General features: G+C 35.6%; 8 protein-coding genes across 14 annotated transcripts in view; 2 read left to right on the forward strand and 6 right to left on the reverse strand.

Moving 5' to 3' along the window:
• Nucleotides 1-1,198: 1,198 nt before the first annotated feature.
• On the reverse strand, nt 1,199-18,058 carry LOC128227947 (putative polypeptide N-acetylgalactosaminyltransferase 10). Of its 3 annotated transcripts, XR_008259877.1 has the most exons (13): nt 18,001-18,058; nt 13,602-13,775; nt 12,300-12,517; nt 11,340-11,506; nt 10,844-11,035; nt 10,366-10,543; nt 9,999-10,116; nt 9,259-9,369; nt 8,805-9,026; nt 7,118-7,225; nt 6,002-6,145; nt 2,320-5,068; nt 1,199-2,274 (listed from the first exon to the last, which is right to left on the reverse strand). XR_008259877.1 is itself a non-coding variant. In XM_052938917.1 (12 exons), exons 2-12 carry the CDS (start codon nt 13,767-13,769, stop codon nt 4,904-4,906), a joined length of 1,791 nt encoding a protein of 596 aa, XP_052794877.1. In that variant the 5' UTR covers nt 13,770-13,775; nt 18,001-18,058; the 3' UTR covers nt 1,199-4,903. The 3 variants fall into 3 exon arrangements, 2 of the variants coding, with proteins under 2 accessions (XP_052794877.1, XP_052794878.1); XM_052938917.1 differs by having other exon boundaries at nt 1,199-5,068; XM_052938918.1 differs by lacking the exon at nt 7,118-7,225 and adding an exon at nt 7,942-8,049 and having other exon boundaries at nt 1,199-5,068.
• Nucleotides 18,059-19,449: 1,391 nt separating this feature from the next.
• Nucleotides 19,450-36,605, forward strand: LOC128227310 (UDP-N-acetylglucosamine--peptide N-acetylglucosaminyltransferase 110 kDa subunit-like). Its single transcript, XM_052937714.1, has 19 exons — nt 19,450-19,559; nt 23,050-23,200; nt 23,811-24,054; nt 24,324-24,392; nt 27,181-27,297; nt 27,505-27,584; nt 27,780-27,869; nt 28,311-28,658; nt 29,030-29,183; nt 29,936-30,037; nt 30,697-30,876; nt 31,141-31,299; nt 31,475-31,564; nt 31,689-31,814; nt 32,157-32,432; nt 32,706-32,888; nt 33,030-33,317; nt 33,756-33,997; nt 34,627-36,605. Exons 1-19 carry the CDS (start codon nt 19,505-19,507, stop codon nt 34,781-34,783), a joined length of 3,111 nt encoding a protein of 1,036 aa, XP_052793674.1. The 5' UTR covers nt 19,450-19,504; the 3' UTR covers nt 34,784-36,605.
• Nucleotides 36,606-37,649: 1,044 nt separating this feature from the next.
• LOC128226594 (uncharacterized) lies at nt 37,650-39,765 on the reverse strand. The gene is made up of 3 exons (XM_052936548.1): nt 39,397-39,765; nt 38,906-39,046; nt 37,650-37,998 (listed from the first exon to the last, which is right to left on the reverse strand). The coding sequence occupies exons 1-3, from the start codon at nt 39,644-39,646 to the stop codon at nt 37,664-37,666; spliced, it is 726 nt and encodes a 241-aa protein (XP_052792508.1). The 5' UTR covers nt 39,647-39,765; the 3' UTR covers nt 37,650-37,663.
• Nucleotides 39,766-42,402: 2,637 nt separating this feature from the next.
• LOC128227167 (UDP-N-acetylglucosamine--peptide N-acetylglucosaminyltransferase 110 kDa subunit-like) lies at nt 42,403-57,366 on the reverse strand. 2 transcript variants are annotated; one of them, XM_052937425.1, is made up of 21 exons: nt 57,259-57,366; nt 55,784-55,834; nt 55,199-55,349; nt 54,796-55,039; nt 54,450-54,518; nt 51,965-52,081; nt 51,585-51,664; nt 51,377-51,466; nt 50,497-50,844; nt 50,068-50,221; nt 49,703-49,804; nt 49,048-49,227; nt 48,742-48,900; nt 48,357-48,446; nt 48,045-48,170; nt 47,739-47,849; nt 47,268-47,432; nt 45,857-46,039; nt 45,356-45,643; nt 44,526-44,767; nt 42,403-43,253 (listed from the first exon to the last, which is right to left on the reverse strand). In XM_052937425.1, exons 1-21 carry the CDS (start codon nt 57,278-57,280, stop codon nt 43,097-43,099), a joined length of 3,129 nt encoding a protein of 1,042 aa, XP_052793385.1. In that variant the 5' UTR covers nt 57,281-57,366; the 3' UTR covers nt 42,403-43,096. The 2 variants fall into 2 exon arrangements, with proteins under 2 accessions (XP_052793385.1, XP_052793386.1); XM_052937426.1 differs by lacking the exon at nt 55,784-55,834 and having other exon boundaries at nt 57,259-57,361.
• Nucleotides 57,367-61,155: 3,789 nt separating this feature from the next.
• LOC128226215 (paired mesoderm homeobox protein 2A-like) lies at nt 61,156-76,701 on the reverse strand. Its single transcript, XM_052936107.1, has 4 exons — nt 76,409-76,701; nt 62,494-62,693; nt 61,894-62,095; nt 61,156-61,340 (listed from the first exon to the last, which is right to left on the reverse strand). The coding sequence occupies exons 1-4, from the start codon at nt 76,656-76,658 to the stop codon at nt 61,156-61,158; spliced, it is 837 nt and encodes a 278-aa protein (XP_052792067.1). The 5' UTR covers nt 76,659-76,701.
• A 9,833-nt stretch (nt 76,702-86,534) lies between these two features.
• On the reverse strand, nt 86,535-88,539 carry LOC128226216 (uncharacterized protein YuaO-like). The gene is made up of 2 exons (XM_052936108.1): nt 87,437-88,539; nt 86,535-87,393 (listed from the first exon to the last, which is right to left on the reverse strand). Exons 1-2 carry the CDS (start codon nt 88,537-88,539, stop codon nt 86,535-86,537), a joined length of 1,962 nt encoding a protein of 653 aa, XP_052792068.1.
• An 11,976-nt stretch (nt 88,540-100,515) lies between these two features.
• Nucleotides 100,516-144,179, reverse strand: part of LOC128229382 (39S ribosomal protein L28, mitochondrial-like) — a 46,238-nt gene continuing 2,574 nt past the window's right edge. The window contains exons 3-8 of the mRNA XM_052941271.1: nt 143,602-143,739; nt 141,517-141,658; nt 141,007-141,150; nt 102,659-102,791; nt 101,494-101,548; nt 100,516-100,991 (exon numbers count right to left, since the gene is read on the reverse strand). Coding sequence (XP_052797231.1) covers nt 100,943-100,991; nt 101,494-101,548; nt 102,659-102,791; nt 141,007-141,150; nt 141,517-141,658; nt 143,602-143,739 — 661 coding nt within the window. The 3' untranslated portion in view covers nt 100,516-100,942. The remainder of the gene's footprint in view (nt 100,992-101,493; nt 101,549-102,658; nt 102,792-141,006; nt 141,151-141,516; nt 141,659-143,601; nt 143,740-144,179) is intronic.
• Nucleotides 112,341-138,933, forward strand: LOC128229381 (serine-rich adhesin for platelets-like). 4 transcript variants are annotated; one of them, XM_052941268.1, is made up of 3 exons: nt 112,341-112,415; nt 133,730-133,815; nt 136,062-138,933. In XM_052941268.1, the coding sequence occupies exons 1-3, from the start codon at nt 112,361-112,363 to the stop codon at nt 138,447-138,449; spliced, it is 2,529 nt and encodes an 842-aa protein (XP_052797228.1). In that variant the 5' UTR covers nt 112,341-112,360; the 3' UTR covers nt 138,450-138,933. The 4 variants fall into 4 exon arrangements, with proteins under 4 accessions (XP_052797228.1, XP_052797226.1, XP_052797229.1 ...); XM_052941266.1 differs by lacking the exon at nt 112,341-112,415 and adding an exon at nt 114,476-114,586; XM_052941269.1 differs by lacking the exon at nt 112,341-112,415 and adding an exon at nt 126,578-126,695.

The following is a 144,179-nucleotide window of genomic DNA, read 5'->3' on the forward strand; positions in this document are numbered from 1 at the left end:
TGCATAAAGTCAACCCAATTTAAGGTCAATGTAAAATTTAACAGTATGTCAAATTGCTGGTTTGGCTCTTTACTCATAATGATTTATTTTAAATAACTGTTACAAATTTTCACAATGTGAATTGCAATATGTGTTTGGGGCACTATGATTATCTGAGACAGTCATTTTAAGTGTCTGCTCCATAACAGATAACTCTTACGTCATTGCAATGATGTGCTGAGGACAAACAAGTTTCAACCAAAGCCTCACAGTATTATTTTCTATTCTGTGCTTTTCCATCCTTCCAAAATATTCAAATGCTGTAATCATGAAACAAAAACATTTATTTTTCATCCTTTATTTTGGATCCCTAAACATCATCGTATTATCTAGCAACACAGTATTGCATATTTCAACAAATGTATATAAATACGAACAATTCTAAAATTTAAATTGTCTAAAACAAGCAATGTACAGTACGGGCTACTGGGTATTTCACACTATACCTCATACACATATCAACAAATATAAAATATGTCTGAAAATGAATTAAGTACGGTATTAAGCGCCAAATGCCTTGAAAATGAGCAATACACCTATTACTGTCCAAGCATTGAATGCTTACTAAGCAATAATAATCATGAATAGATATCTGCCTCGAAAACTGAAATTGTATATATGGTGCACTGTTAATGCAGATTATAAATTGTTTTGAAAGTTTATAATACATTTCTCCTGTTTATGTAAAGAGACTCTATCCTCGGCATAACTTAAAATATAATAACATAACCCCTGATGAAAAAAAAAAAATGTCTTTCTAATTGACATTCTGCAACTTTCTTCCTTCAATTTCTGGCATATTAAAAATAAAAAGATATCCAAGTTGTCATTCAAAATATATACAATGTTTGGTAAAATCGAATGTTGGTGGTGATTTTATCTTTGGTATACATGTATGATAGGAAATGAAGGTCAATATTTTGGTGATTATATTTTGTATATCAATTAATAATCTATTGTTACATATCCTGCCTCTAAGAGCTATTCCAGTAAAACATAACCCACAGGGAAGAAGGCAATTATTTAAATAATACATGGGTGGGTGTCTTGTACATGGGTGGGTGTCTTGTACATGGGTGGGTGTCTTGTACATGGGTGGGTGTCTTGTACATGGGTGGATGTCTTGTACATGGGTGGGTGTCTTGTACATGGGTGGGTGTCTTGTACATGGGTGGGTGTCTTGTACATGGGTGGATGTCTTGTACATGGGTGGGTGTCTTGTACATGGGTGGGTGTCTTGTACATGGGTGGGTGTCTTGTACATGGGTGGGTGTCTTTTTTGGCTTATTTGGACTCTGAAAGGGTAAATTTGCCTCTGTAGGGAGGTGGTATATTTTTAAAGTGCCTTCCCACCGGGGGTTATAAGTTTAAATGGAATAGCCCTAAAGAACAAGCATTACAAAGAATGTTTATTCATATGAAAAACATCTTTACAAAGCTCAATATTACATATGGGTGTACTCGGTACATGTCATAATGGATGTACAGTGTATATCATGTTGAGAGAATGTAGAACAAATTTTGACTTGAAACTGTTCGTTGAACTGGGGCTGTCAAAGGAACCCGGAGAACTAGACACAAGTGGGCCTTGTCATTTGACAGAAAAGAGCACAGTCACATCAAGGTCAAGTTAGCAAATGGTCAAGTCAGATACGTAAAAAGAAATGTGACCGAGGCACTAAATATTGCTACAAAATCCCTATATCACAACACTGACCAAAGTTGTGTGGTCTTTTCAAGTCGAGTTTCCAATCAAGTTTCTTGCTGAGAAAAAACTCTATCCCCGCCCCCATAAATCTGGGCATAAAAATACCTTCAAACCAATGATTAACTATAGTAGTTTATAATAGGATCTAGTTTGTATTATGAAGCACAGGTTAATATCAATCATACACATAATACTTTTAAATGGCACACTACATGTTTGTATGGAGAATAACACCATTACTATGGTTTTCTAAAACAACATTTACAGTTAATTATGATTTTCATATACCGGTTTCCAACACTACATCTTTAAAAATCTTACTAAAACTCAACATAATAAATATACTTTACATGGGAGCAAACAAAAATATACACAGGGAAAAATATACACAGGGATGAAAAAGAATCACAGAGTAGGAAAGGGTCATGGTATAAGAAATAAAGCATACTATAAGCATTACACAATGTATGATATATTTTTATTTGATGTCTCATTAGTAAGGGCAGGGGTGCAAACTTGCCTCAAACCTTCATAACATAACCCTTCAGACAGATGCTTAACTTGCCTCAAACCTTCATAACATAACCCTTCAGACAGATGCTTAACCCATAATCTCTTATCAAGGAGATGCTCGCAGGTTTTACCCAAAGATTGACTAAATAAGCTTACCACCCCCCTCCTCTTATCAATGAGGGTACTACAAATTGCAAACAACCAATTAAATAAGGTTAAGTTACTTGATCAACCTGAAACAAACTTACAGGTACAAAATGCTCAATGCATGGTCTTACTTGTGAAACCCATATCTCACAAAATTTTAGAGATATCATCATGATAACAAAATTATATTTAGACTTTCATTTTCAATCTTCTATCATAAATCTCATTTTAGAATCAGGTTATCATCATTATTTATGGTTTAAAAAGCAACTGGCTGATCATTTGTCATACACTTATAATAAATAGGATGAAATAAACATGTCAGAATAAAATATCTTCAATTATCATACAATCATTAAATTGCTAACACGTAACAAAATTGCATAAGTGTATATGTAAATTGAGGGAAAATGGAAAAAAGTGGAAATATACATAGATCTTTTACTTAAATACCACTTAAAACCCTCTTGGCATTTATCCCTGAAGATCCTTTTAGAGTCTATAAATAAATGAACAACATCGTGCCATTTTGGACCTTCGGGCTTACCTGTTTATTATTCCACATGGTTTTGTTTGGTATTTCAATTAAATAACTTTTATTATGAAGCAATAGTGAAAATAGCATGATGAAATCTCTAATTTGCTAAAGATATCAGTTTTAAAAGTGAACCATGCATTGCCCATTTTAAATTCTAAAATTGACCTCAAACAAGTGATGTCATATTGAAAGTCCATTATTGAAATAACATGCATTATAAGAAAGCTAAATTAAGAAGAGTTTGATGATTCATTATCGTATATTTGACGATCAGGCTATTTGAATTAGACACTTCGAATGTTGGAACAAAAGCCGTGTTTGCTTTGGAAAAATGAGTAATCTTCATAAATTGTCAAGAAAATGAAGCACTAATAACAATGAAATTGGATGAAATTTAAACACATCAAAAATTCATTATTTTTAGTATTTTTTTTATTTATGATTTTATCAATAGTAATAATTATGCCCAAATGCCTAAATCACGCAATGCAGCTCATGCGTTAAATACAGATGAAATGGACACTGAGTTTATATGGTCAAATTTGGATTTCTAAGATTTAATGACCAATGTAATAATGTATGAGAATGTGTATGAAAATGCTTTGATGAATTAATGAACTGTTACATGAAACGTTTTATTAATATTTGATTCATGAACAATATAACAATGTGTAACAGGTACAAGATACCCGCAATCTGAATCCCTGGAGGGAATACATACGCTGTATCAGAGTAAAAATCCATCAGATAAATGTGTCAGCAGTAATAAACTTGTATGGGTTTTTAATTGGTAAGTTTGTTTTGACACTTACAGATTACAAGATATACATTATTTGTATGGTAATAAAGACACAGAAAACACTGGAAAAATTTGTACATTATTAAACTATGTGGTGATACTTTTCGATGCATTATTTACAGTGGAATGTTCAAAGGAGAAATTTAAATACAAAAAATAATTTCTACATATTCTAGTTTAAATAGATATTGTCTGGTATTAACCACACAGAAACACGACAATATACACAACATAATATAGACCATAAATTACTCTAGAGACTAGACATTTGAACAATACAATCACAATAATATGCTCATATAAAGCTCCATCTATAAAGAATTAGTATTATAATTAGATAAAAGTAAGCTTTAAGATCATGTAAGATACCATCCAAAGTGGATATCACAGATTTATTGTACCAACAGGTACATATATAAAAGAACTTAAAATGTCAACACCTAACTCTATGGTTCAGTTAAAAGCAGGTACAAAAGTGGGACAATAAAGATTATGTGTATAATTAAGAAAACCATATTTAAAATCATTAAAATATATTTGAATAAAAATTGTTACACACAAATACAGCAAATGCATTGGCCTTCAACAAAAATGGTGCAATCAGCTATTTAAATTTCATAGTGTACATTAAGTTATCAGAAAACATAAATGAAGGTAGAATGTGTGTTTTATACACATAAAATTTAAAGAATGATATGTCAACATATTTACATTTAAAAACACCATTAAAATTCATAAAGCAGTAAAATCATCATTTTAATCAAGATAAGAAACCATTCCAATTTAATTCTTGGCTAAAATATGTGATCATTACGTATGAAATTCAAATATTTTATTGCTATGTCAGAGTTCTCTTAAAAACCATGAAAACCCTGGCCGTGTAATAGAACTTGTTATGAATCATCACTAATATCAGAACACACCTTCCATATATGTGATAATTTCTGTAGCTTGTGTTAATTTTGTGGGGTCCTTTTATTACAGTTTGGTCTTATTTAGTAAGGTTTATTTGAACTTTGAAAAGAAACATTCTGTAAAACATAATTTCATAACATTCTAAACTTGTAACATAAGTGGACTTTTAAAGTTATTGTGAATATTAAACCCTCACAAAAAGTAAAAACATAATTTCTATACTCTCAATCTCTTGGGGCCACCTCTATGGTTCATTCCAATCTTTTCTGACAGCCGTAATGTTAACATTACTGATGAGCCATTTTTGGGTGTTTGAGTTCTTGTCGCATGGGTTCATGAAGACCTCGCGACTACCCGTATCACAGTCCAGACACTGGCCACTGATTGGATGGAACACTTGCTGGTCGTCCTGGTGACAAGGAAAATATTCTCTATACATTGATGTAAGGAAAAGGATTTTGAGGAGATTTAATTGACACGAGCCAAGATATTGACAACAAACCAACTGTTAAATTAGAAGAAAGTGAGAAAATTATTACTGTACGGATTTTAAAGCACTAGATATAAGAAATGTAAACCTTGAGGGTGAAGAAGTTGAATAATTGTAAACCTTCAGGGTGATGAAGTTTAATAATTGTAAACCCTGAGGGTGAAGAAGTTTAATAATTGTAAACCTTGAGGGTGAAAAAGTTTAATAATTGTAAACCTTCAGGGTGATGAAGTTTATTAGTTGTAAAACATCAGGATGATGAAGTTTAATAATTGTAAACTTTGAGAGTGATGAAGTTTAATAATTGTAAACCATCAGGGTGATGAAGTTTAATAATTGTAAACCCTGAGGGTGAAGAAGTTTATTAATTGTAAACCCTGAGGGTGAAGAAGTTTAATAATTGTAAACCTTGAGGGTGATGAAGTTTAATAATTGTAAACCTTGAGGGTGATGAAGTTTAATAATTGTAAACCTTCAGGGTGATGAAGTTTAATAAATGTAAACCTTGAGGGTGATGAAGTTTAATAAATGTAAACCTTGAGGGTGATGAAGTTTAATAATTGTAAACCTTCAGGGTGATGAAGTTTAATAATTGTAAACCTTGAGGGTGATGAAGTTTAATAAATGTAAACCTTCAGGGTGATGAAGTTTAATAAATGTAAACCTTGAGGGTGATGAAGTTTAATAATTGTAAACCTTGAGGGTGATGAAGTTTTAATAATTGTTAACCTTGAGGGTGATGAAGTTTAATAATTGTTAACCTTGAGGGTGATGAAGTTTAATGATTGTTTATGTTGTTTTAATTACATGGCCTTAGGCCCACATACAATTTGCTTAATATCAAATACTTACAACATTGTATTTGAAGCGCTGGTTTCCACCCATGCCATGGCAGTTAAACAATATCACTGGTGCCTTCTTCACTGATGTGGACGCATCAAAGCATACTGTCCTTTTCTTTGGTCGAATATCCTTATGCCATGTCAACTCCAATTCCTATCAAATTGCAGCAAACAATTTACATAACGTTAACTAACTCATGCAAACAAAACAGGACATTATAACTTTTATAGTTAAACAAAGAAAAGAGATCTGTAAAAGTTTGCATTATTTAGAGATCATAATATTCACAACATTTTATTGTATCTTGCCTAATTTGCTCTGTTTGTAGATAAAGGTAGTCAAAAATTTATTACATTGAAATAATTGTATTTCATTTCATTGAGTAGTTGCTTTTGACTTCTTTGGAAAACTATTTTACCCGCAATTCATACAATACAATGAAAGACTTTAAATTTAAGGCCTGTTATGATAATTTGTAAACTTATGTCTGATATAATTATTACATTACTGTAAATATTACAGCTAACTAAATCTTTCAAAACATTATAAAACTTTTTCAATATTTCAAACTTAATTATTTCAGTACAAAAGCTTCTATGGAAAGATAATGTGGAATAATGTGAAAATAAAAGTTTGAAAGACATTATGTGAAAGTTAAGCATCACGGCCCTATTCATAAAGCAACTTGATGTTGAATTTATAACTTAGTAGAAAATTGCCTTTTTTCTAAGCTGAACTTAAAGAAAACTTAACACAATTATATAAATATTAAATATATATAGTCTAAACTATCTTGTAGGTTAAATTTGTTGATTAAGATTCTTTATGAATACCGCCCCTGATAAAAGAGATAATTCCTTTTGTTGTCTACAAATAGACAGCCAAACAAAAAAATATGACACAAACTGTCATTTCATTTTCGTGAGGTCCTGTTTGCAATTTCTAAATTTTTGCCAATTAAGCAAGGTTAAAAAATTGTCAGGCAAATATTTAATAAATGGAAATCATCAGTAAAATGATTATTTTTTAGATTTTATATTCAAGTCCCAAAAGATTTAACAAAAAATCTGTAATTCAACCATGGCGAAATATAAGCCATCTACAATAAACACCATACTAGCGTACCTGCTCCCCGCCACCTTTACCATCCTTTATACAATCTTCGAGCTTGAAGTTCTCTTCACCTCCCCGGAACTTTGTATCTATACACAGAGGGGCAGCCTTGCTTCTAAACTGTAACACATACATGTACACCGGGTCTACAGAAAGTGCCTTTCAACCAACACTATCATGACTATATGGGAGAAGTGGGACAATCCACATATCACATTTTCTAGCAAATGATTGAGAAAACAAGGAGTTATAGACAGAGGCATTTTGTGACAAGGTCTTGATTTGAACATATTATAGATTTTCTTTTAGAACTAATGGTTGATATTCATCAGTGGAGTTTGAGAAATCATAATTCTTACAAAATCATGCTAATTAAAATATCGAATGATTGATACAACAATTCTTTGTTTTCTCATTCTTCAAACACCTAAAACATATTTAACAACTAGCAAGCAGACTGGACAGCAGTCATTCTGGTCAACAAAAAGCATGTGGTAGCTGATTCACCATAAGCAATTCTTTCCTGTAAGTAAAAAACTATAAAGCTGTAGAGGCCCTATCACAGAGAAATTGTGTACTCAAAACTTCAGCTGGATTATTATTTTTAAATAGTTTCATAGAGCATATTTTACCAGGCAGATTTTTTTATTTATATCCATGTGCGTTTAAACAGTCAGAGAAGCTATTCTATATTTTTTGTATTTTTTTACCCAACACATTTAATTACATTCAATAAGGCCTCTATTTTCCCATATCACAGAAGATACACATGTGACACCAGGGTGGGTATAGCCCCTATCACCAGGCTTCTGGAGGGGTGGGGAGGTCAAGGTCACCTGCTCTCCACCGCCATTCTTCTCGGACAGGCAGCTCTCCAGGTGGAGGTTACTGCCGTCACTATTGTACCTCGTGTCTACACACAGCCCTGCCTCCTTGTTCTTAAACTGCCAATGCAATTTTCATTACAAATCCTCTCAGATAAAAATGTAATTAGAGTGTAAAATACAGCAAATGGTAGATTTTTAACAGGCTTAAGCCGGAAAACCAAACTTGGTTGAGGACATGGCAACTTGCCAAGGTTCCGAAAAAAAGCACTATATGAATGTGAATTGGTATGTTAATTCAAAGTTTTAAAAACTAAATAAGAATGTTATGACACTGGACCTATGAAAACAAGGATTTGTATACATGACTGAAAACAAACCTTGGGGAAACTCAAAACTTTGAGTAAGTCAGTCCTCGGATCTTCCAGTTTATCACCAGTTTACAGTACTAAGGCATTAGATTTTATCATATGACCTGAGGCCAAGCCATTTTCATTTAAATATTCATTACAATTAAAACAATGAAAAGACCTTTATAGCGTGTTAAGACAATCACAGTCATGCATATTTATTTGCATTCAAACATTTTTTCTCTAAACCAAACATACATGTTTTATAATTTTAAAAGTCAAGTCAGTTAAGGGATATGCAATACTGACTTAGATTTCTTAACCAGATATCAGAAAGAGTGGAGAACTGTGATTTAGAGTGAGACAACACATAATCCTCTAAATGTACTTGCAATTATGCAGAGTTAAATGATATTTTAGGGCTCTTTTCATATTATATACAATAGTTCAATAAACCTTCAGAAATTATGTTTAAACTTGACAATTTACCATCCTAATATTAACAGCAAATTTTGATCATCTTACCTCTCCGCTGGCAATGGGAGGGGGTTCAACTGGTGGGTAAATCTTTACAAGGTCAAAGGCCACCTCTTCCATAAACCACTTGAAGGGCTTGCACTTCAGACGTTTTCGAACCTCCAGCTGGTCTGTTAGGTCTCCAGTCTCAATATTGCGGTAGTGGGGTCGACGTTTGTACAAGAACTCAGCATACTCGTCCATCCACACCTCTGCAACACGGCGGTAGTTCTGGAATCGTGAAAACAACATAATTATTTATTATGCTATACGGTTTACATTCATAAGGCTTTGAAGGTTATTTTTTGTTTAAAATTAACTTGAAACTGGTAATTAAAGAGAAAACAAACGGATAGAAGCATTTACAAGTCTACAAATTCATTTGTATACCACATTCAGTCTAAGTACTATTAAAAAATAGGTTGTTTTATAGTCCAAAAATTTACGGCAAAAAATTACTTACCCTTCCTACAAAGTCACCGACCCCAGGGTTGGGGAAGGGGGCAAACTTTCTGTAGATGTGGCCTATCCTGGAGCATGGAGCATCCACCATCTTCCCTCCACACTGCCAGAGCTGACAATGCACAATACAGTATTGTAACCTACTTCAGATTCCAGTAGATTCATAAAACAATATATTTGTATTAAGAACTTGTAACTTGTGACACAATACAGTATAATAGACCTTTGGTCAATTTGGTGCCAGTATTAACAGAAATAAAAAAGTTAAGTAAATCTCACAAATCATTCTTTCAATAGCATTATTTTATATAATAACAAAATAATAACATGCATTAATAAAAGTTGTTTATAAAGATAAAGCATCATCCAGTTCATGCAGGTTTTGGAAAATAAACATCTCAGGGACAAACACAACTAATACACCATCTTCAAATTATGTTAACTTATACTCCAAATTCTTTAGTAATTACTCAATTACTAAAATATTAAATGTGTTTACTATGCTTGAATAATTTTCTCAAATAGATCAAACTGATCAAGATTTGCAATAAAAAAATTGAACAGTTTTTTTAGAGCATGAAATATTTTTGGGTAATTACTGGAGATTTTAAAGTTGTACTCAGCTGTTTATTGCATATTTAATGACCTTATGAAGTTAACACTCAAAGTTTGTTAAAAAATATTAAAAAGATATCATGCATTCATTGTCTTCGCTATTTCAGCCAAAGTAGTAATTCCTACCTTAAATGAGAGTTCATACTGTTCCCCGCCCCAGATGTCGAGCCCGGGGTCATAGCCGCCAAGCTCCCAGAACCACTTCCTGCTTATGGCAAACAATCCGCCTGCCATTACTGGAGAACTGAAAAAAATAGGGCAAAGATAATTATTATGTTTATAATAAATATGGTCATCGTGGAAATAAAATTGATATTTACAACAAACAAAACATTGGAAATTTAACAACAACAGCTGATAGATTATTCACACAAACATACTCTGGTACAGCAAAAATTGTCAACTGCATTATCACTTTTTCTTACAAGAAAACCAAACTTGAATTTTGTTAAAAACAAGTATTTAAAGTAAAGTAGGCATTGTTTTCTCATACTTGAATGGCTCAGCTGGATGTTTCAAGTCTTCAGGCAAGAGAGGTAGACGTTTATAGAAGAACTCCCAGTCAAACGCCCCTCTGGCCCCCTCATCCTGGGCTCGATAGTTGAAGTTCTCGTAGTCTATCACATCAATGAATGGGCATACCACTGTTCTATAATCCTCAGCTATAGGATCTATAATAACACAATACATGTACATGAAATGATCACCTTACGAAAACAATAAAGAACGTTATATTTTTGCAGTAGCTGCTGCCATTACTTTTATCTTAGTAGACAATATGATTAAATATAATTGATGTATTCATTTCTAAGTCAAAGGAAGGTTGTTCCTTCTTAACTATATACTATATACATATCCTTTTTGTCATCATGAACCATCATATGAGTTTGTTTTACATTCTCCCTGATAATTTGAAAACCTTGACCAATCTTTATACCAGTTAACAATGACTTTCACAGCAAATAACCAACCTAACAATGGTGGTAAATAGTTGATATTAGCCTCTACGTGAGCATCTAAGAATAAGATGACATCTCCTGTGGCATGTTTGGCCCCCAGGATGCGGGTCCTAATCAACCCCTCTCTCCTCTCTGCATGAACAACTTTCACCCGGCCATGCCATTGTTTAGCCACATATTCATCTAACTCATCTTTTAAAAATTCTGAAAAATATACAAATTAATAATGAATATATGTTCCTTTAATAGTTGTAACAATCTCACATCTCAGGGGATGGAATAGACCATATACATAGGTGAATAAATGAGACACTATTCACGACAGGGACTGTTAATGTTTTTTCCATTCATAGGATTAATAATATATATTTATAATATATAATCCCAGACCGCCATATATTTCATTCATGTCATAAATAAACACAACAAGATAATATTTGTTGCTCGCAAAAGCAGATGAAACGTCTAAAGCACAAGATGTTGATAATGATTTTTGTATTAATCTTACTTTTAGTGCTAAAATCATCAACAAGAATAACTTCATGTAAGAGGTTTTCAGGGGCTCTGTCGATCACACTGTAAGTGAGTCGTAGCAGGGTTGTCCAGTGTTCATTATGGAATGGGACAACTATACTGCAGTTGGGTAATTTGTTCCAATACTTCTTGGTTTTACAACTGAAAAACAAATAACAAATTTTGAGTATTTAAGTTTAACTCTTCTTTTCAATCATCTTTATCTTTTCTTCTTGAGGCACGGTCAGTTGACCTATTTAACTTCAGTTTAAATACATGTACAAACTTTAAAGTCATGGATCAAAATCAATAATATAAAGATAACCTACTTTTCCATGATTCAATATTATTACAAACTACCTGTACTGTCTGCCAAAGGAAACATGAAACACCTGCGTTCAGTAAACATGTTTAGTTCCCTGCTAGCAGTGTATGCAACAGGGATACAAAACAAAACAGTTTGCATTTGTTAGGTAAATGCTAGCCCTCGTGATTGCATTGGTCTATGTCACTCACTATCTTGTTTTGTAACACATCTATGTACTTGTGAACTTGGTATGCACAATAATTGATTGACAAAATATCAGTCAACAGAACTTTTATTATATATTGTTATCCTTAGCTTCTTCTAATGACCTGCCTTGTAAACACCCAATTATGGCTGGTGAACTGTTACAGGCAATCTTCATTGTTTTTACAAGGAATACAGACTCATTGGTTCAAGAGAACTATCGATATATAAAATTAACTCAATCACATCTGTTATTGTGATAAAACTGATTTGCCCTAAAGAGCATGAAGCAAAAACAGTTGGCAAATAAAATAGGATAAACCCATTTTTTTCATTTTTCATTTAAATATATTGAAGAGGATTGATATATAGGATGATACCAATCTTTGCCAATACCTATATACCTAAACAACAGATGTCATATTAATTGTAAAAGGTACTTACTCTGGATGCCTTATATCCTTCAAGGAACGTTGTAAGGAAATTTTATCACTAGCAAAAGCATTAAAGCCATTAACTTTGTAAAGGTCATTTTTCAGTTTCTCTTCGGCAGCAGTGAGAATAACAGCAGACCCCTGCTCCCCTGGTCCAACCCTCGCTGTATCTGCTGATATCTGTTTGTAGTCATGCCAGTCTATCTTCTTTAGTTCACCAGAACTTTTCTATGGTGTGACAAGAGACTGTGTTAGTGTGTATTGAAATTCAATAATTTGAAAATGTCCAAACAAGGCTTTTGTCGCAATAATCAGAGGTCAATATAAGCACAAGCCCTTAAGCCCTGCACCAGTAGAGTGATTGCAAGGCTAGTTCAAAATCAAAATTTTACATAGCAGAAATGTTACAATTTTTGTTGATCATTAAGTCGTATTTCATTTATTTTTTAGATAGAGTACAAATAAACACAAACATGTTCATCTTTTAATAATGTAACATTTCTATGCTGTTTATATCAGTATAGTTAAAGCAAGCACACACACAACTATCACGCACATGAATGCACATATTTCACAAACACACAAACACTCACAGACTACAGTGATGTCCCCTAAACTTAAATATTCATAGAGATAACCTACAATATAGATTAAATTTTTGTTAGCCTTCCTTTGACTTTGCAATGTTATTGCCACTTGTGTCTTAAAATAGTTGATAACATTAATTTCAGTGTTTTCGTTTTTTTATTACGATCATTTTTCAACACTATTTGCTCTTCTGTTTTAATACTTAGTTTTCGTTACATCATACACGCATTAAACTTTAAAGGATAGATTTCTATTATAACACTTGGTTGAGTTAATATAAAAATACATAAAAACAACAAGGAAGTTGCAAATATTTCTGTTTCTGTTCTTACATGCTATTCCCAATAAAGCCTCACATTTATTGATTATGATGTTAATTTGTTGTTGAAGTAATTAAACTACCGGTATTTAATTTGTTCCTCAACTGAAGTGTTTCATAGCACTCCCAATATAATTGTTCTATGGATTCAACACCTGGATGGCAAAATGTACATAATCTACAGTCAACAAGTTTGAACTAAAAAAGGTCATGTATTTGTTGTTACTCTCAAAAGGAACTTGTAATAAAACTGCTTAAGATGGTGTCTACTATTGATTTGTATATATTACCATTTTTTATTAAATATGGTGTCAAAATTACAATATTGCATGTCATTACATATCAAACTGCAAGTATATTTCAAAACCCAGAAAAGTGAATGTATTCATTACTAGTACTACTTACGTCCGGTACAACATCTCTTCTCTCTACAGGTGCCTTTGGGAGACCGGTATCCACATATTGATCTGTACGCCGAGAACCAAACAGAAACTTCATTGCAAGAGGGCCTGCTGCTAGAAATATAACAGCAGCGACAACCAGCTTGAGCAGGGTCACCGAATTCCTCCTCATTTTCCCCTGGAAGAAGCAAACCAAAACTATTAACTATGATTAAGGCAATAGACAAAATCGTAGAATATCGTTGCATTAAAAAAGAGTGATGATTGGTCAAAGATCATTTGATCTACAGGCCACAAGTTCTTGAAACTTCTTAAGCTTAACAGGCTAAAAGTAGCTTATTTCAATAAGTCAAATACATGCTTGAATTGGATTTTGATTTATGAAAATGGTTTATTGTGATTATCATAAAGGTTATTCCTATCTTAAAGATGCAATCTTACTCCCAGATAAGATTTACTACTTTTAATAATATTGTTTTAATATTCCAAAAACGATTAATAAATGTCGAAAACAATGGTTCTTATGAAGAATACCGAGTTTAATTTGAAAGAAATGAGCATAAAACACGGTATTTCTACCTTATGAGACTATAGTAGACCACAGTTAATCTTTAGCATTCACCAATCATTTAAAAAAATTTCGCTTTCTGCTTTTAAAAACACGGTTATAATCTTGTTACCGCTATTACTAATTAATATTTTCCATAAATGCATTATTTAGTAAGTAGTTAAAGGTTTATCAATCAAAATTGATGTTTGTTATACATGTGTATGTATTGATTTTGAATAAGAGTGTCACTTTAAGTATAAAAACTCAAAGTAAATATTACTCAAGTTATTAAAAGACAAAAATAGTCAGATAACAAGGACTAATGAATTGCATCTCTTTTGAATAAAGTCTTTTTTAAGTTGTTGGTGAAAAAGCAGTAAAAAGAACAGATTGAGATACTAGCTTATCTGCTGGGTGCAATAGCCTTGTAATTAAATCTATCTCTTGGTGAATGTATGTTTAATGAGCAGATACATAATATTCCAAAGTGGTTTACTACATATCACAACATAAAAATTGAATTGTTCTTAGTTGATACAAATTTATTTTAGCTTGATAATGAAGATGGATGTAGGCTGATATGATTCACTCTCAAGTAAAGTGATATGATTCACTCTCAAGTAAAGGTAAGTTTTATATTGCTCATTTTTTCTCCCTGTTCATCCCGACTTATTTGTTTAGTAAAGCAAAATTAAATAATAAAGTATCGCTGTAAATATATGTGCATACTTTAAACCAAGTAATGACTAACTTGAACTTTGGTTGTCGTTATTACCACTTTTAAATGGTTCAATCAGAATCTGTCAGGGAATCCCACCCCTGTTTTGTTTTTTTACATAATCTTTTGTAGCCTGATGTGATTGTGATAAAATCATGTAAAAAGAACCTAAAAATCATTCACTGATAAATAAAACAAAATGTTGTAAGACAGAAGTTATACAGTACACTCCATGCGGAACTACCACTTTCCTCGGTGGCGTTTTTAATTTATCGCGGATTTCCGCAGAGTACACAACCTTTTTCCTCGCTTTATTTCGCTGAGTTGCACCGAGTTAATCGTTTTCTATGGAGAATTTTATTGCCGGTAGCGCCAGTGATCGTATCAATTTATTGACCTAATCGCGGAACCCCGCGTTTTGTGCATAGCTACTACAGTACATTGCTTCTGTTAAAACAGTATTAAATAATTAGATAATTAATTTTTCAAAGTAAGTAAGTTTCTTTTTAAAAACAATTATCGAAAATTTACATATCAATTTTCATAATGAAGGTGTTGAGAACTTTGTAAGTGTGAATATTTTTCGGTCATTATTTCTTAATTTGCATTTTACCACTTATTAATTAATCCGTAGTTATCAATGGTTCTAAACTTATTTATTACGCATATAAGTGTAAATCCTTCATCAAGTTAATTAAAATCCCATTAAACACCATTTTATACATGCATTGAAATTAATAACACATTCTATCGGCTTCAGATCAAACAGTCACACTGTGTGATGTCACATAACTCACAGTTTTACCCACGAGGATCTCATGGAGAGCATGTATGTTGTTATGCAGGATTAATGTGTCTGAGTGGTGTTTTCGAATGTAACTTAAGTATTGCATATCCAACTTTAATTCATCACATTAATTAGTTACCTATATCATTGAATGTGTTGACTTTTATTAATGACTCAATAAGTATAACTGTGCATAATTGCTTCTTACAGTCAATAAGTGTGGTACAAGTTTTAAAGTTTTATTGGCAGATCGTTTTACAAAAATGTCATGTCTTTGTTTTCTTAATCCCTTGATTGCCCTTGTTGTTTATTTAATCCTTCAATAAATATTCCACACTTCCTCTTTCTACATGCAATACATCGTTTAGGATGGGTATTTACTAATTAACTTGTCACAGTGGTGTATACGGTTAGGTAATCTAGCCAGGATAAAAGATAAAAATCCATCATCTTCCGTCTGTGAAACTTGGTAAGTGTTAAATTAACGATTGATGTCCTTTGGGTGTCCGAAAATTAGGTACGCGAAATAAATTATTTTTATAAATAATTACGGGTGTAGCAAAAATTATCAAATAAATTAAACAAAATTTGATACAGTGGGAGATTCTTATCGGTTTTCCTCCGAGTTTCGCGGTGTTTTTACCTCCGAGTAACGCGGCGATTGTAATTATACGGTCCACTGATCAGCCTCGGTGGGTGAACGAGTCAAAACGCCGAGGAAAGAGGATAATGATCAATTGGATGTCGTGTCCGCGATGACTAAAATCCGCCGAGGAAAACGGAAAGTGGTAGTTCCGCGTGGAGTGTACTGTACAATCAAGCTGTCTAGAATTGCCCATGCCTTTCTCAATTTTAACTTGTCCCTGTTTCAGACAAACTAAACCAGTACTAATGAAAATTTTAAGGGTTCCAAACCAACCGGGCAAGAGGCAGACACCTTTCCACAAGACTGCTCTTAAAGTCTGTATCTTTCTTAATTCTAGTTGGTATGACATGGTAAGGTTAAGAATCAAACCCAGGTCCACCTAACCAAAATGTTCTAAATTATTTTTTGTTATGTTCCCTAGAAACAGTATCATAACATCCAAAAGAAAATTCAACCTTGAGTATCGAACAAATTATAATTGTTATGATAAGATTTTCCTTCTATTTGATGAAGAAAACAAGAGCACCGCGGAGTGGGTGCCAACGCTCGTCTGTTTTTTTTCCAAGTCGAAAAGGGGGGATAACTCAATATTAATTAAAGGCAAAATTATATGACCTGCTATAAACATGCATAGTGTTAATAGGAACACGTGTAGCAAGTTTAATGTGAAAATGTTGAACGGTTTTTGAGTTATGAGGTAAGGTTAAAGTTTTTGGACGACGACGACGACGCAGACGCAGACGCAGACGACGCCGACGACGCCAAGGCTATCACAATAACTCGACTTTTTTTCTTCGAAAAACAGACGAGCTAAAAATACAAAAAATATGAATTTTTCTTTTGCACTATGCTGTCTCATGACAGAATCAAGTTGTTTGAATGTGAGTCTATATTATATAAGGCACAACAAATGAGCAATACAATGATCTGTTTAATCATATGAATAAATAATACTGTATGCATTAAATATTACCATTTGGAAAGACCCGGCCACATACTTGTACTAAGGGAAGACAGCCCTTGCTTACCAACAGATATTGAGTCACTATTAACCTGGCAAAATTTGCAATTAACTTTAAAAGCAACAGGCATTTTCGGATTTTCACATGTGTATTGCGAGTGCTTAATTTGAGCACTGATGTAATATGTTAATTTTGTAGCAATTATTTTGTTGCCTAAGAAAACTTTTTAAGTAGCCATAAAAACTCTCCAACTAATGTTAGTTTCAGTTAACCCAGGTGCTTAGATATTTGTCCATTATCACACCACTTTTTTTAAGCACACCTTAAATATTTATCCAAATTTTTATAAGCATAAACAACAGCTTTAATGCTGATTAATGGTTTCCTTCACTTGTCTCAAATCCCTGTGTATTATTTTCAAAAATGCAAACAAGCATCATTGCATTGAACAATCAGGGAAAAATAAAAGATAAAAATATTCCACCATGATATATGTCAAAATTGATAAGTAGATCAAAGCTACAGCACAAATGTACACAAAAAAGAGATAGTGAGAGTCGAATGCCAGTATACATATTACAACTGTCCGATTTACTACTCCACTACTGTATCTTAGTTAATAACGGATGGAGAATCAAGCACATACTTAAACGGTGAAGCTTAAAGAATAAGACCTAGTTTCCAAAAGTACTTAATTTCACATACATGTTGAGAAAAGTTAATAGAAGTTCATATCTTACCACGTAGAGTTGGATTGTGAGTGGGGTAGGGCTCGTTACAAGATGACGTCCCGAAAAGATCTGGAACTAGGTAAAACGGTCCGCTCAACATCGGTTAAAGAAATTCACGGGTTCGTTTAGACTAGTACCCTCATTCTCTTTTCTTCAAAGATTTTTACTAAAAAGTAACGTAGGGTACCAGTCTAGGTTCTTTACAATTACGTTTACCTTATTTTATTATTAAAAAGCGGTGAGATAAGCTGAATATATTTGCTTTATTAAATATGCTAGGGGATTGAGCATACTTTTAATAAGAAAGGAAGACATATTTAAAACCAAATATTTTTTTTTAAATTAAGTAATGTACTATTTATAAGATATATTGTCAAAAAAAACTTCTATGTGATATGTGTCATATATGATACTAGTACTGGTACATGATTTAAGTGAAATTAGTGAAAAGAATCAAACAAAGTTATATTTCAAGAATGTGATAATTATTTATAGGTTGTTAAAAAAGTTGATTGTGGAAAGTAATGTAATTAATCGCAATCACAGTACTAGTATGGCTCATCAGTACCTTGGACCTATCAACAATAGAGGCTGGACACCAACAACCAAGGCTACTGCCACAAGACCATTGCACGCCCTACATTTGTGTATGCACGGTCAACAATCCGGGACCCTACTTCAAAGTCCACCATCAAAGACCTTGAGCAAGTTCAGATTTGTAGTCAACGACTTTATCATCAAGGGCCCTTAGTTTGTCAAGAAAATGACCTCTAGCCAGAAACGCTTGAAAGTCGTCCAAATCACAACAGGCTACAACTGCTACACACGAGCTAATGGATATAATAGCTATACCTACCATTTATCATGGGTACAGCCGGATCACCGCGTGAGAGGAAGGAAACTGGTTCTTCCAGGAGCACCGTGACCACACGAACACGTCTTCCTGCGCACCTCCACCAAAAAAACGTTGAAAGACTAGAATCACCTACCGTCCAAGGTCACATCGGCGACTGCCCTGGACGACTTCCATGTTTCTCCTCATGGCGCCATCATAAACACCAAACATGTTGACAATTTAACACCACAGTAATTTTAATTTTTATATATAATATTTTATCACCATCATTATGCACACTAGTAAGTTCGCTGAGCTTAATACGGTCTTTTTAGATCCAAGCAAAAATTTAGAAGCTTTAGGCGCACAACGCCCGTTAACTATTATTTACATGTACAGAACAGTGCCTTATTTGGGAATATGTCATAAACTTAATAGAATTTTGTGGAATCTGTTACACTTACATAAATTTTATTATCAGTCGGCTTTTAAACGTGTGTTGTTGTTTGTTTTGTTTTTATTATAAGAAAATACCTCCCCATTCATAGAAGCCCACGCGCTTTGTGTTAGGCGTGCTCCGTTGTATTGCTCCGTGGCTCATTGATTTTTCCTATGTCGCGCGTTCCTCCGAGTGCGCATGTGCATTTTCTTAATACCGTATCCGCCATAAACTGGCAAATGACTGAAAGTTCAATAATCGCAACAACAATGTCACACATAGCCGATTCTACAGGTAGAATATCACTGCATTAGAAGTAGATGTAACATCATATTAAATTTTACGCCGTTTCTGTTCCTGTGAAAACTATCGATATCTTAAGTTAAAAGGTTAAATGTGATTCAACAATACGGCCTGGGTTTTAACTAGAGCCGTAGAGGGTCATGGGTGAGTGCACCAAAAAAAAAAAAAAAAAAAAGAGTCTTTTGACCGGCACTGGTTCACTCAACATCCTAATAAATTATGTGATGTTAAGGTTTGGGTTAATTGAATTCCGAGACAAGGATCCTGACACAACCTATTTTCGACCACAACCTATTTTTGACTGCCCCCTGAAAATAGGTAAAACACTTATATTTTGCGTCATTTTTAATTTTCAGTAGAACTGTCAGAAAACTTCATTTGAAAAAGAGTGGGAATGCTAGTGTTAAAAAAACTTCATTTTTAGCTCGACTTTTGTGTACCACCTCAAATATTGACATACATATGGCTTTGAAACTTTGCACACTTGTTCACTAGTCTAAATAATAGACGTGTTATACGGGATTCTTCCAATCCCTAACGTCTAAACGGGAATGTGCAAAAAACGGGTGTTTTAAAAATATTGAAATTGTTATAAGTGAAGTATTTTATGGTTGAAATTGATCATAAAGAGTTAAATTCATATTTTACCACGTAAGTGAAATGTTATTTTGCACTCAACAAGCATTTAATGCATTAAAACAAGTTGTTTACCTTTCCAATAAAATGAAAGTTGACTGACACAGATAACAATTATGCGAAGGGGAACAACTCGATACAATCGTAATAACTCGGCCTCCTCCGACAAAGCTTAGAGACAGACCTTGTTATGCAATCGTAACAACTCGGCCATGGCCGAAATGTTCCGAGCGATTTAAAACTGTGCCCTGAAGCTTTGCAGGTGCCCTTCATGTATATATATATCGTTATGTTTTGACAGAATGAAATGAAGAAAAGCCATCAAACTCATAATTATAAGTTTGATATTTTTTGTGTGCGTCAGAACTAATATAAAATAACATTATCTGGTAATATTTCTTGTTTTTATGATATTTTATGGACGCTATATGCTTTAACCCGGAATCAGAACCTGATCAGAACAACTACCCACTTTTGATACTAAACAATTTGTACGTGAAGGATTTGCCATATCAAATATCTAAAAAAAAATCTGTCAACGTACAATTATTTGAACTAACTTGTTCACCATCATGCCCCTTTTGTCAACTTAGAATTTGTGTTAAAGTTTGAGTACCACCTCAAATATTTTCAAAGTCCATTGACATTTGGCTTTGAAACTTGCACACTTGTTCACCATCATGCCCCCAACCTGTACGCAGGAGGAGGTAACTCGATCAAGCATTTGGACAAAATTATGCCCCTTTTTCAACTTAGAATTTACGTTAAAGTTTGCGTACCACCTCAAATATTTTCAAAGTCCATTGACATCTGGCTTTGAAACTTTGCACACTTGTTTACCATCATACCCCCAACCTGTACACAGGAGGAGGTAACTCTATCAAGCATTTTGACAAAATTATGCCCCTTTTTATACTTAGAATTTATGTTAAAGTTTGCGTACCACCTCAAATATTTTCCATTCAATTTATGTAAATATCTCAGCACATCATGTATTGCATTAAAATCTAATCTAACAGTGATCCATGCATGTTTCGCCAAAACTTTTCAATCCATACACTGAAAAGCAGCGGAATAGTCAAGCGCGCTGTCTCTGTGACAGCTCTTGTTACTTAAAACAATACCAATTAGTCATTTTCAATTAATGCCAAATTAAACCCTTCACATCCTTCACTTAGAATGGTTTCACGTGTAAAATACTTCTTAAAATTGTGTTGTTTTTGTTTGCCTGATTTTACATATCTACCAGAGCCTAAAACCTATGCAATATCGTTTTTTTCTAAGTATAGTGCACAACATAAAAGTGCATCGAAATATGGTACATTGCTTATTCTAAAATTAATGAAATTTATCTACAGGTAACTATATTGAATTATAATTGGGCTCTCTGTAATTATACATATTGAAGCCTAGGCAGGTCATATGAGGCTCATGCAGAGTTGGGCCAGTGATACCAGGTTCATGATGGGTGAATTTATCAGTTAATACCCATGTGAAAGCCATTAGAAGGGATGATGCTTTCCATTGCCCCTATTGTGGTGATAAGTAACATTAAATTATTTTTTTAATAAATAAAATACTTTAACACAGTTAAAACAAGTTATACGAAGTAAAATGAAAAATATTGTGCACAAACTTTTGTTGTGAAGTATAGTTAAAGGTCATGGTCGAAAACAGGTTGTATTTAGGTCAAATACAACATGTGACAGCCGCCATTTTGGATGCAAAAGGTAAACAACAGATGTTTGAAACAGATTTATTTTTTTTCAAAGATGAATGATTGCTTTAAATGGTACACACAAACATTAACTTTCATTATCACGTATTTATGATTGAAATGTAAATAATCCTTAGTCGGTCGAAAACAGGTTGTTCCGGGATATCACTTGTCATGATTTATTGCAATATATTTAGATATTTATCCATGAAGGATTGATATATCAGCCATTTTGTGTATTTTAAAAAGGAAAAACTATCATTTAATAATTTCCTCATTCGAAGGAGACTATAAAGCTTGTTCTTGTAACTCCCAATTTCCCAAGTTTGGCCTATTCGCTACGCAAATTTTTCCCAAAATGTCAAGGGTCTTTTTTCTAAAATGGACAGTAAAAGCCCTGTACACGGAACAGATATAGATCTTGAAATATGATTATTTCATACAAACTACATATTTGAAACATAAAACTACTTCAAGAAAGCACAATTTCTAACATTTTCTATGAAATTCATAATGCTTTAAGCATTTACTGCCCAATACAATGTGTCCTTTTGTTCCCCAGCACCCCAGTGATATTTTTCCAGGCCTGTGCCTTTCAATTCGGCAAATTCTAATTTAGGGAAATTACACTACCATGTCAAAATAGCAATACATTAGAATACACGTGTTTGCCTTTTCATGCATTTAGTCTGCTGTAAATGGGCTAGTCTTGTGAAGATTTTGTTTATTTGTTCAAGAAATACACTGCTTTTTTATTCACTAAGGGAATCTGTATTTTTCAAATTGGGAAAATATTATGAAAGTTTGGGGAAAGTGAACACTTGTTTTGCAAGGGGAAATAGCCGTTAGAAGGCATTAAATTATGAATTGCCTACCTTAAGTTAGGCTTCTCTGACTTTGGACTTAAAGTGTCCATTTTGTTGATGGGAATGTTTTGTACATTTTCTGAAACTTTGTTATGTTCTGAGGGGAATGCAAGTTACCCGGTATTTGGAGAAAATCGGTTAAAAACTGAGTTATTTACACGCTTTACAAGTTCCAATCATTTTGGTCTTAAAATTATTATTTTTAACACATCTTCTTAGTGACTTGCAAACTTAAATTCTATGAAGCAACATACTGTTTCAGGCCTAGCAGAGCTTGCCCATTCTGATTATCAGGCTGGAGACTACGAGGCTGCGGAGCAACACTGCATGCAGCTATGGAGACAGGAGCCAGACAACACGGGCGTCCTGCTATTGCTCAGCTCCATACACTTTCAACAGAGGAAGCTAGATAGGTATGGGACATCTTTGAAACTAGAAAGATACTTCTTGGTCATTCTGACCTGATTTAGACAAGTCGCAATGACCATGTCACATTGGTGCAAGTCAATGACTGAAGTTGTTCAGTATGGAGTAGTACCAATCTTTTACAGTTTTCATGTCATAACATTTGTAAATATTAAGGACAGTGTCTAGGCCAGGTGTCCCTAGTTGAGGATCCATCACAATTTAAATGATACAATAGCAAACAGAATATAGTAGTGTACAGCAGACAAATAAACTCATAAATGGTAAATACAGCTATCAGTCAGTCCCATTTCAAACTCAGCTTTTAATATACATATAACATTAAGTGCATCTCTTTAACATACTACCATGACATGAAGATACAGTCTATCAAGTCTCAAGCATTTTATTCAGATACAGTGTCGGCAAACTAGTTACTTTTTGTTTATGTCCTGCTGATCTGTTTTAAGCTTTTCCATACACATTTTTTCCTTTATATCCCAATGTCAAATATTTTGGAACCGAATGAAACAACCATGTGTTTTTGATGACAAGATTCACTGTCTAGTTATTATTGATTTTTTATGTTTGACGAATGCTTTTTAATTTCATTTACAGGTCAGCATATTTTAGTCAGCTAGCAATCAAGCAAAATCCCATGTTGGCTGAGGCATATTCAAACCTTGGAAATGTGTACAAGGAATGCGGTCAACTTAGAGAATCTCTTCAGAACTACAGATATGCAGTGAGATTAAAACCAGACTTCATAGATGGTTACATCAACCTGGCAGCAGCCTTGGTCGCTGCTGGAGACATGGAACAGGCGGTGCAGGCATACGTTACAGCCCTGCAGTATAATCCTGTAAGTTTGTGAATGCTTCATCATTCTCATGATTTTATTCAGTGTAGGTGTACGTAACAGCCCTGTAGCATAAACCGGTAGATCTTCGTCTTAATATTTTATCATGTTGTTATGTTATAATCATACAAATTCACTAATTAAATAAGGCATGACAATTACATGGCAATTAATGAAATCTGGAGATAATTTATAAATCAAATTATATCAAAACATTCAGTTATGTTGTATGTGTTGGAAAGCTGATTGTTGATGTATGTTGATGGTTTCAGGACTTGTACTGTGTGCGGAGCGACTTGGGGAACCTTCTGAAGGCTCTTGGCAGGCTGGACGAGGCTAAGGTAGGGGAGGTTACTCGGGCGTTCAGGGGCGTCAACTGATCGACAAATGAGCTGTGTGCTACCCTATCACTTGCTCCTTATTGAAATTCATTTTCTTGAAACCAAACTTTTGAGAGCATTCTGAATTTATAACTTGACATTGTCCTTACTCCAATTTAAGGTTTAGGAATGTATCAGTATGGAAGCTACTACATTTGTTTTTCCCACTGGAAACATTGACAAATCTACAGGATTGTTAAATGTTAATGTGAAAATGGAGTTCTACAATGCTTTGGAACAAAACAAAGAGAAGTTTGTGATGCATCACTTTTCTCTTGAATGCAGTTGTTCCAGAAAAAGTATTGTAGAAAATCATATAAATATCAAATTGCTTGTTTAAATGTTAAAATAAGATCTCAGTTTTCAGTGACCTTTAAAGAGAAAGGCTTTTGTGACAGTGGTTTTGAGAGCATTCAAATTTACCCTACTCTTACCTCTACCCCATAAAGGTATTAATGTAGTTTTGGTTTAAAAATATTATTCAATATTTGTTTATGGGATCATTTTGGCCATGGCCTTTGGGTTCATCTTATCAGCAAATGTAAGAAAAAACATAAGATCAAGATTTTTGGACGAGTATCATGTATCTCTAACACAAAGTAAATTGGACATCTTAATTCCTAAATCAAATAAACTTTGTCTGAACTGATCTATAAAACTTCTGCTATAGAAACTGATTTATTATCATCTATGCCCAAAAAGTTTTTATTTGAAACACAGTAGTATGATAAATTTGTTGATAAGATGGGGTCTTTAAGTACATACTTTTTGTAACAAGTGCTTGAGATGAAGCCACTAAAAACCATTAGCCTAGTTCTTGCAAATGGAGTTTTTTCAGTGACAGTCGGAAAAATGAAATTCAATGTACCAATTCCAGATGGATTTTTTTTACGATAGATTTTTTCAAATTTATTATTTTTTTTAATATATATTTATGTTAAAGTATGTTTGTACTATTTTACTTTTACAATGAATTACATAAGTGGGGAACTATTAACTTACTCTAGGGTGTGTATGAATGAAAGCTTAATCAGGATTTGTTTTGTCAAGAATAGTACCAACATACATAGTGAGTTCTCTTTTGGCATGGTAATTTTATTTTCAAGAATGCACCAAATCTGGAATTAGTACTGAAATGATCTTTGCTTTTCATTTTGTCAGTGGGAAAGACACAATGTATGCTTCATATTGCTTTAGTGTTCTGTTTGTACAATTGAAATACATTATATATTGACATTTGGAGTTCAAACGCATATGTAAGTTAAAAAAATGACATGTATTGAGTGATTTGTGAACCCTTTCACGGTTTCCCCTATAAATATCTGATAACTTAATCAGTTTATTCTTCAGAAACATGTTGTTGTTTGCCACTACAATTAATCCCTATATTTTATTTCTATTTGATAATAAAGGTGTCTACCGTCAGTATAAGTGCAGGATAATGCTGACTTGGACCTCCACTACCGGACATTCAAGGTGACTGGTAGGGAAATATAACCATAAACTGGTGAAATTTACAGCCAGGGTAACAGGTAGTATTTCATCAGTCAGCATAAAAACAGAGCAAAAACTGAATGGAGACATTTTTGGGAGGGCATTCTAAATTGCTAAATTAAAATTAGAACAAAAAAATCATTTGGGATTTTTTTTATGAAGAATTCGGTGCATTAATATTTTTTGTTTTTAAAAAAAAGAACATCTGAATGACTGTCAATTATAAGGTAACTTACTGCTGATGATCTATAATTATTCATTTTGGCTCATCTGCAATTTCAACAGGACGCAATATTGAGCGGCAAGCGTTTTTTGCGCAGCGATATGAAAGCTAACGTGCCAGGCAAGAAAACATGCATTGCGCAGGTTCTCAGCAACAAAAACACTCATTCTTAAAATGATGTAACCAATATCTACAATCATGAATGGAAATGAATGTCTGGAATATTGCTTTTGTATGCCGCTTGCAGACAAAAGCAATTTCTTATATGTGAGATAAAATTGTTTCAGTTCTTGGGATTTGTACCAAATGTTATGGAGGGAAAAACTCCATTTCGATTGTAGATAGGAGACAATAATGAGTGTTTTTCTGCTGTACTATGAGACGAGTTCTGATATAAGATGGACCTTCATTAATCAACCCCACTCCCAACCTCATACATGCCATGAACAAGCTTTTCATCGATATTGCAAAATTTTACCCTCTGTTAAATAGTGATACTTTGTGTTCTTTGCAGGCATCTGTAAAGAAGACAAACCATGGTAAATTACTGAATTTTTAAACACAAACATGTATTAAACAAATGGTTTCGTATATGGCAGGTATGAATTATTGTTGTATTTTTATTGCAAATATTCATGATTGTATAACTTTTTTAAACTGAGGGCCCGCTTTACAAGTACCAAAATATGATGAGGTTCTGTCTTATATCAGCTCCTGTCATGCAAGCAAGCATAAAAAGCATTCTCTCTGTACTCAATATTTGACTGCTGTACAGGCATAATTGCCACATGATATGTCAAGAGTTTTATCAGAAAATTTCTTTTATCTTAGTTTTCAAAAAGAAAAATTAATGTCATAGGCTTTCATCAGAGAGAATTCTTGCACAGGCAAGCAAACAATGCGCAGAAAACAAGCGAGCATGCATGCGAACATTGCGCTGCGTCTTTAGATGTCCACTGGCTGGCTGTAGATAGGTAGCAGTGGTTTGGACAGAGGTTGATTGCTTCATCATCATCCTTTCCTCCCTTGCAGGCTTGCTACCTTAAGGCCATTGAGACTCAGTCCAACTTCGCTGTGGCCTGGAGCAACCTGGGCTGTGTGTTTCATGCCCAGGGAGAAATATGGTTGGCTATCCATCATTTTGAAAAGGTATCGTCCTGTTTTTGTTTAGGTTTTATTTCTTATGATAGAGATGGCTAAGATCATTGAAAATGAATAAATAAATATGTATGTTTCTTTAAATACTGCTCAAAACAATCATACAGATATGTTTTCTTTAGCTACTGCTCAAAACAATCATACAGATATGTTCAGATCTGTTTAAAACATGTGTCAATAGAAGGTAATTATCTGCAGGCTGTGGCCCTTGATGCCAACTTCATGGATGCATACATCAACTTGGGAAATGTACTGAAGGAAGCTAGAATATTTGACAGGTAAAATATTTGTTCAAATAATAACCTAATAATACCATTTCAAAAAACCATAAAATAGTAACATATACATATAAAGTAATGGTGTCCATGATTTAAACTCCAGAAGCCTGTCTTTAATTTTGCTGAAGATTATTAAATAAACCATGTTGTTCATGTAGAGAATCATGTAAAGAATGTCGTTAATCTGTTCGGCAGAGCTGTGACAGCATACTTACGGGCACTAACTCTCAATCCAAACCATGCTGTGGTCCACGGAAATCTGGCCTGTGTCTACTATGAACAGGGGTAAGATCTTTATTATAATTATTTTAATATGCTGAAAAAAGCTTTGTCTTGTCATTAGGTTAATTTAGCTTTATTTTTCTCTGTATGTCTACTGTAACAGGCTTTCATGTGGCGCTAAGATATGCTCTCTTTTTTAGGCTTTGTGAAAATTCCTAAAACAGTGTAAAAGTTTCACACTTCTTTTCAAGGAACATGTCAATGTCTATAAAAAGAAGTATAAATCTCACCGGAATGCACCACTTCAGACTATAAGTGCCGTAGCTAATTTTTTCTTGGGGGACCCCCCCATTCCTAATTTTAATCTTAAAATGTGTTCAGAATCACATAATTTTATTATCAGAAGCTGCTGATATAACAAACTTAAACTGTATGTAAACTGTAAGGTGTCTTTTTGTAGATATATGTGTTATTTTTAACTCTGAACTGTTTTGTGTTTTACAGGTTAATAGACCTTGCCATAGACACCTACAAAAAGGCCATTGAGCTTCAGTCTAACTTCCCTGATGCTTACTGCAACCTAGCGAACGCTCTCAAGGAGAAGGGCAAAGTCCAGGAGGCTGAGGAATGCTACAACACAGCCCTCACACTTGCCCCGAATCACTCAGACTCTCTGAATAACTTGGCAAACATCAAACGTGAGCAGGGTAACACTGAGGAGGCTGTGAGTCTGTACCTGAAGGCCCTTGAGGTTTTCCCAGAGTTTGCTGTGGCCCACTCCAACCTTGCCTCCGTCTTACAGCAGCAGGGGAAACTACATGAGGCCCTTGTACACTATAAGGAGGCTATAAGGTATGACCATTGCATCTTGTATTGTTTATTAGCTCAACTATCCGAATATTGAGGGATTTTCTACTTGACCCACCATCCAATTAAAAATGTTTGGCAATTTGGGGAATTTTATTCATACCTCATAAACCATTCATTCATTACTGAATACTTCACACAGTAATTTAGTCATCAGAGAATTGAGTTAAACAACTTTATAATTTTATGGACTTTAATGCAAATAATGGGCTCTGATTGACTTAAAAAGTTTGGTTAATGTTTTTTGGCACATCAATTATTTTGAACATATCTCAAAAACTTGATTATAACCAGAGTTTAGGAAGGTGACTGGAAACATTAAAACCACATTGCTATGGTATTGGTATGTATTCCAGGATATCTCCTTCATTTGCCGATGCATACTCCAACATGGGGAACCTGTTGAAAGAGATGCAGGATATACAGGGGGCCATGCAGTGTTACCAGCGTGCCATACAGATCAAGCCTGCATTCGCTGATGCCCACAGCAACCTTGCTTCCATTCACAAGGTTGGCAAGCATTTAATATTAGCCAAATACATATATGTAAATGATTGAGGTTATTCCATGTAAAAAGAATACAATTTTAACAACTCCTCAATTTTTGCATGACAGTTTTAAATGGTATCTAGTTGAAAATGTTTGATTTTTGTTCTATGAAATAATTAATATTCCTTGACATGATTTTTTTTTTTTTTTTTCAAAAAAGACAATTTCGTTAGTAGTTAAATTTGTGAATTTTCTTCTTTGTCTATATTATAAATTTTTGGAAGTGCTATCCTAAACTGTCTGCAATATTCCAACATAATGTTCTGGTGCTCTCTGTTATCTACGTCATGGAGATAATTACACTTGCTAGAGTGGAACAATATGCTAATTAGCACAAATACCCATGTCATTTATTGCTTGGTAAATTAAGGGTCATAAATGAAGATGCACCTTCACCAAGGATATAAAGTAGTAAGCCATTGAATGTCGATTAAGCATTTTTGCAAACGAAAGAGCGTGTGATGTTGAATAAACAAACATAGAAGATACAATTTCAAATCACTAACCTGATAGTCATCTACATAGTTATAAACTTTCAAGTAATATTTATGTATACCGCCACCATGTTTATTTCATGTGAATACATGTATACCTTTTTACATTCAGTCTGTACGTGAGTCAGTACCACATTGCAGGACACAAGGTCCTGTAATACAGTCTACATTAGAGGACTGGACCATTTTTTGCAGGACCAAACAATTTTCCATTTTCAGGATTCTGGTAACATTCCTGAGGCAGTACAGTCCTACAGGACAGCTCTGAAGCTCAAACCTGAATTCCCAGATGCCTATTGTAATCTAGCACACTGTCTACAGGTGAGCAGTTCATGCATTATGTACATGTGATTGGTCATATAGCAGTTCCAGCATTTGGAACATGTGATTGGTCATATGCAGAATGCATTTAAATAGGTATTCTTTGTCATGAATTTCTCAAGTTAACCAAGAGCATGTTGGTTATGGATAAAATCCGCAGGATGAATTGTACTAACAAAAAACTATGGCTTTCGAAATTATTCCCAATCAATAATTGGTAAATTGTGATTCTAAATATGTGCTAATGAAACGAAATAGGGTATGTTTATACACAGTAAGGGAGGGACCTGCAAGCAATTGTTAAGTTTGACCCAGTACTGTGAATTGTGTAAGATTTTGTTGTAAAAAACAGTGTACATTTTATTTGTAAAATCATCAAAATAAGTGTAGAATTGAGTGCATGTTTATGCCAGATCTGTCATCTTTGTTTTCAATAAATGAGTTACACCCCTGATGTCAGTTATAATTTTGTCAAAAAGGAAGCTGAATCACATGTTGGTTGAAAACTATTTTCAAACTGTTTCCAGATAAATTGTCCAAACCAGGGATATAACCAAAAAATTACATCTGGTTCTTATGAATATTTATTAATTTTATATTTATTAGCTGCTGAAGTATATAAGTGATATTTAATGCTGAGTTGTCAATCCCCTTCATAGTTTGTGTGTGACTGGAGCGACTATGGCGAGCGTATGAAGAAACTTGTACAGATCGTGGACGACCAGTTGGAGAAGAACAGGCTGCCCTCCGTCCACCCTCACCACACAATGCTCTATCCACTCACCCATGACCAGAGGAAGGGAATAGCGGCCAAACATGCAAATCTATGTCTGGAAAAGGTAAGGTTTTCAATTTGTTTTTTGAATGCCCAACTAAATGGTCATGTAGATTGGCAATTTTTCGAGATCAGTTCAAGCCATGGCCATGAAAAATTGAATTGTTTAAGAGGTATAAATCAAAAGACTCAATTGACCTTTAAATATCATTTTTTATTCGATTTTAAGGGGCGATATTAATTGTTTTATATTTATAATGACAGATAAACAACACAATAAACAATGAATGTAGATAAAATCATTAACATGCTCGTCTCTTAATTCTAGATCAACATCCTACACAAGCCCCCGTATGAGCACCCCAAGGACCTTACAGCCAGTGGGGGTAGACTCAGGATTGGCTATGTGAGCTCAGACTTTGGCAACCACCCAACCTCTCATCTAATGCAGAGTGTACCCGGCCTGCACGACAAGGACTCAGTAGAGGTATTGTAATGCAACCTTCTAAATTAACAGATTTAGCTGTGTTTATAACAATGATAAATTTATTACGGTTTCCATGATGTGTAAGGTGGGAAGATAAACCTTGAGGGTCATGGGAGCTATTTTTTGATAAATTCAAACAATTACAGATCTATCATAGCTCTTGTCTTAATTTCAGATTTTCTGCTATTCCTTAACAGCCGATGATGGGACAAGCTTCAGGGCTAAAGTCTCGAGGGAAACTGAACACTTCATTGATCTATCACAGGTATTCAAGTCCATCCTGTATTTTAACAAAAACAATAATTTTGGCAATGAAATAGCTTTGATAATATGTTAGGCATCAGTGTTATAGCTACTTGCAAATTTAAATGTTACCTTATGCTTTTCAGATACCCTGTAATGGGAAAGCTGCGGACCGTATCAATGCTGATGGTATCCATATCCTTGTGAACATGAATGGCTACACGAAGGGAGCTCGCAATGAGCTGTTTGCCCTCAAACCTGCTGCTGTTCAGGTATAAATTGTTCTTACTTCATCTAAACAGTCACAAGTAACTATTCCTCCTTGACATCAACACATTTGATAGAAGCTCTATGTTTTATAGGTCTAGAAGCTCTATGTTTTATAGGTCTATAAAAATAATGAATTATGAAATAAATTAAAACTCTACTCCACACTTTTTGTCTGTTTTACTTAGTTATTGTATGTTAATTCAACACATTTCTCCATTTCCCTAATGGAGAACTTGCAATCAAAGTATTAACTTTCAACCTTGCACTGGCAAGTCACTAATTGTTTTGAAAACCCAATAAAATGACAATTTTAAAAGGATTTTCTAAGCATTTCTCTCCTGCAGGTGATGTGGCTAGGCTACCCTGGCACAAGTGGGGCCACCTACATGGACTATATCATCACTGATGAGTTCACCTCCCCAATTGAGTATGAGCAGCAGTACACAGAAAAGCTTGCCTGCATCCCAGACACATTCTTTGTTGGTGATCACATGAACATGTTCCCTCACATGATGGACAAGATTGTCATTAAGCTACAGGATAGTGATGAGTTCCGGGAAAACAGCATTGTCCTGAATGGAGTTAACCTGAAGCCTATTAGAGACACAACTGAAATAAAGGTATGTGGTTTTTCCCATATCATCACTTGGCTACATTTGGCTTAGTGTTGGCATGATTCTCTATGCTGAAATGTAGATCTGAAATTACACACTGGAATGATCGTAACAAGCTTGTTCAATATCTGAATACATTGCACAATCCACATCATGGCTAAGGTAATTTGAATAAAAAAATGGTCTCTAAAAAAGCATTTTTGGCTGTGGTCTTCAGAAATTAAATTAAAAATCTTTCATTGAAATTAAAGGAGAGCAAAACCATGTTTTTCCCCACAGACTATAAGAGTCCAGTGTGCCCCTGGTAGCACGACAGATGAGGAGGATGGGTCCCCGGGCTCAGTGACATATGAAATGGTGACGATGCAGGTCGGGCCTGTTCTACAACAGATGATCCAGTCTGGCCTCTCTCACGCCTCCATGGGTGATGTCCTTGTACAAAGTGGAGTCACCACGCAACTGGTAAAGTCAAAAATCTAGTTTGAGTTGAGTCATGAAATGAGCATACTAAGTAAGTTATATTTTTCCTGTTTAACACTAAGCCTACAATAAGAATATGACACTAAAGTGTCATTGTAAGCTTCATAGCTATAAATCTTTCAGACTAACAACAAATCTGCCTCCGGCGAAGAAATTCCACAGAACATTATTATCAGCGCACGCTGCCAATATGGACTGCCAGAGGATGCAGTTGTCTATTGCAACTTCAACCAGCTGTACAAGATTGACCCAGATACCCTAGACATGTGGTTTGATGTTCTCAAGAAAGTGCCCAACAGCGTTCTTTGGCTGCTTCGCTTTCCAGCTGTAGGGGAGCCCAATGTGCTGCAGAGCGCCAAGAATGCTGGCCTGGACAGCAGCAGGGTCGTATTCTCTCCTGTGGCTCCAAAGGTGGGTGAAACTGATAGCCAATACTTGAAGTGTTTAAGGAATATCTCCCATATGATTGGAAAACTAATATTCTGAGCAGTAGACCCTTGCTACTGAAAATATTTGAACAAACTTGCAGAATAATATAGATTGACTTCCATTGTTCCAGATAAGTTTATTTTACAGTGGTGGAAATTAGCACAAGCCTGGAACTGGAAAATAACTTGGGGCTTGCTCATATTTTTTTTATCTATATCAAGGCTTGCTTAAATATGAAGAGGCAGCACTAGTATACAGATTCGGACTTATTCATACAGAAGTCTTATTTTGATAACTGAGTTAATGTGGTAACAAATATTTTATGTAATGTGTGTTAATTTTAATGTTTAAAGCTGTCCTTTTCATCAATTACCTATGCAAACTGATCACTTTTTACCCAATGGTCTTTAAATTATGCAGGAGGAGCATGTACGTCGTGGTCAGCTGGCAGACGTTTGTCTGGACACACCCCTCTGTAATGGCCACACCACTGGAATGGACGTCCTCTGGGCTGGCACCCCCATGGTCTGTCTGCCACAGGAGACCTTGGCTTCAAGGGTAGCTTCGTCGCAGTTGAAAGCACTCGGCTGTCCTGAGCTGATAGCCAACAGCAGAGACGAGTTTGTCAGGATTGCATCCAAGTTGGGCAATGAGGAACATTAGTAAGTACATGATTGTACTGCTTGTGTTTATGAAACAAAAAAGTATTGTAAAAAAATGATCATTTATGATGGAAGTCAGTGAAAATCTTTTTGCATGTTCTTGGAATCTCACTGTTATTTCTATGTTGCTGTATTCTCTAATAATAGAAATAAATGGTAGAACAAAAGTTAATGTTATTTGTATTTAGTTTAAATCCTCAAACTTATCATTGAAAGTAACTTCTCAAAAGCAAAATTGTAACATAATAATGTCATTTATTTGCATTGCATGTCCATTCATCATTAACTACATATATTAACATTGAAATATATATATGTTTTGTTTAATACCAAATGTTTTAACATTTTTTAATGAACTCATGATTTTGATTAAATAATTGAAAATAGATCAAAATGGCTTGATCGATCATTTCAGATATTTTATTTTGACATTAAACCGCTTTCCAATCCCTAATAAGTATGGCATGAATAGTCAATATCTTCAAGGTGTTTTTACAGTGACTGAAATGCTTTGACAAACTTAATTATAAATACCCATGCCTTAGGATAGAGAAATTCAATGCTGCTTCCATGTTTCTGTTTTAATAAATAATCCTATTAAATGTATGTGGCATGTAATTATCTTCCAGCCTGCGTGCCATTCGAGCCAAAGTATGGAAGGCCCGGATGACAAGCCCTCTGTTCAACTGTAAGACATATGTGGGCAACATGGAACGCCTGTTCTGGAAGATGTGGAAACTCTACTCCACCGGACATCCCACTGACCATATCACAGAGCTGGACTAAATAGAAATCTTAGGTTTAAATGGTGTATAAGTGCTATACTTTAACTACATGCCTGTTTACAAGTTAGTCTTGCTTAAAGCAATAAGCAGTCACGGACAGACTGAAGCCAGACAAGTTAGATTTATTGTTAAAACTTGGTTAACTTGCTGGATATTAATGGTATACCATACTAGACAATAACTGTTTTTACCATTATGAAAATGTGTTTTCAGATGTATGTTGTTTGTTGATGGTAATGCTAGCAACCCCTGATTAACTAGTATCTAATAAACAGACAAATTACTATGAACAATAAACTTATAAATAGAATACTTTATGAGATGTATCTTGTATTTGTGTGTGGAAGATGCTAGTGTACATTGTCCAAATATCTGGTGAAATATCTGGTCAACTAAAGGAATAGTACTAGGTAGTACTGAAGAGGCAAGGACATATGATTGGCAGTAGGGTATTTGTTTTATTTGTAAATATTGATCACCAGCAGCCTTGAAATTGAGGTTACCGGTATGTTGAACATTTTCACGCATTTATTTTTGATCACGACATTTTGTGGGTAATGTCTTTAATCTATATGAAGTACTACTTTTGGTATTACTTGACTTCTATGTATACATGCAGCAAATTGTATAATATTTGTATACGTTTTCTTAGGTTATTTTTTTGTCTAGTTAGCTCATTAAAAAGTTAACTGTTATCATTGGATTAATATTGACCAATCAGTTAACGTCTTGACCTACTTAAACAAAAATGAAAAATTACCTGCTTCATACAATTGCCGCAGGTGTCTATTTAATCATAGTAAATGTGACTGTGTATTGTAAACTGTTAACATATAAGTACTTGACATCTGTAAAACTGTTTCAGCTTTTTATGTTTGTTTGTGTTGGAATTCTTGCTCAGCGAGTGCCCTTTGTGAATTATTATTTGTGTAAATATGTAAATGTTATTGTAGGTGTGTATCTATATTAGAAACATACGCCGAGGTAGCTACTGTTAGCAAATGGTATGAACACTTAAAGATTTTGAAGCAATGATAAGTGGCAGTTTTAACATCCCTCAATCAAACTGTTCCAAGTTTTTGGAACAGACATAAATAAAATGCCAGTAAGGATGTTGAAGTATCACTGACAAAAATGTTAAATTTGAGATGCCAGATTGCTCGGAAATTAAATTATTTAATGCATTTATGTTCGCCACTTATGGTTGCCAGCCTGAACAAGCAGTGCTGTGAATACCAACATGGCAATGATTCTTGAATCCCAACATTTCAGCAACTCTTGAATTGCTAACATATTGCGTGTGACTGCTAAAGACAGTACAGTGGACAGTACTACATGTCCGTCTAATTCTGATGTGAACCTGCTTTGTTTAGCTGATTGACAAGCATTGTTTGCTAGGCTCATTTGCAAACAGCAGATATTTCGTTGCTTTGTGAATGTACAGTGTGTTTAATATGTTATTTATACTGTTAAGAATGCTTATAAAAACCCTAGTTTATATGTACCGTAAATGATTTCTTTGCAGGATGTTGCTATAGGTGTTTTAAATCTAAGTATATGTCAAGTTTTAAAAACCTATTCAGTTGTGATCAAATCATGTACAAATGTTGTTGATAATTGTTCTCATCAGTTTTCTAATAGACTGTATTACTAGTTTAATTATAAAAGTTTCTATGAAACAGTAAAAGTGAGCGAGTTTAAATGATCACATGCATATACTTGTATGAATGTGTTGTTATGATAGAATGTATGTTTCCTTCCTTTGAATTAAGTTGGGCTTTGTGCTTCTTTCACTTGCTAAATAAACATTAACTTCTGTTCAATGTGTTTCATTTGTTATCTATAAACTGTAGAACAACAGACAACAAATACACCTTGATAGCAGCTGAGCTCGATGCATCACTATTGGATTACAACGTAAGCACTCATGTTAGCTGTCATAACGTGATCTTATGCAGATTCATTACCGCTTCACGATCACATCTGCATGGCAGTCCGAACGTGACAAATGCTTTATGGAACTTGGTCAAAATGTATGACGATTTCTGTGCTTGCTCACTAGGTCATATACTAGAAAAACTTGCATGTTCCAGGCCAAACGCTCTATATCCAATAGTATTCTGTCGGAACTTGTGATTATACCAAGTAAATTTGAATGAGTGGTTTAACATGCCGGGTAATGCGGTACAGACTAAGGTCGATTATCCGCCATGTCCGTTCAAGAAGTGTGTTGTGTGTTAGAATAAGAGTACAACAAACGTTGATGATCGTCGCTCTTTTCTATACAGATACAGTAAGACTAGCCGAAATGGTGTACGCTCTGTTACGTACTGTACGTTTTTACGCACTCCCTACGCCTCTACGATTTATTAGAATTGCCTGTGATTGGTCACGACTAGACTATTTCTGCGTAATCTGTAGTTCTATATAGTCTTATATTATTACAAACGTGAGTGATCGTAAATAACCGTGTGCAAATGTCTGCTTGTGTGGCAAGGTTTTCATACAATTGTGGCAAACCGTACTTCACCTTGGTTAATATGTACAAGGTATAAGATCGGAGTGCACGAAGTGCTTAGCATACCTACGGGCACATGGAGTTGACGGCATCAGCTTAAAGCTCAGGGAATCAAGATTATACATGATCAGGAAGGGGCATTACTGTTTGAAAGTTTAAATTTGTCGTGGATATGTCCCTTAAGCAGACCTAGCTCGATCGTAAACTGATCACTCCGTCTTCTGAAGGAAATCGTTACTTAGGACTACGAAGTGTTGATAACATAACAATGTACATGTAAATGGAATAAGTGGCAACAAACTGTGGGAAAAAATAATAACAGTCAATACTCAAGATATATGTATTTTTCATTTGTGTAGGTCATCAACTCTCTTTCATCCTTTGTTCAAATATGTCCAAAGGATGAGGCGCAACCTTCTTTTGAATATTTAACTTCCTGTTCTGACCACCTTCTGGTTGTTCAACATCAATTTTGTTTCGCCTACGCGCTGTCGGCCGCCCCAAGCGTCGGAGGCCGCGGAGAGGCGCCACAGATTCAAACTTTCTCGGGTAGCCGTAGAAATGCAGGGGTGTAACGACGAACAGACACACCGAGGCGGCCAGAAGACAGGCGTACCAGGAGTAGAAGTAGGTGTATCCGTCGGAAGGGTCAAGCTTGTACTGGGGAAAGAGGACCGCGACTGTCGCCATACTCAACCCTGTAAAAGCATGTCATGCAGAATTGTACCATAGTTTTCAAATGCTATAAAACTAATCGAACTACATATGCGTCTTTAATATTGTCTGCCAATACATGTCCATACTCTTTATCTAACACATTGGTTTGACGTTTCTGACGTTTTGGGCGCATGTGAGTTAGGTTTGTGGTCACCAAGCCGGAAAAGTTGGTTTCCTCCGGGTAATCCGGTTTTCCCCACAGCACAAGACCACTCTTTAAGTTTAAACTTAACGTTCTTGATGTTGTACGGGAATTTCATTTGTTTTTAAATCTCATCCCAGAAAACACATACTGCAGCAATAAACTATTGCTGCCTGACATCCAGCACGACCAAGAAACGAAGCCGACAGTACGTCGTTTTATAAGTGCGCCAAGTTTCATGACACCATGTTAGAATGCTTGTTAAAGAAGCGATCAGTGTGACCTCAACCTTTTCTAGGATGGCTGAAAGGTCGTCTAACAAAGTGGGTAGTGTTCATATTTTTGTGCTTCATTATTTCAACATAGTCCATAAGCTACATAAGCTAAAATATGAGTATGTGGAACAGGGACGTAAAAAGGCTGTCTGATTGTTCACTCTTAAAGGTGGCCTTGACTTATGTAAACCGGAAGCAAAACTCGAACTATATCGTTTGCTATTTTTGGTCTGTTGTTCAAAACTTTGTTAACAATTGTTTAACGTCATCGTTGTTAACTTTCAGATCTTTACCGCTCTTGAAGTTTAATTGATACACTTAAAAAATTAGGGCCAATTGTGCAGCCACAATTGTTTTATTTAAATACATGAGCAAAACAGTTATTCACGTTTAAAAGTTAACAACGATGTCGTTAATCACGTGGTTAACTTCAACAAATTTCTGAAAAATCGGCCCATTGCCGTGTGGTACCTGCTAACCCCACAATCATACTGGTGGCTGCCAGTATCCGGTTGCTCATGGTGCAGCATATTCCGGCTAATGAAGAAATAAAGGCGACAAACAACAGACCGCCGGCGACCAATGCAATGTTGGTTAACGCTCGGTACCAACCTGCAGAGTTAAAGGACATTTCAAGTACATGTATCAATTCAAACGTAATGTGAATGTCTTTAACAAGTAAATCGCATACAAACGTTGGTCCGTTTTTTTCCCAGTCGATCAAGGATGATAATTTGACAATATTCATGCCCTAGATATGAACTTTGCTCAAAATATGCGTAACGCTACTGGTAACGTGTGTATTATACCCCGAGTCTGACAATGACAAGGATACTTTATATATGACAAACGGCTTAAACTCACTTTACAGACTCAATATTAGTAAAAATAAGAAACATAAACGTTCTAAGATTATTTCTTCAATAGGCGAAGCTTCAAAATGATCGAACATTTTGACGTACCTGTTATGTCGTCATTTATCTCCAATTTTTGACATGCGCACGACCCTGTAAAGGTCACCGTTACAAACTGGAGACCATCACAACTACAGTTCGTCCATAAACCGTACAGCATGGTGACGGAACTATCCTGGTCAAAAGCCCAGCCCACCGTTGTGGTGGCCAAACCATAGAATACCGCCACGACCAACAATAGAACCGTCCCAACTTTAGAGCTTGTGTGGGTTGCACGGATGTTTTCTGAAAATCCCATTTTGAAAAAAAAAAGTTTCACATTGGTAGTGGATTTCTTTGTTCAATCTCCTTTTTCACATTTTTATTTGATATCTAAAACTACTTTAAAGCCAATTTCGCAATCTGAACGACTGACTTGCATTAACAGAACCGTGGAGTCAAATTTCACAATAATCGAATGTGTTCTATTGTTTTAGACGGTCATACTTGGTTTGTCATATTCGAATGTGTGGACTGACGTGAAGCAAGAAAAGCAGGAAGCCAGAAACACACAACACATTTTTCTCTCCATTTTAATCGGTAACCAACAATCCACTCATGTGACCATGTAACATACGCCTAAAATGCGCCATTTCGGACTAGAGAGTACCATGGAGTCCTCCGCCCCCCTTTCCCCAAAGCTCCCTGCCAATACTTTAAACCATATAAATTTCGGTTATCAGGGAGGGTAGCATGTCAAAAACTTAGGCTATTAGTTACGCCCCTCTAACGTCAAATCCTAGATCCGCCCCTGATAACATCAAAACTGTTCCTGGGATGTAAGCCAAACATACTAGTATGCTAAACAGCAGCCAGTTACAATGAATATAAAACAGAACAGAACATTTATTCCAAGAAGGTCATGTACATATACAATGGCGAGAAAAGCAGCAATAACACAATAAACACAATTTATGAAAAAGAATGAAATAAATTATAATGATAATTACATAATTATGCAGATATAGAGAGGTGCACTAATAGTTAATATTTATCTTTGTCTTCATAAGAGTACTTGATTCAGTTACTGTGTACTTCTTAACAAACAAATAGATGAGAATTACAACAAACCTATACAATTTACATGGAATATAACGTAGTGTTTCTTAATTCAAATGCCTTTAAAATGTACACTTTTACATTTTCAAAATAGCTTCATTTTCGATATTAAAAAGTTCCATTAATTTATGCATACTGGGACGTTGTCATTAATACCTAGGTAGATATCTAGCTCGGAGTTCAGTATACAATGTGCACTCTAAAACAAAATGATACTCGTCTTCTAATTAATTGCAAATGGTACATATACGTTCGTTTAATGGTTTTGATTGCGGTCTATTCCATCTATCTGATTCTGCCTGTTTCAATGCTTAATCTGTGTGAGGACAGCCGCAATAGACATAGACATAGACTTACGGAACTTGGTAACATTTAACATTTTTGAGGTGTGGCTGAAGTCTAAAACTTGATACATTAATATAAAATCTAGCTCTACTCGATGCATTAAGTCTACCGTGCCAATCCTGGATGAAATTATCGTTCAGCCGCTGTTTCACTAATGAAAAAAAATATTCAACATTATCTATTCCTTGATAAAACCATGCATCAAATAAACCTAGACTACAAAGAAGGTCTTTAGTAAGTGAACACCAATTTGGCTTGTTTGCATTTCGTTCCATGTCATTTTTAAGCATAATATAAACGTTTTTTTATGTACTTGTTATTAACTGTATACAATAGTTGTACCCAGTATTTAAATATGTTCATATATCTAATTGTCTTAAAACGTAATCTTCCTAATTCTCCGTAAATAAAGTCATTCTGTGTTGTCTTTTTGACACTGAGTAGACGTTTGCAGAATTGTAGATGAACTCTTTCAACTGCATTACCTTGGATAAACCCCCAAACTCCTCCTACATAATTTAAAATTGGGGCAATAAGTTTTTCGAATTGATCAAGTCTATGCTTTACTGATAGACAAGTGAACTTAAAAAGGTATTTATTCATTTGAAAAATGGCTTTAAGCGCTTGACCTGCTATTTTAGTTTGGGAATCCGAAAAGGATCCTCCTTTACTTAACACCACACCAAGATATGAAAACCTATTTGCGATTCCTAATTCTTCGTTACTGTAATAAAACTCTAAATCATTTCTCATCTCCCTGCCTTACTAAATATCATAATTTTTGTTTTAACTGTATTTACAATTATATAAAACCTTGTCCATTGGTTATCTTTTGCCTAGCTTGCACATTTCAATTATTTGAGTGGTCGGTAGCAAATATTCGATATACTAGTATATTGACCAATCAATGAACATTTCGGCTTATTTTGACCAAACGAAAGAGCGATCCAGTTTTATGCTATGGCTGTTCGGCAATTGTCTCAGAAGGGACCTGCCTCTTTTACACACATGGTGCACATTAACTTAGCTTTGTGAACATGTTCCATGTAGTTTTTTGTTAGGAATTATTCCCATTTGAATGCATAATGCATACCTTTTTTAGGATGAGAAAATAAACTCGACTCCTCACGGGAATGCAGCTACCTTTGCAACACATCGAGTGTTAATTTAACACACAAGTCATTCAGACAATATTACGTTAGCAATTTGTCATGGTCAACGATCACTGACATACGGAACATCGTATCCAACATATTTAGGATCGATACATGTATTATGAATATCTCCAGGACGCCATGGTCGAGGTCAACGAAATATGTCTTGCACAGCTACTGCATCATACTTACAATCCTATAGAAATTCCACGTCAAACAAGAAGTTCGAGCCCACTGTACGTAAGAAGCATCCAATACTAACACGTTCAATGATTAACTTGCCAAGGTCAACAATAAGTGTGTTCAACCATCAGAAATTGTGCATTTCTATGACGTCCATTCCATGAAAATATGTCATAAGGTTTTGGTAATGTGCGGACAGACGGACGGACCGGCATAGTTTCTTCTGTCATAGTTTGTCATGTATACTTTTATAAATGCAAATGGAAAAGGCGAAGCGACTTAAAAGTTTATTTACAATAGACTCCCAACAATTATATATACAAGCTACATGATTAAAACAGTGTTGTAAAAGATTACAATTGAAATAAATACATTATTCATTAACAAGACATAAAATTTGAACATACTTTCTATAACAGATAGCAATTCCATTTATCTCAAGTTCACTTAAAGAAATAAATACAGATATTCATATATGAATAAATAGTATACATTTAGTTTAGTGTCAGTGATGAAACGACATTTACAGGTCAAACGACATTTACAGGTCAAACGACATTCACAGGTCAAAATAGAAATATGCACTGGGTAACAATTGTCAAACAATTGCCAAGAACATGTATATTAAACATAACAAATGTTATCAGACAAATAATCCATTGTATTTTCTTTCACATATCTGGATTTTCTGTGCAATAAAAACATGGTTTTATATTAACATACAGATAATAATCAACATACTTAAAGAAAGAAGACATGCATACTGAAGATGAAGACCAAACAAAGTACTTTAATGTGAGGGGAATCAGGTGAAGCACATTTTTGTTTCAAAGGGGTTGAAACTCTGTATTATAACAAAGTTTGACATTTACAATCACTCTTGTAATATCTATTACAAATAGGTACAGGTAACTCCTATGAAAACCCAAGAATATACAATTGGAGAGTAAGATCACTACTGCATATCTCTACTCTAGCTGTGTAACATGTTGTGGCGGACTTCCCTGCGAGTAGACCTTGTACATCTGCCAGAAGAGACGCTCAAGGTTTCGTGCGTATGTCTTGCAGTTGAACAATGGGCTTGTTAGTCTGGCCTTCCACACTTTTGCACGCATGGCACTCAAACTGAAATAAAGCAGAAAAAGCTTGTTAAAGAGTATATTAAAGGTACAAAACATTTGCTCACTTTTTATAATAAATACAAGATCCCGACCATAACCTGATCTAACCCTTTCCTTCATAAACAAGTGGCCACAACAGCTGCTCCTTGCTACTCCCCTTATCATAGAACTTTAACAGTAAAAAAGCACATCCATGCCCGTACTATAGGGAAGTTAATTATGCTTATCAGTAAAAGAAAGGGTAAACTAGAAGCGCCGCAATGTGACGAAACCAGGTTTTGGTTATGGGCAATCAGAAATTATAGCCAATTAATTTGTTGTATGACTTAATCTTTACTTTTATAAAAAAGAGACGCCCCCCCCCTCAAAAGCAATCCCAAGCTAGCTCTTTACATAAGCTACCTACACACCAAGTTTAATCAATATCTATCAATGCTATCAAAAGTTATTTGGCAAAAAACATTTTTCTATTTCAAGTAACAGTGACATTGACCGTAGCCCCTCCCCACTCAAAAGCAATCCCAAGCTAGCTCTTCACATGCTACCTACACACCAAGTTTCATCAATATCTGTTAATCCTAACTAAAGTTATTGGGCGGAAACCATTTTTCTATTTTTAGTAATAGTGACCTTGACCTTAGCCCCTCCCCACTCAAAAGCAATCCCAAGCTAGCTCTTCACATAAGCTACCTACACACCAAGTTTCATCAATATCTGTCAATGCTAACTAAAATTATTGGGCAGAAACCATTTTTCTATTTTAAGTAACAGTGACCTTGACCATTTTTCTATTTTAAGTAATAGTGACCTTTACCTTAGCCCCTCCCCACTCAAAAGCAATCCCAAGCTAGCTCTTCACATAAGCAACTTACACACTAAGTTTCATCAATATCGGTCAATGCTAACTAAAGTTATTGGGCAGAAACCATTTTTCTATTTTAAGTAACAGTGACCTTGACCGTAGCCCCTCCCCCCTCAATAGCAATCCCAAGCTAGCTCTTCACATAAGCTACCTACACACCAAGTTTCATCAATATCTATCAATGCTAACTAAAGTTATTGAACAGAAACCAATGTTTGACGCCCGAAAAACGACAACCTCATTATAATAACCCGGTTTTCGTTGAAAACCTGGTTAAAAATACATACATACATACATACTCATGTCCATTAACATACGTATCATTCAAAGCACACTTGAAATCCTTTACTACACTTTTACACCTAGGTATTTTAGATTTTTTTTTTTATATGTAAGTGAAATCTAAACACTCACTAGCTTTTGTCAGTCCCAAGTTTTACAGCAATCCTAACATAATCCTCCCTGTCCTTGGCAATCAGCTCCGGGCAGCCCAGGGCCTTCAGCTGAGAGGAAGCTACGCGGGAAGCAAGTGTTTCCTCCGGGTAAGTGACCATTGGGGTTCCTGCCCAAAGGACGTCCATTCCAGTGGTGTGGCCATTACAGAGGGGCGTGTCCAGACAAACGTCAGCCAGCTGACCACGACGTACATGCTCCTCCTGCATAAAAGATGTCAAGTTAGATTGTTATCGGTATACAGTTATATGGTCAAACATATACAAAAGAACATTTCTGGATAGTCTTAGATTCACATATTTGTACATGCACATGTTCTTTTCAAGATTTGGAAACATTATCTACAGGAGTGGTTTTCTGTTTTATCACATATTTTAGACAAAATCTGAGGAGAAACATTTCAGATATTTGATGAGAAACTTTCAGGTATTAGTTCTTTTAAAATATTCTAAACATCACTCACTCCTTGGGTATCATGTGATAATACAACCTTGCAGCTGCTAGAATGAGACTGTTGAATAATTTGGGAGGGATTCAATTTCTCAACCTATATCACAAGTAAAAATACCAAATCCCAAACACCTTTGGAGAATACGACCCAGCTTTTTAGAGAATGATTTTTCCAATTATAAGGGAGATACTTATTAAACCCTATTTAAGAGCATGTATTAGCTAAAACTTCCAACAACCTTTTGGGCCACAGGAGAGAATACGACCCAGCTTTTTAGAGATTTATTTTTCAAAGGTATTCCTTAAACACTATTTGGAAACTCGCTGTAAGTTCCACCCACCTTTGGAGCCACTGGAGAGAATACAACCCTGCTGCTGTCTAGGCCGGCATTCTTGGCGCTCTGCAGCACATTGGGCTCCCCAACGGCTGGAAAGCGGAGCAGCCAGAGAACGCTGTTGGGCACGTTCTTGAGCACATCAAACCACATCTCTAGGGTGTCCGGGTCAATCTTGTACAGCTGGTTGAAGTTGCAGTATACAACTGCATCCTCTGGGAGGCCGTAGTGGCAGCGTGCACTGATTATGACATGCTTCTGGATTTCCTCACCAGTAGCGCACTTGTTGTTTGTCTGGAGTGGACAGAATTTATTTTTAAATAACTTGAAAACCATATTAAAATTCCTTTTGTTTTCAACATGACTTCATGAGCAAAAAGAATTTAATACATTCATTCCATTTACAAAAGAGCGTAACTATCCCAAGCAAAAAGAACATCTCTCAGAGAATAAACATCTTTTTTACTACTATCCCCACCACTTCAGTATCAGTTCTGTCACCCTCACCTGTGTTGTGGTGACGCCGTTCTGTATTGTGATGTTGGAGATGGAGGCGTGGGCGAGCCCTGTCTGGTTCATCTGTGCAAGGACTGTTCGCACAGGCAGACAAATACTCTCGTACGTCACTCGGCCTGGCTGTCCATCTCCCTCGTCAACTGTCTGCCCAGGGGCACACTCTACTGTCACCTTCTGTAAAAGAACATTACACTTGCGAATGAGAATTAGAGGTTTCCATTTGGCTAAAATAATTAATCTATATTCAGTTTATGGCATGCCAGGGTTAAACCTCATGAAATTACTATTTCCATATACTTGGTGCAACCATGCATTTTATTGTTCTTGTAATTGTTATTGTAAATTGTAGGGGTGGCAACAAGTACCAGAGTACTCGAGTACTCCATCAATCATCGAAAAAAAAAAATCAGTTTTTTATAAAATTCACCAGATTCACAATTAACAGACGTATGTAAAAGATCTTTCGTGTTTCCAAGCTAGTCGACAATTTACGGCCCCTCTTATCCCCACTGTGTACACAATTGATACTAATAAATTATTTGACAGTTGTTGTGATAGTTGCAAACTGTCAAGAAAGGGCCCTAATTTGCAAATAGCACTGATATCAATTAGCGAAGTTTTGATAGCAAAACGTCTCCTACAGAATTGTTTTGTTTACCAATTAGTGTGTTTTCACCAAACAATGGACGCTGACGAGCGATACATGCAATGTTTTCTGAATGGGCGTATTTTTTGCAATGATTGTCACAATTGATTGGTGGATATCATAATCATGGAAAAATGAATATTAATGAGGAAAGCAACAATATTTTAGTATGAAGAACAGTCATTTTAAATAGTTTTTCGTAGAGTAAACAACTTGACACTTTATAAATAATTTTTTCGTTTATTGTAATTCTGTATGTTGTTCATAATTGAGTGTAGTCTCAATCATCTCGACGCTCGAACATGATCTCAGTTTTACTTTCCATTCATATTTTAGTACTACATATATAAGTGTAAAATGAAATGAAAATGACAACTTAAAAGCATGAAACAATATTTGTTTTCCTTTTATTGATTTCTCTGTCAAGGTACATAATGACAGTCTTATTTAAAGATGAAATGGCCAATATTACGACCAACACACAATGTACATAACCCATACATGTATACACAAACTTTTCTTTCCCGAAAACCAATTAAAGTTATCCGAGTAATCGAGTACCCGAGTACTCGATCGGAAATGTCCGAGTCCTTGAGTACCAATTTGACTACTCGTTGCCGCCCCTAGTAAATTGCAAAGCCTGTTATTTTAACTGTGCATGATATATATGCACTCTCATTCAGTTTCAATTAATTGAACCTCTCTCCTACTATTTTAAAGAGAATCATCTCTTTTTTCCAACTGCACAAAACTCACCTTGACAGAGGTGTGAGACTTGATGTCTACTAGGTCAATGCCGTTGAGGACGATGTTGTTGTCAGAGAATTCATCACCCTCTTCTCCGCGTACCATTATTTTCTCAAGCATGTGTGGGAACATATGGCGGTGATCACCGATGAAAAATGTGTCCGGCATGTACGCCTTTATAAAGAAATAGGATTTTAATCTTGCAAAAAATGTGTCCAGCATGAATGTCTTATTATGGAAATACATGTAAAAGGTTAATCTTAGAATCAAGGTTTCAGTTGTGTTCAGGTTTCTTTGAATAAATATGTCTTCAATTACTCCTTAGGTATCTCATTTTATCCTGAGCCAATATATCAGGCTTATTATTTTTGTCCAAAAATATTCTCTATGAATGCAGAGATATTTTTTTTTGAAAGCGAAGCCTATACTTTCATCGTTAACAACTACAACTAAACCCTAACATGAATGAAGAGAGCTTACCAATTTTTCAGTGTATTGGTTTTCCAGTTCTATAGGTGAAGTGAATGAATCTGTAACTATGTAGTCCATAAACGGAGCACCACTCGTGCCTGGGTAGCCCAGCCACATCACCTAGATGATAAAAAAGTCTCGTCAAAATATAAACCTTTTTAAACATTGCACATGGAACAATATGGAAGTTTTACAAGTATAAGATTGTCAGTTTTAATGATAACTAATTCAAGACCACCTGTTTGTTTTCTTGTTGCCCACATTATCTTTACAAGTTTATCATTAAAACAACATTCTACTGATGTCATATTGTACCTGAACAGGAGCAGGTTTGAGGGCAAACAGCTCATTGCGGGCTCCTTTCGTGTAGCCATTCATGTTCACCAAGACATGGATTCCATCAGCGCTGATTCGGTCCGCAGCCTTCCCGTTACAGGGAATCTAATGAAATAGGAATTTTTAATAAGTTTGAAACCTCGATAGTATTAAATACAACATGTGCGTCATAAAAAAAAAAACTTTGCCATTTCATGAATTCTTACTCTTAATCAATTATGTGTCAATATAACGTGTAATCAGAGATTAACCAGTATATGCTATTCATCACCATGAAAGCTCAAATGTTACCTGTGATAAATCTAGGAAGTGTTCCGATTCTTTTGACACCTTCGCTCTGAATGAGGTTCCATCATCGGGACTCAATGAATAGCAGAATATCTGTAAACAGACACCATTGACATATTTGCATGCATATATTATGTTTAATCACTAACATTTACATCTAACACCCTTTTAAACCATGTGTTTTGCCTAAGTATTTTATTGCTAAAAAAACAACAATCAAAACACAAACAAGTTGATGCATTTTGCTCATTTTTGCAGTTTCTTCAAAATAATACCCTAGTATATTTATACTCTTACCAAACATCATGAGAAAACACCAAAATCCAAATAACTTTTTTTAAATGGCCCTCATACTAAAATTTGATTAACTTTATTCTTATATCATTACCTCCACGGAGTCCTTGTCATGCAGGCCAGGTACACTCTGCATGAGATGAGAGGTCGGGTGGTTGCCAAAGTCTGAGCTTACATAGCCAATCCTGAGTCTACCCCCACTGGCTGTAAGGTCCTTAGGGTGCTCATATGAGGGCTTGTGTAGGATGTTGATCTGCAGATGTAAAAAAAACCCATACATTTAACCATTTTTCTTACAGAGCAAATCTTGTTTCAGAAAATCACACTTCACAAGACATGCATAGACATAAAAAATGCTCATCACATTAGCATGGCAACAGGAGTTGAGAAAATATGGCACCTTCTCAAGGCAAAGGTTGGCGTGCTTGGCTGCTATGTCCCTTCTCATATCATGTCGTAGAGGGTACAGCATGCTGTGGTGAGGGTGGACGGAGGGCAGCCTGTTCTTCTCTAACTGGTCGTCCACAATCTGTACAAGTTTCTTCATACGCTCACCATAATCACTCCAGTCACACACAATCTGGCGGACAAGAGAAAGGAATTAAGCTTATGAAGGACAATATAGCACACACACATGTTCATCCCTTGAGAATTAGAACATAATCAATATAGAGGGTTGTGATTGACCTTGCAGCGTAAGGCTGAAACAATTTGTGGTGGGTTCTGAGGGCACTTAGCACCCCATGGTGGGTCTAAGAGTGTAAAGCACACAATCGCAGAAGCAAAACTGAATTGTTTATACTAACAACGAATGAAGTATCAACCAAAAGCGACCAAGTTTTACTCAGTTAAAAATATTTATAACTGGTCCCTAGATCCGCAGAAATCTGCGGACAATTCACATCCCTGATATATGAATACTGGGGTCATTTGGCTTTTGCAATGCATTGTTATTCTTTACTAGCATTTGTGATTATGCAGATATAAGGGATTAATAGCTATATATAAATTAAAATAGGCTTATACCAGTATAACTTAAGATTCAATTTGACTACCTGTAGACAGTGAGCTAGATTACAGTAGGCATCTGGGAACTCCGGCTTCAACTTGAGGGCTGTCCTATAGGACTGAATGGCTTCAGGGATGTTCCCTGAATCCTGCAATCAAACAGTCAAGTGCTTATGAAGGGAAGGCATCTTGTGGCAGTGTTTCCAATTAAAAGACTAAAATAGTAAATTTTTAATAGATGTACTAGTACTTTAAATGTTGTAAACAGTAAGTAACTAGTATGTGTGATGAAGACAAAAAAGGTTTACTGATATTTGTGTCCATGGACAATGAAAAAGACAAAGAAAAAGCTTGATCTCTAAGGATGTAAACTACTAAGCTAGGAAAATGTAGCAGTCATAAAATGGCGTACCTTGTGTACAGAGGCAAGGTTACTGTGTGCATCGGCAAATGCGGGGTTGATCTGAATGGCGCGGGTGTAACACTGTAGAGCTCCCTGCACATCCTGCATCTCCTTCAGTGTGTTGCCCATGTTGGAGTAAGCGTCAGCAAATGTGGGGTTGATTCTGAAAAGAAAATAATAAATTACATATTAACTTTTATTTTGAGTTTTGTTCAAGTATGTAGCGATAAATGATGCATTGAATTGAAAAAGAAAGTTGTTTCAACCATAAGCTTTTTTTAATTTAGCTTAAATTTAAGTTAAACATTATGAATTAAAAGAAAACAGCAATTTTCACAAAATCAATGAATCACAAAATCAACGAAATACTTCTTATGATGACAAGGCAAAATAATGCACTAAAGTAAAAGTGATGTGACCTCAACTAGGATTAGTTACCTAATGGCTTCCTTATAGTGAAGAAGTGCCTCATGTAATTTCCCCTGCTGCTGTAAGACGGAGGCAAGGTTGGAGTGGGCCACAGCAAACTCTGGGAAAACCTCAAGGGCCTTCAGGTACAGACTCACGGCATCCTCAGTGTTACCCTGCTCACGTTTGATGTTGGCCAAGTTATTCAGAGAGTCCGAGTGGTTCGGAGCAAGTGTAAGGGCTGTGTTGTAGCATTCCTCAGCCTCCTGGACCTTACCCTTCTCCTTAAGAGCGTTCGCTAGGTTGCAGTAAGCATCGGGGAAGTTTGGCTGGAGCTCTATGGCTCGCTTGTATGTATCAATAGCCAGATCAATCAAGCTGGGAATGAAGGAATATTATATTTCATTACTGATTAACATAATATCCATACAAGAATAGTTCATAAATCAGTAACTTAAGTCTTCTACATTTAATGTAGACTTGTTTTCTTATTAATTCTCTGCACTAGAAAGTAACATTTTACAGACAAACTTGATACACAGAGGAATCTAATCCTATTGATATGAATTACTCAGCTTCACTAACACATACTTACATTCCCCTATTTTGTTTGCATTGAGAAACTTGATGTTCATATTGATTGGATTAGAGTACAAACATATAGAGTGTCAGTAACACTTCTTTAACATGAATATTTAATTGTAGAGGATTGAATAATTATTTAAAATTTAAGGACATTTTTGAGTGTATTCATGCTGTATGAATACAGGATGGCACGCTTGCTGATCTCCCAAGAAGCTCTATCACATTTCATGGAACTTGCTTGCCTGCCCTCCTGCATTTATATATCATGAACATGTAAATAATGTGATAAATCCTAAATTGTTACAGAACAAAGCTAGTTACTTACCCTTGTTCATAGTAGACACAGGCCAAGTTCCCATGGACCACTGCATGGTTTTGACTGAGGTTAAGCGCTCGAAGATAGGAGGCCACAGCTCTGCAATAAAAATGCCTTTCATAATGTTTGCTTGATTATCATACTAACTAAAGCGCCTTTTATGTATACATTAACATCAATTATCAACCTGTTATCTTACAAATAAAGTATTTTGTACCTGTCAAATATTCTAGCCTCTTTGAGAACATTCCCCAGGTTGATGTAGGCATCCAGGAAATGGGCATCAAGTGCAACAGCCTGAAAGAACCACTTCATAGTATACATTTTCATAATGGCCATTAGGTATAAAGTTAGGGTTACTTTAAAATATGTAATCAGGTGTACTGGAAATCTGAGACAACACATAGTCAAATTACATGTGATTTCCTGTATTGCATACAACCTGATGAAGGCCAAAATGATGATAGAATGAAAAAAATCATATGGAGGTTGGATTTCTGTTTTATTTATCGATGTGATTATCTAGACATTTATTTAGTGTGCGCTGCATATTGTTGTGCAGCAAATACCAACAAGTTTCATTCTAAAGATGCTCACCTTCTCAAAGTGGTGGATTGCCAACCATATCTCTCCTTGAGCATTGAACACACACCCAAGGTTGCTCCACGCAACAGCAAAGTTGGGCTGTGTCTCTATTGCCTTTAGGTAACAGGCCTAGAAAAAAGAAATACAATTGAGAATATTTAAAAGGCTGAAAGCTTACTTTTTTGCGCAGGCTGTTTGCAAAGTTCCAGTATTAATGACCTACGCAGAGCATGCGATATTTGGAGTATGGCTAGACTTGAGACAACATGACTGAGAACCACTGTGCCATGAATGAAAACCAAGCAATTCTGCCTTAATGTTTTACATCAAATATCATTTTATGAATACTGCAACTGTCCAAAATGTTTTGATCAAATGGAGGCACCCGATATAAATTGCATTACAGAATCAAAATTCAAGCTATGAGAATTTCAATTCATGGTACAGTTTAATGTTTTTGTATAGACCAAATTATTTCGTTTTGTTTACAAACTTGTACATAAGCCATTTTCCATTTTTCAGAATCATTTAAAATGTATTTCAAAAGGTGACAACCACTCAGTTATTGCATTCAACACAGAGCAACTTAAATGTCTATACAATACACACACCACAGTTATGTTCTGACAAATCTGTTTCTGCCATATTCCAAAAGCCCAGACATTTTGAATGAAAATATGCCTGTAAGACCTCTCCACCCCCCCCCCCCCCCTCAAAATATTCATCTGTTCAGGTAAGGTAACTCAGGTATGATATAAAAATTAAAATCGTAGTCTTAAAAGATGCGTGTTCTTCTCACAAAAGCGCTGCTTGAAGAACACTTACGTACCTTTCTTCAGTACTTTTTTAAATGACTCTCATTAAAAATGTCTGCACTTATTTGCTGGGCAAGCCGCATCCTATGCCGAGCAGCCGCAGAGAAAGCATAATAATTTTTGAAATGAAAAAGTCTATCAAAAATTTAATATGCTTTATTTGGTAACCAAAGTATCCACTCATTTTAAAAATTGTGTCAGTCTATGAAATGATCCTTGTGTATTTTCCCTTCCAAAGAATAGGCCAAACTGTGTTTTAAAGACAGACTTAACAGAAAGGAAACTTTCTGACTGACTTGATTCAATACCTACAAACTTCAACGGCAGGGCTTTCTTATATTGCCGTAGTGTAGGTGACTTTGACGAAAGTCTTATTCCTTGAAGCATACTCTGGTCGAGTACTTATATATTACCAGTCCCCGGTCCAGAAGGGCGTTCAGCTCTCAGTTTCCCACACATAATAACACTGAGGAAGAACCTTGTGATTAAAAAGAAATAAAAAATGGCACATTAATGATGCTATCTGAATTCAATACATATTCCACTGAATAACATCAAACCCTTGCTTTTTGTTGTTCGCAGTCAATAAAAAACAAAGGTCACTCAACAAACAAGCAACAATCCTTTCGTGACAAACATAGACCTGCAATGTGGCTGGGTTGATTGCATTCTGAATTTTTTAACACATAATTTACATACCAAAAGGATTGTTATACATATTTTATCTTATAAGTGTTTTGAAATATGGTCAAAGAGTCATGATTTCTTTATAACAAAGACTTCTTTTCAATTTACATGTAACTAAAATGTTGACCATATCCCAAAACAGCTTACAAATCAAACATAATAAATAAAACAGACCAGGAATTGAAATCGGTCAAAGCCATATCAACCATTGGAAATATCTATTTTGATTGTTTCTGTTGATCAATAATAAAATTGAAATAAAAGAAACCCATTATAATGCCTAAAATTAGGTGGCATGAAAGAACTACCAACTGCATAAATCCGTAAATTCCTGAACGACAGAACAAACCTTGAATACACACAATGAATGTTTAGCATTTTAGTAAAATGCCAGCTTAAATACTAGAAATGTTATTCAGTGCATATTTTTTTATAATATACAGGAACTTGGGGATGATAGATTCAGAGATTTATTATTGGCAACATTGATCACATTTTTTTTTTCAACAGTACTCAATCATTCCCACCACCTCCCAAAAACAGACACACATAAGGTTCTTTAAACTGGTTTTAGTATAACAGGTCTGTTTTATCTATTTAAAATGCAACAACACAATATAACAAAAGCAGCATCCTAAAAATTAAAACAAAAAATTCTAGTTACTGTTTAGTGGTGGTCTGTAGCCAATTGTACAAAACATCGACAAGTTGTCCACTGGTTATCTTACAGCCAGTCTACAGTTTTAGATCATTTCATTGGTTTATAGTAATTATTGGATAATAACCAATCAATAAACATGCTGGAGACTTACTTATAAAAAATATAAAAATATTTTATACAACTTGGCTTCAGGTTGTTTAGGTTAGCATATTAACATTAAACTCGAGTTTTTATCTTAAAACATAAACACTTAATCTTTCAATATTGTCACTTATTGTGATTATCATGATAAAGCAAATATGTCATTAGTGTGTGCCTGAGTAACCTCCCCTACCTTAGCCTCGTCCAGCCTGCCAAGAGCCTTCAGAAGGTTCCCCAAGTCGCTCCGCACACAGTACAAGTCCTGAAACCATCAACATACGTCAACAATCAGCTTTCCAACACATACAACATAACCGCATGTTTTGATAGAATTTGATTCATTAATGATCTCCAGATTTGGTTACTTGCCATGTAATTTTCATGCCTCATTTAATTAGTGAGTTTGTATGATTATAACATAACAACATGATAAAGTATTAAGACGAAGATCTACCAACTTTCAAGCTTATGAGGCAGGGCTGTTACGTTCACCTACACTGAATAAAGTCATGAAAATAATGAAGCATTCACAAACTTACAGGATTATACTGCAGGGCTGTAACGTATGCCTGCACCGCCTGTTCCATGTCTCCAGCAGCAACCAGAGCTGCTGCCAGGTTGATGTAACCATCTATGAAGTCAGGTTTTAATCTCACTGCATATCTGTAGTTCTCTAATGCTTCTTGAAGCTGACCTCTCTCTTTATACACATTTCCTAGATTGGAATAGGCCTCCGCCAGAGTTGGACTCTGTTTGATGGCTAGCTGACTGAAGTATGCTGACCTGCAAGAATAAAGATAATATGTCATCTAAAATGATTGCTATTCTGAAATTAATCAGCACCAAGTATCCCCACAGTTAATTTTGAAATGTAAAACCAAAGCAACAATAATATCACTGAAAGTTTCATGTGCTATTAAATGTCATTGAAACTGTGCCAACCTTTCCAGTTTCCTCTGTTGGAAGTGTATGGAGCTGAGCAATAGCAGGACACCCGTGTTGTCTGGCTCCTGTCTCCATAGCTGCATGCAGTGCTGCTCTGCGGACTCATAGTCTCCAGCCTGGTACTCAGCGTGGGCAAGCTCTGCTAGGCCTGCAACAGTCACAAATATATAAAACATCTGTCCATAGTCAATAATGGATATGTTAATGTCCGACAAGCGTTGTAATATAGTTAAGATATAAATATATATATATATATATATATATCAACTTGTACACGATTACTCTGTTACCTGATGTTTCCTTTACAATAGCACACTTGAGTTAACTGTTATCAAGTCACCCATTTCTTTATGGTGGGTCTAGTTCAGTACAAGAAGAAACTTGGTTCCCTGGCTGTTTTCATCATCTTGTAAATGATAAATTTTAAGTTCTTACGTATAAGTGATAAAAACACATGAAAAAAGTCATATGTCAGTTGTTTTTATTAAGTTTGAGTCAAACTAAATTTGAAATACAGAAAACAGCCAGAAAATGTTTCTTACTACATTTCTAAACACCAATAGCATGATTTGAGACAATTACCTGTGATAACTACGACCCCTTCTGCTGTGGAAACAGCAACTACATCTTTGTCTGCATGGTCAGAAGATTGGAAGGTGTAAGTTTAAGCAAATTTAACTTGTCAAATTTCCAGGTTAAATTACTTATATTACTGCTAACTATATATAAGAACTTTTGGCTTAATTACAAAGTGAGGGTATAAACTTAGTTCTCTTCAACAAATGAGAAGTAAAAGTTATGACTACAGCGCTGTGCCAACAGTGAGTGAATTTTTTCAATGACTTCCTGTATCTTGTAAATTCAAGTGAAATCACACAGTGAACTTGAAGCTTACTGTTATCATTTTTTAACAAAATTATGTCAACTTCTATAGTGTGTTTACATTTAAATTCTGCCTTTGAAATATGGGTGTGTACAGAAAATGACAGAAGACAAAAGGCAATTTTATTTTGTAAATCATAAAAATAGAATGATTAAAAATCAGGATGTCTGATTCTACAGTTCTTGGACTGGATAAATCTACTGTTTCAAGGTTTTTAAAAGAATTTGGGAATACTTAACTACTGAGCACTAATGAAAACAAACATCAAAGTCAGGAAGGATGAACATGTCAAGTTTTTCCAACAGCTAGATCAGGCACCAATATCAAGCTTCTGGTCTTTAGATGCCTGTTACTCAGGTTTGGGTAATATGGCATTTTTTTAAGGAAATATGAACAGTGTCAAGTATATTAAGACAAACATTTATAATTAATATTCCAGGGAAAATATGTGGATCTTCCAATAATAAAAGGCATCCTTAGTGTTGACTAAGTCAGTATCAGCATCTGATCGTATGATAAAATAATAACTAGAGCTTACTTTTATTTAGCACGTTTGTCTTAAATATTGCCACACAAAAAATCAATATTTTATACATCAAACTTGTTCATACCAATCATCAACATTAATACTACTGTCCATAACACAAAAGATGGCTGAAATGGTAACTGGGCATAATTGATCCGGAATGATTTTTAGCCTATTTGAACTCACTTTTTAGTTAATTTGGACTAATGAATATCTAATTATCCTGAAAAACTGTGGGAACATTAACTGTTTTTCAATCTTAAGAGAAATTAAATATGAGTAGTTCAATATCATAATAATCATAATTAATTCCTGGAAATTAGACAAGCCAATAAAGAAAATACATGTTGAAAGCATTCTGTTCTTCTTGAAAGCTGGATCACCTGTAAATTTATATCAGTTTAACATATTAAACATCTTAAGAGGAATATAACATAAACATGCATCAACTGTATCAACAATAACTTATTATTCCCTTTGCACTCATGCCAATCTAGGAGTAGGAGCGAAGTGTTAATTTCGTACGAAACATTGTGGGTACGAAATAAAGCCACGAGAGGAGAACAGTAAATTCTGACAAATAATGACGAAAAACCAAACACCATTTACGTAATTATGCTTCTGTATGGTTTGATGTCTTGTATTTACCTCTCATGAAACCGTTGCTCATGTTGTATTGTCTGCTTTTTGACAAAATTATTGCCCCAATTCCTTGTTTGTTGCGGCCCCGGATCAAGCATAGAAAAACACTGTCGACAATCCACGTGACTGATGACGTCAATGCAATGATCTTCTGAACACAGAGCAGGAACGCAAGCACAGTTGTCAAACGTGTTTATTTCTATAATAACTCATGTATTATTTTATTTTTAAGGTCTGAAATCAAGTTCATAGTAGCCATACTACATGGTTAACATTTTAGCTACTGCATTTTGCATTGCCACGTGTATACTATATTTAGTGTATTTAAACCTGACTAATTTCTTGGTAAATTGCAGGCTATCTATGAAATAGCTTTCACATTTTAAAACTGACATTCATTAGCTGCCGTATCACGTCAGTTTATAAATCATGATGCCGTTTTTTTAACATGCGTTATATTTAAGTGAGTTATGATCTGTTTATGTTTTGGCATGTGGATGAACGTACTAGTAAATATACTACCCATTGCCAACTTTGGAGAAATCCGCTGAGGCGAAAGTGCCCATAGAGTTATATAGGGATAATATTGTTAAACAGTATCCGCCTTTATTTCTGTCATACGGAGAAACAAAAACTACTTGTTAACGGTTCTCTTTTTAATTGAAGGTTGTTTCTAAAATGACTGACTATTCAAAGACGATACGCAACCAACGGCACGGTCTATGCCAACGTAGAAGAAAATGGTTGTCAATGCCTCGTTAAAATAATGCTCAATTAAATTACGTTAGCTCTTTTTACAACGATATCACAATATATATATATATAAAAAAATCCGAAACACGAGAAGTCTCATTTTAAATAGTGCTTTCTAGAACCTGCATACGATGTTTTAACTTAAAATGCAAACAGCGAGACGCTATATTTTCAAACTCTAAATAATGCTACAAAATATGGTCGAAGCCGTGTAGCAAGTTTAATTGCTCATACTGTGACAGTGTTATGTATACGAATTACAAAACTGTCACCGAACTTGGGAGCCAAGTATGTTCTTGAGACCGGTTCCATGTCCCACGAGAAATCTTAGTATCGTTAATTTTCCGCGCAATCAATCGTAATTGAATTATATAGCACAAAGACTCATTACTGCCATGAGCGTACGTCGCTTGGTTGTACAAAAATAATGCTTTCTGGAAATATTGTGGCCCGGCTTTTCCATTGGCTGAATTTCACCAATAGTCCACACCCACTTTAGCACCGACAACTAGATTACAGTTTTTTTCACAGACGCATGATCATGTCATGTTTCTACTGTAAGCTGTTTCTTAAGAAGCGATTTTTTCATTTGTTTTAATAAACACATTTGCGGCACGTTCGTTGCAGCGACTATTGTATATTTTTTTAAATATTGACCAATAAGTATGTTTGAACTATGGAAGACGAAGGGTTTTCATACACTATTTATGCGGGACCATCTTACCCACGAGCGTTCCGCACAACAATAGTTTGATGAATATAAATCACCAATTATGTTTGAACTATTAAATACCAAGGGCATGCAATATTTATGGAACCATATTGCCCAAGATCGTTCGACAACATGTCGTAAGTTCATGAAATTTACTTAAATACTAAGCGACCGTCAGGACTTGAACAAAGAATGTAATTGGTTATCAGTATGACAGGATCTTTAAGTGTTGGAGGTCTATATGACATTGACATTTGACTTTTTGAATTGAAACTCAGTAGGTTTCATCTGCTCGCCGTTACCAACCTTTTAAACAAGTTTTAGGACATTATGCCAGTTATAAATCGGACTATGTTTTAGTCTACTGACGGACGGACATGGAGACCGACGGGAGAACGGATCATTATGTGTAAAACAATATTACCCCGCTCCTCGACGGAGAGCATATTTAGTAAACTGAAATAAACTTATTGAGAACTGTGAGTTTGGTTGATGGTTCCCAAGCCGGACAAATGATTTTTTCTGGGTACTTTGGTTTTCCCTCAAAAGTCGTTATACTGTGAATAAAGTTTATACTCAACCTACTGTAGCATGTTAAGCTTAGCGATTTGTTTCAAAGTACTTACCATTCTGAAACCAAAAATTGAGCGAGTCCAAAATTCGAACGTTCAATACATTCATGGGTACAATGGCCTATAGCTGTGGTTTGGAAGATATGTACACACATTTCATTTTTTATTAAATTATTCTTAAATCGCTTATATCTTCATATATCAGAGACCACTTTAAACAAAACACATTGATTTTGTATACATCTAAGTATTGCACATTATTCAATAAACATATATAATTACACAAAAGAAACACTTATAATAAATACAATATAAACATACATCCCGTAACAATACTAGTTTTGTCAGAGACGAGATCTTGACATAATATGAAACTTGGCACAATTCATGTCGTATATCAGTTAAGAAGTCTTTAAATAAAACAAAACATTTGGCACATTCTTTCATTTAAAACGACATCAAATATATAAACAAATGGAAGAAAAGTTGTTGAAAATACACCATATGAGCTAATGTTATTTGAATGGGTACGGCAAAGTACCGGACCAAAACACAGGAAGACATGTTTTAATACTTAAAATGTGTTGGCACATGAAAATAGTACCCTTAAATACAGCTAACTTACTCGAGTAACTCGGACTACTAGAGTTAAAATCAACCTCCACTTCGTCGCGAGTTGGCAACTGGTTGAAACTATTTTAATATCAATTGGCGAGTTAATACAGCCCAATTAAAAAGGCTAACTTAAAATATATAATACCATTTTGCTGATACAATTATATAAAGGGAAGCAAAACAATATTATGTTTCATATACGCAGAATGAATATGGAGGTGCGGAGAAAAAAAAATCGTTAAAACATGGGATAAAACAGAACTCGTGAAGTCGATACCTGCATAACTCAACATGTTCGGGGAACGGAAACTCTACTTGTTCGGGGTACGGAAACTCGACATGTCCGGGGTACGGAGGGTAGTTGTGCGATTAACCCGAGTAACAAGAGTAGGTAAGTATTAAATACGCGTACATATGTACATATGTGATCCTACTGTTTCCAAATAAACTTAGCAAAGCCGTCGATCATAACACCTTTTTTGCAACGACGAGGCAGACAAATTTTATCGTCTCAAAGGCGAGTTCGAAACAAAAGCTTTCGGGTACTTCGAAAAGCGTGATTACCTAGCTAAGGCTATGATTCATTTGGCCGGTTGATGTGAAACCAATGTACACTGTACATTTATGGATCCTTAACGGGTTAATGAGCCCAGCCCTAAGTTGTAAGTTCCAATTTGATACGTAAGCAGAATAAGCCCAATCGCTGACGGGGGCGGTCGGTTTTCTTTGATGAGCGAAGTCGACCGATAAGCTATAGATGTTGTCGTTGACACAAGTAATTCACTTTGTGTTTTGGGGCGAAGCAAAAGCCACGATTATTCAATGCTCCAAGATCTCAAAATGCTAAGTTCATTTGCAAACGGTATTATATCGTAGATATTGTACGCAGCACACATAAACACGGGTACTTATATAAAAAAATGAACACACAATAAACCAGCTAGGCCCTAAGGCTACACGTCATTACACTCAGTCCACGCTGTAACGTCGGTAACTGTAGGCTCTTGAGTCTGAAAGCGTGACGTCAGCTTTGCTTGTCCGGGACGTCCGATGAGCTAGGTATGCAAGACGTCCAACAAGCTTTCAAGGAACAAGTCTCTAAAGTCCGCTGCTTTTTAACGTTTCTTTTTCGTTTTACAGTTCTAATCTTTCCACAAAATATGTAATCGACATTTTAGACCCGGCATCCCTACCGTTGATACCCTTAACAATACGTCAATTGTGTTCCTGCTTACAAAGCTAGTAGGCAAGTTAAAACATTGGTGCAGAGATCGGGAGTTTTGAGTCCATGCCATTTTGAGGATATTCTGACACGTTGGAAGACAGGATGCTGGAATAAGGACCCGGAAGTGACGGAACGCCCAACATCGATGACGTCATCTTGTTCGCGTTGTTCATCGGGTTTGACCACTTTTGGTTATCGATAGGCGATTTTTCTGAAGGGAAACAAGTGAACGGTCAGACAAATGTATGTTTTAAATACAAATGTAGTAGAAAACGATTTTAGAAAGGTCACAATTAAACATGTTTGTTCGGTGGTCAGTTACGTTATCAAATACAAAAAACAATAACTTCAACAGCAAGAAAAAAAAACACACAAAAAATGTTATCTTTATTGCACCCTTTCCTCTGAATTACAAGAATTATATTGCAATATTTGTACTTAAATTATACTTGGAACATACCGATAGAATAGCGAGAGATACAGAGGAATACATGTACGTATCGCTCCTTGGGAAATGTCTTTCAAATTCATTACTATTTTAAAGTATTTCGAAATACGGAGGTTTCTATTTATCTGTTTCTGTTAGATTTAGAATGTCCCTATAATGGATAACAAGGAACGTTTACTTTGAATACAATACAAACAAAAAGAAAACTGACTTTCATGATATACTAATGTATACATGTATTAATATTCTAGTGGTTTTTTTAAACATGATGAACGGCGCGGTAATGCATGGTAACAGAAACGCCGGTATGACTTACCTCTCTGATCCTCCATAGGCTTTGGTTTTTCTTTCTGTGTGTTATTATTGTTGTTGTTATTGTTGTTATTGCTGTTATTGGTGTTGTTGTTGACGGAGCTAGTGTTTTCCTGTTTCACAGTGGGGCTCTGGGGTTGACTGCTCTGTTGTTGTTTTGCTCGCTCCATCTTTCGGAACTTAGCTCGCCGGTTTTGGAACCACACCTATATCAGATTTGAAATCTACATTAGTATGTATATATACATACGTGGTTTCAAAGTTCGTGAGACACCAATTAGTTTGTTGAGTAAGAAATTTTTTAAAAAAAAACAACATGTATCTAAAATATGTGTTTTTGAAATGTCACAAAACCTCAAGGAATAAAGGAAATTTCACCAATTTTTTAAAATAAAATTTCCAAATTGTTGAATGTGAGACTACTGTTTAATCATAACTTTTTGCGATGTATGTTTACAATTATGTACATTATCTCAGCATTTCTGCAGACATCGTTTGGCGTAAATAATGCAATGAAAAGTAACTGATTCTTTCTCAAATGAACGACTGTTTCGGGTACCCTTACCAGCTAAATACAACATAAAATATAAGCTCTTTAGCGTACCTGTACCCGGGCCTCAGTGAGGTCCGTCCTCATGGCGATCTCTTCGCGTGTGTAGATGTCCGGGTAGTGCGTCTCGGAGAACGCTTTTTCCAGCTCCTTCAGCTGGGCGCTTGTGAACGTGGTCCGGATGCGCCGCTGCTTCCGCTTCTCGGGGCTGATCCCGCTCTCGTGCCCATGCTGGTACATCTTGTACGACAGCCCTGAAGTAATAAAAGGTCCACATTAGGTAAAGCATGTGGGAAGGCACACACAGTTTATGAAGAAGAGTGCAAATTCATCTTATAGATCATTATAGAGAACGAGTGTCTCATTTTGTATGACAGTCTACAAGGGTCGAGGAGACATGTTTATACCATACAATTATAGACTGGTGTGGTTGTGTATATATAGGTTTGCTGACCTCTGAATGTGTTTCTGACTGCGAACGAACTTTAGCCATACCTCAACATCAGTCTACACTTATTATTATATATTATGTGTAGGGAAATTTTAAATGTTCTACATATAATTCTGGGGAAACTACAAGTTTTTTGGAGAACTCGCTCACAACCAATCAGATCCACACAGGTGCACCAAGGATATGATTTTGGGACTTCTTGTGGAACACGTTGGACCCTGTTGTTACATCAGATCATATATCATAACATAACATAATTTATTTCGATGTAAGCATGTACTGCTTATTATCAAATTCAAAATATTTACAACATAATTAGCATATAATTCTATAAGACATAAGATATATTATACGACAACCCTAGAGGATTAACAGTGTATGATTTAGAATTTGTCAACCCCTGAGAAGAAAGGATGATCACTGTTGGTACATATACTAAAATGAAACACTTGTGAGGAAAGATGTAGGGCTGGAAATGTTCGATGGGGATACTATAAGTTCCATAAAGGAGTTGCTGCCGTAAGATAACCGCTGATGTTAGACCTTGAGACTGGAACAGGTTGTACGTGGATATGTAGTTTACCATGGACTGTAAACATGGTGAATAGTTTATATATATAGAATAGGGTCAGAATTCTTTACACTTAAAATATATCTATATAACTTTAAATGTAAAGAATTATGAGATTGTAAACCGTCCCAGATGATATACATCAGAGGTTGTTTGCAATGGAAAATGACCGAGGTGCTCCCATTGTTGTTTCCGGTAGCCGTTTCACTTAAAATTCGCCAAGTTCTGGAGAGACAGAGTACAGGATGCTTTCGTTTTCATTGGCCACTGAAATGGTCTCTAAACGTTGAACTTCATCCAACACCGCATTCATATCTCAATTTTTTAAACAGAATAATCATTAAGTCAGATGGTTCGTGCAGATAGAACCTTGATCGAGTGTGGCGTGTTTTAGTGTAACTGTCTAATATCTCCGTTTTAATGTCGCAAATATTCTCCGGAGAAAACGTAATCGATTACGACATCAAACGTGACATACCATCCCTGCAATTAAGCTTCACTTAAACAAATATTCGCAAATGGGGCTAATTCAATGAAGTTGCATTTAGCCGCAATCTTCAAAAAAAATCCGGCCGTCATATGGCCGTAAACGACGCCATGCTGTCGCTTCAAATACAACTTTTCGAAGAATTTGTTGTTTTTCTATGGTAATATGATAAGTGGAGTGGAATATAAAATCAAAGTCAAGTCATATAACTTCATTATTTTAAAATCATGAATTTAAAACCCACACGGCTTATGTATATCTGTTATAATATAAAATATGTGTAAATGCGATTCAGCGTTCGAAGGGTTTGTTTCCTCCGCCATGAATGCATACCAAAAGCATACGTAACGTTGGTTTGATAACTAATATTTCGGCCATTTATAATGTTGGGAATTACTAAAGGGATAAATGAGTACTTATTTATATTTTTCAAAATGATAATTTTGTTTACGCTCCATACATAATCAATGATTAGCTAGTATATACGCAAATTATTTAGTCAACATAACGAGCCACTTACGGTACTTATGTGATGAAATCAGACGTTTGAATGAATAAAACAACTTTGACAGACAGACAGACAGAGATACAGACAGAGTAACAAACGAATATAAACATACAAAACAAAACCAGAAACAAAACAACAACAACAACAACAACAACAACAAAACCACACACACACAAAAAACAACATTACAGTATATTGCGGTATATCGCATGTTTAACAATCTATTTCATTTTGAAGGTGAACTAGTTCTGTTTAATTACGTCCCGATAATGATAACATTCGACCGCTTAACAAATAAACATAGTTTTATCAGTTCCATTCCATTTTATGAGTGTAACAATTGTAAATATTTAAGTACAGATGGTTAACAAAATAAATCGAATTCATATACTTTTTTTCTAATATCGTTAAACTAAGAAAAAATACACAAATACAGTGAAATTCGTTTTCCCTTTCAATAGTATTGCTAGACGGACAATATGTTTCAATGAGATATTCAGTTGGAACTGCAGGAAACAGGCCACCAAAAGAGAGGAAAGGTTCACGGACCAGAGTCTACCTGGTCAAGCAATACCCAAAGGTGGCATTAGTGTTATAGAAATGAAAAAGAGTTCCGGACATAAAGTGTTCAGATATTCGCATCCGAACAGAATTTACCATTGCCGAAATTATCGCAGATTATGAATGAGAATTTCATTTGTAACAACTCAATACTCTTTAACCAATGTGAAGAAATAAATAACGATTGAATAACCAAGTTTATTTGTTTAAAAAAAACTTTTATTGAATAACTTTCTCCGTAGCGCCAAACTGAGTGAGTTAGTCTCGAGCAAATTGGAACAATGGAAGCAGAGGTCGCCCCAAAGAAAACACGATCCTTTCTCGGAGGTCTGGTTTTTGTCAGGAACTGATGCCTGGATCGAAACTGGCCTGTAATGGCATCCCTCGTGGATCGACTAGGGCTTCAACGATTTGTAATGAATCGCTTATGTCCGTAATTACTATCGACCCGTATATAGTGTGTCCTGGCCAGACAAACACTATAAACAGAGAAACTATAGTTTTCTTGTGATTTCTGGATTTAAATATATATGGCATTTGATGCTCTTTACTGAATAAAAAGGAATTTATGATTTATCATTTATGATCAACCATATAAATGCAATAAAATACAGCTCCAAAAAGTCTTTTTATGTCTGATTTCATGCATTGCTTCAAATTCATACAATAAAGTCAATGACATTACAATGACATCTATCCTTGATATGTTTGCATGCAAAAACATAAGTGAATGTTAAAAAAAACACACACTAAAATAAATTTTATTTTATGCATGAAGAGTCATATTGTCATAAGAAGGTAAAAATATTTTCTTAACAAAATAATAAAATTAAAAATTCTAACAATATTCTACTTTTGAACGCAGTAGAATGTTAGTTTCCAAGACAATGGCAGGCATGATGTACAATCGATCCTCATACTGGTGAGGTTTCTCAGCGCAAGCCCTTGGGTGCAGTAATTTAGTTAGGAGAATCAACCGTACCTTTCCAAACAATACACCAGCGTTTCTGCATATTGATATCAATTTTATACGAAGTTAACTCAATTTCAGTGACATGGATTACATTTGTATTCATCCCAAGGATTTAGCTTCCTTGCTCCGAAATTCCGGAAAAATCGTAAAACGACGATTATTTTTGGTAGGGTATAGAGTTATGAATAGGACTCGAGCATGCCGTGAAAAGAGAAGTAAATTTTATTTAATAAATTTCCAATTAAGAGCGAACCAAATGACATGTAATTTGTCAAGTAGAAAAGTCGTTGGCAACTGATTAAAGTATTTTCTGGTGATGAATAAATCCCCTTCTCGGCGTGAATAATTAATCACAGAAAAGTCACTGTTCCCGAGAAACGCCGTGAACATCCAGAGATTTTTTTTTACTTCTGTCAGAACTTATATATTGTTTTGCGCCAAGATCTTGGAATAGCAACTGCAATTACATCATGTGACTTTCGAGTGGATCATGGCTCAAATAAGCTGTTGTTCAGGTTCCGGCAAGTGGTAAAAACAAAGCAAAACCGCTTTGCTGGTATAATGAATTCCTTGGCGAAAGTGCACTGCTGGTATACATATATATACGTGTATACATAATATATGTATTATGATGAATATGTGACAATGATCCAGTTGCTATCGGATCTAAGTCCGATGGATGAAAACACAACAACATCGGCCATCACAGACATAGCACATGGCGAAAGCAATCAAAACTATAGTAACATAAATTGTCAAAAGGACAATACTGCTAGTGTGTCGTACGACAATTGCATATACCAAGTATAAATATATGGCATACACATTTTTTACTATAATGCAATGATCCATAGGCACGTCGAGTCGGCGACCAACAAGCGATAAACATACAGGGAAGCTGTAGCAGGTCAAGGCAAAATAACTAGCATTGCTTAAGATTTTGAAATGCATGTACATTGTACAAGATATATATTTGACTATATAAAACATATAATTATACGGGTTCTGGTCGCTGCCTTCGAAATATAGAGTTAGTATGGGGATGATATTAAGGCGTTACTTTGATATTACGTATAATCTATTATACAACCTTTTGAAAACATTTGAGCTATTTTCTTGCCATACTGGTATATGTGCAATGAAGGTGATATTACTTAATGCCCCATTTGTATTTTCTCAATATATTACACGTTGTTATGTAAAATATAGTATAATATGTTTGAGTAAATATGGACCCATTTAGATTTAGCACAACCTTTAATATTCGTTGACTAACTTAAACAGGTCCCGTAACTTAATTTGTTAACAGATTGCTGGCCAGCCATACCACACGCATTTCCAAACGAAACAATAGGAAACATGTTTTCAATTGGTGTCCATAAAGTCAGCATGAAAGTATATTTTAACACCATTAACATCTCGTTTACACAGGAAAAACAATGGCACCGGCAATAGAACATGTTTCCGGCCGACGTCGCGTGACAGGACGTCATTGTGTTGCCATGGTTATCATGGTGCGACATCAAACTGTTACTAAACGTTATACAAATTGTGATCATTGTTTAATGAATGCAATGGGGTTTTAATGACTCTTCGACAGTCATTTCTGTTTAGCATGCAAATTTTTACTGATTAATCAGTTCAGAGCGCGCGCGACATTTGACATCACGTGGCCATTCGCTCAAGCAGAACAGACCGTTTGGCTAAATATCGGAGCAGACGACAGTTTTTGTCCTAGCCCCATTTTTCACCAGTTCCCATAATATTTCTCAGTACAATACCATATCTGCAATTTCTCTGAGGCAAATCGGTAATTTTACACTTGTGATTTGTGTTTTGATTAACTTGATCACTTTGCGGGGACACCAATGAACCAAGGTCACAAGGCGTAATGGGCTTTTAACTTTGAAAGGGGCATATTAATTACAAGGAGCAGCGGGAGGGGTATCGGGCGATTGAATTTTTGATTGATGTTTTAACTACTTTATACCGTTAGTTAGCACTTGAATATTGCCCTACAGCCAGTCAAATCAATCCTTGTATTATTCTAGGATATCGGGTGACCAACATACTCTCAGCGTATATTTATACTTATGGAAAGACATCTGCGCTGTAGTTATTCCAAACGGCAACCAAAGAAACTGTCAAAAGTCATTTGGTTTCTTTTCCATTTATTCATTTATAAATGTTGCCTTTGTTGTTCGGTTTACCCATACTCCAGTGAAATTCAGCAAACCTTGGGTTTAACCGATTTGTAATTTTGCTAATTGGTTCGCATTCTGTTTTTTATTCTAATGACCTGAAAATTTCACACTTATCTTAACATGTCACATTTTGAAATGCGGGTTTTACAAGTTAACACTTTTTATGTGCAAATGGGTGCATATGGGCACCAGAGTTGGCATTTAAATAGGTCTCAGAAACCTGCAGATTTCAAATTCAGTGTGAAAGTTATGTTAAGTGTCTTTTTGAATTGAAATACTGTAGACTGCCGCGGTATTCCTGCAATCACTTCACTCTGACACGTTCGTTTTGCGGGCCCCGGGGAAGGTTTTCTAAAATTTCATGGTTCTGACAAGGGATTTTAAGCACTCTCCAGGAGTGCGAGAGTTTCATTTGGTATGTGTGAATGCAAGCAATTTTTATACCCGGCAAGGTGACAGTCCAAATGCGAGCGTCGCCATGAGTGTGACTCCGACATTCCGACGGGAATTGGAACCCGTCTAAATATCCTGCGAGTAATTACCGGATAGGAGCAATTTCGGGACAATTTGGGGAGAATAAAGCGAAGCATGTCTATATAGCATATGAATAATTAATGATCTGTTTAATTGACGATGCATCGAATTCACGAGGTATCTGTCATCCAAGGTGGAACTAAGATAAAATTTAATTTTAGAGTATTCTGAAATTTCGCAATACTTTCTGAAATTCCGACATTTAGAGAAATTTATCACAATGTGAATGGTAGATAGGTTTGGCTTGAAAGCTGTTTGTGCGCATTTCAGCGCAAATACGGGTCTTTTATTATCATCATTTTTGTTTTGCAAAGTAAGAGAATGGTTTCCTCGGTTGACCCAGTTAAATATACACGTGTTTTCTCCAGAAACATGTTAAAATTGAAATGTTAAAGCCTTTTTATTTTTATCCTGAAAAAAAACAACACTTTTATTCAGTCGTAAATTAAGCTCGTGATCTCTTCCTAAACATCAAAAGGACGTTTTCAAGGAATGAGACTATTCAATATAATGCCTAAATTGCGTTGCAACTTTCGCGCAAAAATAAAAGTTCGTGGCATTTTTCAATGTGTTTCCAAAGAGTTGCAACAGTCTCTCGAATAAGCTGTATTTCGACGATCATTGATACACATATTTGTGGCCTTTTTAGGTGATTTATCCATATGGAAACAACTTATTGTCTATGACTTTCAAAGAAGTTAATCTACAAATATATTTTATAAAGATCTCACGAAGTATAAAGCTGAACTAGAAGTTGCCCGTTGCCAACACCATCATGATCATGGTGACAAGCAAGGCGATAGTGTTGTGAACGTGAAGCGTCTGGGCCAACTCCCCAAATAAATCAAGGTGTCTCTGCCCTACCCACCTCTTCTATCCTTTATATAGATGAAATATCTGTAAGCATTGTTGCTCCCAAAACTGAATCAGGCGCGAACAATATAATTTGATATGTTTTAAAAAAAATTTATTACATATATATGCTTTCTTGCACATGCGTATGAAATGGTGATATCTGACGCGGACTAAACACGACAGTATTAAATGGCTCTAGGCGCGACATGCGTTCTTTGTTTAGTTTGTTCACAAGCAATAAAATTCGAATCCAAAAATATCTTTTGAGTAGCACAAAATCGAACTGACAAAATTAAAGTGCCCGTCATTACCAACGAATATGATATATAAATTGATGAAATTTAAATACGTAAGACTATTTCCATGACATTAACTGTTAAATTTATATGTACTAGGATATATGAATTATGCTTTCATCTCTCAAGTTTATTGCTAGTGATAAGTTAATTAAATGAAATGCGATATTGGCTGAAAACGTTTTAACTATTTGTAAAAGGTAAATTAAGGCAGGGTCTTTGCGGCGTATAGCCGAAACAGCTTTAATCGCACACCACCGATACTACTATCACCATAGGATCATTTTGGCCATAGTCGCACACCACCTGTACTACCTTAACCATACAATCATGGTGGCCTTGGTTGCTTTGTAAAAGATCTAAAATGTAATTGTCGCTGAATTCCTAGCTTTTGTTTGCTATGATTAATGTGTTATGAGATTAAGGAATAATTAATGTTCTCACGTTAAAGTAAGTAAACGATGTTTTTAAGAAAATTTCAATCCCTTGTTGAGAGGAAATATTTTTTAAAAATCAAACAAAATAACTAAGTTATAAATCTACATTTAAAATTACCATCGCCTCTCCAGTGCCATTTTTTGCCAAAATTTAAAAATATATTGTTTATATAGTGTTTGCGTCTATTGAAAATAAATAAGTATAAAAACTATGGAAAAGCAATTCCGAGCTCTACGTTTATCAGTTTTATAAGTCTACATTGATGAATGATCGAATTTCAGCTTCTACAGTTAATGTTTTTAAAGGGACACAGTCGGCTTTGGCGAGTTTAGGAATACAAGGATAAATAACCGGGATTGAATTAAGCCTCTTCATATCCTCTCAGTCCCCAACAACATACAAGCGAAAAGTGGCACCAAACTTATAACTCTGTTTAAAGCATCGTCCGACAACAGACAGACAGACAGTGTGGGCAGACAGAATTGTTCATTGTCGTAAACATGTCGATAACAGTTTCTTGACAAAACATGATATATATCAGAGAATAATTACTATGGTCAAAATGATTAATGGCATACTACAAAGAAGTATTGACAAAGGAAAACAAAAAAGAGCAGAAAAACGTTTTAACAATGCAAATGCATGATAAATATCGAAATCAAAAACGTAAATGGTGCATATCTAAAATAACAGGATTATAGGGATATGGGAGGCATATATAATTTTATAGTCTTTGTCATAGTATTGGTAGGCTAATATCATATATTACCATTCGGAACTCCTCGGCCATTTTATAGAAAACAACCTCGGATGTATGCCGGTACATCAGTTGAAGTAGTCCGTAAATTTTTGAATAATATCATTAATTAAATGTAGTGTTTAAGAGTTGTATTCATTGCTCTCAGTTTAAATTGATTGCCAGTGAAGTGTATTATTGCAAACATGATTAAGATTCCCAAGAGTTAAGTCATAACGTTTAACAACTAATTCAGATTACTACGCGATCTATATGCAGCGGACTTAAACGTACCACTTTTTGAATATGTAAACCGTCCAAATACATCCGAGGTTGTTTTTGAAAATAATGGCCGAGGAGCTCCGAATGATATATTACTAGAACCCACAACAGTTTTCAAAACAAGAACAATAAACATTCAAATGTTGACAACTTTCGTTACAATGTTGATTTTTTATATTGTCTTAATGTGTTTATATGTACATACATCTCACTAAGAACACTCTGTCGGCGAAATATATACATATTTTTTTATTATTTGATCTTATTTTTTTTTATCTTACCCGCTTTGTTTGTTATAGGAATCATATATGTGTTATACATGTATTTGATTACTTGAAACGGCCGTTTATTTTACTTCATTTCGCATTTTAATACCCATTTCAACGGCTGTGACCGAATACAACATTAAGTAGAAAATTGTCTGTTTTCTTAGATGAATTTAAACATTACTTTCACTGTTAGTGCAAGAAAAATGTTAAAATAAGCAACAGTATTAAAATTTATTGTTAATAAATCAGAAGAAAAAAAGAGATTTAAATTAAGAGACGTCAAAAAATAGGAAATTTTCGCCATTTTTGTTCACCAATATGCTTGAGTTCATATAATCGTAAATTCACAATAAAATCAAAATAGTTACTTCCTGAATAACATTACACATTGAACACCCATCGGAATGGTGCGTTCAAGTAATTTCATGTTAAATCCATATTTATTATATGAAGACACTTTCACTTCCTACTTATAATGAATACATTTAATCGTCCTCAGACATTTTTTCAATGATATTAAAACCCTGTTATAGTGAAATAATAAAAAACCAGTATGCTTTGACATATTTTCTTCTTGCTTACATGTCATAGAACTTGTTTTTGGAGGATTTCTTTTCATTTTGTTTATAATTATGTTAAAAACTCTGCCCTTACTGAGTCTGATGGAAGGACTTCGAGGTATTCTGCTATTTTTGTCAAATACTGTTTTGGCTGCGGTAATTTTTAAGTTGATTTTGAATTGAAATGGAATTATATCTAGTATGTTATTTCAAACAGTAAGTAACCGATATGTTTAAACCCGGTATGGTAACGTAACTAATCGGCCCAAAATGGAATACTAATGTAAATTCAATAGAAACTGGTCAGTATAATATTACAATGTAATAAGAAGACACAGAAAATGTTTGTTTCACGAACTATTGTTGAGTTTGAATATCATTTCTTACTTTGTTGCAATGTTTATTCAGAACTTAAATACGTAATTGTTTTACCATAACACATGTGTCGTTGCCAAAACTAGATATAAACCCTAAAACCGTACAGGAAAACTACACATATGTTCAAGTGTTGCTATGGCAACTGGCACTAAAAATAATGCAAAATTGCTCATTTAAGCTGGGTAATGTCTATGCTACATTATTTTGACTGTTTCAAAAGAAAATATTTGGTAATACAGAAATCCAGCATTTGATTCCTTAATTAAGGTACGTTTTAAAGATTAATGAAGTCAAGTTTGTGCATTAAAAATCACGTGACCAAATGATAACAATATAATTGATATATGTGAACTCAAGTTCATTTACCTCAATACTAAATTTTCTTCCAACTTTCGTATTTGAGAAGATGCACGTTTTAAACACATGCAAGTATTTATTTCATAGTTTTATTAAAATACATGTTTTCTCATGGTTTTGGCTTATATATATTGAAGTGTTTTCTTAATATTCCAGTATTTTTTAAACGTGACTGGTTAGTTTTGAAATGAATACAAGAACTATATTTAATGACTGTTCCCGTAAATGATAGATCTGACAAAAGTTTAGATAAGTAAGCAGTGAAAGAGGTATATTATATATAACACAAATATAAATAAATTTCTGATATAATAAATAAGTATAAATATATTATAAAGGAATGATTAAAAATAATAAAAATAAATTAAATATATATGTATAAAATAAATAAATAAATAAATTTATTAATCAATCAATCAATTAATTGATTTATAAATAAATCAATAAATCAAATAAAATGTATGAAAACAATGAATGAATAGATCGAGTTATAAAGGATTCGATTTTGCTACCTTCGATAGACAAACTATGTTATATTTGCTGTCACACAAAAACACTTCGACGAAACATTCCTTTTTAGTTTAAATGTTTATTTACATGGCAATACGCGTATACAATTTCCAAGATAGTCTACCATTTAAAGGTTCTGCTGGTGTATTATTTCCAAGCGACCTATGCAAGAGTCCAGTGTTCAAAATAATTAATGGAACAACTATATAACCCGGTATAGTTCAACAAATGTATAAGGAAGAGTAAAGCAGCAGTCGTAGGATTCTGTTATCTTATTTTATATTAAAATATTATTGTTACGTTTTGTAAATTATTGCGGTGTTTTTGTCGGTACCTCGTTTTCATTTCTTTATTCAGAAAAGCGCCTTTTTTTGCAAAATATCGAGGTCTTTTTGGCCTAAAGCGCCCGTGCAACAGACAACACATTTACGTTTATAACACATATTGCGTTTTGTCCTTACTTGAATATTTTCCGAATTAAGTATTTCACTTGTCATATGATATTTTAACAAGAAGACTCCTGATATAAGAATTTTCTTTAAAAGCAGAATATATTATTGGCGCATGCATTCTATCGTCTTTACTGGAGATCATAATAGATTAAGATGGTCGGTTCAGTTTTCACCTCTGTCGGTTTTCTGAAATATTGCCTAGTATTAAGAACTATGTCTGGACAATTTCCCTTAATACACTTGAAAACTGAATGTTAATTATTTTTTTAACGGTACCAATATTTCCATTCCCATATTTTCATTAATAGAAGCAAAATTATTCATTAATAGAAGCAAAATTATTTCTTTGAGATTTTCCTTTAAACATTACGTGCATTGTTTCTAAAGTGTATAAATAAGGTCACCGGTCCCCTGTACTACACAAACGGTTCTTTTCACAATTAAATATTAAATAACTTTGATTTTTCATAATACAAAAATCGGTGCACTATTGCACCTACTATACGACATTATTTACCGGAACTCTATTCTATGAATGTACTAATTTCTATGTGAAAAATAGCGGCCAAGCATGCTTGTATATTTCGTATATGAAAGTATGTTAAAGAAGATACCATTACAAACGGTCGGCGTTTGTTTCGTAACATTTAGTTTCCAATACTCCTTCATTTTATACAAAAATGATTTTATAAAGTAAGGAAGCATGCGCTCTACACAGGCAAACATTGATTGTGAAATCTAAAGCATATAAATAACTTAATTATACAGCACGAAAGAATGAAAGGAACTTCTTAAGAATTAAAACAAAACAATGAGTTAAGCTGTTTTTCATATTCAAAGATGTCTACGTTATGACAGAGTTCAATGTTGTATAACCGGTTGTTGGGAAGAATGTTTTTTTCTGTTTTAAAATGCATTTATGATGCGACTGTTTAACTGGCCCTAATTTCTTCACCGATCCTAAGTCCCTTTCAACGCGCTCAAGCTAAGCACATGATGTTGTTGTTTGTCTAAATTATATACTATTATCCATTTACAGAGATTGTAAAAGGAAAATATATTTAAGATCATCACATTAAACAACTGTTTATTTTGAAATGTTAAGTTTAAGTATAGAATTAAGCTAAATGAATTAATATAATTAAGATTGTTACTGTTAAGATTTCTCGAAAAAAAATGTGCCCCGATCTTACAAGCGTACGTACGCCTGTAAGTACCCCGTGCGTCATGCCACGGACATCAAGAAAACGTTGACTGCCTTTATCTCAATCATGCTAAACCTGTGATGTATTTGAATACAACAATCATACAGTGTCTAACCATAGTCCAGTATCATTTTAATGGATTTCAATTAAATATGATGAATCTTTCAAACAAACAAGATATTCAATTCATAAATCTTCTCTCAAAAGAGTGTGTGTTTTTTATAATTTAATCATTGCATAAAAGATACATAAACGCAATACATGATAAAGAAAACAATAGAGAAACAACAGAGATATTGCAATGTGACTTTAGTTATTTTCATTTGTCTTCACTCTGCTAAAATCACTGGATTTGTATACTGTGTATACATATACTAAACAATTAAATACGGTGTTAATTAATTATGGTAAGCAACTCGTTTATACATAATTACAAGTATGTACCTACCATTTTGGGAATATTCTTGATATTAAGATAATGCATAAAATGTCCCTACATCCAAGGTCCAGTAAGTTCACTGTCTAAGAAGTGTACAAGTGCAGTTAAAAATCCTTTCTACCTAAAATCTGCGAGTTCTCAAACTTTATATGTATGATAAAACTCTAAACCAAACCTGGGGAATACTCAAACATGGTTACTGCTAATGTAGACGGAGCCTTTATTTGATATAAGCAGAGTTTACCCAATTTAAAATATTTTATTTCATCAATGAGTCCCTAATATAATTTATGCTACTTATTAGATCTATATCCCAGAAAGAAACTATTCGCCCAGGTCAGCTCCCGCCGTTAAGATTTAAAGACGCGCGTCTGATGAATAAAAGTCTGAAACTAAATTATCCCCGACACCCTAAGTTCATTAGTAACCGCCCGGGTGTTTCACTCATACTTTATGTAATTTGTGGACATATAACAAGACAAAATGAAATAAGTCAAGTTATTTGATATTCGTTATAAAATTACAATCTACAAAATAATTTGATTTCCAATTGAGAGTTTCTCCAAATCCGCACGGTACATAACGTAACGGTAACTATCTTGAATACGACGTCGAGTCAAATTTAGTCGCGCTAACCATACTTGATGGCCGGACAAATTTGATTTTCAACAATTTTCCTCTTTCGATCACCCCTGTGTCATAAATAAATAGAAAATTTTCGGCTTGGGTGAAAATTATGCTAAACTCACATTTCTACATTAAGTAATTTGATTTTTGGCAATCATCAGCGTTAAGTAGACGAACCTAACAATGTTAAGGCCTACTAAAACAATTTACCCTGTCCAAATCTTATTTTCACTCGACAGTCGCTATAACATAAACTGGAAAATCAAGTTTACTTACCAGATGGGAAAACAGCCGGCTGGGTTGGATCACGCGGCCTCGGCATCATGGAACAGGAAGTAGATCCCATGGCCGGTCCCGGCGGAAAGGAACGAACCCCGTTGTACCGGTACCCCTGGGCCATCTGCCCGAAAGGGTTCGAGTCGCCGTAGCTGCATGGTATGTTGCAGTTCTGCAGTGCAGACTCCATACCCGGAAGTGTGCATGACGTGTCGAAGGAGTTGTGCTGTCCGAGGTACGGGTAATCCATTTTTGGTTGTTAAACTGCGGTGCGCGAAAATTGTGGTGTGCCTTCGTCAAACTGTTGGTATCGACTAATTAGATTTTCCTGCGACGAAAAAGTCGGGTCGCCTCGGCGGAAGTTGAGATGACGTCGATCGCTATCGCCGTATTAATATATGAGCAATAATTTGGTCGGTGAGTTTTGATTAGCGCTGTTAGACCCAAACTTCGTTATAGCCAATAGTTGATAAAATCAAATGAGTGGTCATGAAATTTATGAAAAAGTGAGATATCAAGTAACTCTTGGGAATATTGCGCATTATTCCCCTGATTTAATTATAATACATCTCTGATATTAAACGCCATAGGCCGTTTTCATTTGCTCCAGCTTTTGAATATTGATTATAACCAGCCTCTGACGGCGAAGGCACTGCTTCTTAGACGACATTTGCATATGTAAATGAGCCGCCCTCCAAAGGCCGCACGCTATTGGCGGCAGTGAGGCAGAAGCGCACTCCAGTCTGGAGGGGAGGCCAGCGTCACGGAACGCCGGGAATACCGCTCCGCCGTACCCGCCGGCCATGGCGCACAGGTAACCGTTTTGTTTTCAATTAAAGATCGATTAGTATCTGATTCGATACACCATCTGATACATTTTGCGACACTTTCTTTATTCTTAAGTGATGATGAGACAATGAAATGATAAATGACATAATCAAATGCAGTTTTCTAGTTTTACAGTTTTTTGTTTTGTTTTTAAACTGAACGAAATATCAAAAACCATTATTAGTGTTGTTTAAACTCAAATAACGATGTGAAAAATTGAAGTGGTTTGCGTTAAATCCGAAATTTAAGAATTTAATGCCTCTCCGTAATGCTAGTTATTAATAACCAATTTTAAAATAAAAACAAGTTACAAATATATTTACCATGTTTATAAATAGTAACTAGTACAATAATTTGTGCGACTATACAGTTATTATAGAGAAATATGTAGTTTAGCAATTGTCGTCTATTTTTGGTGGACCTTGTTTTCCCTAGTTGTACGCAATTTTACTAAAATACATAATATAATATAATATAATATAATATAATATAATATAATATAATATAATATAATATAACTATGTTCATGTGTACCAATAAAACTCTTTTTTGCTTATTAAATTTTGTACAATAAGAACATAATTTTGATAAATGAAAATATCAAATTTGAGCGATTGGTTTTATCATAATAAAACAACAACTTTTTAATCAACAATTTGTATATCCATTCTTTAATAATCAGACATTTATATTAGTTTTATAAGTGACGTATCTTTGAACCTGTACCATTACTCTTTTCATGGTATTAGATGTAATGTCAATAAAAAATCTCTAAAAAGCGGACTAAAAAAAAGTGAATAAGAAGAGATAATAAAAATGTTAACTGTAAGTGTTATGGAATGAACAGGATTTTGGATATTTGTAATGTTTCCATATAACACACACAACTGCAAGAATGGGCATTAAGTATTTTTTTTAATAAAAGGAAATGACATAATAAAAAGGCAGCCAGTCCATTACGGGTCACATATAAATCACCGAGGTCGGAATTAAGTGCTTCCCATGAACACAGAAGTGTCCGTGTATGTACCAGGAGGCCTCAGCAGCCATCATGAATTATTTAATACTTAAGAACATGTTTTCGCGGGAACAGCAAAACTATCTGGAATATTTGGACACGATGTCATTATATAATACGGTACATGAACTATTTAAAACTACTGATGATATGCTTGTACATAGTAATGGCAATTCGTCATGAGAAGTTGTTTGATCTTATATAATGATAAACAACCCGATTTGAACGCAATCTCAAAATAATGTCGCCAAAAGAGGCTAACTTATTACGTGTACGATACTTATGCAAAGAGCCCTTAGAATGATAACGTGTATAATGGTTGAATTTATTTTGTTGACGATTCAACCAATATACATATACGAACGGAAAATAAAACGTTGAGCAATGTGAAAACAATTTAAAAATACTGTCGTCACATTGGTTAAAATGATTTCAACCTTTATACAGCCTAAGGGCCCCATGTAGATGTTTCTGGAGGTTCGATGCGCTCTAGCATCTGCTGAAAGAATAATTCTTACTAATTATAATTTTATTTTGAGTATTTTTATATTAGAGAAACAAGATAAACTGTTTTGTGTATTTTCATTAATATGCAATCAACATTGACTGGTGAGTCCAAGACTAGTAACATGCAGTATTCATTTTGGTAATACACATTGTATTTGGAAGTTGAACATGACACCATTAATAGTCTTTATCCCTTTAATGGAATCAAAGGAAAACTTGTTTCCAAATTGAACCGCCAATCTGTCATTAAAAGAAACAGACAATCTTAATTAATAATATAACCATTTTTGGCAAGGACTGCGTGTAAAGAATTGTTTGCATTTTACATTTTAAAAAAAGAGGCCAGCTTCATGATTCTTGTTTTGGCAACAAATATATGTAAACGTTATCAAAATCGTAGCTATGATAAATATATTCACGTTGAAATAATAATAATAATATTAAAATAATAATAGTATGAGAATCGTCATTTATCAGTTGGAAGCAAGATCGAAAAATAAACAACAGGCATATTCTTCAAAATGTACGTTAAACCAAGTGATAAGATATGCATTCAAGAAAGCATATTATAAGTGATTTTGTTATAAATGAATAAATAGTGTTAAATTGCGCAATTGATTTCCATAAAAATGAGGTCTTTCAAATATCAGAACTAAGAAGTGATTGTTCTGTTCTGACAGGAATCACTATATTAAAACGCTACCGAACGTATTTAAATATAAATGTGTAAATAATCTTTTTACAGACTATTTGTTTAAAAAATTCGAATGCGCCTATAAATTGCTGTACGGAATAGTACAATTTGAAGCATGAACTTGTATAAACTCCTTTATATAAGATGGAAAGAAAATGTCTTAAAGCTGCACTCTCACAGATATACCGTTTTTACATTTTTTTTATTTTTTGTCTCGGAAAGAGAAAATTTTGCGTAAATATCTGCAAATCAATGACATAAGATTGCTGACAAAAGATCAGATCGCAGATGTTCATATTTCCGTTCGAAAATTAATGTTTTATGGATTAAACCGTTACTAACGGTTTAAAAAAACCGCATTAAACATCAATTTTTGAACTTAAAAATAGAAATATGTGATCTTATTTTTTGTCAACAGTCTTATATAACTGGTTTCCATGCATTTTCGTAAAAAATGGCTCGTTCAAAGACCAAAAGTAAAACAGTTGACAAAACATTCAATCTGTGAGAGTGCAGCTTTATGCCGTTAATTCTATTTAATTATTGTATTTTATTATGTACGTACTTTGTAAGGACATTGTGAAAAGAACCGCATTCATCAGGGCGAAAAGAATTGGAATAAATAAGAAATTGTATATCTTTAAGAACTTTAGAACATACGAGGCTCCTTCGAAAAGGTTATGATATATATCCGAATTAACATACAAATCACACGTCGGTTAAATGTACTGGTAACCCAACACCATATGCCCGCCTGTTAAGGCACTGACACATTTAGCTACATCGAGCTGTTGAGACGTACGACGTGATGAGATGTTGAGACGTACAACGTGTTGAGATGTTGAGACGTACGGCGTATTGAGATGTTGAGACGTACGACGTGTTGAGATGTTGAGACGTACGACATGTTGAGATGTTGAGACGTACGACATGTTGAGACGTTGAGACGTTGAGACTTACGACATGTTGAGATGTTGAGACGTACGGCGTATTGAGATGTTGAGACGTACGGCGTGTTGAGATGTTGAGACGTACGGCGTGTTGAGATGTTGAGACGTACGGCGTGTTGAGATGTTGAGACGTACGACGTGTTGAGATGTTGAGACTTACGACATGTTGAGACTTACGGCATGTTGACATTTTGAGACTTACGACATGTTGAGACGTTGAGACGTACGGCGTGTTGAGATGTTGAGACTTACGACGTGTTGAGATGTTGAGACGTACGACATGTTGAGATGTTGAGACTTACGACATGTTGAGATGTTGAGACGTACGGCGTGTTGAGATGTTGAGACGTACGATATGTTGATATGTTGAGACTTACGACGTGTTGAGATGTTGAGACGTACGACGTGTTGAGATGTTGAGACGTACGACGTGTTGAGATGTTGAGACTTACGACATGTTGAGATGTTGAGACGTACGACGTGTTGAGATGTTGAGACTTACGACGTATTGAGATGTTGAGACGTACGATGTGTTGAGATGTTGAGACGTACGACATGTTGAGATGTTGAGACGTACGACGTGTTGAGAGGTTGAGACGTACGGCGTGTTGAGATGTTGAGACGTACGATATGTTGAGATGTTGAGACTTACGACATGTTGAGATGTTGAGACTTACGACGTGTTGAGATGTTGAGACGTACGACGTGTTGAGATGTTGAGACTTACGACATGTTGAGATGTTGAGACTTACGACGTGTTGAGATGTTGAGACGTACGACGTGTTGAGATGTTGAGACGTACGATATGTTGATATGTTGAGACTTACGACGTGTTGAGATGTTGAGACGTACGACGTGTTGAGATGTTGAGACTTACGACATGTTGAGATGTTGAGACGTACGACGTGTTGAGATGTTGAGACGTACGACGTGTTGAGATGTTGAGACTTACGACATGTTGAGAGGTTGACACGTACGGCGTGTTGAGGCTTCCGACATGTTGATATGTTGAGACTTACGACGTGTTGAGATGTTGAGACGTACGACATGTTGAGATGTTGAGACGTACGACATGTTGAGACGTTGAGACTTACGACATGTTGAGATATTGAGACGTACGACGTGTTGATATGTTGAGACTTACGACGTGTTGAGAGGTTGACACGTACGGCGTGTTGAGGCTTCCGACATGTTGATATGTTGAGGCTTCCGACATGTTGATATGTTGAGACGTACGACGTGTTGAGATGTTGAGACGTACGACGTGTTGATATGTTGAGACGTACGACGTGTTGAGATGTTGAGACTTACGACATGTTGAGAGGTTGACACGTACGGCGTGTTGAGGCTTCCGACATGTTGATACGTTGAGACTTACGACATGTTGAGACGTTGAGACGTACGACGTGTTGAGAGGTTGAGACGTACGACGTGTTGAGATGTTGAGACATACGACATGTTGATATGTTGAGACGTACGACGTGTTGAGATGTTGAGACGTACGACGTGTTGAGATGTTGAGACGTACGACGTGTTGATATGTTGGGACGTACGACGTGTTGAGGCTTCCGACATGTTGATATGTTGAGACTTACGACGTGTTGAGATGTTGAGACGTACGACATGTTGATATGTTGAGACGTACGGCGTGTTGAGGCTTCCGACATGTTGATATGTTGAGACTTACGACATGTTGATATGTTGAGACTTCCGACGTGTTGATATGTTGAGACTTACGACATGTTGATATGTTGAGACTTACGACATGTTGATATGTTGAGACTTCCGACGTGTTGATATGTTGAGACTTACGACATGTTGATATGTTGAGACTTACGACATGTTGATATGTTGAGACTTACGACGTGTTGAGATGTTGAGACGTACGACATGTTGATATGTTGAGACTTACGACATGTTGATATGTTGAGACTTACGACATGTTGATATGTTGAGACTTCCGACGTGTTGAGATGTTGAGACTTACGACCTGTTGATATGTTGAGACTTACGACGTGTTGAGATGTTGAGACTTACGACATGTTGATATGTTGAGACTTACGACATGTTGATATGTTGAGACTTACGACGTGTTGATATGTTGAGACGTACGACATGTTGATATGTTGAGACTTACGACATGTTGATATGTTGAGACTTCCGACGTGTTGATATGTTGAGACTTACGACATGTTGATATGTTGAGACTTCCGACGTGTTGATATGTTGAGACTTACGACATGTTGATATGTTGAGACTTACGACATGTTGATATGTTGAGACTTCCGACGTGTTGAGATGTTGAGACGTACGACATGTTGATATGTTGAGACGTACGACGTGTTGAGATGTTGAGACGTACGACGTGTTGAGATGTTGAGACGTACGACGTGTTGAGATGTTGAGACGTACGACGTGTTGAGATGTTGAGACGTACGACGTGTTGAGATGTTGGGACGTACGACGTGTTGAGATGTTGAGACTTACGGCGTGTTGAGGCTTCCGACATGTTGATTTGTTGAGACGTACGACGTGTTGAGATGTTGAGCCGTACGACGTGTTGAGATGTTGGGACGTACGACGTGTTGATATGTTGAGCCTTACGACATGTTGAGACGTACGACGTGTTGAGATGTTGAGACGTACGACGTGTTGATATGTTGAGACGTACGACATGTTGAGAGTTGAGACGAACGACATGTCGAGCCTTACGACATGTTGAGACTAACAACACATTGAGATGTTGAGACGACGACATGTTGAGACTGACAACTTACGATAAAGTTACAGTGATCTAGAAACGACGTTGAAGCACAATCTCATGTCTGTTGTTGTCCAGAAATGACACCACTATCTTATTTGGATTTTTTTTTTAATTTTCGTGTTACAGTAAATTTCCCTTTCTTCCTTTATTTATAAACTGCCTTCTGAAATACCATCTCCATAAGCAACATCTCATACCATGTATCGCCATCTCCCTCACAGCAACAATCTATAAAAACAGCCAGAGAGTTATTGTCATCCATTATTTACCTTTTGTCCATCATTAATACTTGGCAAGCCTCTAACTAAAGATATTCATTGACGTCATGAATGAAGCTTCATTTATATCAGTTTTGTAGTTTTTATTGAATAGACAATTCAATTTGATTGTTATTTTAATCACTTTATGGCTTATTTTATAACACATTCCAAAATATAATAAAGTATGGAACATCATTTAAAACAGAGCGTTTTGAAGAACTCTACTTACTACTAAAATATACATGCATGCATTTAATATTGTAAAATCTGGAACTGTCATCAGTTATCAATTTGTTCATTTTTTCAAAAACCTTTGTATATTAATGTTTGTAAAATAACTTCATATTGTAAACCACAGGTGGCAGTAACGTTGGCAGGACCCACCCTAATGCCACGTCCCCGCCACACAAAAAAATAATAAAAAGAAAAAAGAACAAAAAGTATGCGAAATCTCAATATATAATATTATTAGTCCATCCTTTGTACGATGGCCTTAACATGTCAACCTTTATAAGTAATAATAGTATATATTTGGATTTGTTTCCGTGGAATGTTTGGTTGATATTAGGTTTTTGTGATTAATGATCATGCTCATAAACATTCTAACCACGCTTCATAAAAACTGAGTAAATATGTGGTATCTAGAGGGTTAACCTCGTTTTGACTGAACATTATGAACTAATCACCCGTATCAAAACAGGTTATATTCGTTATGGATGCAAACGACCAAGTTTCATGAGAACTGACTTACTGACTAACTAATTGACTAAGTTTGACAAGGTTTTGCGAATATTAACATGGTGACCTACTTCTTTTTCTTTTAGATTTGATTCACAGTCTGACCAAGTTTCACTTGAAAAGAGTTTGACCCGACTTGTCCATCATAAATTTCAGTTCTACCTACAGATATTCTGCATAAACAGGTGTCATGAACATTGGATGAAATTGTAGCCGCTAGAAAGATAAAAAGCCTAATGTTGACGATGAGCTACACAGATGATCTCTAGTATGTTATTGGCAGTGCCATGGTCCTGAACACATGGCTATACATCTTTTAATACATATTTTTTACTGACTCAGCTTTATTGAAAAAATATGCAAAAACCTGCATGCAATACGGGACACATATGCATATGAAATAAACAATAAATGAAAAATGGAAAACGGCTAACTATGTTAACAACAGTGAAGTAACTTAATGCTAAAATGAAAATAAATCAATAAAAAATATATATCCTACATGGTTCAGTTTAAAACAAGTTATACACATGGTAAACATTTTAAGACCGATGTATTTTGGGATGCATACTTTTAATATTAGGAAAACAAACTTCAGCTTATTATAAATCTTTAACAGCAAATATATGTATAATAAACTTTTTATAATGAAAAAGGCATAACACAAGACATAGAAAATGTTTAGAAATGCATCATTAGCATCGTGTACAAGTATAACTTGAGTAGAAAATAGAAATAGTATAAACCAATTTAGTATCATTTAAATTAATCCTTTTTATTTTATAAGTAAACAATTAACAGTTGATATGTTATGAATGCTTCCAAATAATACATTATGAACACTTAATGCCTTCCTGCAATATACTGGCGTAACCAAGTAACAATTTTTTTAAATTGATATACCAGTTTCAGCACACGCATCTTCATTGACGCCAGAGATAGTTGAACTGAAACATAAATGATTATACACGATTGTTTCTATGAATAGTAATATGCATCTTAACTCCGATTCAGTATATTTTATAATCCACAGGATGAAGTCACAGGACGTGGATATACAGCGGACAGTCACAGTCAAGTAACGGTCCTCAAAACCGGCCTTGTTTCTCTTTCATGTACATTATAAGAATAAAATAAGTAGAAAGATGACTAGTTGTTAATGGCGATGTTCATATTCACTTGCAATATGTATAAACATTAAACAAACCAATGTAAAATTATGTCAAATCTTATCCCAAAACACGTTTTTGTAATAAATGCATCAAGCTGGCGTGTTCTCATTTTTGCAAACCGAGTCTTAGAACATTGGAGACTCGCGATGTTAACAAAACAGTTAACTCGACAAAACAATTACGTCTTGAGGAAACGTCTAGGAAAAAGGACTGCAATCATAAGGGCTTGGTTCATGCCTCGAACTTGGAAGTGTTACAGTTATATCTGGTGTGACTACTGACGCCTGGTTCTCGCGACGTCCCTTTTCATGGGATGCTCGCTTTGTAATCACTGATTGAAAACTTGTCTTGGGTCCGGCGGATTGATAATTAATATTTCAGATTGCGATATTATGGCCCGATTGGAGTGTGTAATATCGCTTTTACAGATTGATTTCAGGAGAAAATTGCCTAGCGTCCGCTCGGGGATTTTGAGAAGCCGTCAAAAAATCGCTTCCACATTTTGGGCGATTTTCCCTAGAAACGTTTCGGTCTGGTCTGGGACTCTCCGCAATGGAAACATTGCACAGATGGTTAAACTGCCGTCTGACGGCAATGGGTGGATATCTATTGAAATTAATTAAGCTGGAAAATAGATAGCTTGGATCAAATTTTGATTGCTCCGTTCGCCATAACGGTCTGCGATCGGAATGAAAACAAAATATGGATTCATGGTTCGGAAAATAATGACTATGGCCTTTTATTTGTCGATGTTAAATGGAGTTATGGCTCTAGAGAGAGGAGATTTACGATAAAGCAGAATAGAAACACGTCAAGTTTATTCTGCCATAATTGAAGCTTTCATGGTACAAAAAGTTCCAAGTGACGTTAAGTACTCTTCGAGGTCTCCGAGTACCTGTTTCGGGTTCTGCCAAATGGGGCATTATATTTTATAGCATTTGACGGAATTGTCCAAATATGTGCTCGAACGTGTCTTCATAGATTTAGAGCGCCCAAAATAGCACAGTTGTTGCCATGTTTTGTTTTCTTTTATTTGCATTCGTAAAATGATGTTTTAAAGTGGTGTTTTCTGAGACTGCATGGCCATAATTGTAATCCAACTATTACTAGAATTATACCGATACAAAATGATGTATTTTGACTTTGTTTTACAGTATGTTTCCATATCAAGTAAACAATAAATGCTAAAACTCATCTAGTCAAGTTGACAACTTTCGCTATTCTTTCGTATGTCATACAAGTATATGTACTTATCACATTCCGAATAGACTCCGTTGTCACATTCCGAGTAGCTCTCCGTGGTCACATTCCCAGTAGCTTCCGTTGTCACATCCCCGGTAGCCTCCGTGGTCACATTCCCAGTAGCCACCGTGGTCACATTCCCAGTAGCCACCGTGGTCACATTCCAAGTAGCCACCGTTGTCACATTTCCTGTAGCCACCGTGGTCATATTCCCAGTAACCTTCGTGGTCACATTCCCAGTACCCTTCGTGGTCATACTCCCAGAAGCCTCCGTGGACACAATTTCAGTAGTATCCGTGATCACATTCCCTGTAGCCTCCTTGGTCACATTCCCAGAAGACTCCGTGGTCACATTTCCAGTAGCCACCGTGATCACATTCCCTGTAGCCACCGTTGTCCCATTCCAAGTAGCCTCCGTGATCACATTCCCAGTACCCTTCGTGGTCACATTCCCTGTAGCCTCCGTGATCACATTCCCTGTAGCCACCGATGTCACATTCCCAGAAGTCTCCGTGGTCACATTCTCAAAAGCCACCGTGATCACATTCCCTGTAGCCTCCGTGATCACATTCCCAGTAGTCTGCGTGGTCAAATTCCCAATAGCCACCGTGATCACATTCCCTGTAGTCTCCGTGGTCACATTCTCAATAGCCACCGTGATCACATTCCCTGTAGCCACCGTGATCACATTCCCTGTAGCCACCGTTGTCACATTCCCAGTAGCCTCCGTGATCACATTCTCAAAGCCACCGTGATCACATTCCCTGTAGCCTCCGTGATCACATTCCCTGTAGCCTCCGTGATCACATTCCCTGTAGCCACCGATGTCACATTCCCAGTAGTCTCCGTGGTCACATTCTCAAAGCCACCGTGATCACATTCCCTGTAGCCTCCGTGATCACATTCCCTGTAGCCTCCGTGATCACATTCCCTGTAGCCACCGATGTCACATTCCCAGTAGTCTCCGTGGTCACATTCTCAAAAGCCACCGTGATCACATTCCCTGTAGCCTCCGTGATCACATTCCCAGTAGTCTGCGTGGTCAAATTCCCAATAGCCACCGTGATCACATTCCCTGTAGTCTCCGTGGTCACATTCTCAATAGCCACCGTGATCACATTCCCTGTAGCCACCGTGATCACATTCCCTGTAGCCACCGTTGTCACATTCCCAGTAGCCTCCGTGATCACATTCCCTGTAGCCACCGTGGTCATATTCCCAGTATCCACCGTGATCACATTCCCTGTAGCCTCCGTGGTCACATTCCCAGTAGCCTCCGTGGTCACATTCCCTGTAGCCTCCGTGGTCACATTCCCTGTAGCCTCCGTGGTCACATTCCCAGTATCCACCGTGTTCACATTCCCTGTAGCCACCGTTGTCACATTCCCAGTAGCCACCGTGATCATATTCCCTGTAGCCTCCGTGATCACATTCCCTGTAGCCACCGTTGTCACATTCCCAGTAGTCTCCGTGGTCACATTCTCAATAGCCACCGTGATCACATTCTCTGAAGCCTCCGTGATCACATTCCCAGTAGTCTCCGTGGTCACATTCTCAATAGCCACCGTGATCACATTCCCTGTAGCCACCGTTGCCACATTCCCAGTAGTCTCCGTGGTCACATTCTCAATAGCCACCGTGATCACATTCCCTGTAGCCACCGTTGTCACATTCCCAGTAGCCTCCGTGATCACATTCCCTGTAGCTACCGTGGTCACATTCCCAGTATCCACCGTGATCACATTCCCTGTAGCCTCCGTGGTCACAGTCACTTTCCCAGTATCCACCGTGATCACATTCCCTGTAGCCACCGTTGTCACATTCCCAGTAGCTTCCGTGATCACATTCCCTGTAGTCTCCGTGGTCACATTCCCAGTAGCCTCCGTGATTACATTCCCTGTAGCCTCCGTGGTCACATTCCCAGTATCTACCGTGATCACATTCCCTGTAGCCTCCATGGTCACATTCCCAGTTGCCTCCGCGATCACATTCCATGTAGCCTCCGTGGTCACATTCCCAGTAGCCTCCGTGATAACATTCCCTGTAGCCTCCGTGGTCACATTCCCAGTAGCCTCCTTGGTCACATTCCCAGTAGCTACCGTGGTCACATTTCCAGTAGCCTCCATGGTAATATTTCCAGAGGCCTCCGTGGTCACATTCCCTGTAGCCTCCTTGGTCACATTCCCAGTAGCCACCGTTGTCACATTCCCAGTAGCCACCGTGGTCACATTCCGAGTAGCCTCCGTGGTCACATTCCCAGTAGTCTCCGTGGTCACATTCCCAGTAGCCCCCGTTGTCACATTGCCTGTAGCCTCCGTGGTCACATTCCCAGTAGTCTCCGTGGTCACATTCTCAGAAGCCACCGTGATCACATTCCCTGTAGCCTCCGTGGTCACATTCCGAGTAGCTCTCCGTGGTCACATTCCCAGTAGCCCCCGTTGTCACATTCCCAGTTGCCTCCGTGGTAACATTCCAAGTAGCTCTCCGTGATCACATTCCCTGTAGCCACCGTGGTCACATTCCCAGTAGCCTCTGTGGTCACATTCCGAGTAGCCACCGTGGTCACATTCCCAGTAGCTCTCCGTGATCACATTCCCAGTTGCCTCTGTGGTCACATTCCCAGTAGCCTCTGTGGTAACATTCCCTGTAGCCACCGTGGTCACATTCCCAGTAGCTCTCCGTGATCACATTCCCAGTTGTCTCCGTGGTCACATTCCGAGTAGCTCTCCGTGATCACATTCCCAGTAGCCACCGTGGTCACATTCCCAGTAACCGCCGTGGTAACATTCCCAGTAGCCTCTGTGGTCACATTCCCAGTAGCCTCCGTGGTCACATTCCCAGTAGCCTCCATGGCAACATACCCTGTAGCTTCCGTCGTCACGTGTTTAGAAGCCTCCGTGATTACATTCCCAGGAGCTTCTGTGGTCACATTCCAAAAGGCGTCCGTGGTAACATCCCGAAAGGCGTCCGTGGTAACATTCCGAAAGGCGTCCGTCGCTAAGCTAAATAACAAGTTACAGATCAAGATGAAGATGGCGAGAGTTTGAATCTTGATGCGAACGGGAAATTGTATTAGTTATTTCGTTTGTATCTGTGTATTTCTTTTCATTTTTATATTCTTATTAATAATTAAATATTTAACCTAATGTATGCCTTATAATGTGTGTTATCGCATGTTATGAGTTGTTTCTGTTCAATATACTATCACGTAGCCTTTTTGTGTTGAACATTTATGCATTATATTGCTCATTTTCTATATTGGTCACAGTGGCTTGATGACAAAGGCTCATTAAAGTCACAATAAATAATTTCAACTAGCCAAAATTATATTTTATACATACTTGAACATGTATGTCATCAATATAATACATTGTCATTAACATAAAATGAGATTTGACAAAATTCAAAAATACCCTTTACTGTAAAATGAAACAGTATTGTATTATAGTGATGCTATGAATGTTCAAGTATGTATAAAAAATAATTTTGGCTAGTTTATTGTGACTTTAATGAGCCTTTGTCATCAAGCCACTCTGATATCGGTCAGAAAATGCATCACTATATGCATGTTTGTTATCAATTACATTTGAAAAATATAACCGCTTAATTGACAATATTCCAGCAAGTCACACGGGTAATTATTATTATGTATTTTTCGCCAAAAAGATTTATTTGAACAAAGTAGTTAATTTTCCTTCAAAATCTAAAGAGCATCAAAAAATTATGACGTCATTGACCGGAAACGTCACAATTTAAAAGAAAAAAAATCGTTAAAATATAGGGTTTATGTTGTATGTATTCTTCTTATAAACGGAAATAAACATATCAAGTAAATCGTTTGTTTTAAATTACATTGTAGCGCAGGAGGAATGACATTGGTTGTGTAATTCGGCTCATCACTAAGACTCGCTAACTATCATATATCTTAAAGTCGTTGAATAAAATTGTGTATGATATGATGACTCGGGACAGACCCTATATGATTATATTTGGATAAATCAAAATAGTACCCATTGTGTCTTTAAGAGACATTATGCATTGCAATACCCATCCATAGTTAATTTCAGGCTGTTTTCAATTTCAAAATGTTTGTTGCATATGTAAAAAAAAGAATAAGGATTTTTATTAGTATAACATGCAAATATCATTTGTTTTCATTCTTAGACGGTGGCATACACATTAGCATTCAAAATATAGAATACTGCTTCAAAAGGCACATGTCATAACATTTTCTCAAACTATTCTGTCGAAAGCAGAGACATTGACTTTGAAGTGTTTAACTACAGGAAGTACCAGCGTAAATCACTTCCCCTCATTTTTAGAGCACCATGTGACAAATTAAAGAAGCACGGATTGTTCCAGCTCTCGAGAACTACTGCATATCACTGTGTTCCCCTGACAACATGATGGAGCGATTCTCACGACGTGTAAAACTGATGGAGGACCGTTGCCGAATACTTGTAACTCTATCCGTTTTCCCCAAGGACAGTGCTTAAAGTGGCACTTCTGGCCCTGGTATGATTAAAAATGTTTTGTTTCAGATTAGTGGTCGTTTAATTCCATGTCACAGGTCAATGCCATTGCTCAGAGGTACTTTTTGTTTAGTGTCTTTGAACTATTGACGATATTGCATACGAGGTGATTATTTAAAGCCACAGCACCATCCTGTGCAAGTGGTTTCCAGTGTTATGACAGATTGAAGTAGAATAAAAAAACTCCAAAAAACATTGAAAAAAGACATATTGGGCTTGTTCGGATACCCTTTAAAATAAACTGGTCATAAAAACTTAATTTTAGGGAACGTTTGGCATCTAAAAGATGCAATGGTGATGGGTAGCCATCGCGGCGAGACGTCAGGCTGCAGTATCAGTAGTGGTCTTGACCCTGGAAACGCCGATTTCGAGCGTTCTGGTCAGTTTTCTACATATTGAAGTGTATTACATTCTTGAAAGGGTGAAAATGGCCTTGACATTTACCCATATTTTCTGCACAACAAATGCTCTTTTCGTATTTGCAAACGTTGAATATATAGGCAAGGGGCGGATGCAGTAATTTGCTTTAGAGAAGATTTAACTTGGGGACGGGGCGCATCATAGTTGGACATGCATTACCTCACCCACGGAATGGATATATCTAAATAAATACGTGGGTTAAATGTGTGCACGGAGGTTTAAAGGTCCACCCAAAAGACGTTTTAGTTATTCTTGCTCTGGAATGTTGAATGTTTTCCCCACTGATGATTTTGACATTAGAAATTATTTACTTGGACACCGTGGTTGATGATGATGGAGTGTCACAAGTTCCGGGGCGGGGGGGGGGGGGGTCATAGGCTACTAACTCCATTTATAAGATTGGGATTAATTTGCGCACATGGGTCTTGTCTTGTCTTGGTATAATTGAAAGGTGATATTTGTTTCAAAATATATATTTGTATAGATATCTGACAGTTACTTTAATAAATAAAAAAATACATTGCCGATTTCTTTCGTAAAAATCATGAGTTGCAAAACAAGCTACTGTATGTGCCTATGTAGCATCGCCAATATGTTACGGAGTACCACCGTCGACGGAACCCCCGGTTCTCAATGCATCATTTTTTTATATCGTAGACGATGAATACCACAGGTCAATGTGTAAATGTAAACGTCAACATTACCCGTATACAGCATGTCCAAAAGAGGCTGCGAACCACAAATCGGTATGCGTACTTGCAGTATATGTATGTTACTTATTGTGCGCCATGTTATCCAGGTATGTGTACATTGTTCAAGTTGTGACATATTCTATAGAACGAGCAAAGGGATTTATCCGAGTATCAGCGAGCCTTAAAGTTCAAGTTTAAAGTGAAATTTCTCTTACGACGTTTAATCTAAATTGCAACTGTTACGGGTACGTTTAGCTACGCATTTACGTACAGATACTAGTTCACTGCCTCTCCGTAATAGCACCAGCCTGAAATAGCATCGACAGTCACAATGATTCAATCAAGGTTAGCGACAAATATAGTCACTAGTTTTCAAGACCTTAGTTCAACAGACGACAATTAGATAACGTACATCGCCGTGACAGCCGAGTCGCTGGCCACGTGACCCGGTGTGCAGCTGACGCCCCCGGGGAAAAAGGGAGGCGCTATGGCCGCTGGTCCACCACCGGAAGTGATAATGTGATGACAGGGCGACACCTGCCCAGTCTGTTGTGGCCATATGAACTTGTGAGCTTGTTTTAGGTATAAACTATACTTGAGCAAATGCACAAAAAAGTATCTAGATTTACTAAAATAACCGGGTTCTCATCCTTTAATGAAAGCTTAAGTTGTGCAAGTGTGGTTTTTACATTGATATATAGTAGAGGGACAGGATAAGACAGTTCGTTTGTTTCTTCTTGAAAACAAACACAGCATATTACTTGAAAAAAGGTACTGCATAGGATTGTCTTAAATAAGACATGTAGAACGCTTTGACAACTGCTGTTTTGGGTTATAAAAGTTGTATTTCTTACTGGTTTTACATGATAAATATGTTTAGCATTTATCTCATCAAGCAAGCCAATCTGAGCAGAGTATTTCGTGCAGCCTCTTTTGGTTATTGACGTACTTAACTTAGTCGATTTATTAATTGGGCCGTCAAACTTGATCATCTGCTGAGGCGGTCGCTCCTTTGAAATAAAATTGTTCAGTTGTAAAACATGATCTAAAACCTGTATATATGGGGCAATATTTTCGAAAAATCAAAGTCATGCTTAAATTGCCAGTAATACAAGACGCTACTCCCTCTGAGAGCATGCTTGAGTCCAAGGTTCCCGAAGACAGCACTGAATGGATCAATGCTAACTAAGTTATACTGCGCGATAGCTGCAAGAGATTATTACTTTACGTAGAAACTTTAGACGGACAAATAAGATTGCCGCCGTAAATTGAAAGTCTATTTGTTTCTTTCAGAACATTTTTGGAAGTTACTACATCGCCATTATCTAAGGCCATTTATCTTCGTTGCTACACGGCCGTTTGTTGATTACCATAGCGATAAAAGGGACGAATCGAACTTCTGATATTTTGTTTTCTATTTTATTTTCTATAAATGACCGCATGCTGCTTTGAGTTCTTGTTTAATTTAAACCGTTAATGTATAAACAATTGTTAGATATGTATATCAGTCGCGGGCATCAGGAGAATGTGTCTGTTTTAGACGATCAAGGGGGTTTAACTCGACGATCGTTAAAGCCATTGAATAGTGGGCCATACTACTCGTGCACGAACATAGGTTCAGTCACTGGAAACACGTGCACGAAGAGTTATGTATCTTGAACGCACTTCTTAAGTTATGAGGAAGGTTATGAGTTGCACGACGGCAGTGACGGCAGTGCTACATGAACATTCATCCACTCTTTTCTGCCCGAAACCGGCAGACAAGCTCATGGCGTAAACGTCAAAGGTAAATTGGAGATTCTTTACACATAGTTGATGTTTTTTTTTTCTTGCCAAAATTATATATGACGGCGTTGTTATATGTTTCAAATAACAACAACCATATTGGACGTCGAGAAAGAAAGCTTAGAAATGCTGACATCAGTTTTTGGCTTTTTTTAACGTTAATATAATTACTCGTAGCATACATACGCGCACATTTAACAAAAGCTTGATACCGACAAGTGAAAAAAAATGTTGTATGACTATCAGTATATCAGAACAAAAACAGTTAGCATATGTTACATATATTTTCTAACTTGAAATTAGTTCATTTGTATTCTGTCACAGTCCAAATGCAAACAGTGGCGTTGTGTCATTAAGCGGTTTACGTCACAAAGTGACATTTCCAACAGAAAACAAACAGAAGGTCGGGAGGGTATTTGTCAAGGAGGGGGATAATGATGTCAACGCGCGCGGTGGCACCTTCCTCCGCGCACGTGGCACACGAGGGGTCAGGCTGTCCAGCGCCGGCCTCGCGCTGTCCGCTACATTGGACAAAACTAAACACCGCACGGCGGTCTGTTCACCGGAACCAACAGAGCGGAAACAGCAACAAGCTCTCGACAATAACCAAGCGCCAGGGATACCCTGATCTCTATGACTCTTCTATGAGAAACAATTCTGTTCCAGATGTGAAGAAGGGGTTCCTATAATTACAGAAATCCATTGAAACAGCTTCAAATTTCATTTACCGATTTACCGTTATTATTGCCAAGCGGACTGGGAAAAGGCTTCGAATTTGATCGTTTTGTTTTGTGATTAGGATTTGATATAAAATAGTTGTGCCCAGAAATGTATAAAAGAATTGCTCAAAACAGTCTGACGACTTAAACCTTTAATTAGAGGATCGCATAGCATGGTTTAATGACAATTTTGATACCATTGTTATAATAATTTTGATTGAAGTCTGAACAGAAACAAATGTATTTCATTTGAATCGTTGACAACAGATAAAAAGCCGTAATATAATATTAGAGTGACACTCTTTTAAGATGTCCACTATATGCTGATATTCGTAGAAGGTATTTGCCAAATTACTATTCAAGACATCCTAGTATGGAAAAATTTATTACCTTACTGCAAACAGATAATAAACCTCTTCTGGTTAAACTAGCTATTTATTGTTTAAAAGCTTTCAAAGAAAGAAATGATTATGTTTGAATACATATATGCTTTTTTCTAGAAATATTTATATCCTTGTACTGGATGTTATCCCATGTGTTTTGTAGATGTCTTAAGATTAGTTGTATTTGTACTGTTATCTTTGCGCTGATAACTATTTAGTGATCAAACCACTGTATTCTTTTAAAGTACCCTTGCCTAACATTTGCCTAAACGTTCCTCTATGGAGAGTAGGGAGTGAACACTCTCACAGGTATCTATAGGCGCGATGAAAGCTGTTGTCGTTGTTTTTTTTGTTGTTGTTTTTTCTCTATCACCATATATATAGAAATTGAATAATTCATGCATTTATTCATCTATGTATTATTTATTTGTATGTGTATGCGTATTGTGTATGTCGTGTAATGTGACGATGAGCTGTTTATATGCTTAAGTCAAAATAAATTTTCTGTTCTGTTCTGTTCTGTTCTGTTCTGTACTCTTATTCAAAATCAATACATACACTAGTATAACAAACATTTTTTTTTAATTGATAATCCTTTCACTACTTACTAATCAATGCATTTTAGAAAATATGACTGTAACCGTGTATTTAATAGCTGAACACGCAAGAATATTAAATGATTGATGAGTGCTAAAAGATTTACTGTGATCTTCTCTAGTTTCATTAGGTAGAAATACAGTGTTTTCTTCACATTTATTTAAAATTAAACTCGGTATCCTCAATAAGAATCTTTGTTTTATACATTTATTTATCCTTTTTGGTATACTAAAATATGTGTATTAACTTTGGTAAATCTCATTTAGGAGTAAGAGTGGATCTTTAAAGCTGCAGTCTCACAGATTGAACGTTTTGACAACGTTTATATTTTTTGTCTTGGAACGAGCCTTTTTGGCGAAAATCCATGGAAACCAGTTATATAAGACTGCTGACAAAAATCAGATTGCAGATTTTTATATATATAAGTTTAAAAATTGATGTTTTATTCATTTTTCATCATTGAAACCGTTAGTAACGGTTTAAGCCATAAAACATTAATTTTCGAACGGAAATATGAAAATCTACGATCTGATTTTTTGTCAGAAATCATATATCATTGGTTTGCAGATATTTACGCAAGATTTGCTCTTTCCAAGACAAAAAAATAAAAAAGGAGCAGCAGTAGAAACAGCAAACACCAACAAAGATTGACTATAAGAATTGTCTTTCAACAGCCTTTTTTATAAATTTATTTTTAGTTTTTACATTTTATTTTAAAACAGCACAATCAAAATCCAAAGAGGTTCGGGTTTCAGGGTCGGCTCTTTTCGATTATGTTACCACCTCGATGCCTTTGGTCAGCGACATTGTCCACTTTGATTTATTACCTGTCTGTCAAGGCCGACAGGGACCAACCGTAACTTAAAGACGGTTACTTTTTTGTTCCATTCAGGTCACAAGTAAATCATCCACGGAACGATTTGCTCTCTTGTATTTTTAATTAAGAAAGAGGCAAGGGCTCTAATTTTCTCGTGCGTCTCGCTGGGGAGATATTAACAGCAGATTTACGAACACGGTTTGTTAAAATATGAAGTCGTTAAAGCACAGATGGATTAAACAATTAACTGGAATGAATAGTTCATATTTTCAAAGATTTATTCCACATTTCTCGCCGCTGATCGAGGACATAAAGCGTTTTTTCGCGCTAAAATGTGCACAGTTATTGCGCAGTTTAACTGCACGGTTTGCTGCAAGATGAACGATACTGCAGGTTTGATAATCACAGACACAATACCATGAATAAATTAAAAACATGTCGTAGTCATTGCGATTTTAACTGATCGAATAAAACAAGCTTCTAGAAAAAAACATTATATACTGAAACGCAGATGCCAAAGTTTGTTTCTTCTCTCAACGGGCATTACCGTGAGGGTGGTTTGGACTTACAACGCTTGTGTTTTAGATCGACAACGAATGTACACGTTCTAAGTTTTAGTTGAAGCTAGTCCAAATTATTGTACGTGGACGGGTTCTTTTGCGATTTGTGAAATGGCAAATGCTTAGGGATCTCGTTTTGAACGTCTGTTATTTCAGACTAGAGGTGAAGCAAGATGATAATTTCTCCCATCTCAGATAAGTAGATCCAATATTTTAACCATGCTAGAAATTCTTATCTTGCCCACGGGCGAAGATAAAATGCCCGTATGGAACTTCTTTTTAATGGTCACCACATTGTAATTACCTCCCTTGTTAAAGACTGTCGTCTGTAGCATCATGGAAACCTTGTCGTGTGGCAATATTAAGAACGCTTATAAATTATTTCTCGCTTCAAATGTCACCATGAAACAGTTGTCATGCACCTTTCAAGAAATAATGCTTCATTCTCCTTAGAACTATTTAAAGACCGGTTTGACTATTAACATCATCTGAATCACTGCGCGCATATCCATGATAACCACGAATTATCGCATATCCATGCGCAATTATTTTCACTAAGCACAAAAGAGTTCCAGCAAAAATACATTTTTACTTAACTTTGTTTAACTGAAGTTGGAGAAAAAGCATCTATCATAGCCGCTCGTGTAAGTCTTACACTCTCGGCCATGGAAGATACTTATAATCCTGGAGAGTCAATTGAAAATCTGAGTGGCAACATAAAAGGCAATCCTATGGTCAATAGATGCATACACGGCTTGCGGACTCGATGTCGGCTTGTTGTGAAGATACAGCTGTACTGCTTAACATATACGTCCTCAGCCGAGTGCCCATCTATCACTGGGTGTTTCGCCCCTTATCTCGAATCATCATCTAGATGGCGGGGCAGGTAATGGTGATCAGTCACTAACTCGTCTATGTTGGCTCCCAAGTCGGTTCACTGCGTCGTAGCCAGAGCCAACTGGACGCACTCTCTGCAGCTCTCCCAAGAGCGTGGACGGCGGTCTTTCTGACTCGTCCTTTGATGCCAACAGCTCCCAGCATTTTCCACACTGACTGTGATGAAAATCCTCTACATCCAACTTCCACTGGGAAGAGCCACGTCTTCCAACCCCTCTCTACATGTGTCTAACAAGTCTGGGTATTTCCCTTCTTCAGTTCGTATGCCTCCTCACATCTCTCTCTGTTAGCTCGATCAATGTAACCAGCTTTGGAGACCTGGACCAAAGTACTATGTCTGACCGAAGGGTGGTATGGGCCACTTCCTCAGGAAACTTCAACTTTTTTTCCCAAATTCATAACGTTTGAAACCTTATTTGTCGAAAAACAAGTCAACATTTCCAGGTGAACACACAGGTCGACGGCCACTATGAGCTAGCAAAACGACATAAAACCAGTCGACCCGATTATATATGATCAACAGTATATACGATATAAGCATATGTTGCCATATACTAAGAGATGGTGTATGACCTTGTAGAACATGTTTTAAGAAGACGACACAAAAATGGATTGAATATAATGAAATAGAATTACAGTCAAACCCCGTTTGATCGAACTCCCAGGGACCGGAGAAAATACCTCGAGACTTGGAAAAGTTAGCTAAGCGGGATATTTTATCTGCAGTATAAAGAAATCGGTCCTTTACATCAAGTTGGAGCCAACGAATAATTTGAGCCAAGCGAGTTCAACCCAACGAGGTTTGACTGTACATCTATCTATTCGAGATGACATTGCGTTTTTTTTCCCGAGAAACATAAGGCGCATATGAGACCCCCGTTTTACAAGACGCATGAAGTATTTACAGGAACTATATCATGGAAAGTGAGTAAGAGGAGAAATGTTTGGTGTATTGCAGGTGTAATCCAATTACTAGAGGTCCGTATTGGCAAGAAAACATATGAATAAAACATGAGAACAAATAAGAAAACAATTAATATACTTCCATTTTCTCTTGAAACATTTTTCCAAGAAAATTAATATATCATATCCAGACAACCCATAAAACAGAAAGGAAGTAGTTTTGTTTCAGTGTGCAGTTACGATACATCGACGTTTCAAGACCATTCAGTTCAAGATGATACGTTATCTGTTTTAAATTGTAATGTTCGTCTTTTCTTTTTTTCTAACTGCTTCTAAGATTAGCTGATTCCGGAACTTTTATTTAAGCTCATTTTTGGATCAATTTTCTTGATACATTATACGTCCGTATTTTTGACGTTTTAAAAATAAGTTTCTTTGAAATAGGCCCCAATATGGCTCCATTTATGCCCATATAAATCATACAGCAGAAATACTGGGACGTTTTTACGACGTCATATCGGCTTCAGTGACAGTTATACGAATCTCCCACAAGGCACCGCTCATTTCCGGTCCAGGGGGGCGGAGCTCCGTGCCGTTTTGACGCCGACGGCAGAAGGGTATCGAAGCAGACATCGATACCGGGGCTGATTAATTGTAACTCCGCGCACCAGATTGGGACATGACACACGTCACGTGCGTTGCACGTGGTTGAAACACAGACACGCCCCTTAAATAACTGAGAACTGAATAGTTAAGCGGTTGCTGGTGAATTAGAAACTTCCGATTTGCAATTATAATTATGAAGTGAAAATAAACAGACATTGAACAGAGACGTCAGTAAAATGAGAATTTTCACAAGAAGTTTGGTATTATTATGTGCATTTAAACTCGTCACTTCTTTAGATGAAATGTGTTCAGCGTTATACAGAATGTACAATACGCCAAGACAATTGTTTGTTTTTAAAACACAAATTTGGTTGATCGTCTTTTGTTCTCCCATTATTGCCCAACTGTGGTGTTTTGAAAAATCGTGTTGGGGATGGGGGTGGGGAGGGAGGGGGGGGGGGGTCTTATTTATTGAATGTCCTTTAGAGCATTTTCGCATTTACCCCTCAAGGTGCCAAAACACGCTCAAGAGTTCTATTTCTCCCACCCCAGTTTAGTATATCCAAATATTTGGCCATGCTGAAAATCTTTACCGTGCCCAATGATAAAAAATTACACGTATTAAACAATAGATTAAAATACAACTTGACTATATTTTGCTTAAGAGAAAACATCAACCATGGCCACTTGAGTAAGATCCAAACTCTCGCGCAGGGTGTTCTGTTCTGTACAGTCTATCGGTCTGTCTGCAGATCAGAAGGAAGTTGAATATTAATGTTATAATCTCAATATCATTTTTTTGGCCCATGCATCTCCAAAATCCACTTATTAGAACGCTTGGTCAGTTTTACTACTATTATTGAACTTTTCATTAGTTTTAAATACAGGACATGCTAGTCTGACATGGAATATTTTGTTTCATAAATGAACAGACTGAACTATGGGAGGTAAATCAGTTATATAGATCGTGATAAGATTAGTCCCCCTTAGAATTACCCATGCCATGAAAACAACACGTTGTAGTTGAAATCGATGTTTTTATTGTTTCACGATGGAACACAATGAGTTATTTTCTGAAAAAGTTGAAAACAAATGTTTAACTTATTTAAATGAGCCAATTGGTAAAGACATCTGACTGTAAACACAATGTCTTTGTTTTTATACCTTAAAAAGCTATATATTTAAAATCATATTGATGGATGATCAACTATATGTTTAAACGTAAAATAAACTCAATTCTTTTTTTCTTGAAGTCTTTTTCAGTGAAAACATGGCATTAATAAAAACTATGCACACATTTAAAATAGCTCCTTGTATGCTAGAAAGATCTGAACAATGGCATTTTGTACACTCTTTTCAACAGACACCAACAGTATATTTCTGTCCATTTCTTTCCTGAACTTGAACACTGACTTTGACCTGTAAACAAATATGACGGACCCTGCCCATGTTAACTGCCAGAGATGTACGACTTCAGCGTCTTGCTTACATCTTTGAGCCTGAAAAACATGGACAGTTTTGATTGGATAAATATATTTTCAAATACACTGTAAAAAATCCGTACAACTTGAACATACCCTGACACATGCATTTTAAATAGTCATGGTTTATATGGTATACTAGAATTACAACAACAATTATTTAAAATGTTTATGCATTTTTCTGTCTGCTTCATAAGTAAATTAATGGCAACCAGGAATAGTCTGGACCTGATTCAAAACTGAAAAATCATGAAAAAATTAGGAAGAAGACCGCTTAGTGTCCAATAGCAAGGAGAATAACTACGTGTATTTAAGTCAGAGTGAAAGGACTCCATACACATAATTTAAGCGCCCATTGTAACTATGAAAAAAATACAAAAATCCATGTTAATACATAAATGGTTTCAGATTAATGTACAACATTTGAGTGTTCACAGGCTGGTGGTATTTATAATGACACCATGCAAACTAGAAATTACTGTTTTACTGTTTTTGGGCCAGGTGAAACTAGCTTTGTTACCTTAACTGTGGTTTCTTTTTCGCTTTCTTGTCCGTTTTAGGGTTCAGCTTTGAGTCTGTAAATAAGACAATCTATAAATAAATCAACCAGTTTTAATTGTGTTATGTACAATAACATGTTAATTGCTGTATACCATTTTAAAAATATCCTAATGTATTGTTGCTTGGAGGACACTAACCCAAGGGCAGTAACTTCCAGTAATATTCCAACCTGTATTATCATTGATTATTGCCCTTTTACATGTTCAAAAATTTGAATTTTCAAAATAAAATCATTACAACTTGAGGCTGAGTCAGTGTGCAAACATTTGAAGACAGCTGGTTTAAAAGATAAAACAGCATGCTTAACAAACAAAAATACAAAAAAATGAACAAAAAGAGATATTCAAATAAAATATGCAACGCTCTATGACAATAATAAAATAGTTTTAATGTATAAATAGGAATGTCAATGTGGTTGGTACAGTAATGTATGGTTATGGTCTCATATTTTTCAATTCTAAGAACAGAATATTGTACAACATGATAGCTGACAATTACTAGCTGTTTCTTTTTTTAAGCTGCACTCTTATAGATTGATAGTTTTTACATGTTTCTGTTTCTTTTTTGTCTCAGCATCATCTGATTTTGACCTTAATATAAGATAACTGAATACAGAACAGGCCCCAATTTCTCGAAACTTCTTAAGCTTAACAGGCTTAAGTCGCTTATTTCAATTGGCCAAAATACATACTGAAAATGGATTTTGATAAATGAAAAAAAGGTTTATTCTGATAATCATACAGATTATTCCTACATAATTTCTAAAAAATCTTGAAGAAGTAAATATCACACATTTTATAGAACAAGAAAAATAGTTAGATTAGCTTAATCCTGTTATAAGGGACATAAAAAGTTTCGAGAAATTGGGGCCAGATCTCAATTGTTTGGGGAACTGCTGAAAATTAGATTTTTCTTAAAGCTTAAGTAACACTTTAAGCCATAAAACATCAATTTTCAAATGTAAGTATGAACAACTGATTTCTAATATTATGTCAGCAGTCTTATATCACTGGTTTGCAGATTTTTGCACAACAATATGCTCATTCTAAGACCAAAACAAAAAGTTGTCACAATGGTCAATCTGTGAGAGTGCAGCCTTATTCATAAGTGTCCGGATCACATACCCATGTATCCCTGCCTATAGATCTCTGCGAGTCGGTACTTGAGGGGCGGCACTTTGAGGGTCACTGACTGCTGGGCCTCTGCCTTCTCAAGGGCCTCCTGTATCGACAGACCAACCCACTCAGCCTCTTCATACTGTAATGGAAGACATATATATATATATATATATATATATATATATATATACTAAACTTCAAGAATATAAATATTCATTACATATTTTTTTCATAATTACAGTTAATGAAAATTTATGAGCCATGATGAGAACTGGGGTTCTTACAAAAAAATCTATGTATTATATCAGATGAATGTAGTAGGGAAGAGCAATTTAAATTTAATATTCTAAGGGAGATAACATCATAGAGAAAATAATGAAATATGCAGAGACCAGCTACTTTCTCCCCCTTGGTTATAATTTCAATCCCATTCTCACACAATATGGTATGTTAAGAGACTTATCTGATTTGGTCATATCTGATCATAAAGAATAATGGTAAGAAAATAAAACAGTGTCAAAAACTTGTTGTTGTATATACCTTTTGTTTGATGTTGTGCAGAAAAGAAACTGTTAATGTATGTTTTATTCATCTAATGAGCCAGGTAATGTGTTGAGATGAATGATAAAGCTGCCTAGGCTTGAATTAATGTAAACTTCCACATATTTTGTTATTAACTGATGATTAAATTTTCCTAATTTCGCTCTTATTGACACAAAAAATCATGATTGATGTTTTCTGACAAAATATACCATGCAGACTGTTGACTTAAACTGTAAAATCACGAATACACAATAACATTTACAATTTCTTTTTTATTATTACTTGTCATAAAAGTACAATTTTAGCAGGTTGAATAAATGCCAAAATATACCCTGACTGAACAAATTGAACATAAAAACAAGATAAAAACTAGCTGCCTAGCCTTATAATCAAAGTTGCAATTAGAAAATTACAAACCATTTGAGATTTGAATGTTATTATTTTTTGGCAAATGTAAAATCCCGACAGACTTGCCATACACTATCAAATACATTAGAGCAATATTAAAATTATGAAACAGTAAGTTTGTGAATTGTATCAGTACTAGACAATACCTACCCAGCAATCTAGCTACAATATATATCCTAATATAGCACAATTACTGCCCAAAACAGCTGCTTATATATAATTACTTCCGTTGACCATACAATTTTTCTACAATTATTTACAGTTTAATGAAGAATGAGACAAGATGTGTCCACTATGCATCTCTTGATCGTGCGGATAAGACACTGGTATGTCAAACCATAATTTATGACAGTGACTATTGAAAATCTTGTGACCATCAACAAAAGAAAGATTTTGTACTTATTGTTTCAAATACATGAGTTGGGCTACCCCCAGGGTAGAGTTAAGACAGTACACAGACCAAATGTTGACTGGTATGATAGCTATGTTTTATTTATGGTGTTGATGTTTTGGTTTTAGGGTGAACAGTTAAGCACATTCAGTATTAAAAAATAAGCAGAACAGAGAAGAATATATATAGACTTGATATGTTAATTAAATTCTGAAGAGCTTTTGGATATTACTGTGATAGCCAAGGTAGGCTTTAGTCTATTTATAGTCTTCTCACTTCAATCACTCTAGAATCGGTTTTCTTGGAAGAAACCAGTATACATGTGAATTTTGAGAGGCAATAAGAAAGAAACCCTGGTGGGGATTGAACACACAACATCTTGGGTGAGAGGTAGACCACTGTACCACTATACCACTAACACCATTGACGATAACCTCTAAGGACATCTTAGTAACACCAGGATCTTAATATTCTTGTTAAAATTTGTTATTTATAATCCCCCTGTATCAAAAAACATATCTGAAGCTATTGTGAGTCTCAGTTTCCATTTTATTATAGTTTTCTGATTTGTTTGAATTTAGGGTGTCTGTTTCATTATGTATACTTTAACCTCACATTTCAAACTATTGTCATTCATAATCTGGAGCGTGGCAATGACACCAAGGGTCTCCGACATCATGTCTTTAAAAGTATCAAAATCCATTTGTAAACATCAGACACGCTGTAATGATTGCATAAAGAGAAAATGGGATTTTGAATATGAAAAATGTCCATTAAAAGGATTTGTCACAGATATACCTCATCATAGTGAATATACCCTGACCACACAGTTTGGAAGACCAAAATTTATCTTATTATATAACAGTATTAAAAGGGGGATTTTACTATAATCTACCAGCAAACTTCCTTTCATCATTGCAAATAATATAAATGGACATTAAAAGTGATGATAATGCAAACTTTACAACACTGAAGAAGCATTTAGCAGATGACATGAACTCATGTGGGTAGATTTAATATGTCAAGTATGATATGAAAAGAAAATTTTCAGATAATGGACTACAAGTCACCTTAAGACATAAATCAAATTATATTTTTCTGGATTGTGTGTACATAATAAATGTTAAATTCTTAGCTATCTAAGAACAAAGTAGGAACCATCTGAAAGCACCCAACAAATTGAAAATGTTTACATCACAACTGAGCTCTCATTCAAAGTAGAAACTTAACTGTTGCCAGGACAAACTGTGAAGAATTTCCCACAAAAACTGAGCTAGTCATCTCAGTTTGGTGAAAGTTATATAAGACAAGTCTTAACTTTCACAAGGATCTCACAGCGAACCCAACCATTTTTACACCGAATTATCACATTTGCATTGTCCCCTCTTTAATTTTCTCCACCTCGCACAATTTTTGACAATTATTGATATCCCCATGTAAAACTTCCTGCCAAATTTCAATGTCTGATATTTTGATGATTATAGACAAAAATTGACTGCTTTCGTCAAATGCTATCATCATGGCATAAAGGGGAACTGTGAATAACAAAGCCACCCTAGGGTGAGAGTTTTCAGAAGAATCAGGAGGACTGGGTACCCTATAGGGCAGTGGGGTATATATTGTGACAATTATTTCATAGTTTGCCACACTACAGCATTCACAAAGACTATGATACCGATAGGCATGATATACATCCAATAAAATGCTACCATAATTATAAGAATATCAGATGACAATTATAATAAGATGATAATTGTCTAGCAAATTATTAACATCTACTATTTCAACAAGCTAGACATCTCCCTGCTGCTTCATTTTCTTGTTCCTTGAACAATTGGACATCGCCCATTCTGTAAATATATAAAGAAATAATGGACGGACACAAAAGTGGCTCATGCTAGTCATATTTCTTTCAGTTGAACAAGTGGCACTCTGCAATTAAAGCCAGAGTTATGGGACTGCTATACTAATAATATATGTCATGTGTTCCCATTCCGAATAGAAAATTCGGACCCGAGGGCACCTGCGTTGCCTGGTAACGAGGCTTGCCGAGCCTGAGGGTCGGATTTTTCTATCCGGAACGGATACACATGATAGATATTTTTTCTAGCATACCTTAATTATTTTTTGTGTGAAGAAATTGCATAAAAAAGCTCATTTTTGTACATTTCACCAAAAAGCACGTGCGATAATGTTTACTGACGTCATGGCGCGCAGTAATTTTTATTCACTATCAATGACAATAAGTTCCTTCGATATCAAGTCTTTGAAGGGTTATTTCGTTTTGTTGTGAAGATATATTTTTGCAAAGTTAATGTTTATGAAACTCATCTATTGAAATCTCATAATTATGGTTACTTATAGTATATAATAAAAGAAATCAAAAGTATTACGTCACAGCACGTGACTCATCTGGCATGGGGGGATGCCAGATGGGATTTTCCAGCACGGCTGAATTTACCGTAAATGCCTATCCCGCGTGCTAGAAATTTGCGTATTGTCTTCAGTAACATCGATACCAGTTTCTCATGCATGATTATACACCTATTTAAGTGTGAACCTAGATTAAAGATCTGTGAATGTGACAACGACAATGACAACAATTTCAGGCTATGACAATGCTTCATTTATTTTTTCCTTAAAAAAACAACAAACCAGCTAAATAGTATGCAAATAACTAAAACTTCCTTTGAGTCATAATTCACAGCTTCTCAGAAAAATATTTCATTTTGAGACCAAAACTTAATTTGTTAATCCCCTTCAAAACACATCAAGATAGGGGGCCTCCCACCCACAATCTTGGTGAAGTCCATCCATCAGAGGGTGAAATTAGCTCTCCTGTGCTTGTCCAGTAGATGTGAAAACCAGAGACTGGAATCCCTTATCAAAGTGGCCATCTAGGTCCACTCTTTTTCCACACAAGTTTGCCAAGAGTTTTAATTATTTCCCAGATTTACAGAATCAAACTGTTGAAAAACCACTTGCTCAACTCTTCCAGACCGCAAGTTTTATGCCCCTGGTGTGGGTTTTTCATTCTTGCTGTTGTGGATTGTGATAGATTTGTCAATCATAAAATGTAAAAGATTGAAAAAACATAAAACCATATCAAGATAATGCTACTGAGAAGTTAAAAGCATCAGCTTATCATAAAAAATGTAATTTAAGAAAATCATCTAACTTGATTGCTTGTAATGAATGGTTAAAGAATACAGACTGCGTGAGTGTGGGAAACTTTACCTACAGCATGCTGAGCCCCTGAACAAGTGGCTTATGAGATAAAGTCATTACCTACCAGTTTACATTAGAGTGGCCAAGACTTGAACTTTCAACTCACACTGAGGGCAGACATACAGGCATACTTGTACATCACTGACACTGGTAATCAGAAATTACATGAGATTTTACTGATATGCCTCAATGGAACATATTGAATGGAGATTCCTATGTTAATGGTAGACGGCTAACACAATCTGATGCTGAAAGTGACCTGTAATGGCCCATATTTTCATTCAACTACCTGCTCCATGTACTATCCAGTATGAAACAAAGCATGGCACCAGAAAATGTAAAAGCTACAGATATTGAAGTCCACTCATTAATTTTTTACATAGTACAACAGATGCACATTATAGGGGTAAGACGAGAACTGGAAACAACATTGATATTTTAATGTTAATGCCATATACACACAGATACTTGAAATGAAATTGAATTACTCCAAGACACTTACATGCCAAAGCATGTGGAAAATGACATACATACTGTATCAATGACCATGCAAAATTTATAATATCAGGCTCCATTGAGTTTCTGAGATGCTTTGGAAACTGATACATTTCTAGGATGGGGAATAACATGAAAATATAAAATAAAATTTCATCCAGATGGAAAATGCATCAGTCTGTCTGGTCTAAATTATTGGATCCCTGTCTGTTATGGATCACTGCAGGTCAACAAGACTTTGAGACTATCATTTTTTTATATAGATGAAAAAACACACAACAACACTAGTCATTTTGGATAAAACTGACCCCATTTTGATATTATGTAGATGTGTCCCCCTTTTTAAGAAAGGGTTATGGTAAAAATTAGGGAGTATTCATAAAGGGAGAGGGTCAGGGGGATTACACCCTGATCTGTATTGCTTTTTTTTTCAAACAGAAGTTAAGGAAATCGTCGCAAGTTATCATTAACGTATGACATTTCAACAGAAAAGCCAGATCATTCAAATGTCTTCTGCAATGTGCAAACATTTATAAGATGTTAAATCTCTCCACTTTAAACATAATAAGATGCTGAGGAACCTGGGCGACTGTCTTACAAAGACTTAAATCCAAACATTACAATTATCTTCCTAAACCAATTCATCTGCTTCAAGGTTCAGTTGACAATTTTCATTGTTTTGATCGGAAGTTGATCAAATAAACTTTGTGAATGATGGGTTATGAGCACCACATGGTTTCAAAGCTCCATAATTCCACAGAAGGGGCAAAGGCGTCCAGTATTTATACCAATTATGAGCCTAATTATATCCCTGGTGTATTGTTTCTTTGAGCTCTGTGATTTCCGGGCAATACCAGGAGCAAAAAGGGTTCCTTAAATTTCTTGAAATGTTCAGTGATCAAACACCCCACCTCCCAGTGACTGTCAGAGAATTGATGAAGAATCAATGCTAATGTTGATTTAGAAAATAAACAGCAAGCTATCCAGTAAATTCCTGCAAGATGATCATGACTAGGACATAATTATGCCATTGGCCACCAAGGATTTAAGCTAAAAAAACAATCCAAGCAAGGGCCAGTTGTCTGTCAATATACAAAAAAAACGTCACCGTCTTTTAAGTCATTTATACTCCAAATTTTCTGAATCAAAAGAATTACCCTGTGAGGCTTTCACGATTTAATTACAGGAAACTTTCTCCATCATTTTGATCACACAGAAATTAATAAAAAGAACATCATCAAAAGCCTTCCTCAAGCTTGTTTATTTTTAGTTGAGCCTCACAGCTGTATAAGGAAACAGTCAGAATTTTTTTTCTAAACATTAAACAATAGCTAATATCGAAAAACATTCATACAGAATAAACCTTTCCTGTTTTTATTTTAGGAATTGTAATAAAAAACCCAGTACTTATGTAATATGATAATGTGAGAAAATTCTCAGGCTTCTGGTTCCTATAAAATATAACATCATCAAATTATAATTGTAATTCCTTAACAGTGATCAAAGAAAATATTTAAACATCAACTCCTGTGATCAACTTGAGAACTATTTTTTTTCAAAAACAATGGATGTTACGTTATTGCAGTTATTAGGAAATTAAAATCAGACCAATCATTACAGCTCTTCAATTACCATCAACAGATCAAAGAAGGGTGAAGTTTATTTATGGTCCCGTGAAAGTTCCCATGCTTTTGACTCTCTGGCCACTATTTCCTATCCTGATCCCATCAGAACTAGATAATGCCACTACTTTCTAAATAAGGAATATTATAATGTGCCACGTAATGGGTATCATCATTATAATGATTACTTCAGTGGACAACATATTGTCGGTGCATCAACGATGGGTTTGTGGCCATTCAGAACTATTTATGGACTAATTTTGTCCAATCACATATGTTTAGAAAGCCAAAAATAGGTGGGAAATAAGGGAACAAATAATGGTGGAGGGGTTGATGAGAGTCAAGGAGACAGGCTGTCTGTTGGGGTCAAATTGTACTACATTCTTATGGTCAGTGAAATATTACAGCAATACATGAAGATGCTAATGCTTGACTCCTTACATTTATCAAGGGACATAACTATTTTGCTAGGATACTAAGTATGTTTCCAAGCACATTGTCAACATGGAGACAGTGTTTCATAACCATGAATACATTCTATCTTTTTTTAACAATAATGGTCTATATTAAAGCATTTCTGAGGCTATGACAATGACCTCAACCTTTGTTTTAAGAAAAAAAAACAGGCAATAAATAATTTATAAGTTTGATACAGCCAAACATTTGAAATAGCTTTCAAATGCAAATAGTTTTTATTCAGATTTGTTTATGCAGAGACCAGCAAAAAGTCAGATTATCTCCATCATGAGATATTGTCCATTATGGACAAAACCTTAAAAGGTAACTAAAAACAAAAATGCATACCAAAGTGATTAATTTGAAAATAAATACCTAAGGGTGTAAAAGTTCAGAACAAATTCATATAAATTTAAAACATTTGCTGACACATTTAATGCCATATAAAATTCTTAAGATGATTTTCCATTTATGTTTTGAAGGATTTTATTCCAGCAAGGAACACCCCTGACATTTTTATATCCACACTTTCTCTGTCAGATTCGTAAAAAGTTTGTTTCACCTTAAGTTTCATGGCCCTAGCCTCCCTGCCAGTCCCTGGATATAAAACTGTACACCTGCCACAATAGACCCCTAATCTAAGTGAGCCCTAAGTACCAGTCAGCCCTTATCATTGGGAATCCAAGCGAACAAACACATCAATCCTTCCCAAGGTAGGCAAGGGACCCCTTATGGTAATTACAAAAAACAACATCAAAAAGTGAAACTACTAGGTATTGTTTGCTGATGTTACTCAAACAACAAAAGCTTCTTAGTAGAGTAGCTCAGATCGAGGTAATGACACCCAGAATTAGTCTGGGGCACCTGACCAAAATAGCAGTTCAATTAAAAGGTTGGAGGCCTTTCATCTCCAGTTTTTGTCTCTAATGTTGCCCATAAGTTACCTCACTGATGATGTAAATTGATTTTTTATTCATTCTTTTATCATTTTAATGAACACCCATAAAAATGTCTCATATATCTTCCTATTATTTTGTATATAATACCTCTTAATCATGTGATACTTTTTTAAATAACAACCGTCAATGGTTACACACAATGTCATTGAACATCAATAAAATGGAATGTTTTTTAAGTGAAAAAATAATTCATTTGTATTTCTTTTAATATACTTTAAAAAAAAATCTATGTATATATATGTATTTCAATGTACTAAAAACCTCTAGAACAAATAAATCAGCTTCATTTTTAAATTACCACAATTTAAACTCATTTAAATCTTTAAAAAAGAACACTTTTGCACCAACAGAAACAAGTACTTATACACCATATGTGCACAACTGAAAGTATCAGAAATGTATTTTAATATCAGTAAATGTACATGACAAAACCCCATTGATCATAGCGGACACAGCATCCAGGGTATCTACACATCTCTCCCGGGAGCCAGACACACTGGCCTGACAGCCAGGGTAAAATAGCCACATAATTAGGGATTAGCCATCCACTGACCCCTCTGTGTACCCCTCACTCGATGGCCAGTTGTCCAAATTTCTTGAAATTGATTTGTTTATGCTGAACATTCTGTGTAAATCTAAGGAAAACGACAGTAAAAGATACCATGGATTCTTTAAAGTTTTACTCATGGATAAGCGAGTGTTTTGGGGATGTTTTATTGTGATTGTGTTACAATTCAGCGCGGAGTTTCTGTTTGAATAGAATCGATCTCTTATCAACAACAATGGTGTTGTTCGCATTCATCTGATGCTGTGTTTCGTGGGAATTTAGGATGTGTTGAGATGGTAGGTGGTTTTACCTGTAAATAAATAATAACTCATTCTAAACAGAGAGTTTTTATGTTGTGTTTTATGTTCTCTGACCACAAAGCATTTTGTTTTTTGACCACAAAGCATTTGACTTCCGTGTTCACGAATGTCGTAAGCGGCGCATACCACAATGTAACCCCAATGACGTAAGCGGTACAATACACAATATACACGGAGCTTCGTCTGCACACTGGACTGTGTGTTTGGTTTGCAAGTTGTACCAAATAACGTTTGACTAGTAGATTTAGAATATCATCATGCAGGTCTGTGAATGTGTCATGTCTATGACGAGATACAGATGTGTATCACACTGAACAGCTAATCAACAAATTTTCAATTTACGAATTTTTTTTTTTATTAAAGTTCTCTAAGTCAATCTGTAAGAGTGCTTTGTATATATTTTTTTGTTTACAGTACCTTATTTTAGTGCTGTGAAAAGTATTTTGATGATTCAATTGCACATGCTTATACACCATTCTCAATGTGTATTTTCCGTCATGTTGTTTACCAAATTGCCTTTACTGCATCCTGTATGTTATTGTCTGTTGTAGCGATGTGTTACCGTGACAAAATAAAAAAGTGAATGTGTGTGCGTATAATTTGCTAAAACCCCATTCTGTCTATTTCAGGAACCCTAAGATCCACCTCACTACTATACTGTCAGATCACAGTGACCTTCAACCTACATGCCACACAACCCTGACATTGATCTCAAAGCCCTTGCGGGGGCGTTATAGACATGCTCCATCGAGGTCTGCTGCTACCTGGCTATAGCAACTATCTAGCAAATTTTGGTACGTATACTGGAAAACACAGATTCAATATGCAGTTACTAGGTGGTAGAAACGACTGAGGAGTTAACTTTCAGATCACACCCACCAGTCTTAATTCATATTAATTAAAAAAATCTGGCTTCGGTCTTGTACATTGATAGTTTGCAGTGAGCTATTTTTAAATGTAAAAATTAGATTTACCAATTGTATAGTGAAGTTTTATTTGCTGTGTTATTCAAATAGTAATAAAATTAACTTCTATGAAAACTGGCCCCAAATATGCCCCCGAATTTGCATAACAACACTGAAAAATGCAAATGGCATGTTCCTCCTTTTGGCAGCTTTGTTTACTAAACAAACATGTCATCTTGTTTAGTGTCAAATATCCATTGATCAAGAGCAGAGCTTGGTGTATCAAAACATGTATTTTATCTAAAAGAAAGCCCAAAATGTACCCAGTGATGAACAAAGTAATGATGCTTAAGTCACAAGAGTTCGGCATAAATATCCAAATTTAGCCCCATCTTTCAGATCTGGCCCATTTAGTGTATGTCAACCTAGGTTGACTGACAGGTACTTGATGGTTGTGATGCAATAGTAAGATAATGTATTTGGCAGTGGGGGTCAGTCATTTGGCACACTTTCACTAATCACCAAACTGACCAGTCTGTAGGGGCCCATAAAGGGGAAAATGTATAATGTATCAGAACAATGCAGGTCTTGTCTTTGACTCCTTGGTGAAATTGAGATGATTAATATTTTTTTCTTAACATTTAAAAAAATTAGCTTTATTGCACCCTGGCTTACCTTTGACTTTGCTCTTGTTAATCTTTCATTCCTGGTAATAACGCATCACAACAACATATGAGGAAATGCAATTACAATCATTGTATGAAACCTGTACAATAATTATTGAATTGCAGTATTAGTTTTAGTGCTTTGTGTCATAAAAGCTGTAAATACCACCGATTGTTAGTCATATTTAATGTTTGCAGGGTTGTGGCATAACATTTTATCACAACCAATAACTGTTGTTGATTAAGAAACGTGCAATAAAGGTACAAAAGTTTTATGATCAAAATCAGATTTTTATGATATAAAAATTGTAATGGTTAGAAAGATTTCATGAGATACTGCACTGCAATGGCATTAAGCTGACAAAGCCCCAGGTATTGTTATTGATTGATTAATTGAAAGAGGAGGGGCACCTGGCAAGGACAGGTGCATTATGGGAAATTTTAAACCAGCCTCAGCAGCCTTTGGGGGAGGATTTGTGGCCAAAATGGGCTAACATTGCAAAAGATATCAGCCAGATAACTGCTTTTCACATACCATAGGTTTCCCCAGCATTAAAATAACTTGTCAACTCATCCAAGTAGAAACAATGGTTAACAGTTGAACAGTTCAGACTATGAAAATAATGTTATGATATGGAATAATTACACTTGATCATAGCCTTTGATAAATCTTTGATACTAATTTGTTATTCTGGTGTAAATTTTCATTCATGAATTAAACTGGAAAATTATGACAGACAGATAGTGATTAATTATACATTTTACAGTGCAGACTATTGGACTTCCTGGAAAAATTAAAGCATTATGTTACTACTTTGTGATGTGATATCGGAGAATGATACAGTCATTCTGTTGGAACTGACTTTGTCAACAAGGATAATTGGAGTCCAATTTTTTCCAGTAGAGTGACATTATGATGAAGATATGAGAGAGATATTGAGTCTGATGTCTCCATCATTGGATTCCAATACTTTCAGCAAGTAGTTTGAAGGCACGGAGAGCCATTATGGCCCTTTGTTTTCTTGCATTATAACAGCTGAATCATTATTTAATCCAAATACGAGAACTTTTGCGGAATAGTGTTGTAACATTTTGTTTGAATAGAAGGAAAATAAATTAACCATTTCCATATTTAGAAAATTATAATTGATGTCATCTAGGAATATTCTAAAGGCTTTGTGTAGTGCTACTTAAATTATAACTCTGGAATTTTGACAGGTTGAAATGAAATTTGTTTCATTACAAGTATCTAAAAAAAAAAGGTTTACAAAATTAAAAAAGGATGTGGTAGTGAATGTTAGTAAGTACTGGAACGACCAAGTGTTTCCACCAAAATGGATCAGAAAGAGCTGCTTAGATGCATTTTTCAGCTAAGTGGACATCATCTAGTGACAGGTAAAGGTATTAACTGTAATTGCTCAAAATTGCTGAACATCAAATTTCAGTTACTGAAGCACACAAATATGTTTCCAAGTCAGATGGAACATCAAAGAAGGCATATATTTTAATATTTAATCCAATTTTCAGGTTATATAGTTACCCCACTTTTATGTGTGTGGTCCCTGCTAGACTGTCCCCCAAATAAACTTATTTGAAAATATGTACATTTATAATAGTAAAAAAGATACACTGATAGAAAAAGATACACTGATAGTTTTGGGGGTATAAATGTTTATGAAGGGAAAAAACAGAAACTTTAAAATACCAGTCAATGGTTTAGGCTATAAAAACAACAGCATCAATCTGTCCTTTTCATCACAAGGTCAGTTTTTTTGAATCAATGATGGAAAGTTAATGTGTCCATAGTTCAGTGACTGCCATTGAGAAAGAGAATCGAACCGTCAAAGTGATTTTTTTTGTTCAAATTCAATTAACAGTCCGGTTTTATATGGAGAATTGATGCTAAATACCCAATAGGCTATCATTAGGTCCTGGTCAGAAAGACAGATGGACAATCGCAGACAAAGAAAAACATTAAAATATGAAGTTTTAATAAGAGTTCTCATTTAATAATGGTTTTGGCTTTGGACATATGCTCATGTAGGGAAAAAAGTTTGAGAACAGTTGATAAATAAGAATTATATACCCGGTACAATATTTAATTTCACTCCCTGACATTCAAAATGCAATCATATAAAATTTTAGATAAAAAAATATTATGTAAAACCTGGAAAGTGCTGAAAACAAATTCCTACCATTATTAATCTAAAATAAATACATTTTAAAGTAGCACGAGATAACATCATCACATTGTATTGGCATTATTGTAAAGTTACAACTATTATTTTATTGCTGCATTATTGCATACCACTGACTTTGTAAGGAAGGAGAAACTTCAGCTATTTACCTATTAACTTTTTATTACCAAATCTCAATTATTTTATTACAAAATCAACCATTAGCATTATAATGTAAAATAATATTATTGCATCACTAATGTTAATGACAATAGGCTGCTAATGATGGTATTTCACCTTTGTGAGGAATGAAAACAAATATTTAAGCATAAAAGTGTCATAATGTCAAATGCCCATAGGCTAAGGAGTTAGTTCCCTTTAAGCAATGGAGTCTACATCATATACAGAAGAAGTTTTCTCCCTTGAATTGCTACACTGGTTGAATGCTTTAATCCGTTGAAGAATATCAAAGTGATGTGTCTAACTGTAACATTTTCTGTTTTAAGAAAATTACTTGTTCCTTGATATTCGCTACATGTTGTTGCAAAATATTCATATATAACTTGAAAGAAGGACCTATTAGAAGTTGTGTTTTTTCCCACTCTTTAACAATAATTGTCCACATCAGTAAGGAAAATAAATTGAACAATTTATGATTTGTGCCAGTTTACATTTTGATTCCATCAAGTTTAAGTTATAAGTCAAAAGTAAATGTATACATATTATGCCAAAAAGTAACAGTCTGGTAAATATTAAAATGTTGGTGAAGATTTACCCGAAGGTCATAAGGATGATAAAATGTGTTTTGTTTTTTTTTTTTTTAAATTCTCCCCCCACCTTTATTTTTAAAGAAAATTTGAGAACCATAAAAAAAACTCTTGCAAAGAGTTCTTTAGCCTCTTGTCCCGTTCAGATGGTATAAGCATCTTCGAGAGCTAGGCTTCAGTCTGTTTAGCTAACATGTCATTTCACATTGACTGTCTTGCTGTCTTGTAGCATTTAATGGGTGAAGGTTGACAGTGGTGAGAGGGGGAACAAATGATAACCAGTAGGTTGTGAACATTTATTTCCCTGTGTGGTCACTGATGGAGCTTTCAAAGTCAATAAATCAGCCTCTCGTGACAATTATTACAAGCCAAGCTTCTTTCTAGTCTATTATATTCGTATGTAATGGAAGACGTTACCACAAGTGTTATGATACTGACCAGTGGTCATCTTTGGCCCCTATTGACCAAAGTGGGCACCACTGGACAATGTAATTACACCACCACATCGGTCCTTATGTCTTTATAGCCTTATAACTATCTTACCACAGTAATTAACTGATATAATTATATCAATCATATCTTGTTTCAAAGAGGTGTGTTTAAATGTTTTATACTCAGGAAGACATGTTCATGTCACAAGCGACTTGTATTAGTATCTCTCCCTTTTCAGCAAACAGATTTAAAATCCCCTCCTCCAAGTATCTGCAGCGGATACACCTGTTGTCTATTTGGGTCATACAAGCAGGTGAACTCACATAGGGAGAATTTTTGTCGCCTAAATAAGGCTGACTTGACATTTTTTGCTGCTTCAAATCCGCTGATTAAGTTATAAATCTAATATTCATATACCAGGCTGCAGACAATATTTTTTGCTATCTTGTAAAATGCCATTTTGACCAAAAAAAAGTAAAAATCACAAATGTCATATTAAATTATATTTTTTATTTTATTCATTAAATGTCAGTGATAAGTGTAAAAACCAACTTGATCACTCCTTTTGACATGTCCATAATTGCAATTAGGGAATTTATTGTACTGTTGTATTTCACTGATATCAACCCATTAATATATGTTCACAGAGTCGAGAGGTGCTTGATTGATGCTTAAGACATTTAAAACAAGTTGAAGGAGTTTTGGTGTTTAATTAATATTTCATAAATTATATTTAAGTTGGCCTTAATTTTACAAACATTTGATGGCACTCTTTCAGAAAAAACATTCACATGTTAAGTGTTTCATTAAATTTGGGCATTTAAATTTGTGAACTAGTACAGATAGGATCACCATGGAAACCACATCTTAAAGAAACATGTTACTCATTTATAATTTCTATTAGAACATTGTCACTTCTGTTCTGTATTTGGACCCCACTTTGACTCTATGGCTGATGGCCCTTAATTTTTCTTTGATCCCTTTGTAACCCCTAATTGGTGGCTTATGGAATGTGGATCATATTAATTAGCTGTATAACACTTCTGCTTACTGCACATATCAGCCAATGAAATGCCTGAAAAGGTTGTTCATGTTTGCATTTTATGTCATTATCACAGAATGTGTCACAAACAACAAGCTTTAATGTTTGGATGTGCAGTGGTAATTAACGATTCTAGTGAACTGTGAAAAGAATGTATTGGCATTTTATGACATTTGTCAAGATTTGTTGTGTATCATTTTACATGTTGTAAGTTTGAGGACAACATCTTTGTGGAATATTGGGCGATATCTTGGACAAGCATAGGTGCAGACAATGGTGGCTCTAGCCATCAACTTATTGCTAGGTATACATTTATAATATCATATTATTATAATATTACAATATTTATAATGATGTTGTGTCATTCTGAAAACTTAGCAACTCCTTAGAACTTTGCAGTTGATGATGTATATCATTATAAATGTCTGTAAATGATGGTGGATTATCAAGTATTTGGCTCAGTTCAATGATAGAAAAGTGTTGATTATCATGGAATATAGTATGATTATCTCTGTGATAACTTTATTGTAATATTGCAATGATATATGAGTGCACCTGGTCAGTTCTCTGTTAATTAGCACATGGATGTTAAATAGTTGTGAATGTATACCAATGTATTGGCACCAGGGGTGTCTCTTGATTACTTTGATGTCTGGAATTACCATTTCTGAACATGGTGATTTATAATACATAAATGTTCTCATGTAATTGTAAGCAAATGGACTGTCCAGATTTAAGCCAATGATCTCCAAGGGGTCGCCTTGATTGGACAGTAAAGCAGGCATTGTCTATATCACCTTTGAGAATCTGCAAACAATGATCATTCATCATCAAATATTTCAAGATTATGAGGAAAATGCAATCTTCAACATTGTAAGTAATTTTTATAATGCAATTTTTGAAAATAACGGCCAAGTCTGATGTTCATAATTTAGTTTTTCTTTACAAATTTAAGAGTTGGGAAGTAAATAACCCTACACCAAACAAACTTTTAATTTTATGTATCCTTGTATGTAAAGAATATATGTAGTATCTGACTATGTAGCCTGGTACTGAGCTGTGAGACTGTGAACAGTCCTTGTTAATAAACTGATTCTGTTAGAGCCCCAGGCTAAGGGGTTTCAGCGCCCTTGGTGCATAGTTTATTGCTATTTAATCTGATGTTACTACCATCGCACATAAGGCTGTCAATCATCATTTTATGAAATCTCAATTTTATACAATAATGAAAAGTAAAATAGACTTCCAACCCCAATTTTGTTTTACCCTTATTCAACAAGTTGAAATATTTGTTTAAGTATAAAAAGTTAAACCCCTGATATTTTTTTGGCAAAGAGGGTTTAATATATCAAGTCTTTCATGTGAAAAAATGCTTCTTTTTACTTTAATTATATTGCTGTTAAAGAACTGCAGATTTTATGAGCACAGGGGAAGAAATCTTGGGCTTGAAATTCTATACCCCCGTTTACTAAAATTTCGGATATTGCTTTTCAAGTTTATTGAATTTTATTTCAATCATAACAACTTAGTCTTTTGATACTTGAAGTATAACATGACCCCTTTGCCTTTTCTGAATACTAAGGGTCCTTATTAAGGGCCATAACAGATGTGGGACTTGTTGATTGGGAATTTGTATCCTGCAGGGTTCCAATTTTCTGGGGCTGATTTTATATTGGACTTGTCAGGAGCAGTGACCCTTTCACTTCCCCAAACCATTTACAATCTTTATATTGAATGTTTATAGGCATATGGGACATTTCAATTATTTTCCAATTATTGATATGAAACCATTGTTCCTTACAAAGTCTGCAACATTTGAAATAAGTATTATGAAATGCAATGTGCTTGCCCTATAACATGACCAGTCAGAAACTTGTTTTAGTAGAAATAATTGGGGGCTTATTATTAATCAAGAGAATGGAAAGGTGAAGAGATTTGAAGACATCTAAAATTACATATATGTTAAACAAGCATATGCCGAGTGGTTGAATTTCAATAGTAAATACTCTAACATGTGATTAAAATTCAAACCAATGGTATATGACCTTGGGACAGACTCTTGGGAGCATCTCCAAAGACTGCAGGCCAGTATGCTAACAAGTTTTTGATTAGAGTATGGAAATCCTCACAAAAGAAACATTCATTAATCAAACTGGTCAGTGTCTAGGCAGTGACTTGGGCTCACAATTTGAGATTATATCTGTATTATTAGTGCAGGACAGGAGATGATGGATACAGGCATACGGCCTCTGTCATATGGCAGGCCTCTCATCCTCATTTCAATGTCAATTGGTCTTGTCCCCTTTATGGTAGAATCCTTATCTTTATCACCTTAATATAGAGCTTTAGTCTCCAATTTGTACTAGGTTTATTGCCATAGTTTTGCTTCTAATTTAGGAAGGTATATTAATTACCTTTTCAAAGGCAAGATGTATTTCATCTAAATCAAGTAGCCTCTTCAAAAACCATCTGAAGTAGGTACTCCTTCATATAAATTGTTGGTCACTGGAGGACATTTATTTTACTGCTTAGCATATGTATGAGAGAGATTATGAAAAGTATTGGTCACTGTCGGTTAGCTTGGTTTCCATAGGTTTTATTTACTGTAGTTTTATGGCTTTCATTGCCATGTTGGTGTCAATCTTGGTATCATATCTAACAATACTTAGCACTGAAAGCAAATATTTGTCAATAGAATTGTACTTCAATTATCTCCTTGAATTTAAAATTAGCAGGCAGGTACAATACCATTTCTGTATTCTTGTGGTGTTTAACATTTTGATATAACTAGCTTAAGGGTGTTGCAGTTTTACTACCATTTTCAATTCCGCCTTATGGAAAAACCATTTGTTTGTTGGTTTATTGTTCCTTTTAATGTCCCTCCCATTCATATGATACTTAAAATTGTGCAAACAAATGGTCATTTGTATTTCATTTGCATTAACAGCAAATCTTCTGTAAACAGAAATGTTGCTATGGGTCAGAGAGGCCTGTAGGTTTAGGTGGAAATCTAATTAACACTTCCCTGTTGCCTTCAAAGATGTGGACAGACCTCCAAATTTTGCACAACATCTCTATGTTTTGAAGTGTGGCAACCCCTGACACTTTCGTTCATGTGACATCTGACCCATTCTTTAGATTCCTAAATACATCTTATAATGCATTGTTAAAGCAATTTGCATCGGGTACTAGTGGTGCTAATGCAATTTGCATGGGTACTAAATTCAGTCACTATGGTGTCAGCTCATTAGGAAATTTGTTAATCTCTGACTGGAATAATTTAAGGCTAATGGTGAGTTAACACTCTGGACAAGTTTAAATACATGACATTTCTGGTCTGATCTTAGGAAACTAATAATATAAGAAATCAAAACTGATGTGAAATAAAAGCTTTCTAATCGAGTTTATATAAATATCAGTGCAAAGCTATCAAAAATAGCAATTATTTACACAAAATTGTGTATTAATGAAAATTGGTCATCCATCAGATAAGCATGTAAGATAAAGGAAAATATCAGTGATAAGATTAATGAGAATGGGCAAGAGAAGACTATTGCAGCATAATTAGCCATGAGGGGTGAATGTGGTCAGTTGTGGCCATTGCAGCGGACAGGTGGGGGAAGCCAGGGCCGCTGATGATGGACCTGCTGATAGGACTGATTATCTCCTAGCTAATGTTAACATCATGAGGGCTCCAGGGTCAGCCTTCGTTATTTACTGCTGACTGATGGGGAAAAAAAACTTGGGAGCTGATTTAGTAGTAGTAGAAAATAATTTGCTGGTACCAAGAGTGGTTCTAGGGCATTTTGAGGAAAAGGCTTACATATAATGCAATCAAATTTGTTGAACATATGACGTAAGATTGTAGTAAATGGCTTGCTTACTCTGACCTACTAAATCATTCAGATTCAAAGCTATTACTTAATTCAACTATGATACTTGCAACTGCTGTTCTTCTAAGGCTTTATCATTAAGACATAAATTAATCAGTAAATGTGAAATAAACATGCTTCAACATTAGCATGCATCTGCAGATAGTTACCCCCTGTATTGATGACAAATTAGCCAATCATTGTTACAAATGTCTGCATGCTCCCACCATTAAACTGATAACAAAAATAAAATATTCATAATTAATGAGAAATTGGCAACATTTTAGTTATGAGAAATAGGCATTGATTTTTTTTTTCTATAGGCAAGTCTGCACATATTTCATCTGGCTTAAACCTGAAGAAAAGCCCTGAAACAACAACGGAATAGGTCATATATTGTTTTAGGATTAATCCAATTATCTGCCCTTTATCTCTAAAACAAAATAAGCTGTAGTAATGGTCATTGCATGACTAATGGTGTTGATTTAACTTTTTAAATATATATTGAAATATTTTTTCTTAAGGATTACCATCATATGCATTCTAGGTTTCTCAGATGTGAGAATTATTAAAATATAATCTGAATTCGGTCATAAACTGTGTGTGGTTATGTTTTTGTCTGTGTATTGTCATTACATCATCATTGAGGAATATGGACAAAATAGTGAGTATTTTATGGTTAAGTTACTAAGTAAACTGATAAATTGCTTTGAAGTCAACCACTGCATCAATCAACTTCTTAAGTAAAAGTCTTGGGTTTTATGTATTATTGTTGGTATTGAAATTATCCATTAATTGCTTGCGTCATTTAGCGATAAGGTATTGTAGTGATGCATCAAATGTAATTACTAGGCATGGGAGTCCTCTGATTTCACAAACAAAACTATTAACTTTTCATCATCTTCTGTCAGCTCATGAATTGGTGTTGATTTAGAAACATGATTCTCATTTTGAATCTTTTGTCAGGCATTTGTGTATCAATAATTTTTGTTGATGAAACTCTTTCATATCTTGAAAATTCATATGTATCAGTGGGGTAGTGGTAAATTTTACCGATATTTGTAAATATAATAATTATTTCAGGTATATTTAAAAGAGTGTAGTGGTATTCTGTGGTACAGATAGAACATGACAAGTCTGAAAGAAATCATTTCTGAAGCGTTTTTTGGCCGCTTAAAGGCTGCAATTGTGCATTTATAGCCAGAGTAATAAATTCATCAATTTTTCCATTGATATCAAAACATAAATGGCAAAAGATAACTGTTTACTTTATAGCCATAAGTGGTACATTGTTTGTTGTCAGTTGTATAAGACAGATATTCTTTTAAAGACCTACAAACTTCAATTTGCTTATGTTTACAAGTCAATTTATTTTAACTCTTGTTGGCGGCTTTTAAAAGGATAATTAGTTTATTCTGTAGACTTTGGCACGTCTAAACTATTCAGTTTGATAAGAAAGCCCCATAGTCCATTTTATAATGTCAATCATTTGCAAAAAAATCAAAAGGATTTCATTCAATACCTACTCCATTTTCCCAAATTAAAATCTCTGAACTTATGAAGGCTTAGCTAGGATCGTTTTCCGGTTACTTCACCTTCCAATTTAATTTTCTAAAATGACTGCCAGGGAGTTTACCCTATGGGGAATGCAGTTGAAGCATGTAGAGATTTTGATGTGACATGGCATGGACATGACATAGGGCATCTACAGCATTGACAGCATCCCTATGTGAGGCAGCCCGCCTAATTGACACTGACCCTACCTCTAATTGGCATCCATGTGCTCTTTTAATTGAGTTTAATAAGGGTGAGCATGGCATAGGGCCATCCAGTAAGCATCTTTTGGGCTCTTCGCCCATACATTTTATGGTTGCATTACTGAATTCTACTAATTATTTTTCTGTCAAGATATGAACATATTTTTCTTGAAAATTTGAATGTAAAACATGTAAAAAAAAAAAATTGTTAAAAACCTCTCTTCTATCTATGAATGTAAACTGTTTTTGTTTTGTTTTTACTTTAAGTGACATTTAGCAAGTCTGTATGATATTTGTTCTGAGCAAAGGGCAATATAGATACATCTTTCATTATGTTGACTTGTTAAGCCTGGGCCCTGAGAGATGGCCAGATGACAAGTCTGTGCCAGGAGGAAAGCTGAAGAGTCAATAACATAATCCTGGTCACAATAATGTTTTTCAACCAAATGACATGACATGTCTGAAATATGTTGAACATACACTTTGTTTCTAGCTTGAGATATATATATTTTCGGCTTTATATACACAGTATATAATTAGATACTATTTTATACTGCTTTCACAGGAATCATACCAATTTTATCTAGGTATATCATAGCAATAGGAAAGAGTTTATCAACCATTGGATTCCTCCCCTATTCTACATTTTTTTATGGATATTGTCAAAAGTTTTAAAAACACATCTCTTTTGGGATCATCAACTATTACTTGAAGAGCATCATATTTATCATAGAACATTTTCTGACTATTTACTGCAATGTAGGAATCATAATCCAGTAACTACAATAACAACACTAACAAGATTAGTACTCCAAAGAAGACCTGTCTGCAATCCCCAGCAACTGCTGATAAAACTAACCCAGGCTAGCCCAGGAGTTGAACCAGGAAAAGATAAGTGATGATTAGTAGCCCTTTGATGTCCCCTAATTTTATTGTTTCCTAACTGGCTTAAATGCAGGGCTCAGTCACTTTCTGTGATGATGGATGTAGTAAATGGAAGAAAAAGCTGCAAAAGTCTTCTTTTATTACCATGGATACTAAACTGGCCATAAGGATCAGTGGTCTATCCAGCTTTTGCATCCTAGTTCAAAGGATCATAATCTTCTGTTACCTACTGTTACATGACATGCAATTACCCTGTGTTGAAAAATCAAACTCTGATTACTTTCATGATCGGATTTGAAATTGCTGGATGGGGAAATTAACTCACGTGTCATGTTATATAGCATCACTAGATCATTGTTTATCAATGTTGACTTTACTGTGAGTAGTTATGGGTTGGTGATGTAATGTTCAAAATGATGACAATGGGAAATGCAGGAAGTATTCAAGTGTATATGACACACAAAGCATATTTATGATTATCACAAGAGGGCATTATGCAATGTTTTCCACTAGATGCAAAAGGTCAGTGGTATAGCTTCTAATGTGAAGAGGGGCTTGGGCCTGCACATCATTTTGATTCTTTTTTTTACCTCAATATAAAGGAAGAACAAAATGTCGCAGCTTTTGTATCAAAATGATATATCACTTTACACTCTGGAAATAGTCAAAATGCACAATATACTGTCTACATTTCCATTTTTTAAAGAGTGGGCGGGCATACCCCTCAACCCCCCTTGTTTGGTGCCTGCACATAAAAATTGGTCTTGATAATGGTTCTTCAATTTTGGATGGGCAATAGGTTTAATTTTATTTGAACATTATCCGATGGAGGTAAACCATTGTAAATCAATCGTGACAATGATTAGAGACAAATCAACTGTGGAAATTCTCGCAGATCCTGGAAAGGTAAATTAGGAAATGCAAGTCACTTCCAAAAAACTAGCAGTACACAATGACAAGTGCAAATTGTATGAAAATGCAGTTTTATACTGTTATCAAACACCTATGTTCAAACATTTTGTTTTTGCAGTTTGCATGAGAAAAGTCAACTGTCTAGCATGTAGCGCAAACGCTGCAAACATGAGACTTAAATGACTCTTAATATGGAAGAATGTTTGATTAATGTGATCACCTTTAACCATGTGTTTAATTCTGATCAAAAGATCAGAGGGATATTATTCAAATTTAGGAAATTTAAAGATTAATCCAATCCTTGATAAGTGTGCTAGAAGAGAGGCAATTGTGCTGGCTGCTTCCTTCACTTTGATTGTTTCAAGGGAAATTCTGATAGTGCATTATTCAAATTGATGAATTTTAATTGGGCGTTCTGATTCAATTAGAAATGCATTAATTTCCAGTGATTATGTCTAGCCCCACTAGGGACAAGGGCATGGACCTTGATAAATGAGTTTTCTATGGACTCTCATGAACAGCCAATGTTCTCTTATTTTTAAAGTAATTATGAAAGTTCCCAAGTAGAATCCAAATGGATGACAGTAAAAGAGGAAAATTTCAACAGAAGAAGACAAAAATGTTTGCATACTTTTAGCTAGGATGTTTTGCCATGGCAATAATTCATGACTCTAGAAATGTTAGTAAAAATCTTCTTATTTACCATTATTATTCATTTTTACATCATGTCCAGCAGTTAAGGTATGTTTAGCTCTTCAAAAAGAGGAGTTGTCTCTACTGAACCTCCCAAACACTGATGATGGCTGTCACATGAGGACAAATATTGACTTAGATATTACATCCTCAAGTGCTAGAAGTGGTCCTAGGTATGGACTTTGGCTTAAATGGAATTACTATGTTCAATGTCATTATCAACTTGACTCAGTTGGTAATGTTTCGAGCTAGAACATTGTTCAGACTTTTGTATGGTTTTAAAAGCCTAGAAATCACATACAAATCACCAAATCATCAATAACTTGGAAAGGCTAAATTATCTCGTGTAATCTAAATGCAAATGTACTTATGAATGATAGTATCGAATATCTTGTCAATTTGATAAATTATATTATGAATAAATGAAGATTACCTCCACCATTCAATTGATAGACAGTCAAAAAATAAACAATCAGGTTTTGGATTTCAGAGGCCCCACTTGAGATGAGCACAATGTAAGGCTACAATTTCAGTCTTACAATGTAGGTGTGAAGTTTTTACTCATAACCATTAGTAATTAAGAAATCGAAATTGGAAAATTCACAGTTTGGTCCAGGTTAAAGATGATAAATGAGTTCATTAGAAAGAGTTGCTCAATGATACATCAGAGACAAGGCAAGAACAATTAGGTGTTAATCAATTAATGTTGCTTGAAGTTTGAACTAAACTTCTCAGATCTGTCATTTTGATGAATTTGCTGAACAATATATAACAGCATTTAGTAAATATGTAGTATGTTCTTTGGCTTTTGCAAAGATATATTGCTTGCAAAAAATATATATGAACTTACTAAGATTTAAGGGTATTAAACTTATATAGAACTAGAAAGACATCTTTTAGGAAGACATTTCTCTTTTAACAAAAGTGTTTGTTTTATCAATGAAGCCTGCAGATTCAAATATGATCGGTGAGTTAATTGGGAAAACAGGTATGACATTATTTTTTATTTTTTTTCATTTTTCTCTTATGACGTTTTTTTATCATTATTGTGAAGGTTATATGAGGTTAATTGTTTTGAGAAATATGGTGTCAGTTTGCAATATGTAGAGTTTTTCTCAAAATCAAATGCAAATAAAAATTATATTCATCTAATTATAGTTTCCAGCAAAGGGAGAAATAAACTGCTATTTGATATAGGTACAACTGACCCCACTCAAGTGATCATAGTTTTATTAGCTTTCATCTCTCATATCTAAAACATTCTCTACATTTTGTCTAGAATAGCTGTACAAAGTCACACCTGGACCCTGTGATAAAACAATTAACTCTTAAATTTTGGCTCTATAAATTCTATTAAATGCCTGTAATAAATGCATTTTTAAATCAATTTCATGATTTATGCTAGATAATATTTTAACAAGTCCAACATCAAAGTAAAAGTTCATGTTAACAACTTGTTTATTTGGATAGACAAATGATAATCTGAAATGTATCATAGGTGGTCATCTCCGGCCCTAGGGGGGTTTGAAATATTTGTATTTTGATGGTCAATGAGGTTTCCTGTTTCCAAGGCTCACTATTCTCTAGTTACACTGACCTAAACTTCCTACAGGGGGAATGATGAACAATAAAGATAACATTTATTACAAGCAATTGAACAAAATAATTTTATTTCCCAAATATTTGTATAGCTTCAAGACACATTTCTCTGTATCATCACCTAGGGACATGTTTTTATTAGTAGGACAAGAGAAACAATTGAAGATACTGATCATAATGATATTTATCAAAAGAAGAAGCTCAAAATTTCACACAAATTTCCCTATTGCTGCATATCTGCATTTTTTTCCAGTTAATTAAATGATAGTTGCATACAATTAGATGAAGAAAGGAGATCTCATTTTTTCAATTGTCATTTGAAGTATGATGATACTAATTGGTTGTCATTTTAATTTTAAGATTAAATTTCATTCCAAGGACAAGTTAATTTAATTGAAGAAATGCCAAATATCTCTGAATGCATTGAAGAAGGGACAAAGTAAATAAAGTCGTACAAAGAGAGCACCCTGGCTTGCAGTAGATAATGGTGAAAAACATCATGCTACTCTCTGTCCATGTAAAATATCAAGGAAGAGTAAAAGGTTTGCAATAAAGTACAAGTTGAAATGGTCAATATGCAAAAGCCATCATAGTGGCTGCTAAATCATGGCATCATGGGTTGCTGTTGAAAAGGACAACAATTTTTCACATTGGCCAAGTGATAAACTTCAAAAGAAAAACACCAAATTGAACCAATAGATCACTTATGTGTTTTCATATAACCTTTGTTGTGTTTATAATGAGCATGGGAAAATGTTGGAAAGGTATCATAAATCCTGCTGCATCCTTCGTGGCTGTACAAAAGAAGCATTAAAGTCTTCATTCATTGTCCACTACTGTAAGGTGTCTAAGGAAAACGGTTGTTGTAAATCTTCAACCATACATCACAGGGGCAGAGATAATAGGATATAGACCAAAGCCAATATTTGCACATCTACTGTTGTTGACCAATTAATTAATAGTCACTTAGGTTAATTCATTAGCACCATGTCATCCTTGTCTCATTGCAATTAAGACTAATAATTAAAAGAGATGTTTCCTCTGCTGCTCTGCTAATTGTTCTAGTTTACATCCTAAAATTAATTGATACTGTCAATTAAATAACACTTTATTTTAATTGATTGGATAAATGAAGAGCTCCTTTGCATGATGTATAAAACTTGAACATTTTTGAAGGACCTTTCATTAATGATTTTACAACCAGTGCTGATATAACAAATTTACAGAGTTTTATTTCTATTATATGTTATATTTTACATCATGGAGCTTGAATTATACAACACATCAGGAAGAAACATCAATCACCTAAAGGCTTTGATTTTGAAATATTGTAGGAATTACATGACAGGTAATAATTATTCCTTGTTTTTCAACATTATCTATAAGAAGCTGAACATTTCAAAATTTGCAACTACAAAATGAATGACACCTTTGGGAATTTGAATTATTTTCTTAAGAACTCTGACATGGAGTGGACAATGTTTTGATTACTTGATTTATAACCTCTGATGTGAGTTTGATAATGCATGATAAGCACATTTCTGGCTTTATCTGTTAACAGAAGCTCTTGATGTGTTTTATCAACTGCAAATCAATGGGTCCCTTGCCTCTGTCCGTTCACCGATAATGAGATTTCAAACTCTGTTTCTCTGGTCCTGGGCCCCTAATGTCCCTGGTACACCAATTAGGAGTCAGGGGTAGTTGTTGTTCAACAAGAGCCACACTAGCACACAGGGAGGTAAACATTCACCATAATATCATTTTAATGAAACTTCAATAGTCTTTAATCAAATCATGGCTCTAATTTCTGTTTTTCAATCTTCAATCATGGTTTGAGTGTGTATATCTGTCATTCCGGTCAATGTTAACAACTTCTGACCTTTGTCAGTGATTGGGAATAAAAACTGTGGTCCCAAATCAAATATTTATTCTGTAACATTTGGATGTTCATCTTCCCTGATTGTCCATTTCCAGTGTCTAGTCAATAGTTTGTTGTTTCTTTTCAATTTTTCAATGTCAGAAGCCAAAAAATCAATCCTTACAAGGTTTAATTCAATATTTGAACAGTATTGTTTCCCTCCAACTCTTGGCAGATGGCAGCTTCAGACCTGACATGGCATATTTTTTCTTGCTTTTTGTCCAAAAGTTCACAATTTCTCATGTTTGTCAGTGGGTAGTATTTTAACTATTTTGTTCCACTTAGGGGCCAATAAATTGCAGTTAATGATATACTTCAATGCCATTAATGAAGATTAAGGTTTAATGTCACACTAATTACTCAAAACTACTACCACATTTCACTCAGAAAATTGATGTTTTCTGCTCAATCTTCTCCCTAAATACACCAGGATCAGGTGACTTGAAAGAGAAGTCCCAGTAAAGGGCACAGACTGCAAGGATCAGGAGTACAGGACAACTTTTATGAATAACAAACTGCAAATTTATGAAAATGTACACTGGAACAACAACTATCATTATAGGTATTTCTTTACACTGACAGTGAAAGGAAGAGTTGTTTTTATCCCTTTGCACTTTAAATCACTAGAATTACCAAAGTTTGGAAATAAAATTTATTGCTCTATAATAAGTACTATCAGTATAGGGTCTAGATTTTATTTAATGTCAATTTAAATTCATTGTTAAAACTAGTTGCAGCTTTCAAAAATTATATTCAAATATCCTCTTTATTTTATTTTGATACCTTGTTTCCATAGAAACATGAAGACATTTATCTGACAGGGAATGCTCACTTAATGATGTGGACAATAGACTGCTCTAATTGTGCGATATACACAGATTTAAGTCCACTGAATGGTCACTGACAATGGCACAGGAACTCAGACATCATAAGATTGTTCTGTTGTGACATGTGATATATTTGACTCATTTGTCTCCAAATCAATGATCTGGATAGGAGCCTCCTTTTGTTAAAACATAACTTTGTTAGTTCTGTATTTCTGAATATCCCACATAAGATGAAGATGAGCCATTTCATATTAATTTGATACATCAATTCTGTTTGGATTAAAATTTGAATGCAAGATGATAAATGTGTTATTATGTGGTAGGTGGTTTTTGATACCCAATATGCATGAATTACTGGTTCAATCTATCATTCAGATGTTTAAATTTAACTTAAATTAAAAAGTTCCATTAGAATAGAAACCTTGGTACAATTCCATGTCAGATTAATCTTGGTGAAATAAGCATCACTTCCACAGGTACATGGTCTATATCAACTTGCTGATGTTATTAAATAATCTCTGTGCCATTTGTAATGAATTGTCTATTGGAGATCTTTGTTCTTTGTTATAATATCAAGGGTAGCATCTACATTATACTCATTCTATAAATACCTTGGCTTTAAGATATCATATGCCTGAATGGTATAGTCTAGTTTCTTTATTTTACCTAATTGACGATTAAAGAATAGCTTCATCATGATAAATCTTTAAAATATTTATTCATGTAGCTGCAGGAAAATACATGTGCATTTTAGGAGGAAAATAGTGTTTTATTAAAAAAATAACATGTTCAATTATTAGGGAAAGGTTCATGATACTTTTGGTTAAACTTTTGGAATATAGATATCATCATGGGTGAGATAAGTTATTGTTATTACAACTAAGTTAACTTATGGTTTGTGGTGCCATCATAATATATATAGATAATAAATGGTTCTTTACAAACTAGCACAATCATATTTTCCACCATTCAATCAAGTTCTATTTTAAGTTGGTCATAAATTATGATAGTGGTCATTCATTTCAAAAAGCTTTTCAATTTATTAAATAATTCAATTCCCAAATTATTCCATGGGGGGAACAGTATTTCTACCAGGCTGCTTAAGTCAAATAGTGTAAGAAGTAGGCTTGAAAATCTGTTACCACTTGCAAGGAAACATATGTGCAACTTCCTTTTTCACCTTTGCTTTGAAATACTGTCATAGCTAAGACCCAACTGTACTTTTTCTGTCACTCCGCTAAGATGGGAGGCTCATCTTTTCAACATGGTGTTAAGATATAGACAAATATTGGTTTGAAAACCTGTTACATTCACCTTGGTTCTCAAACGAGGTGTGGACAGTGACCTATGCCTGCAAGGACTTTTGATACATATGGTGGATTTGTCCATCAGGGTGAATCCTTTGATAGTTTTAGGGATCCTTGGGGCATTAAGGATGTTGGGGATTAGTTTGGGATTATCCTCATGGGATCATATACTTAAAAAGAAGGGATCAGTGGACAGGCAAACTTGGTACCAGATGCACAAATTCTTGAAAAAACATTGGAGCAGTCTTCTAATTACAATATCACACATTTGTTTAGAATTGCTAATGTATACTTGGGTTTTAGTCTGCTAGGTGTTTGCTTGTGCTGAACTCCTTCTTTGATATATGATAAGATTATTTAAAATTGGAAAATTCTATGATTAGATTAGTGGCCAGCTTGTTTGATGTTTGCAGAAAAATACAGGATTTTTTTATTTGGATTTAAAATTATATTAAGGTTCAGCATTTTTTTTATTTGGATTCAAAATTATATTAACCTTATAAGGTCTTAATTAGGGAGTCACCATTTCAACATGAGCTTTCAAAAATGACTTAAAATTCACCTCTGGCAATATTCAATCCTCAAATTTGCATAAGCTTTGGATTTCTGTTGAATTCTTGTGTCTCCTTATTGATGAATGTAACATTTTGACCCGGGTGTCAGAGGTTAATGAAATCAACAAGTCTCCACCAGCAATCCAGTCCTTTTATGCAGGCACAATACTTGTGGCTTGGTGAACAATACCAGAGTTTTGATTAAGAAAGCAACAATGGTTCCAAGGGAAGATGTTTCTGAGATCAGAAAGGTGACATATCCAATGTGAATTACTGCACCATCTGCTGGCTTTATAAACCCATGTTTGCAAACAGGACCATTGGTAGCTTTATAAATGATTACCTTCATATTCTCAACTTTTTGTTCTATGCAGCCAGGTATTTGTTCTATTTGAAATTTCTTAATACTGATTGCGTAACTCCGATGCTTTGTTTAGTATGAAATATGACAACTTGTGGATAGCATTTTATCCACAGATGTTGCCATTTTTTAGGAACTCCTACATTGTTCATTGAATATTTGTTCTTCATAATCTGTTCCATGGTGATCAATTTTTACATTTTGACAGTTGAATTCATTCGAAAATATTCTATAAACCCAGTGCATCTGCTCAATGGCGGAAGCAACAATCATAAAAGTTGGGGAAAGAGGTGACAAATAGATTAAAACCCCAGAAAATCCAATAAAACAATTTAAAAGCTAGTAATTTCAGTTCAATCTTTTTAAAAAAAATTACAAGGGTTAAAAGGCCATACATTCTGCTGGATGGACTTTTAAGTGAAAATAACCAGTACTCAAACTCCTAACTGAGCAAAAGTTGAACAACCTGTAATTACCCAGTGTTCTACTCATTTTAAATAAACTGACCAAAAATGTTAAACTTCTAATAATGGTTTTGGCGTGTGGCTATGTCTATTATTTTTCAAGTTCATTCCTGACATTTGTGGGCATTTAAATGACCCACAGGAAAAGGGAAATAGAATTAAATAAGGAAACTAGGCTTTATCACCTTATTTGAACATTTATGTTAGGGATCAAAGACTTTAAGTCAATGTTCCATTATGTAATAGAAAAACATGGGAACATCAAGGTAATCAAAGGTAACAAAACCTGCCTAGTAGCCTGTGGTGAAACTGATATTACCTGTCAAATTTCTCAGCCAATCAGAATTTATCATAGTGGCAAGTGGGTGGGAGAAACTAGCCAATCAGATAGCTTGTAGCTCTAGCTGTATGTTTAGTGAATGGGAAAATTGGATTTGATGGATGTGCTAAGTGTGGCCGGTGTTAAACCATCATTCATACATCTGAGAGAAAAGTGTGTGCATGTAATTAAGGAATGCTGTTTGGTATTCTGTCATATTTGACAATTTGGTCATAGTTTTTACAGTCAGTGTTTAAGAAGAGTGACAAAGTGTTGGACTGACTAACTATTAGACAACATTACTGTCTCATGAATACCGCAGTAAAGTTTGTGCAGTTCATCTTTTATTACTAGTGACTTATAATGGTGAACTTACTGTATACTCAGACTAAGGATGGATTTATCATTGCTATTGATACAGGTACTAACAAACTTGGGATAAACAGTTTCAAATGTTGCAGATTTGAGCATTTTTTTTCTACTAAAATTATTAAATAACACATGCAAATATATACATTCTACTTATTATTATTATGTTTAATCATTATATATTATCCTTTATTTATTATTATTATTATTATTACATATAAATTCAAACATGCATTTTGGTACATTATACAACTTTTTAACATGATACAATATATATTTTCAGATCGGCTACAGTCTGGTATGGCGAACGGTGGGGGTGGCAAGTCAATGGCTGCAGATGAGATGTATCTCATGCTACAGGCTGATATGGTATGTGTTGAGACTTTGTCTTTAAATTGTTCTAAGAGGAAACATAGGACATCTCCTTAAAGTCTGTTATCAATTATTCTATTTAGTCATTCTTTCTAACCTTAAATTAATACAATTAATTGAAGCAGCCGTGAGAAAACGTTCATCAGATAAATCTCATGCTTGTGCTCTAAACAGGCTTTTAGGTTAAAAGAATTTTTATTACAAGCATTAAAACAAAGATAAGCCCCTTCTAATAAAACTATTCATCATTATTAAAGCTAGAGATTCCGAAAGGTTTGTTTAACTAACAATGCAAAGTTTACACATCATTTATAATTGATCTGGTCACCTATTGTATCTTGTAACAGATATTGGTATCTCTGCAACTGATCATCAGTGATAACAATAGTCCCCTATTATTTCTCTCCTGTTACTAGATTTTTACAAAAGATTACATGATAATGGTAAAGAACCCCCCTGTTGGGATAATTAAGCCCCCTGAGTTGTGGCCCTTTGAGGTTATGGGACTCCCAACTTGTTTTCTATGAAATGCAGTAGGTATTACTGACCAGGGGTCATCTTGGTCTTAATTAATTTTCTGTGACCCTTGAAGGCAGCCCCATTTAATCAGGCCTATGATTAGAGCACTTCAAACTAAGGGGTCTTAACCTCGCATATTTAATTATCCCATTAGTATAATATTCAAGTTCAGCTGTTCTGGATAAACTGGTCAAATTTCAAGTTGGGTCATTTAAAAATGGAGACTCAAATGATTAGATTTGACTTTCACCAATTAGCTGGAGTAACAGGTTTATTAGTCTGTCCCCTTCTAAATTATTTCAAATTAGAAATTTAAACAAAACTTCATTTAGTAAGTGTGTCTGATGTGTTCACCACCTTGATGAGAATCTGTCAATCATTCCCAACTGTTAAGACACTTTGCACAATTTTTCGAGTGCTTTCAAGAGTAGCATTAAAATTGATGAAAACCTCGACAGAGATGTTAACGATTTTCATCTTAAAATTTTAATTCACATTTTGGGATCATGTCACCTCCTCTTACGAGGCAATTGATAAAACTAAATGAGCCCTATAACTGAGGTTTTTGTGTCTGCTCTGGAAGAAAAATGGTAAAATTTTAAATAAATTTTCGCTGTCCACTGTCATTTGTGAGCTCATGTTGCTTAGCGCCTGGTGATCGAGATGACCACCGATAACTAAACGATCTTATTGTTGGTCATCTTCATTTGCTGTAAGGTCAACATCAAGGAAATTTATCCTGACCTGCACATCGCTAAAATGCATTTAGTTAGGAAAAGAATTTTGGGAAAGGCCACACTTGATATGATGTTGAATAAATTAGTGAAAACATGAAAACCATGTTGAGGGATCAGCCCAGTTAGTTCAATCATTGGGGCGATTTATAGGTGCTGGGTCATAATTACAGAGCTCTCTAAATGTGGGAAATCTAAACTTAAGTGGACTGATTGTCATCGTGTGCTGACCTTTCATAGAAAACTGTACATTTTCATAAAAAATAATGTGCGGGCAGCTCATTTCGAAATCAGTGGGATTAACTAATTTCACGAAGATTTATGAATGGCCACGATGCTCAAGCAGGTGAAGAAAAATGTAATTCTTTGAAAGAAGATTTACGATTTTTTGGTTAGTTGCTCCAAATAAAGTAAATTTTAAAGTAATATGGCTCAGATGTGATTTCAATTGGACAGCGGAAATGTGGATTTAAAACACAGTTTTTGTAATCAGCAAAATTTGGGATTATAGAAATTACAGTTCCCTTTAAAGACAGATTACTGGCGCAAGATTCATTCATACCCTGATGAATAATGCAGCCCCCAGTAGGGTGGGACAGATGTAAAGGTTAAATCTCTAAACTTGTTTGTGCTTCATATTTAAGTTATGTAAAACATAAAGATCATTACAATAAGGGAGTCTAGCCTCTGATCAGATAAGTGGACCAAGGGTCATTTTAACCCTAATTCTGAATGAAAATAAAGACACAGTGGTCCTTTAAAATCCCTACAAAATGAGGGTTTCATTCTGTGGAAATCATTATTTAGTTTCTTGTGGTTGTTGAAAGATCTACAAGCATGGTGAAACAAAAATCTGTAAGGAAAAAAATTGATAATGTTAGAATACTTATTAATGGAAATTCTTATTTGAATGGATACACATGACTAATATTATTGTTGAAGATGTGCATTTTAATATAAAGCTTAATTGTATTTTTTATGTATTTTCAGATTGGCATAAAGCAGGAGGAGCAAGTTTTTCAAACCGAGATCGAGGACATTGCCTCAAAGGTCCACCAGCTTCTCGAGACGTGTGGGGTTGACTCCGACTCTAGCTCCGAAATCATGGCCCCTCCCTCCACTCCTTCCTTCATGAAGACGACGGCAAGCTCCCTCACTCACGTCACCAATCTGGAAACCCCGACCTTTCAGAAGACCCCCAGCCGGGGATACTCATGTCTGTCTGATAGTGACGACGAGACCAGATCCATGTTTCCGGACATTCATGAGATTATTGAAGGTGTGGTGAATAAGAGTGATGGGCTACCTCTGAATATATCCACCCTCTCAGCAAAGACTCTTGTGGATAGAAACTCAAACTATATTGACTCACCTCATAGTGAGGTGAATGACAATGACACTCCAGTGATTGAGGCTATTGCTAGTCTGGACAAAACCTCTGCCTCAGATTCAACTACCTCAACATCTACCTCATCCTCCAGTAGCAGTTCACATCGTATGTCATCATCAGATGGCTACCCAAAGTCAGATGAATCTACAGACAATCAAATAGTGCCTGAGTGTTATGACTTGGATAAGGAGTTTATGTCACGACTCCAGTATTACTCAGATTTTACCCTTGATCGTCAGAGAAAGATCAACTCTATGGTCATGAGTTGTGGTGGCACTGCTAAAGACAGTAACACATGTGATGCAGCTGAGGAAATCCTCACCCGACATGTTGAGGGCAAGGAGTCCTCCCCTGAAAAGCCTGCAGTAGTGTTCATCAAGCCAGTGGCTCCCCCACCATCCACAAGTTCGGGGTCAGACTACCACTCCACACCATCCTCCCGGCAACGACGGGACAGGCCAAACCGACAAAGGTACACCCGTACCAGCCGCAAGTCCACCTCAGTGCCTCTTGCCAACTCTACCATGCTGGACGAGAGCTTCTCCTCCTCCAGTAGTGGACGTGGCAGTCACCATGGTAACTCCCTCATTCCCAAGGCTTCATCAACCATGATCTATGACTCTGGTTCGTCAGGCAGCAGCGGGCGAAGGAATCACACTGGGGCTTCCAACCCTGTTGCCTGCTCCACCATGCTGAACGAGTCCTTCCTGTCAACCGGCTCCAGTGGTTCCAGTGGCAGTAGGCACAAGTCCAACCCAATGGCTAACTCTACCATGATTGGGGAGTTACCCCCCATGGTGCCCAGCGGGGGCAAGGCCACCATCTCCGTGATCCGGCCCAACAGTGACCACAGTGACTGTGAAAGTGTGTACACATGGTCAATTCATGATGGGGACAGTGGGTCTGATAAGGACATTAGCCTGGAGGAATCTTACATTAAGAAAGTGACTAATTCAGAGAAGAAAGCCAACAACAAGCCTCCTCTTCCTCCATCCAAACGTGCCAGAAGTGGTAGCATTAGTTCACGAGACAGTGATTCTGAGCACAGATGTAAGGATCATAAATTACATGTGCTGTTAGGGGAGCCATGCTCTAAGACCATATACGATGTGGTATCAGTGATTGAACCCAGTGACACTTGCCAAGAGGAGGCCTTGTTTGTTGAAAGCATGTGTGGGGACTTGACTGAATGTTCTGTGCCTAAATCAAACACTCTACCTCGCTCTAGTACCAGAGTAAAACTACAGGACAAGTCCAGTGGCAGCTCCTCTCTTGGAGCTCACAGAGCTTCCCTGCCAGATCTGACTAGTGTGTGTACCTCAAACTTCAATGATGATCACAGTGTGCTGGAGTCGTTTAGTGATGATGAGATGACGGCCATGAGCGAGCGTCCTGAGTGTCAGGGCAAGTCTAGCTCTAGCAATGACAATCCAGCTAATGCAGCCTCTCAAGGCAGTGGCAGTGCTAATATTGACTCAATACTTACTGACAGTCCAACCAGCGTGTGCAGTAGTGGCATTAACGCTCCATACAACTCTCCAGGCACCAACAGTTCTCATGTTAGTGGAGTCTCAAGCACCAGTGATGCTAGATCATCAGACTCCAACATTAACACCAGGGCCCCCCATGTGAACCTCCAGTCCCGCCTTGTGGCCCCCGCAAACTCGCCCAAGGTCCAGAATGTGCCCGTGCCAGAGGGCGCCACCTTCAAGGTTCCAAAACAAACGCAGCCCCTCAAAAACCTCTTTCGCTTCAGACGTAAGTCAAAGACACCAGACAACAAGACATCTACTCCCAAACAGTTCACCAACGGCTTGCCAAGCAGCAAACGTCAGTTGTTCCCCTCGGCTGGAACTGCTAACCTTCAGAGCGAAACCAGGGTTATGGACAAGAAAGCTGTGATTCGTAAATTTAAGAAGTTTAGCGATAGTTTCCGTCAACGTGACCGATCAGGAAAGCCACAGATTGAGACTCTTGCCAACTTATAATTTGAATATCAGTATTAATAAAACATACATTATTTTGTGCAATGTTTACCAGTGCAAGACTTGCCATGAACTTGAAGTGATTTTAGTGCTCTAGTTAATGTTGTGACGTTGGTTGTGAGATTTTATGGTTGTGATAATCGTCTCATTTTGTATATTTTTGTTCAATTATTATGATTAAGAAATCCATATGACTTATTACTAACTTTCTGCATGAGTTATTTTATTAATGTTGTTCAGTTTGACTTTATTTGCAACATTTTAAACTCACTGCTCATTTGACAGTTTTTAGTTTGATAACACTTTACTGCAGACTGTTTTTCTAACCCAACTTTTCTTCACTGCTTTATTCTTTTTGTTGTTTGTAAATTGAAAGCACATGTATTTTGTCATGTATATTAACAGCATTATATTACATGTATTGAATATTTATTTACAGTGCTTGCTGTATGTTGTTAAAGATGAACAATAAAAACATGAAAAGTTATATTTGCTTCATTGTACTTTTGCATTTAAATCTTTAAAATGATTACTAGTCATCCTGATGATGATGATGATGATGATGATGATGATGATGATGATGATGATGATGATGATGATGATGATGATGATGATGATGATGATGCTTATAATTATGGCGGAGAAGATTTTATGATAATCTATAGTAACAGAGAAATACAATGATGTTGAATCAAATGGGTATAACCTAACCAAATATACAAAACACTGCAAGCAATGCCAAAACTGTTTGTCTCCACTGATCAAGGAGTATGTCTCAACCAATATCGTGGTCAAAGTAGATGGACGTACTGCCCTGGTGACCGAAGTAACCTAAGTTTCATGTGAAAACCCAGCGGGCTCTGAGTTATGGGCCATTGGGAAACAAAAGAGTCTTTGCATACCCGGTAATGACAAAGGTAGTTTATAAATATCACTTATTTATATACAGTACAGTATATTAAAAAAAGAAGCATTTTGTGTGACATAATTATATATTTATTCAAAGAACAATAACAAACAACACTTCAAAAGTTTTTCAGAAAGAAAAAAAGGACTTGTCCTTTCAATTCTGTACAGTTTCATCAAAAATTGCCTGATCATTTCAATCTATATATTATTGTGGTAATTTTGTTATGATATATATTTCGACAAATGGTTAGACTGATCAATTTAGCAAGTTTACCAATGTCTGAATTTTCTAGAAAAACATGAAATTTAACTTTCACTGACTTATTCTACAATCCAATTTCAACTTGCCATGTGGATATACTATGTGCAGCAACAAACAAACCCCATGTGCATAACTTCATCAAAACATCAATATTCCCCTTAGGTTTCATGACTCAAGGTAATATGGTTTTGGGATTTTAAGCATTAAGAAATGCCATTTTTGCTATTCAAGGGCCATAACTCTGGTTTTACTAAGTGCAGCAGGAAACTAAACCCCAGGTGCAACACTTATCACCTTAATTACATTCCACCTAGGGTTTTCGACTGTTTGTACAATAGATTTGGAGTTTTAAGCAACACATAAGTTTGCATAATAATTAAGGATGGAAAGACCCATGGATGCACAGATGAACGGTTAGACAAAGGCAAATCAATAAACCCCACCCCTCCCCAACCCCAAATTTTTGTTTGGTGCATAAAAAAGTACAAAACTACATAAGGACATACAAAACACTTGTCGTAAAGAAACGTTGCACCTTTGCCTAAATTATCAAAAGAAGTTATTAGTTTCGAAAGATAAATATAACAACTCATAAAAAAAATTGATTGCTAAATGCTGGTGTGTTTTTCCACCTTGTGAATGGGGCCAAGGCCATTACAATTGTGAAAAAATTATGAATTTACCATAGTTTATTTCAAACAAGGAAACAAAGCAAAGGCACTTTTTAAGATACAGAATTTGAAGAATTCTAAGTGATTAGGAATGCATTTAAAAAAAAATTTACTTTACTAATTATACATATTTTTCATATTTTATTTGGATTGTGGATTTTGATTCCAATTTTTGTTAAAAAAGTATACCCTTTGAGCTGGGAATGGGAAATGTGAATAGGGCCGATTCTTGCCCCATTTTCAGTCAAAAAGAAACTGAATGTGTACGATATAGGTGTTGATAAGATAGCCCCTAGGTCAATTGGTTATATATATAGAAGCCTAAATATCTTTTAAAACATTAATATTTGGTATACAATATCATTTGAATCATAACCATACAATTACACCTATTTAAGTTGACACATTAAATATCTCTTTTAAGTTTTAAGAACCTTTAAAATGCATTGCAAAGGTAATTTTTTTTGTAGTTTACAATACTATAGCATTGATGTGACAAAAAAACTTATTTGAGGACAATGACAAGATTTAAGTATTTTCAATACCTATCAAATTGTAAAATGATGCTATCAGACAGGCATACATATTTAAAAGTAGTCAAAGTAATTAAAGGGAGAGAACTACAACATACTACATTGCACCCAATATTAAACACCACACAGAGTTATCTACAACTAGGGGCTGCTACAGTGCAGTTCATCACTACAAGTCCACTTACTGGGATCATGAACTGCTTGTATCTGTTAAACACCCTCTGCCTCTCTGGAGACAGTTTGGATTCCTGAGATTCGGTTGCTAACTTCACCAACATTTCACGTTGCAAGTCCATGGCAAGTTTGGAGTTGAGATCACGTTCATGGTTCTACAATCATATTGTCATTGTAAATAGAATTGCATGGTTTGACTAAGTCATATACATCAACATAACAAAACCAGCCTGGGTAGCTTATTATTATTCTGGGACACACAGTTAGTGTACCTGGACTATTTACATTCAGCTGAAATGATTTTTTATGTTGTTTATACAGGCTTTTAAGAAAAATCTCACTAGATTTTAGTATTTAAAATATTCCTGAGTGTGATTGTCAGATATAAATAAGACTTACAAGTAAGTATTTCTTTCAGCTATAACAGTTAATAAATAAAATTTACAAGAAAAAATACATTACAGTTTTCACAGGCGGTCCCTGAATCAGTATGAAGTTTAATGAATTAAGAACTATAGAACCTGAAGTATATAGTAATCAAGTCCGAAGGAATCATCAATTAAGTCCATGGCTCTGTTTGTACAGGGAATGTTGAACCATTCATCCAGAATCTCACTGTACAGGCGACGTCTGAATAAGTTGGGGGCATACACCTTCGGTACTCTGTAATGTATCATAATGGGTATATGAGTAGTGGGAATACACCTTCGGTACCTTGTAATGAATCACGATGGATAAATAAGTTGGAGGCATACACCTTCGGTACCCTGTAATGAATCACGATGGATAAATAAGTTGGAGCCATACACCTTCAGTACCCTGTAATGAATCACGATGGGTAAATAAGTTGGAGGCATACACCTTCGGTACCCTGCAATGTATCACGATGGATAAATAAGTTGGAGCCATACACCTTCTATACCCTGTAATGTATAATGTGAAAATAAGTTGGCGGCATAACCTTTGGAACCTTAAAATGTATCCAATTACTTCTGACACATTGACTTAACTTTTACTTCAGAAAATGACTTACACACATATTAGGAATGCTTTAACTGTTGCTTTATATTCAACTTATACAATGTAGACATACATACTAAGCTGAATCTTAGTCGTTAACACAAGGATTAAGATCGCATAATTTAATACCATGGGCAAGTTGTATTGGCATAGTGCTATGTAAGAGTACTACACAGTGCTTTTTGACAGTACCACAGGGCGCTATGTAAGAGAGTACCACATAGCGATGCGTAAAAGTATCACAGCGCTACATGAGAGTACCACACAGCGTTACATGAGAGTACCACACAGCGCTATATGAGAGTACCACACAGCGCTATATGAGAGTACCACACAGCGCTATATGAGAGTACCACACAGTGCTTATGAGAGTACCACACAGCGCCACGTAGGAGTACCACACAGAGCTATGTGAGAGTATCACCAGCGCAATGTGAAAGTACCTCACAACCCAAAATGAGAGTACCACACAGGGCTATGTGAGAGTACCACACAGCGCAACATGAAAGTACCACACATTGCTATATGAGAGTACCACACAGGGCTATATGAAAGTACAACTCAGGGCCATGTGAGAGTACCACACAGCACCACATGAGAGTACCACAGAGCGCTATATGAGAGTACCACACAGGGCTATCTGAAAGTACAACACAGGCCCATGTGAGAGTACCACACAGCGCTGTGAGAGTACCACACAGCGCTACGTGAGAGTACCACACAGCGCTATGTGAGAGTACCACACAGCGCTGTGAGAGTACCACACAGCACTACGTGAGAGTACCACACAGCCCTACATGAGAGTACCACACAGCGCTGCGTGAGAGTACCACACAGCGCTACGTGAGAGTACCACACAGCGCTACGGGAGAATATTACACAGTGCTATATGAATGTACCACACAGTGCTATATGAGAATACCAAATAGGGCTAACTGAAAGTACAACACAGGCCCATTTGAGAGTACCACACAGCACTACGGGAGAGTACCACACAGAGCTACGTGAGAGTACCACACAGCGCTACGTGAGAGTACCACACAGCGCTACGTGAGAGTACCACACTCATATCACAGGGCTATATGAGAGTACCACACTGAGCTATATTAGAGTACCTCACAATGCTTTATGAGAGTACCATATAAGAGTACCACACAGCGCTATATGAGAGCCCTTCTCACTTTAGCTATGACTTGAAAACCCCCCACAAAGATAGACCTAGATGATGCACTCTGCTAACAGACCCTTGCATAGCAGCTGACTGTTTACCACTAAATCACGAACAGCTTATAAAACTCGCCCAAAAACAAATTGGTAAAAAAACTGCCAGTAACTAGCAGATGTTTATAAGACACTTGAGAAATTTATAAGCTTTTTGCTACAGAACAATTCTGTATTAGTCTCTAAAACATATAGGAGTCATTGATTGTCAAGGCTTAATTACCAGGAAAGGGTTTTGAAGCCACTTAAAATCAACATAAGTACTGCAGTCCACAATGGATACAGACTCAATCATGATTCAAAAATCAATCAATCAGCTTTCATCACAAACAATTTAATATCAATTGTATAAACCTATACTGTACCTTGGCATGAACAGATCGATGTATCTCTTGCCAGTGGTTGGCTTGACAAAACACTGGACTACACCCTCCCCTGCCCAAAGGCCTTTGTTACACTGCTCGGGGAACCTCACCCGGATGGGATGGTTTTGTACCTTCACTCTATATTTAAACAACAGTCGTATTTTTGTGACAGAAAAAACCTTTAACAATGAGACAACATAGCTTTATTGTACCATATAACAAAATAATGTCAGAACTAATGTTGTAGTTTAAAGGGACTGTACACCAGATTGGCAACAAAAAAAAGTTTTTTTTCTGAAATGAATCTCAGGAGAATTATTTAATAAAATGTTTTACCCTTTGATATCATAATTGTAAAAAAAAATACCAAAATGTAAAAAAAAATCGAGTCGGACACCGGGTTCAAACTGGGGTCGCCAAAATTGTGTCGTATCCACTGTGCTACGAAGGCTTACTCTTACCGGGTGGAATATTTCAGCTATATACACAACTTGGTAATATCATGTGATAACATCGACTAGCCAAGGAATGAATTCTACTAAGTAGACATACCTAGTAATCTTTTTTAATGAAAAAAT

Source organism: Mya arenaria, chromosome 3 (genome assembly GCF_026914265.1).
Source record: "Mya arenaria isolate MELC-2E11 chromosome 3, ASM2691426v1".
Taxonomy (NCBI): domain Eukaryota; kingdom Metazoa; phylum Mollusca; class Bivalvia; order Myida; family Myidae; genus Mya; species Mya arenaria.

What these genes read in the sequence shown, in the direction of transcription:
- LOC128226216 (XM_052936108.1), bottom strand. Translation starts at nt 88,539, where the DNA reads ATGGAGGCTACAGGGAATGTGATCACGGTAGATACTGGGAATGTGACC. An exon ending in ATCACGGTGGCTTTGAGAAT is followed by an intron (nt 87,394 to 87,436) that starts GTGACCACGGAG and finishes CGGTGGCTACAG; the next exon opens with GGAATGTGATCACGGAGGCT.
- LOC128226594 (XM_052936548.1), bottom strand. Translation starts at nt 39,646, where the DNA reads ATGGGATTTTCAGAAAACATCCGTGCAACCCACACAAGCTCTAAAGTT. An exon ending in GATAAATGACGACATAACAG is followed by an intron (nt 39,047 to 39,396) that starts GTACGTCAAAAT and finishes TTAACTCTGCAG; the next exon opens with GTTGGTACCGAGCGTTAACC. An exon ending in TATGATTGTGGGGTTAGCAG is followed by an intron (nt 37,999 to 38,905) that starts GTACCACACGGC and finishes ATGCTTTTACAG; the next exon opens with GGTTGAGTATGGCGACAGTC.
- LOC128226215 (XM_052936107.1), bottom strand. Translation starts at nt 76,658, where the DNA reads ATGGATTACCCGTACCTCGGACAGCACAACTCCTTCGACACGTCATGC. An exon ending in TCACTGAGGCCCGGGTACAG is followed by an intron (nt 62,096 to 62,493) that starts GTACGCTAAAGA and finishes AATCTGATATAG; the next exon opens with GTGTGGTTCCAAAACCGGCG. An exon ending in GCCTATGGAGGATCAGAGAG is followed by an intron (nt 61,341 to 61,893) that starts GTAAGTCATACC and finishes GTTTCCCTTCAG; the next exon opens with AAAAATCGCCTATCGATAAC.
- LOC128227947 (XM_052938917.1), bottom strand. Translation starts at nt 13,769, where the DNA reads ATGAGGAGGAATTCGGTGACCCTGCTCAAGCTGGTTGTCGCTGCTGTT. An exon ending in GAAGAGATGTTGTACCGGAC is followed by an intron (nt 12,518 to 13,601) that starts GTAAGTAGTACT and finishes GTCACACCATAG; the next exon opens with AAAAGTTCTGGTGAACTAAA. An exon ending in AAGGATATAAGGCATCCAGA is followed by an intron (nt 11,507 to 12,299) that starts GTAAGTACCTTT and finishes TTTGTTTTTCAG; the next exon opens with TTGTAAAACCAAGAAGTATT.
- LOC128229381 (XM_052941266.1), top strand. Translation starts at nt 114,526, where the DNA reads ATGGATCAGAAAGAGCTGCTTAGATGCATTTTTCAGCTAAGTGGACAT. An exon ending in TGGACATCATCTAGTGACAG is followed by an intron (nt 114,587 to 133,729) that starts GTAAAGGTATTA and finishes ATATATTTTCAG; the next exon opens with ATCGGCTACAGTCTGGTATG. An exon ending in TCATGCTACAGGCTGATATG is followed by an intron (nt 133,816 to 136,061) that starts GTATGTGTTGAG and finishes ATGTATTTTCAG; the next exon opens with ATTGGCATAAAGCAGGAGGA.
- LOC128227310 (XM_052937714.1), top strand. Translation starts at nt 19,505, where the DNA reads ATGACTGAAAGTTCAATAATCGCAACAACAATGTCACACATAGCCGAT. An exon ending in CAGCCCTGCAGTATAATCCT is followed by an intron (nt 24,055 to 24,323) that starts GTAAGTTTGTGA and finishes TGATGGTTTCAG; the next exon opens with GACTTGTACTGTGTGCGGAG. An exon ending in TCTCTCCTGTGGCTCCAAAG is followed by an intron (nt 33,318 to 33,755) that starts GTGGGTGAAACT and finishes TAAATTATGCAG; the next exon opens with GAGGAGCATGTACGTCGTGG.
- LOC128227167 (XM_052937425.1), bottom strand. Translation starts at nt 57,280, where the DNA reads ATGAGCAACGGTTTCATGAGAG. An exon ending in ATGACAAGGACTCCGTGGAG is followed by an intron (nt 48,447 to 48,741) that starts GTAATGATATAA and finishes GTCTGTTTACAG; the next exon opens with ATATTCTGCTATTCATTGAG. An exon ending in ACTTCCTAGATTTATCACAG is followed by an intron (nt 48,171 to 48,356) that starts GTAACATTTGAG and finishes CTATTTCATTAG; the next exon opens with ATTCCCTGTAACGGGAAGGC.